We start from the raw sequence: 144,179 nt of genomic DNA, 5'->3' as shown, positions 1-144,179 counted from the left end.
AAAAATTATTATTTTATCCTTAAACATAAAAATAATTAAAAATAAAGTGTAATGAGTGTAAATTATGTTAAAATAAAATGTGAATTGTTGTTTAAAATTAAAAAGTATTAACTAGTGCAATAATTTATATTATTATAACAAAAATAATTATTATAATGATAATAATAATTAGAAGTTATTATTGTTATTATTGTTATTATTTTTATAAAAAAAATTGTAACATTATTATTATCTTGAGAGAATCTCTGGCCATGCCATGCATAGTAAAAAACCATGAAAAATGAAACAATGCACAAGTTAAAAGTACATGAACAATTGGTAAATGTACAATACTAATATGTCTTTCTCTAGTTTTCTCTTCACATGAGTGAGGAAGTTCTTTCGCTCGAAGCCCCTGTTCCACGCTCGCATCTCAGCGTGACAACGTCAATCTATCAAAACAAAGAGAATCTCTGGCCATGCCATGCATAGTAAAAAGCCATGAAATAATGCACAAGTTAAAAGTACATGAACAATTGGTAAATGTATAATACTAATATGTCTTTCTCGAGTTTTCTCTTCACATGAGTGAGGAAGTTCTTTCGCTCGAAGCCCCTGTTCCACGCTCGCATCTCAGCGTGACAATGTCAATCTATCGAAACAAACATCGTAGACACTCACTTTCCATCTTCGTCAACACTAAATCAATTGAAACAAATAAAATTATAAAAAATAATAAAATGAAACTCTTTACTAATTACATTAATATTGCTAGAGTACTATGAGGATTATTATTTCAACCAACAAATTGTTACCTCTTCAAAGAATAATTAATACAATAAATTTATCATATTTGTAAACTAATCAATGCTACGCTTGTTATAAGAGGTGAATTACGCTTTAATGAAATCTCACCTTTCTAAAAGGGATCCTAAATCAGTAAAAGTAATTTATTTCATAATAATCAATACCATTATAAAAGGGTTAAAACTGTTTTGAAGTTAAAATAATTAATTTACCCATTTTATTTTTTAACTAACTGTTTCTTTTTCATTTTACAATTTTTTTAAAATTTGATTATTTTTTTAAAATTAAAATAATTATTTGTAAGAAAAGAATTACTTAGAAAATAAATAAAATATTAAAATTATCTTTTATTATAAATTTTATTTATATTGATTTTTGTAATTATAATTTTATTACTTTTTGCTATTATAAAAAAAATTGGATGTTGTCACTACAAGAATTTGGCTTATTATCGAAGGCCTAGGGACCGTCGGTAAAGAAGTGTTTTCGACGGTCAAAATCAACATTACCGAGGGACATTGTGAAATGTAAGTACCAAAGGGCAGAAGAGCATTACCGAGGGGTTTGTGGCCTTCGGTAAGAGGCTGGACCCCTTAAACTGAACAATTGGGGGTATTGTCATAGGTCGTTCCTAATTTCGTAAGACAACACCCTATTCCCTCTCTGTTCTCATCTCCAATTTCGTAAAAGGTCGACTTTGCGTTGTGCTCCCCCATTCCCTCCTTATCCGTTCTCGTCCCCAATTTGTGCTTCCCATTCTCTCCCTCTCGGTTTTGTTTTACATTTGTCTTCCTCTCCCTCTCCCTTTCCTGTCTATCCGGTGGCATTGTGTGGGTAGGGTTCAGTGGTGTTCCAGCAGTGCGTTGGCATTGCCGTCAGGAGGGTGGTCTGTTAACATCACGGTGTGTGCCAAGGCGTAGAGAGGAGGGTGCTCCCGTGACGTAAGGGCGCTTGTCGTTGTCAAGGGAGGCTATTGGGAGACGCATTGAGGTATGTTCTTTACTGGCTTTTGGATTAATAAACTGGGACAAGTTTTCCTTAATATTATTGGAAAGTCGAAATAAAATGAAAAGCAAGTTAGTTTGAATTGGTTTAGTGAAATGGGAATAGGAATAACAAGAAAGAAAGATGCAGACTAGTTGGTAGAAGAGTGGTTCGTGTTGATTTGAGGAAGGAACAGATGCAGTATAGTTAGGCATTGAAGCATGTTTAGATGGCTGAGTTAACATAGTAGAGATGAGAAGCAACGCGCAGAGGAAGCAAAAGAAGAAAGTGGTTTTGGTATTCATGTTTACTACTAGGTTAACAGTTAGGGTGAGATACAAAGAAGTAGTTTCTCAATATATAGTTATTTATAGTGATGAAGCCAAAAGTATAGGAGAGTGCTGAAAGTAAATGATAGGTCTTGGTTCAAGACAGAGAAGAAAATGGAGTAAATGATAGGTTCCAAGGGAAGAAAATCCCTTCTACAGAGGATAATCCCTGTTCTGAAACAAAATACACTCCACCCACAGAACTACAACACCCCCCTCATTAAAAGACAAAAAACTACGTTACTACCAATTAAAACTTCCCCTAACTGATGTTTAAACTCCTCCTAACTACCCCTAACCACTTCATACTAACTTCTATTTTTTATTTTTTCCAAACTATATAACAATTGTCTACAAACTGTCAAATACATTACATATGTTAACAGAAATGCCCTAAAATGGATTAAGAAAGCAAGATAATTCAGCAAAGTGGAGTATAATCACGAAATTGAATTTTCAACATTGAAATTTTAAAAGTGTTTGATAAAAGTCTTGACTGAAATTTGTAGATTGGAAGTAGAGTTCTGCTTTTGAAATTTGAAGATGGAGCTTTGGATTGATTACTAAAAAACTAACAGCCTTTTACACATATATTTTCATTCTTTCAAGCTTGTTGTACATTATTTTTGTTGATTCTATGGTCTTACTCAATCCAACCAAGTCTTCTTGCAATGTGAAATTAAAATCAGACTTGACAACTTCCACTTGTACCAAAAATGAACTCATAATGGGATTTTGAGATGTGAAAATGCACACAAGTTGCTCTAAGGTCAATTAATCAATTCCAGCAACTTTATATTATGAAATTAGAATTGTTTAAGTTGGAAATTGGTACATAAACAACACAGATCATAATATGACCTCCTAACAACCCATTATGCAGGAAAATAAGCAACCTCACACCCCAAACAAAGTTTTAGTGAAACAAAGCACTAAACAACAATGCAAACAACTTTGAAATATATATTGACACTGAACCAAGTTGGAAAATATAAACTAGCTAAAGTTAAACTGGAATAAATTGAATAAATTGATTGCCTTGTTCTTCCCTAGCTGTGTGCAATGTGTCCATGTAATTGGGTGTTGCCCTCTTCTTACCAATATGCGTGAACTTGTTTGCACTATGGATATTTCTGCTTTGGAACCTTATCTGTATCATGTGATAATGTGAATTGTTTGGCTTATACTGGGATTTTAGGTTGAGACCGTGAGTACAATGGGGAGACCAGGCAGGTTAGTACTTATCACGTTTTCTATTTAATTCCTATATGGCATTCTGTGTACTAGAACTTGTTTTGGTATTGCTGGCAAGTTAGTTTTGATTCCTCATGATTTTATTTCGAGCTTGGAATAAGTTTTGGTGATTTGTTTTGGTATAAGAGAAACTTTCAGTAGTTCCTTTTTATTATGCTTTAATCCAGTGCCTAGTTATTATGTTGTTGTTGTGAAGTGTTTAAAGTATAGATGTGTTGCTATAAGGTTCCTAATCCAAATGGTTGGTGGTCAGAATGTTCATACCAGTGTTCCAGTTGCTTTAAGGAACAATTTCAGTTGCTTAGTTGCTAAGAACCAATGTCTTTTTGGTAATTGAGTTATTTCCAACGTGCCCTAATTGTGTTAGGACCTAAGTTAGCAATTTGAGTTGTTGTAAGGCCTTTGTACAATAGTTTAGTTCCTGTAATTGGAAGGGGGAGTTTAGGGATGAGGAAGTGAGGGAGAAAGAGGAGTTCATGTCCTCAATATGTGACCAACTTTTGTTACCAATAATTTCTCTATTCAAATTAGGTACCTAATAATTTAATATATTTAAGTTTATGATGTTAGTTCCATCTCTCTTGGCATAACAATACTGAACCAAACTAATGATTGGAAGTTCAAGAGTATTTTGGCTACCTATAATTTACAATCAGCAAGTTGTATCCAACTGTAGATAGAAAAGCCAAATACTTAGAAAAGTATGACAAAGAGACGTCTTGGGGCCCTCCATGAAGGATCACAATTAACAGATCAAATTCAATCTTGGTATTGGTTTTAGAAGACACAAATATAGCTTAAAAATGTTTTGTACCACCTAAAATGAAAATAAAAATAGATAGATATAATAGTCAATTGACAGGTCTATAAATTTGAGAAGATTTATTGATAATTAATAAGTGTGTTCCTGAAGTATTGTATCACCAAATAAGTGGTTGCATTGTACAAGACAATCTTCATGAATTTATCAAGTCAAATATTTTCAATAGTCACATACCACAAAGTTCTTTTATGCTCTCTGTTAAATGGTTGTTTATACATAGCCCCCTTTTAGTAAACATATAAACTAAAGCTTCATTTCTACTTTCTTGTTTCTTTGTCAATAAAATCAAGATTTTATGAAAGATATAATACATAGTATTATCTTCATCCACCAACTATACTTTCACATGATTGGTACATATATATTTAATCTAGATTACATACAAGTATCTTTAGATATCACTCTTAAACTTTATGTCCAATTGAACAGAAACAATAGAGGAGCAGGATGATGAAGATCATTCTGATGATAACTATGTACATTATTAGTTTCATTTTCTTATTACTTGTTATACAAACATTTGGATATTAGAACATTTTGAGTTTAGATCATTTCGATGTTAGATCAACTTGGTGACTTTATATGTTAGAACATCATTAAGATTGATTGTTTTATGTTTTAACTATAAATACATGTTCTATGGATTAATGGATATTCTATGGATTAATGTATGTTCTATGGATATTGATCAATGATTGCATCTTTGAGATGCACATTATGCAGATCTGTATGTGCTTGAAAACTATTATGCAGGTCTGATTGTGCTTGAAAACTGTTATGCAGGTCTGTTTATGTTGTTGGTTTCGCCAGAAATACAATTGTCCCTTACATTTCCCTCCAACTTACCGAAGGCTTTTGCCCTTCGGTAAATACCCACGTTAGGTAATTACCGAAGGCTTCTACCCTTCGGAAATTACCGAGGGCTTTTGCCCTTCGGAAATTACCGAGGGCTTCTACCCTTCGGAAATTACCAAAGGCTTCTGCCCTTCGGTAATTACCGAAGGCTTTTGGCCCTCGGTAATTACCGAAGGGCAGAAGCCCTCGGTAATTGTTAGCGACAAGGGATTTATCGAGGGCTCATTGGCCGTCGATAAGCCATCTGTAAATACCCTTTTTCGACGGTTTATGGCATTTTTCGAGGGCTTTTGGCATTCGGTAATGCTTTTTTTGGTAGTGTGTTCACGAGTGATAATAATAAATATTACTATCACAAAATATATGAATCTGCATATTTTTATATCATTTGGTTATGTGTCAATTGATAATGAGATCAATAAATAAATTTAAAAATATAAAAGGTAAACATTTAATATAATCAATTATGAATTTTGGAAATTGATGGGTTCAAGTGTCCCCTCAACTCAATGCAGATCATCCAGTGTGGCTACTCGTAGACATGCATGTGAAGCGTAAGATGACAGTTACTACGTTAGTTTTTTTTAATAGAAAATAAATAAACCTATTTTTATTAATTTTGCAGGAATAATTAAAAAGAGAAAAACATGTTTTTTAAAGTTATGAATAAAATAAAAATATAAAATGTAAGAAAAACTGAAACGGACTACATAAATAGAATAAGGATAAATATCCAAGAAGAATAACACCTAACATTGATTCTCAAGAGAGTTTTCATAGTGCACAAGAAACTACGATTCATGTTAAACTTTATGGATTTAGATTATTCTTGCTGGGTGCATTAATTGGCTTCTCATATTAATATTAGATAGTTCATTAAAAATCTAAAAGAAGAAAATATATAAATAATTAAATTAATTACTACGTTTGCGTGTTTTTGAATTTATATTCTAAAACTGCATAGTATATACGCGTCTTTAGATATAAATAATTTAATGTAATTCTCATATCCATACGTACTATTGAATTGATTATAGGTTTTATTAATATAAAGTGAAACGTATCTTACCAAGCTTTATGAAGACACCGAATTTATTTATGAAACTGTTGACTGCGTATAGGGCCTCATAAATAATTGCTCCTTTGAATTAGCAACAAAATATGTAAAAGTTTTTTATATAAACTAATGATTTGATGAGAACAATATGTTAATATGTTTAGATTATGTATCTAGGAGAAATAAACTTTACCATTATTTAAGCAATATCTAATACTTGGAAAAATATACTTGAATGGACCTATTTGATTTTCCAATTGTAAAATACCTTATATTTTTTTTTCTCTTCTAATAGGAATGAATATAAAATAAAAATAATTATACGTGGAATCATAACACTTTATTTAATATTTATCGATTGCTTTTCTTAAAAATCAATATGTCCTTTATACTAAGTAGAGGTTATTTTGCAGAAATTATAAAAAAACAATTCACAAACTACATTTTAAGATGATTTTGGTGAGATGTCTAAAAGAAAATAATAGTAAAAGTTTTAATTCTTTTTTGAAAAGGTTTATATCCTACATAAATTATAATTCATTTTCCTTTTTACATTTTCCTTTTCCTAATTTTTGTCAGTTCCCTCCAAGATTTTACACTTACGTTCCCTCCAAATAAAAACCCTAAGTACCAATTCATCATTCCCAAAGTTTCACAACCACGACTTCCTCTGCCAGACTTCAGTCAAATCTCTCGTGTTCGCTCTGTTGCTTTCTTATCATTGTTGCACCAAAAAACTACACCACTAGCTAACATTAAAATATAACATGAAGTGGATCTTAAGTTGTCTTATCATCTTACAAAATCTGAGTCAAAATACCTAGTGATCTCTAATTGGTTTGACCTCTTGTGTGTGAGCATACAATTTTGTTCTTCATAAATACCTCACAACACTTTTCGTTGCTTTCTAATGCTTCATTCCTGGATTGCTTAAAAATTTTCATAATACCCCAACTATGTATGTTATATTTGGGCACATACATACTTGTACATACATCAAACTCTCTACAGTCGATGCATAAGGAATCTTCTGCATTTCCTAAATTTCCAAATTTTATTTTGGGCATTGATTGAGGCTAAGTTTGGTTGCCTTAGTAACTGGTATATCTCCTAATTTATAATCCTGCATGCCAAACCTTTTAAACACTTTTTCAACATAACTCCTCTGTGATAATCATAGAATACCTTGAAATCAATCTCAGTGTATCTAAATTCCTAACACAAAGGAGGCACCACCAAGATAGAAATCTCTTGGTTTCGTTCTATATGTCTATATTGTTGTTGGCAAGAAGTATGTCATCAACATACAAGACTAAAAAATATACCTTCTTCCACTCAATTTTGATACACACATCAATAACAACATTCTTCTTGAAACCAAATGAGAGAATCACTTGATGAAATTTATGGTACCAATGACGAGATATTTGTTTTATCCCATAAATGGATTTTTGTCAATTTGTAAACCACATTCTTTGGGTCTCATGACAGTTTTCTGGTTGCATCATATAAATCATCTCGTCAATGTTGACATTGAAAAACATCGTCTTGACGTCCATCTGATGAAACTCTAAATCATAATGTGCAACAAGAGCTATGATTGTCCTAAAAGAGTCTTTCAATAAAACTAGTGAGAAAATCTTTTTAAAATTAATCATTCCTTTTGAGTATAGCCCTTCGCCACAAGATGAGTTTTATACCTCTCCATATTAGTTTTGGAATCCCTCTTGGTCTTAATATTCATTTACGACCAATAGGTTTCACAGCTTATGATAATGGGACAAGTTCCCAAACCTTATTGCATGGACTTATACTCCTAATTCATTGCTTCAATCCATTTTTCTAAATTAAGATCTTGTATGGCTTGACGGACGGTGATTGGATAATCTTCTATCATACCATTATTTTCTTCATTTTCTTGGATGTAACACAATAAAATATTTAAAATATGTAACTCAATTTCATAAATGTTATTGGAAATACTTTTGAATATCATGAAATGAATGTCAAAATAGGTTAAAACCTATTAGCTAATCTTATTTACCAAGAGTTTGAGTCAAATCAGCAAGAAATAATTTAGTTATTTTATTTATCGATTAAACTTAACCCGATTCACTTGATGTAGAGGTTAAGTGGGACGAGTCGAGTTAAGTATGAATTGTCCCGTAACATACCAATAACCATCCATTATTAGTTTTTTTTTACCATTCTTTATAAAAATTTTATGATAATTATTTACTACTTCTAAATATGTATATATTTATAATTTGATATTTTAAAACAATGATGGAATAATTTTGATGTTTATTTTATTTGTTATTAAGTTATGTAAATTGATTTTTTATTTTCAACTATTATCTTGTAATAATATTTAGTATAATATGTAAAACATTAACGGCACTACTATAAAATAAATTGATGGAGTCATTTCACTAACCTGCTGATAAATTGAGTCAAGTTACAAAATATAAAAATTTTAATTTATTAAATAATAAATTGACTTGAGCTTACTCAATTTTAATCCATCTCTTATTGAACAAGCTTATATAAACGAGTTGACTCACTTTGAATTTAATAAGGAATATGTTGGATGAAAGACATAAACTTATATTAGTTCTAAACAAGTGGAGAATCTTCATGGTAAATTTGGAAAGTAACCAAAAATAGGAAAAAAGACAATAAAAAGTTATCATCCTAAGATGACAAAAGAAGAGAGTTTTTTTTATATATATATATACACTTTATTATTGGGTAAAAAATTTATTACATTGCAATTTAGATGTTATTCCAAATTTGAATTAATATCTTCATTGAACAACATCAAATATATAAGAGAAAACAATAAAAAATTCAAATCAAGAACAAGTGGTACAACCTAATTCTCAAGAGTGTTGCATTTCTTAATCTTTTTGAATTCGAAAATTATTCTTAGAACACGAAAATTCATAATTGAAGGAACAGTGACAAACACTAAAAAAACGTGTTCTCCAAAAACTATATTATATTTCATTTTTTTCATATTTCTTGCTTAAATTAAAATTTAAAGGAAAGATGAAAATGAGATTATACATAACCTGGAATTTAAAAAGATATCCTAATTTTAAAGAAAAAAAGAAGATATTATAACTGATAATCTATTGATTTCTTAGAAAGATTTGTAACTTCTTGAATTCGAACTTCAAAAGCTAGATGTTAGCTTTCAAATGTTATAAGAATGAATGCAATTGGATACTTTTGGACAAGCTGAGTTAAACTATGCAAATTGGTCAAAGACACATTTGCTTCTTTTTATTCTGGTTTAGGCTCGAATATGGTTATAGACTTTAATATAACTCAGATATTGTCGAAATATACATTTTGAGAAAGTAATTGAACTGAGGCCTAACCAAACTAAAGAAAAGTGGCTCAAATAAATTCAAGTATGCTGAAAGGTCTACTATATACTAAATATCAAGAAAAGTATACGTGGAAAAATGAATTCATTAAGATGTGGTACTAAGTGACTTTATGGTGTTTCTTAGTCTAAAATAGCATTGTGCAGCTAATCGCACCACTTCTTTAAAAACTTTACAAGTGATTTTAACACAAAAATAATTTACTAAAAAAGAATTCGTCAATTTATTAAAATTTATAAATGAAAGCTCTAAATATTTATTCTAAATAATTAATCCATATGTCAGTTTTTTTTTTCAATTAACGTTGTCTACTTATCCAACAATCATGTCTATGTTTTGGAACTACATCCAATCTAGTAAACCCAATATCATGAAAGGCTAGTAAAATTTGGCATCTAATTTTTATGTCCACTACAATAATAATGTATTCATATAACTAGAACTATCAATTCGGCCTAACCTATAGAACTTCGTTCTTGTTTATGTGGATTGAAACAAAAAAAAAGTCTACAAATAAAAAAAAATCTTCAATTAATTTTTTTTATAAAACCAAAGAGTCCATAAAATTCATGATCAATTCATGGAGTTTCATTTTTAAACATGAAAAAAATATATTAATTTTTAAAAATATATTATTAAACTTTCAGTATAGGTTGCCCTGTCTCGACCTTCAACCAAATTAGCCAAGGTCAATCTTCATCTTGAGTCATTCCATCTTAACTATCGACCTAAATCAACTTGTCTTGACCTTTGGCCTATGTACACTAGTCTCAACCTTTCGCCTGGACTAATCGTCTTGACCTTCCACTTGAGCCAACTTGTTTCAAGCATAAACCAATTAGGCTCAGGCAAACTCGATATGACCTTCAACTAAGGGTAGGGCCAAATTCGAGTTGAAGTCAACTCTGTTGAATTTTTGTCAAGACTAACTTAGTCGAATTCAGCCAAATTTCAATCGAGGCCAACTTAACTGAACCTGACTAAACTTCGGTTATAGCTAACTCGTTAGAATTTGGTTAAGTTTTTGTCACGGTCAACTTGGTCTAATTCATCTAAGACTGAATTGGTTAAATTTTGCTAAAATTTGACTAGAACCAACTTGGTCGAAATTCAGTTTGGGTCGACTTGACTAAATTAGGTCAAATTTTGATCGGGACCGACTAGGTCAAATTTGATCGAAACCAACTCGCTCGAATTTTGGTTGGGGTGTTTGGTGAGGCTAGTATGAACCTTTGGTTTGGGCCAACTTGTCTCGACCATTGGCCCAGGCCAACATGTCTTGACCTTTAACTCAAGTCAGCTCATATCGATCTTTGGATCGGGCTGACCCATCTCATCCTTTAGCGCAAGTCGATTGATCTCGACTTTCAGTTCGAGTTGACCCTTCTTGATCTTCGATTCGATAAAGTTTGTCTCAATGTTTTGTCTAAAATGGTCTATCTTGATTATCAGCCTAGGCCAACTCATCTAGGCCTTCGACGTGAGACAACCCAAATTGATATGTGATCCTAAGTGATGGTATTGTTTTAAGGAGTTAATTAAAGTCTTGTAATGGGGCAAAACCCTCTTTAGACTTTACCTTAACCCACTTGAGAGAGGACTTTGGGGTCGCGACTTTTTCTTGTTCCCTCAATTGGGATCCTAAAATGGACTTTTTCAAGGATGAGTTAGGGTTGATCCATAAACCATGGATCAAGTTGACAACTAACATATTGCAACATCTCAAAAGTTTTACCTTCAAACACACGTATTCATTCCTATCTTTCAAAATTCCTCAATTGTATACCGCAATAAGCATAATTTTTCCTTTTTAAACATATGAGTAACCTAAATCAACAAATTTGAACAAAATCAAAATAATATATTCAAAATTTATATATATTACCATTATCATTAATATTAACCAATAATTTTAAGAAACATAACTATTAAATGAAAATAAGTGATAAATAAGTCACAGTTGAAAATTTATTACAAAATACATACATGATCGTTAAGATTTCATTTTATTTCTAAAAAAAATTCCTTGCATAATTATTTTGAAGAAAAAAATAAGAACACTTAAATTGCAAAGTTTGAAGAACCTTAACCGACGTCAACTCCTATTTGTTAATGCTTGTTCCTTAACTGACGCCAACTCATACTGAAGGTTTTGCATATGGAACATTGATCGTGCATCACTTAGAGTGCTTGTTCCTTCATAACCATATTGCATTAAGTATACTCAATTATCAGCAGTATTAAAAAATTATTGAGTGTAAAGGCAAGAAATGGGTGGACTGGTAAAAGCTTCACAAAATTCCTTGAGTTGTTAAGTGACTTGCTTCTTGAAGGTAACACATTGCCAACATGCAATTATGATGTGAAAAAGATGTTGTTTCCCATGGCTATGGAGTATTAAAAATTTATGCATGCCTAAATGATTGTTTCTTGTACAAAAGTGAGTTTGCAAAATTACATCAATGTCCATAATGTGGGGTATCAAGATACAAATAAAAATAATGTGTTAGTAAGGGTTTTGCTGCAAAAGTCATGTGGCATGCAAATTGACGTATAAAAGATGGGAATTTGAGGCATCTAGTAGATGATTTTCAATGGAAGAATATTGAATTCATGTTCCCTAATTTCTCTAATGATTCAAGGAACATTAGGTTTGGACTTACTATAGATGGAATGAATCCATATGACAACTCAAGTAGTAAACAAAGCTCTTGGCCTATGATGTTAGTTATTTACGATTTACATGTGCATGAAATGCAAATATGTGATGTTATCATTGATGATTTACGATTTACCTATCCATGAAATGCAAGACAACTAGGAAATGACATTGATATTTATTTAGCCTCACTAATTGAAGATTTGAAGATTTTATGAGAGGAAGATATTGATATGTTTAATGAGTACATCGGCGATTACTTCAAGTTGTGTGTCATGTATTGATGCAACAACTTCTACTAGTGACTATTTGGGGAATATTTCCTAAGAATTTTAGATATACGCTAACAAGATTATGCTTCTTTTCTAATTTAATATATAGTAAAGTTATCTACATTGAGAAGTTGGATCAACTAGAAAATGAGGTTGTGATCATATTGTGTCTGTTAGAGATGTACTTTCCTCTATCGTTCTTTGATATTATAATACACCTGATTATTCATCTAGTAAGAGAAGTTAGATTTTGTGGTCCAATATTATTACGATGGATGTACTCTATGAGTTATACATGAAGATATTAAAAGGCTATGTAAACAACCAATATCATCCTAAAGCATCAATCGTTGAAAGATGTATTGTTGAGGAAGCTATCGAGTTTCGTACAAACTACTTATCAAATGCTGAAGCTATAGGGGTTCCTAAGTCTCGTTACCATGGAAGAGGTGTCGCTAAGGGTACTCAAAGTGCAAAAGTTGTGACTCTAAGTAAAGCTAAAGTTCTACAAGCACACACACACATACATATATATTAAATAACGCTAAAGAAGTCATTCCCTACTTAAGTGCTAATAAAGATATTGTTAAGAGAAATAATCCAAGAATGCCTCAGAAGTGGGTAACAATAAAACCTTTTTAAAGTGGTTTAAACAATAGGTTCGAGACCATACAACTTTTGATGCAGTAAACTGAGTACTAAGTGAGCAAAACTCTGATGTCATATGTTGAAGTAGGTATGATATAAATAATTATACATTTCATACAAAAGAAGAAAATGAAAAAAACACCACATAAAGTAGTTGAGTAATGGTGGTGGTTAAGTCAATGCATTTCTCGAGTTCGAAGGACTATTATGGCATCAATATGCTACTTTGGTTGAAGATATTTGGGTGATAGATTAGAAAAGTTTTAGAGTATTTATTTTTATGTAAGTGGGTTGATAGTAATACTAGTGTCAAGCCTAATGATCTATGTTTTATATTGGTTGACCTAAAAAAGGAAGGTTATATTGAAGAGTCATTCATCATGGCATCTTATGAAAAACAAGTGTTTTATGTCATTGATCGCGTAGACAATAGATGGTTAATGATGCTCCAAGGTAGAACAATGCATGGTACTTATGACAATGATGAAGTCATTCTTGATATCAGTGAAACTCCATCTTTCTCATCAAATATGTCAACCTTAAATGTCGATAACGAAGTAGATGACATTCATATCATATGTGATGATCACCACAAAGGGTTATGTGAGAACATTCCAACTTGACAATGTATAAATTCAAATTTTAGATTTATTTCAATTTTTATTTGTTATTTTATCTAATAATTCTTACTAACACTTAATCATTTGAACATGTATATGTTTGGCGACACACCATCTGGTGGCTTCCCACCTTCATAAGGTGGGGACGAGATTCATTCACCTACCTAAAAAAGGGGTAGGTTTAGGACTAGGTTGAAAGAGTTGACAGTTACCCGTCGTGTTGAGCATAGGTTGCTAATCCGTTTTGATATGCAAACCTATAACCTTTGGGAGAGAATATCACGAAATTTGTCAATTATGTGACCTTGGTCATTAGAAGCAAAACATTCATTGTTTGTGATTATTGAGACCAGAGAGTGTGAAGAACCAAATATGACAGAATATCTTGGTATGAAATCTTAACTTATAATAATTTATTGTGAACATATATAATTGATATTTAACATATGCCATTGATTCTTATTGTACAAGTCACATATGACGTCCCAAACACTAATATGTTGAGGACGAAATGAATTTCATATGCTAGGAAACGATGGAAGAATTTTAAGATTACGCTTACAACTCAATATATATATATATATATATATATATATATATATATATATATATATATATATATATATATATATATATATATATGGTTCCAAAAGTGATAAAATCCCTTGTGAAAAGTATCAATTTCTTAATGAGGACACATGACAGGCTTTTAAAGAGAAGTGATTAGATCCTGCCTTTCAAATAATCTCCACCCCCATAAATTGTCTCGTGAGGGTTATGAGAAATTGGAACATAAAATGATGAAAAAGGAAATTGCCTCTAATCCTAGTGGGGCCTTCGATATGGGTATGATGGTTCGTCCTCATGGTCATGATACAGGGAAGAAAGCCTGCCAAGGACCATCAGAGGAGTATAGAAAGCAATTGGCACAACTAGACACATTATAAGTACCTCAATGCTAACATATGATAGGCAATATTTGGTAAATTTAACTTCAAATTTTTAGATTGTAAGATGAGTTGGTGGAGCAGAGCACACAATGTACCTTCACCCCAAAAAGGTGTAAGGATATGGGTCGTCTAAAGCATCATGGACGTGTTCGTGGTGTTGGAAAATTTGCTGACATCTGTCAATTCTTTAGTCCTCTATAAACTCATCATAGTAAATTCCATGTCACTAAGGATGTCTTCATGTCTATCAAAGAAGAAATCACACAAGAGATAATAAAGGAGAAGAAGGAGGAAATGAGGAAGGAGATGAGCGAGACGAAGAAGGAGTACTGTGATATGCAAGCACAATTGAAGAAAGAGTACTTTGATATGTGGACACAATTATTAGCATAAATGCGAGTAGAGTTAGCCTCTTCTTCAAACCAACCTAGAAATCCCCATAGTACGAACAAAGTTTTATATAATTATAAGATAAATTAGGATCGCGTTATCAGTACTACAATAAGATGAAACATTTCCTAACGATAGAATTAATATAATTTATTATTATTATTAATTTAATAATATGGACTTAACCTTCTATTATAGACACAAAAATCGATTTTAATAGCATTTTTATGCAAGTCAACACTAATTTTTGGTAACTACTTGGAATAAGATTTAGAAGTTTTAAAACGTACACGAAATAATTAAATGCAAAATAAAATTCAAGAAATATTAATTATAAATATGTAAATGAAATACACTACAAGATCAATTGTGCACATATATATATCTAACCTAAAACATTGTATATGTTTAAGAATAAAAATAATCCAATAATGCTATAAACCATTAATGAAAATGTCAAATTTTAATTTGAAGCATTAAGATTTTGATTAATACAGCATAAGCAATATTTTAGTTAATATTGAATGTGTATAATTAAAAAAAATTAAAACTATAACTGTTGGTTCAACAAATACTTAAACTTATTGAACATTTTGAGATATTGATAAACCTTGTTTGTTTAAATAATGAAATTTATTACTAGATCATGTAACTTAATTACTTACAAAAGTTTTTTATATTATATTCATAAACACACCATTAAATAGATTCGATTACTTGAACTTAGTATTGTATGTAATGTAGAAAAATCTTTCGTGTCACTCTTTAACATTAATGACATACTTAAGATATTTATGACTTCAAGAATTGAAGACATATACAGATATTTTTAAAATAATAATAAATTATTAATTTTTTATAATAATTACAAATAGTTAAATGTGATATAGATATTAAATGACAAGTTTGTCTAATTTAACCATAATTAATCTATAAGCCTATATTTTTTTTATAGGTCTTTATAACATTTATATGTTCTGTTATTCTTTAATATTATTCTTCAACATGCTATGTTTCCAATAACTTAAAAGGTCTATAAGATATACGCTTAAAAGTAATGACAAATTTCTTATCACACCTTATGCGATAAAGAGAAATAAAATCAAACGAAACTATTTTAACAAGTTACTTTATATATATATATATATATAACTTAAGTTCAAAAAGAAAATTACTAAATGACATTTCATGTATAATGACAACTTTATTGCATCTCACAAAACCTTGAGATAAGGTTATAGAAATTTTCTAAAGACATCTTTATCAACTAGTTTTACAATGTACCTATACTGAAATTATTGCTTAAAAAAGCAATTGAAAAATACTTGGGATATACCATCATGGTTATGAAAGAATAGAAAAAGCTAATGAAGCTTAGTAAGTTAAGAACTAAATATAGTGTTAATGATAAATATTACTTGATGTAATGTGTTATTTTTTTCTATATGTTTTTATCAAAATTTTGTTATTATTGACTCTTTCCCATTGTTTATAAAAGTTATTGTTTAACCATCAATAGAGAATTTTTGTTTTAGAATAAATTGTTACACTAAACGAAAAGAAATATACTTTAATACATATAATTTTTTACATTTATTTGATATTATCTTCTTACTTTTAATTTTTTAAAACAATATATATAAAAATTTAATTTTTATAACCTTCTAATATGTGTCAAATAAATATAAATGTATATCACTCTATCATTGTTAAAAAAAATAAAAATTGATAAATTGTTTCACTTCCAAAAGAAACATTATTTATTTGGATTTTCATTGCAAAACTAAATATATATGGAAAGATTCATGAATCAATTAGTTACCTAAAAGCTTTACCAAACTCGTGGTATAGATTAATATCGGAAATAATGTTAATCTAATGATTAAAACCCTATCAATTTATGTTGGAGCAAATTGCATCAAATGAGGAAGTTTTTATGAAACAACAAGAGATTTGAATGACAAGGTCATAATACAATACGTGAATTTGATAAATCTATGTATGCCCTAAAAAATGATCTCAAAAAATCAATAACAAAGTGGAATGGATTTTGGACAAAAAAGGCTAAGTTGATCACACCATATTTGTAAGGAAATCTATAAAATGAACTCTTACAATCTATTTTGATGACATTGTCTTTATTCACACTACAAGTGGTGATCAGATCGGACAACCAGATTACTTTATTGGGATAAAAGGAAATTTTGACCTCCCAAAAAGGTAAAGATTTGATTTTGTTAAAGAAATATGCAGATATGAAAGAAGTTCTATGGATAGAACATAAGTAAAATTAAAAGAGATTAAATTTTATCAGCGTCAATCTATTAAGTGATTAAATTTTCCCTTGGAAATTAAAAGAGAAGGTACATTATCTATCCTCTTTCCCTTCTCATCTTCCTTTCTTTATTAGGGTGAATCCCTGGTTTTCTTCTGTTGCAATTAATCCTGTTTGTGGGGTACAAAACACGTGAATAGTATAAGTATTTGTTTATTGTTAGCATTAAGTTTTATAAAAAAAGTAATGTTTGTTTGTGATTAATTTATTCAAGCAATAATAGGTGGGATTATTAGTAAGGGTTTAGTCTGTGATGAATTGATGGTTGAGAAAAGAGTGGTAAAAAAATGCAATTATTAGAGGGAATGAAAATGGAGTATTTAGAAGGAGGTTTTGAGATAGAGAAAAGGAAGTTTGAGTAAATGAAAAGGGAAAAACGGAAAAGGGAAAAAGCAAAGGTGTTCCACGTCAACCAAATTAATAGGCACTGTTCCCCACCGCATGGTCCATTGCAACTTTACCTTTGCTATCTTAACCAGACTTTGGTAACTTAACCATATCAGGCGGTCAATTCCTGACCTAACCTCACACTGTTCCCTTGTGGTCCCCCCAATCCCCCTAAACACACCTCATTCCCTTTTTCAATGACACTCAAATAAAAACTATAAAAGAAATCCTCTATTTATTATAATCATCATATAATTATAGTTCTTTTCACTCCCTCAGTATATATATAAATACATAGTTATATACATATATATCCACCTCTTCTCCTTCTATATATGAGTCTATTCCGGCATAGGTCTCTCTCTATATATATATATATGTAGAGGCTAAGCTAAACTAAACTAAACTAAACTAAATCCTTCTCTCTCTTTCTTTCACAGCAGTTGATCAAATTCAGAGCACAGCAGGTGTAGCAGGCATAAACCTTCGCTTCCACTCAGACATATATCCCTTATCACTCCAGTTAGTTATCTAACGGTTTTCTATTTTCTCACTTTCTTCCCACTTTACCCTTTTTTTCCTCGCTTATGCCATCCCATCACTAGCACACCGCACCATTTTATTCAATCAAAGCTAGAATGATAAGCTGGACCGATTTGTACACCGTCTTGACGGCGGTGATTCCCCTCTATGTCGCCATGATCTTAGCCTACGGTTCGGTACGCTGGTGGAAGATATTCTCGCCGGACCAATGCTCCGGCATAAACCGCTTCGTCGCGATCTTTGCGGTTCCCCTTCTTTCCTTCCACTTCATCTCCAGCAACAACCCTTACGCCATGAACTTCCGCTTCATCGCTGCCGACACGCTCCAGAAAATCATCATGCTCTTTGCTTTGGCAATCTGGACCAACTTCACCGCCAACGGCAGCTTGGAGTGGATGATTACCATTTTCTCCCTCTCTACATTGCCCAACACGCTGGTCATGGGTATCCCGCTCCTTATCGCCATGTACGGCGATTATTCCGGCCAGCTCATGGTCCAGGTGGTGGTGCTCCAGTGCATCATCTGGTACACCCTCCTCCTCTTCCTCTTCGAGTACCGTGGCGCCAAGCTCTTGATCATGGAACAGTTCCCCGAAACCGCTGCTTCCATAGTTTCCTTCAAGGTCGACTCCGACGTCGTTTCGCTCGACGGGAGAGATTTCCTCGAAACCGATGCTGAAGTCGGCGACGATGGGAAGCTCCACGTCACCGTTAGGAAGTCCAATGCTTCTAGAAGATCCTTCATGATGACACCTCGCCCGTCTAACCTCACCGGTGCCGAGATTTACAGCCTCAGCTCCTCCCGTAACCCCACGCCACGTGGCTCCAACTTCAACCACGCGGATTTCTACTCCATGATGGGGTACGCTCCTAGGCATTCTAACTTCGGCGCTGCGGATTTGTACTCCGTGCAGTCCACGTCACGCGGAGTCACGCCGAGGCCCTCCAATTTCGAAGAGAACTCTGCACCCGCACCGCAGGCTATCAGCTCCCCAAGGTTCGGCTTCTACCCCGCCGTGCAGACCGTGCCCTCTGCCTACCCTGCTCCCAACCCGGAATTCTCTTCTGGGTTGACGAAGAGTGTGAGCAAGAATTCGCAGACGCAGCCACAGCCTCAGTCTCAGCCGCAGGCTCCAGCTCAAGCTCCTCAAGTTGCTCAACCGCCCAACAGTAGTAGCAAAGCCAGCCACGACGCTAAGGAGCTCCACATGTTCGTGTGGAGCTCCAGCGCCTCACCGGTTTCTGAAGCCGGTGGCCTCCATGTATTCAGTGGAGCCGATTTCGGAGCTTCCGACCAATCGGGCCGCTCCGATCAAGGTGCCAAGGAGATTAGGATGTTAGTAGCGGACGAACACCCTCAAAATGGAGAAGCTAACAAAGGTAGTACCACTAGATTCTTTCTTTTTTTTTCCTCTCCTCGACTTAAATTCACTTAGCTTTAAAACTAGTTTCCACTCAATTTTCTAATGAAGTTGAATTCTTCAATCAAAGTTTAAATTTGTGGTTGAACAAGAGAACTTAGTACTTTTGCAACTTAATTTAGGCTTTGTTTTGAGGAACTGATTTAATTTGGGTGATTGCGGGTTGGAAATGAAGCTACAGCAGAAGGAGAATTTAGGGGTGAAGATTTGAAGTTTCCAGGGAAAGAAGGTGAACAGGTGGAGGAAGAAGCAGAGAAAGCGGGCGCCGCCGGGCCCAACAAGCTGGGTTCCAGTTCAACGGCGGAGCTACACCCGAAATCGGGCGTAGGCGTGGCGGGGAAACACATGCCTCCGGCGAGTGTGATGACTCGTCTGATACTGATTATGGTGTGGCGGAAGCTTATCCGCAACCCCAACACTTACTCTAGCCTCATTGGTGTGATCTGGTCTCTGGTGGCGTTTAGGTAAGTAAATTTCAAAGTCAATCTGGAACAACGACGATGAATTTTTGTCATGGTTTTGACTTTTAGGGTTTAGCTATTATTATTACTGTAGGATGGTTATTTTGTGTTGACGTAACTGTGATATATGATTACTAATTAATTAATTGCAGGTGGCATGTGCACATGCCCAAAATAATAGAGAAATCAATCTCCATACTGTCTGATGCTGGTCTTGGAATGGCTATGTTCAGCTTGGGTGAGTGGCCGTGATAATTTGTCCAAATTCTTGCTCTTCCAATAATTTCATTCCCCTATATTTGCAATTCCTTTCCTCTTTGGCGAAAACATCGTTATTCATGATGGCTCCCTTTTCCGATGTTTAAACGTACATTGACGAGAGTAACTGATGATGTTCATGTGATTGTATCTAAATAACTTCGTTGGTTCATTTCTTGGAGTTTCAACAATGCTACTAAAAATAATTGTTTGTGGAAATATGAAATGAGAATGTTGATTGAATGCGATGGTAAGGTGAGTGTGATGAATGCGTGAAAAGTATGGATTTGGGGTAGAGCAAGTAATAAGCATAAACAAAGTAATGGGCGTCCATTGAAATGAAGTTTGTTACCACATAACACAAGCAGATGATGTTGTTCACTAGACGATAATATGGGGATTGCATAGTGATAGTGCAATGTCCCCGACATGTGGGGTCTGGTCTTGAACAACGTCTCTATGCGGTCCAGGGCGGTGGTGGGGACCTGTACCATTTTTGGACCCGGATTAGGCAAAGGTAGTTGATTTAGACGAATCAAGCGGTACTAAAAATATCTTTTCATTCACAAAACTTAAAAGCATTTTCCCATCATGCCCTGACTGTAAATTTTGGCTCCCTTTTTCCTTCTCTTCTCTTTTCATTTTCACCTTTTTACCCTTTCGGCCAAGAAAATTATTGACGACTAACCTATTTCGGTTTTTGCGCTTCTAGGTCTCTTCATGGCTCTTCAACCCAATATAATTGCTTGTGGGAACTCAGTTGCAACATTTGCCATGGCTGTTCGATTCCTCACAGGTCCCGCCGTCATGGCTGCAGCTTCCATCGCTGTTGGCCTACGTGGCACTCTCTTACGTGTAGCTATTGTTCAGGTAATTAACCTTGACCTATAATCCTATTTGATAGATATCACACTGTTAATCTTACTTGCGTGTGCAAATTTCTTTGATATCTTTGAATGAAACAGAGGAAGTGATAGATTTTCAATAGTTAGGACCCTTTGGCACTGTACATTCTAGGAGAGAAGAACCCAATAAAAAATCATTAAATAGACTCTTTCCATTTGACTAATTATAACTTTTACTAAATTTAGTTACTCGTAAAATATATTTTAGTGAAAACATGTTTTATAGCATCTTATATATTATATGAAATTTTAATGGACTTTTCTAGTTCAATTTTGGCTATCATGTTAAGCATGATTTGAAGAAAAAGCCCTGGAAAGCTAACTAGCTGAATATGCAATTATTGTTCGTAGGCTGCACTTCCGCAAGGGATTGTTCCATTTGTGTTTGCCAAGGAATACAACGTTCATCCAGCCATTCTCAGCACAGGGTAAGTAACTGAAGTTTCTCATTTTATTTTGATTTTTGTTCTTTTTGTTAAGAAAGAAGTTAACATTTTTTCGTGAAATTTGCAAACTTAATTGCAGGGTTATATTTGGGATGCTGATAGCTCTACCAATTACTCTAGTCTACTACATATTACTTGGTTTGTAAAATATGTATGCAGTAGTAGTCAGCACACCAGGACAGAATGAATGACCCTTTTGAACCTTTTTATACTTTGGGAGTTAGCATGCATGCCTGGTGACCACAGTGGATTACGCTGTTATTAACGAAGATGTGGATCTTCTGAGCTGGGAGAACAAAAGCCACAAACTAAACTAGTATTCTTAAAGCAGAGGAGATCCTCGAGAGTTTCCAAAATTTTTGGAATTTCTGAAAAAATTGACCAATTGGCCCAAATCCTCATAATTCTAATCCCCTATCAAAAGTCCAAAATAGACGCAGTTTTCAAAAGCAGAGAGAGAGGAACAAGTACAGCTTATGGGAGACATAGCAGAGGAAAACAGGGGAAAGCTCGCATGAGCAGAGTCAATGAAATCTAAAAATGGTTCCCTCCGTATCTGCATTGTAAATTTTATTAGAGTCATGTTTGTGTCATCAAGTAACAAAGACAGCTGAGCAATTGGGTAGGGGAAATGAAAATGGAATATAAGCTGAAGATTGGTTTCTTTAGTTTTGTTTAGTCATTTGTTTACTTCGATTTTTATTATTATATAATGGGTTTGTTTAAGTTTTGTTTTTGTCTTTGATCAACCGCGGATCCCGCAATTATTTGCGTTTGTCGTCTTTCTTTGGTCACGTTATTTGTTTAGTATATTTGTATATGATGAAGTAAAAAGAGCAAAAAGTGATAATAGCTATTTTTCTGGTTTAAAGAGAGGCAGATCTGGAAATGAAGATGGGACCATGAGACTGAGAGTTGAACTTTCAGAATATAGTCTTTCCACTGAGTGGGATTATGTACTTCTCCTGTGAAGTTGAGTGATGGGTGATGGAAGGAAAAACTATTTTTTTAGAATTAAAAATGAAATAAAGAAGAGAAGGAGCAGGGTTAAGAGCACAAAACTTTTATTTGTGCTTTTTGAGTAGTGATGTACCCACAACCCTAACTAGCTAGTAACTCATAGTCAATAACACCTTTATCAGGAGTTGAGCTAGCGTGAGAGTGGAGGTGGGTTGGTCAGCACTCAACTTTTTTACCAGGAAAACGATGGTACTTCAAACTCATCATCCCCTACGGCTCCTTCAATTATATTCATACGGTGACAGTTGTAAGGAAAAAATAAACCAAAAAAACAAAAACGTGGTTATCTCAAACCATTCATGGCCCATGAAAAGGAGACTAGGCGTCTATTAGCTCTATAACGAGAGGGTCTTTTTTTGTGAACATCAAGTCATCAAGACCTTGCAATTTTCTGCGTCTATTGTAGTTTTTTTAGCATACTATAGCTACCTAAAAGTTTAAGCCGAAAGTTTTTTATTAACAGGAAGATCACATAACTATTTACGTTGGTTCATATTTTTAAGTTTTTTTTTGACAGGCCAGTTTTGTAATATGATTTTATGCATTAAGAAAGAAAAAAAGTTTGTTGAAAATCTATTTATGAAGATTCGTCCTGTGAACCAAAATGACGTCACACATATTGCATATCTTGTTCAAGATGTTCAACTTGAGCATCAATAGTATCAAATTTATCACTCATGTTTAGTTCTAATTGTTTAAATCTAGCATTCATATTGTTGAAGTTGTCGCTAATAAATGTTCGCAGATCATTGATCCTCCTCATCATGTCATAGTGAAGAAGTATCTTGTTGAGGGGGAGGTGGTTGGTGCTGAGAATGTTCAGCACATTGGCGTTGAGCAGGAGCAGTAGCATATTTGTGAACCCATTCATTGTCAAGGGTTTTTCTATGCCGCAATTGTGAACTTTCTTTCCTCTAGGACAAGTATTTCATCATCTAGTGGAATTTGAAAATGTTGCATGATTCAGTGACAAAAAATGCATAGGATAAAGGAGCCCCTGGCCTCAAAGCCTTCTTCATCCTATATCAGATGAGATGACCCCAGTTGATCTGTTTTGTTGTTATTATAATCCATATTAAAAGTAAATCTTTCTCGATAGCTTGTGCAACATTAGACACATGAGAAAGCAAAATACGACATATAACATAATGTAATATTCTAGCCTCGATTATCATAGAGTCGGCTAGTATTCTACCAGTAAGGGATTTATTAGGCATTAAGATCATTTGTCTGGCTTCTAGGACACTATATTGTTATGCCCATTGCTCAAGTAAATTACTCTCAAAATTCAAGCCGACAGATGGAAGGTTGGCAATGAAAGCTAATAGGTTAGGTTTGATTATCATTTTTACATTTTTCACCTCAGTCTTAATGGTTCCATTGTCAGATATTTTGAGGTTGCTATAAAAAACACTTACTAAATTAGGGTAGAATATGAGTAATCATAGAGAAAATCATCCAAACCTAAATTTGTTAACATGTGGTAAAATTAAAAAATTTTGTCATTAAAATATTCTTCATCTAGGTGTTTTGGCTCAATAACTTCACGGTCACAGAAAAGTGAGAAATACATCTCTGATTGTGCAGGGGTGGAAAACAAAAGATTTGGGTCTGGTTGATCCGGTGATAGTGGTGGTGAGGGTGAGGGCGAGCTTTCAATCAGTGAGGGTTTATACCGACGACGTCCTACACCTGAAGAAGATAAGCCCCTAACCCTTTGCCTCTTTGAAGAATCAAACATTTGAAGAAATTTAAATCGGTGGAAATTGAAGAGAAATGAAAGAAGAATGGAAAAATGTTGATTAGAAGTGAAAGGAGTATAAAAAAGGTGTTTTTTTAGGTTGGGAAGGTGCTCTAATGGAGGAGAGGCGTTGTGTAGGGAGGAAAAAGTGAGGGTCTGCGAGAAGAGAGACAAAAAAAAGTTGTATTTATAGGTCTATGGTTTCTAGTAATCGATTACAGGACTTCTGTAATTGATTATCAAAGAGTTTTTCTGTATTAAAACATGTGGTAACCAATTACACAACACTTGTAATTGATTACTATAGAGTATTTGTGTATTAACACACGTGATAATCGATTACAAAAGCAAAGTGATCGATTACCAGAGAGTTTTTCTGTATTAAAACATGTGGTAATTGATTACACAATACATGTAATCTATTACTAGAGACTTTAGGTTATAAAATACATATTTGTGTTATTTTTGTTTTAATTTAAATGATTGTAAAATATAATTTATTTATATGAATGTTATTTCGGTATAATCCATAATAGAAATTAGATTTTTTATATAAAAATACTATTTTGATAATTTCCATTTAAATTGAAATTTATTATTTACATGTAAAATAATAAAAATAAATAATAGAACTCACTTGATATGAAATATATAATACGGGAACTTTATTTGAAATATAACAATTTAAACATAACATAAAAAAGTCACATTACAACAATTATTGAAGTTTTAAAGAGTCTTAATCATTACAAATGACATAAAAGTTAATATATCCATTTATTTCTTCTTTGTCTGTGTTCGTCTATGTAAGTCCAATCTTTGAGATCCTCATAGTGTTCAGCTTGAGTTGGAGGACAAATATCTCTCTGATTTGGACAAAAAGTTCAATATATTCCCAAGTGTTTGGACGTAACACAAATATGTCAATAGTTTGTGTTTTTTTCCACCTTGCAATCGTATGTGCAATATCATTATCACATTTTACTGAGCTATATCATGAATGAGGTGGTTATTACATACTTTTACTGGATGACAATAATCAATATGTGTGACAACTTTTCGGTCACCACAGTGGACAATTTCACCGATTTAATTTAGGAGTTCATTGAATATAGAATTGAGATTGATTGAGTTGTTGGCTGCCCAATCTGATCGAAATTCGAGTCTGTACCCAGATTGATTTTCTATTATTCATGCGCCTTTTAGAGGACCTCTGAAATTATTTATTATCGGTGATTTTGGAATATCAGTTGTGCATGTGGTAGTTGAAGATGATGCTTTTGTTGGGTTCATAAGAACCATGATTTGTTATGTATATCTTACCCACATAACATACAATTTTATAAATGTGTTAATGGGGAAGTGAGACTTACATGTAATCATTTGTAAGACATCTTCGTCTGATCGTGGTTTAACAGCTTCATATGTGATTGTTTCATCAATACTAATTGTGGGTCACCGGAAGTACAACTTATTGATGATTGTATTAGTTGGTTTGTCAGAAGCTATGCAAACTTTTTGCTTAAAAAGCTTGAACGTGCAATTGTAAGGAAGGCAAAACAATTTTGGATGCTGACATACAAATTCGACCCCATGGTCACCATTTTTTATTTCCCCATCTTGAAATAAGGCAACAAGGTAAGAATTATATAGGTTATTTGTGTCGGTGATGCCAAAGACTTCATTATCGTAGTTTTTCATCTTGTGTTGGGGATGAGGTGTGGAATGACTTGAAAAGTAATTAAAGTTTAGAAGATTATTACAAATTGAAAGCTTGGTTCTTTAAAGAAAGGAAAATAATAATTAAAACTTCTGTGAACATTAGATGAAAGTATTTAAAGTTTAGAACATGATTACAACTTGAAAGTTTGGTTCTTCAAAGAAATGGAAAATAATAATTAAAACTCATGTGAATATTGGATAATATCCCCAACTCTATCACTTTTGTGCACCATCACCGTACCTTCACCTACTTTCGTGAAATACATTATCACAGCCGAAATAAACACAAACACACTAAAGAAAGAGTGAGCTAACATAGAATTAAACATAATAGATTAATACACCTTGATAAATAATTTACATGTACCTTACTTAAATCTATCAATACAGAACTCAAATCTTGTTGATTCGTATAAATGTCAATTACTTACTCACACAGAACCAAATGTCCACTCACATAAAGTCATGCACCAACTCACAAAGCCAAGCAACTACTCACATATACCCATAAATCTTCTCTCAAGAAGTCATGCACTTTCTCTTAGGAAGCCATGCACTTGCTCAAACAAAGTCAATCAACTACGTACATAGAGCCAAATATTGTACCATTCACATAGAGCCAAACATCGTCAATGTTCACACAAAGCCACGAATATGCTGATTTAGAGCCATGCACCTACTCATAGAGCCAAATATTGACTACTCATACAAAGCCAATCATCATCACTACTTTTGCAGGTCCAAACATCATCACTACTCACATAAACCCAAGCATCAAATCATTCAACTTATTCTTTTTCCTATTAGACGATCCATCTATCCTTTAATATTCATGAAAACCTTTCAAAAGTACATTCCTTTTAGTATAAATACCACATGTTATATGAACTTAACCCTTCGATAGAAACCTTGCACTAAGCTTGACCAAGGATTTGAATTCATGTAGTAAATACTATCATCTGATGCCCTCAAAAGAGTGTTGCATTAGTTCATAAAGTGTATGGGTAACCTCACCTAATAAATATATAGTTTAATGGAAACATCGTCTGATGGACATAATGTTTGATGGGCATATCATCTAATGAAATTTGATAAACGTTGAGTGTATCAATTTTGTACACTTGGTTTTTCTTTCATTGCTTCCCTTTTGAAACTTTTTTTCAAAAATGTTAAACAATTAAATTCAAAAGGTTTTATTTTATCTAATAGTATCCAAATTCATACAGTCATTCTCGTCATTCACAACCTTCCTTACCTCATGTAGATTCACTCTTAATTATACTCATAAACTTCATTGATGCATTTTGAGAATTCATATCAGATTTAAAGTTTCTAAATTAAGCTGTACCAATTAAATCATTTGTCTAATACTCGATGAATTTAGTATACATACTTAAGAGCCTTACACTTTCAATTATACTTGTAAACCCTCAAGAATGGTGGATTTAGGCAAAACCCACCTAATACATATTTAACTCAGCACAAAACACAAACACTTAGAGCCCATTTAAATAAAGTGCACAACCAAATATAGTTATCATCAAACAGATTCAATAAGTTGAACATTGCAAGTCAATAGAAAAATAACAATTCATCGTTTTAACATATTGTGCTCCTCGTTCTAACTTATGATGTTCTTAGTTTACTCTTTATGTTCTCACACTCAGTGATTTTCTCAAGTTACTCTTGCAAACCCCAAACTTGTTGGAAAAAGAAAAAGAGAAAATTATTTAGATAGAAAAATGACATTTTTGTGTACAAATGGAACCCACTTAGTTAATGCACCCTTATTTTTTGCTTGAGCTCTTTGCCATCAATATATTCAAATAATCATCAACATATTCAATAATTGTTTGATTATGTAATTAAACATTTGACTTGAGTTCCATTTGTTTTACTTGTTCTCACTCCTTACTATATAATAATCTAATCTTTCATCTTTTTCACTTATTATCTAGTCATCTATTTTTTATATTGTTTATGGCATCTATTATCTCATCAATGTAATGCATATATCCTCCTATGCATCCAATTACACCTATCATTTAATATGTATAATCATTTCACATTTGTTATGTTCAGCGCATGTTGTCTACATTTGTCTACTTAGTTTTTCGCCTATCTTTCCTACTTTTCTACTTTCTATACTTACCTCGAATAAACAAGTTTTTAGAAAAATTAACTACACTTGATATACCAAGTACAAAATTATATCTAACATGAAGTAATTAAAAAAATTGTAATAAAAACTCAATTAAAAATATTCAATTGACCAAATATTTAAAACCTAATTATGCTTTTGTTTTATGTAATTTATTGGTCATTTATTTCGTGTCAATTCCAAAATAATTATTTTTACTATAAAACTTTGATAATTATATTTTTAATGATATTATTAATCACAACGTAATTAAAAAAAATCAGACAAGCAATGTATTTATTAAATTGTGAACAAAAAAGTTCTTAGTATAACATTATTTATCATATATGTACAGTAGGATAAAAAAAATATTCTTAGCAAATCTCATTACTAAAACTTGAACACTAAATTATTATTTTTAAAGGATAAAAATTTAATCGAAGTGATAAATTATTGAATAAATTTATGAGCTTCCCAATTAAGTTAATGTTAGTAATAGATGCCATTATAAGAAGATTTTATTAAAAAAGAAAAAATAAATAAAAATATAGAGATCATACCAAGTATATGATAGAATTACAATGTATGTATAACTAAAAAAATACCTATTATGAAAAAAGAAGTCATAATTTCTCTCATAAAAATCGTTTCATACTTTGAATTCCACTACCAGAAAAAAAAAGGTAAATTTCTCATCATATTAAAAAATTTGTCATTAATTAATCTTCTCACATCCCGAAAAAGTATTTAATTTTTAAAAGTTTTCTTTTAAAGAATTTAGTATTAATTTTCTTTAGCATACTCCTCCATGTTTCCTTATAGTTTTAATTGGTTCATTATCCTTTTCAATATTAGAATCTTCCCTCTTATAAAACATATTAGCCCATTTAGAAGCTATTTTCAATTCCTCTAAAAACCGAGTTTCCTTAATGTCAAAGGATTAGAAATGCAGCTAAACTACTATGAGTTGAATATAATTGGTTCTAACCTTGCAAAATATTCACAATGAGAGTGATATCCTCCAAAGAAGGCATACAAACCAAAGAATCAGTTTTCACTTGCACATCATCATCTAGATGCTTAACAAAAGCTATGAATGTGTAAGCAATTTGTCCCCTTTGTTAACAAAATACGTCCATACATAGGATTTTTGCACTCCTTCAAAAATCTGCATAGAGACCATATATCTCTATATACAACATATTATTAAGAACTTGTGAAAATGTATATTTTTGTGTCCACACATTTGAAGAAGATTTAGTGAAAAATGATTTTTCATGATCTTAATCTTATAAGCAATCCCAAAAGAAGAAGAAATCATAATATATTTCATCAAGAAGAAGACTCAAACCAACTCTAATATACAATCATGAACAAATACCTCCAAGTAATACACATGGTTTAAACCCTCGGTTGGTCCTCGTATTTATATGGAAATCTCAAATGGGTCATCGTTTTTTTTCCGGTCTCAATTGGGTCATATTTTTTGTAAAAATTAGTCAATTTTACCCTAACCGTTAAATGCTTTCAGACGGCGATAAGTTTAGCTGAACTGTATTTTATATTTTGATGGCGTGGCATTGTTCATTAAAGATGTGTTTTAACATTGTTCACGTCACATCTCAAATCAACTTCTTCTTCTGTCTCACCACTTTCTCTCTCTCCCATCTCTTCCAACGCTCAAAAGCTGCAATCTTTCTTTTTTTTTTCCTCTTCTACTTCATCTTTCAACTTTTCCAGTCCTTTTCCATTGTTTTCCATTCTGCAATGACACCACACTGCAACAAAAACCATTTTGATATCAAAACAACAAAACCCAATTAAAACCCAAAATTCACGAGACATAAAAAACATTGTTATCTTTTTGAGAAAAATTGAAATTGGAATTGAATGGATTTGGAAACTACAGAGGCACGAGAATGGCAGTTAGATCAAGACTGAAATTTCACAATTTTAGCTCAACTTGCCAGTCAAAGGGAAAACTTCAGATTTCTTTATGATAAAAAACCCTAAAATTTCTCTCAAAGTTTTTCTTTTTAATATGTGGCGCCACGTTTATAGGCGAGACGATGCTAGGGCTCCTTCACAAGCAACCCTCTGATCAAATCTCTAGCAGCAAAGCTAACAGTTGGAGATTCTGGAAATCTTAGAGGCTCACCAATTACATTGAACAGAGTTGCACGGTTTGCAGGACCTTTGAATGGTGTTCTACCAAACAGAAGCTCATACAGGAATATCCCAAATGTCCACCAGTCCACAACACTTCCATGCCCTTCACCCTTGATGATCTCTGGGGCCAAGTATTCGTGTGTTCCAACAAAGGACATTGATCTTGCATTTGTTGGCTCGGCAATTAGCTCAGGAAGAGGGGTCACCTGGTTGTGCACATCATTCTTTGGTTTAGACTTTTTGTCTTTCTTGGATTTTCTGGATAGAAAGCGCAGTGTGAAGCACGCAGTGTGAAGCGCATAAACGGCGGAATCCTTGTGCGTCCACGGGAGGAGTCTGCATCAGTGATGGGAGGAAGAAGAAGCACTGTAGCCACGGAGATCATTCAATTAAATTCAATTAAATGCATAATGCCACGTCATCAAAGCAAAAAATACAGCTCAACCTAATTTAACGCCGTTTGGAACAACTTAACGGTTAGGGTAAAATTGGCTCATTTTTACAAAAAAATATGACCCAATTGAGACCGAAAAAAAAACGATGACCCATTTGAAATTTCCATATAAATACGAGGACCAACCGAAAGTTTAAACCTAATACACATCAACACTCCATAAAATGTCTTCATCTCTATAAGCCACCACGTAGAGTTGGCGCCTAGGATTCTTCAAACTCCCCTAAAACACCCACCACTTTTTAGTATATATATTGTCAAAAGTTTTGATGAAGATAATATTTTAATTAATTGGTAATATAATTTTTAACTAATTAATTGTGATTTGTAACCGTCAATTAAATGATTTATATTTAAATTTAAGTATGAAAGAAATATTATGTGCGTAAAAAGATTTCGATAATGTCATTCCTTCTTTTCTTGTGTCAGTATCAGGATTAAAAAATAAATAATATATAAAAGTAAATTATTATTTCAAAATAGAAAAAAAATAGTTAGATAGAAAACATTTATGCTTTTGTAATAACAAATCTACGTTGAATTCGAGACTAAATTTAAAGAATCTAAGTCTCGTTTTCCTTAAACTAAGAAAATATAATATTTTTCAAATTGAAATATTACAACACTTTATAGATTCAGAGGAGTAAAACTAATCCTTGAAACAAACACCTTCGTACGAATTTTCTTTATCCTACAATAATTAAAGATAATAATATTTTAATAATATTTGACAACATTTTAATATCATCTATGTGTCATCATTATATGATTAGTTCATATATTGGTGTTAATGATTATTATTATTGATTGTAGAGTAATTTTAAACCAATAACAAAATAACACGTTAAAATGTTATAAAAAATATTGTTAAAATATCATTATTCAATAATTAAAGATATTTTACGAACATTAACTTGAAAATAAATTAAGAAAATACTTAGAAGATTAGTTAATTTAAATATTTTGAAAGCTTCTTCTGGGAGAAAAACACGCGCAGCGCAACAACCCACCGTTAAAGTATCTTTTTTTCATCCCAAAAATCAACAACAACCCTTCGTCCACCCCTAACTTCAGTATTGTTACAAATCCGACAAACAAAATATTTTTCTTTATCATTTTGGAAAGCTTGGAAATATTATTTTAAAAATGCAAAGTTAAGCTAAACTTTATAATATTTTAATTAAATTTTAACTTCCTTATATATTTGAATATTTTAAATTAAAATTTTATTAACAAACAAAATTATTTAATTGAATGTTTACAAGTTATATATGTCAGTAATTGAATTGACTTCCCCTTTATCTTGTATTATTATACATAAAAAATGAAAAGCGAGATAATTAAATTGTAAGTCTTTCATTAACTTAAATATTTATAATAATAATTGTAACATCTAAAATATATAAATAAAGAAGTTATCATATAATAATATTATAAGACAATTAAAGATGTTATAATAAGATTACAATTATCCTAAAATAATCATAAAATTTAAAGCTTTACCGATCGGTAATTTAGGATTATAAAATTTAACCGAACAGTTCAATTCAAAAACTAAAAACAGTAATATGACCAAACGGTCATATTTTAAACTACAGGATTCTAGCTCTTCAACTCCTGTTCCAACGTACACTCCGCATCCTCTGCTCACACCTAAGAGGTGATCATCGCAAGGGAAAAACCAAACGGGAACATGGACAAAACAGAAAATAAGGGTAAGCTAATGTAATTTAGTTATGCAAACATACATACAATTCGTACAAGTACAACCAATGCAGAACCGAATACTCCAACATACCAAAACAATACATATATGCATATACAAATGAACACTATACTTCATGCTTAAACCAGACACCTGACTTGACCATCCGGATTGTATGAATATGTAGCTTGAGGTCGTTCATGCACTCCGGTGGTGTAGTAATTGGAAAACCATCAGCTGCCACCCGAGGTTAGTCCGTTATAACTCACCCAAGAACCTATAGGCTAGGACATCCTGCCATTCTCACACAATGTCTTACCCATCTCTACTTGAGAATTGGTAATCATCAGAATATCAGGATAAACTCCGTGAATTTCACTATCCATATTCATACTATAACACCACTTTGATACACTTTTCACTTGAGACATTTACCACTTCAATACACTTTTCACTGAGACATTCCTCTTTGCAATTCTCTTTCACATTACTTGAAACATATGTCTTGTTTGAAATATCAATAAAATTTCTCATACTCAGTAGATCAATACAACTATCTCAACTCATCAAAGTCAAATAGTGATAATAGCATTTAAAGACCAAATATTAATTCATAGCAGAAAACCGAACGTCAACAACATAAACTCTGAGTACGACCAAACGGAAAGATCAACAAATCTTATGGACAAGACCAGACGGAGACGGTAAAACAATCCCCATATGAGAACATGACCGAACGGTCATTTAAATAGTAAGACCCAAATAGGAGTCGAACAATATTGGCTTAAACCAAACCCTATTGGCTTAAACCAAACCCTATTGGCTTAGGCCGAACATTATTAACTTAGAACAAATATGATATTGAGCACTAGTATAAGAACGAGCGTTCATAAGAGACCACACAACCCAATAATACCAATCGCTAACACTATCATAAATGCTAGTACAAAATCGAGCACCATATCGAACGAGCGCTGGTCCAAGACCGAACACTTACCAAGAACGAGCGCTAGTACAATACCGAGCACTACCAAGATAGTATATGACCGAGCGATCAATAACAATTAAAACCTATGATAGACCGAACCCTATTTACACTCAAATGTTATATCTAGACTAACTGTTATATTTACCTGAATATCAATACAAGACCGACCGATCATTAACTAAGGATCCACAAAAGTAAAACTCAGTTAAGACCGAGCACCAATACAAATCGAGTACTATTAATAACGAACGCTAAACCTATTACGACTAATAACAAACGATAATACCCACCCTGAGACTATCGAGATAAAAAAATGAATACTTTTAAAACTGAACGTCAACATTATATCGAACAACACTTAACCAGATTATCACTAAGGAAGCTAATACTGTTAAGCCCGATTACATGACCAGACTAGCATTCTAAACCGATCGTTCGATATTCTACAAAACTTGTAGAAACTTCTCAACTACTTCACAGATTTCATCCAACCACAAAATATAGCATACAATTCAATCAAATATACAATTGTTCATACATGCAAACGTTCAAACAGAGATTCCAAACACAAACACAGAAAAACATAATTAAATAACTAACTTCCCCTACCTCTTTAACTGGACAGAGAACTTTCAGTACAGAAACTTGCTCACCACCAAAAGTCTTAGAAACCTAAAGTTCACTGATTTGTGAAAATATACCAACCACAAGACCAGAAATGTGATTAGAATTTAATAGAAAGAGGTAATAAACTCATGCAACCAGGAACTTGGTTTGCATGTGCCGGAAAACAAACGTTCTAAGAAGAGGATGAACTTACCAGCTCAAAACAACAACTTGATCGGTGCAAAGTGAAGCCCTTGACACTAGGAAGACTCAAGCGTTTCCTGATTGATGATCGAAATAAGAAGAAAGTGAGAATTTGTAAAAAGAACACTAGTAAAAAAATGGTTTTTTAACTCGCACCATATGTTTCGGTTTTTACAAAACCGAAGCTTATAAATATGCGGTGGCATTTTCGTAGTTATGGCGAATTTATAGGCTTCGGTTGACTGGGAACCGAGGCAATACAACCGTTCGGCTTCGATTCTGCTCTCAACCGAGGCAATAACCGAACGTTTTGTCCACTAATATGCCTCGGTTGTCTGGGGACAGAGGCAATATGATTGTTCGGTTTCGCTTCTGTTATGAACCGAGGCAGTAACCAAACGTTTTGTCCACTAATAAGTCTCGATTTTCCGGGGACAAAGGGAATATGACTGTTCGGTTTCAGTTCTGCTATGAATCGAGGCAGTAACCGAACGTTCCAAGTTAATTTATCCACTAATAAGTCTCGGTTGTCTGGGGGCAGAGGCAATAGGACCGTTCGGTTTCGGTTCTGCTATGAACCGAGGCACTAACCGAATGTTCCAAGTTAATTTTATCCGCTAATATGCCTCGGTTGTCTAAGACAGAGGCAATAAGACCGTTCGGTTTCGCTTCTGCTATGAACCGAGGCAGTAACCGAACGTTCCAAGTTAATTTTTTCCACTAATAAGTCTCAGTTGTCTGGGGGCAGAGGGAATAGGACCGTTCGGTTTCGGTTTTGCTATGAACCAAGGCAGTAACCGAACGTTCCAAGTTAATTTTGTCCACTCATATGCCTCGGTTGTCTGGGACAGAGGCAATAAGACCGTTCGGTTTCACTTATGCTATGAACCGAGGCAGTAACCGAACGTTCCAAGTTAATTTTGTCCACTAATATGTCTCGGTTGTCTGGGGACAGAAGCAATAGTATCATTCGGCCTCGGTCTTTTACTTAACCGAGGTAATAGCCCCTGCGTAAACTAAACGCGAACGCATTTTCTCGCGCAGTGTTCTTCCTCTTCCCTTTCGCGCCTCCAAAGAAGTTCTTCTCTCTAACCTAGGGTTCTTCTTCCTCTTGTTCTCTCCGTTCTAATTCGCGGCAAAGGAGGTTTGATTCTATTTCCAATCTCTTCTCTCTGCCATTTATCTTCTTCCCCCTTTCTCACTGGTTCTAGGTTGGTATTGCAGAGAGGGGAAAATACTCATGGCAGCGCTAAGCTCGTGGGTTTGCGATTTAAGCTCGTGGTTCTTTTGCAGATTTCTGGTTCTTGTGGTTTGCAGGTTTGATGGCGTCCTGGATGGAGATGTGGTGGCTGCAAGTTCTCGCGTTGAGTGCCGCGATTCTTATGGCAGCGACGGCCTGAAGTAGGCTTTGTAGCGCGACAACGGTGATGATGCTTCACGGTGGCAATGGCACGAGGCAGTGGCGATGGTGAGGTCGCACTTGGGTTCGCGAACCTGTTGGGAGAGTCACTTCCGTGCGAAGCGAGAGTTCCATGGTTGATGCGTCAATGGAGGAGATGACGTGACTAGGGCTCGGCGAGATCGAGAACCGTTCGGCGAGGACGAGAACTATTCGGTTCAGTACGAACCGAAGCCTAAAGTCTAAAAAAAACACCCTATTGCCTCGGTTACCTAAGAACCGAGGCATAATCCGACCATTTTTGGCCTCGGTTGTTAACCGAGGCAAGAAACCTATCCAATTTTTGCCTCACCTGTATATGCCTCGGTTGTGGAACTGCTGCCTATATGCGAAAATAACCGCTGTCGTTTCCCCTTACTGCACTAGTGGAAGGAAGAGAATTGTAGAGAGAAGGAGGAGAATATGAAGTCAAAAACTTAAAGAGAAGAAGTGCATGCAGAGTAAAGTGGCTCGAAATTTTGAAAAGTTTCTTTATATACTACCGTCAAAACCGATCGGTCACTCAGTTACATATACCTGACTTCCACTTTCTGAATTTCTGAATCCTTACACCTACACGTGGCTTCCACTCACTACTAAATTTAATGGTCCTTACAATAATTTTATTAAAAACAATCACATAACTTCTTCATTTACGAACAAAAATAAACTACACAAACTCAACCAAAATATGCGAAGGCTTTGGGTAACTAGTATAATAAAATTTTGTTAATAGAAATTCAAATAATAATATTTAAATTTATGATAAACTTAAAATTTAATTTTATTTATTTATTTATTTATTTATACGTGAAGATACATAAGCATATATTAATGGTAACGTCAACATATTTAATGACAAAATAAAAAAAATAAAAACTCAATTGAAAAATATAACATTTTTTTTACTCTCAATGATATACTTTTTCTTTCTAATGAAACACTTTATTAAAAATACTTCAATTTATGAGATAATTAATAATTAATTATGCTTTATTAATAATATATCAACATCGAAATAGTTATCCAAATCTCAACCACGTTGTTTTTCCTGTATTTGAATTTATTTAAAATATATTCAAAACTGAAGCACACGTGGGTAGACAAGGAAACTTGACGCAAAGACCAACATGCTCTGATGTGGGTTAGCTACATTCTGAGTGCATGCTTACACTCTCACATGCCATCTTCCTTTTATTTAGCCTAACATCTACTTTAGCTTAACACATCCACCCCTCGCACGTGTGCTTAAGGGACCTACCCTATCCACTATAAATTAACTCTGACTTAAGGATATATGTGTAGATGAGAAATATTGACCGATGAGTATCAATGATGATAGGAACGTGAGTAATTTTATATAGAATTTAACAAAAAAAACTGAGTGGCTAAAAATAAGTGTGCACTTTCATGACATATAAAATTAACATTGATAAATATTCTTAAAGGGTCTTGTAAAGATTTTTAATATTTTTTTAAATATTTCTAATATTAATATTGTATTTGTCGTTCCCTTGAATGTTCGTTTTATCTAATATGAAAGAAGATTACGTACGAAGAAGACATTCGAATTTTGAAGTTAGTCTTTCATGTCACAACAACAAATGTATAATTATTAATATATATATATATATATATATATATATATATATATATCATAAATTATATTACACATGATTAAACATATGTCCCAAATTATATCACAATCTTAAATTTGACTCATCTGAATATTATGAATATCGAACTAGGGTAGTTTATGTACTTGTAATGATAATACAACTAGTTCACCCAAGCTACCAAGGTTAGTCCGTAAATGTCTTTGGTCAAGGTAAAACTCCTAGACTGACCTCATGCTACTCTCCACGATATAATCAACCACCTTTACTTGAGTTGGGGTTATTGAGAGCGTTAGGATAAAATCCTCATACAAAGCTCCATATATTCATACAACAACAACACACGATGCACCAATGTAACCTCTCGCGAAGGTCATGAAATTATGTTCATCAATACCATTCCTATAATCAACCACATATTCATCATCATTATATCATTCTCATAATCATATATCCTAATCAATTCTCAACTATCCAAAACAGTACACACCTCTTACTCCTAAATACCACTACTCCAAACCCCCCAATTTTTTAATTATATTTTTTAATCTTGTCGTAATTATCAAAGACCAACTATTTAAAAAAAAAAATGAACATATTATATAAGACTCATTTGCTACAAATCAGAAAGAAAAATAAAATTTAAAAACTATTATAACTATTATTATTATCCTTAAGAAATTTAAAAAGAAATCAGCCAATTTATATTCTCCACGATTGCAAAATCATTTTTGAACAAAAAATGAATGATTTTATATCTGAAAGATTGTTCAACATAACTTGTTTCTTCCTAAAAAGTAAAAGTGTGAGATTCTTTTCAGTGTTTATTTATTTAAAAAAAAAACTAAAATAAATGATGGAAAACTTTTTAAAAGTAATTATTTTAAGAAAATACTATAAAAATGGCCCTTATTTCCAAAAGTATATATGTTCTAACTTAAGATGAGTTACCTAGATGCAAAACAATAATTTCAAGGATTATTATCAAAAAAAATATATCATATATGGAGCAAAACCAAGAAAAAACTAAGATAAAACAAGGACGATATATTAGGATACAAAATCTAAGTATTTTATTAAATAATATATTCATATGATTAATTGTATTCTTAAGAATATTATATATATATATATATATATATATATATATATATATATATATATATATATATATATTCGATAACTTAACCATGATAGAGAATCTAAATGGATATGTAAATGCTCTTTTATCTGTTAGCTATACTTGATTAGGATTAAAGATTTACTCGTTTCAATTAGCACAAATCTCAACAAGACTGAAAAATACCATAAACTCAAGTTAATTAAATCTCAAACACAGAATAATATTTAACAATGGAGCTAATGACATAGAAAAACTAAAGTTTTATTAAGTCAAAAAACCATTGATGATGAATTATTTGTAACCCATAACTCAAAACAAGTTGATATTTCTTTGTCTTGATACAAAGGGTACGTAAGTCTTTTCTACTTTAACATCATGAAATTCTTGGCACAATCAATTCATATTTCTATTTTACATTTATAATGATATCGATGTGGGACTAATCATATTAGCAGTTTGAAACTGTCCATTTTCTCGAGTATTTTTGTGCTTCCTCGCATCGTTCACCATAAATTTAAACCTGTTTAGCAGTTGAATAATTGTTCATGGGTATATATTGATGTGCCTTCTCTGGTCCTTTTCATCAGACTTTTAATTCTATCGTCAAGGGGTATATATCTAGAGAATATTTTTTTTTTAAATTGTATATTTTTTCCTTGTAAACACGAATTTCAAATCAAAATAAGCATCTGGATTTTAAAGATCCGACTTTAACCCCAAGAGTGTGGCATGGAATGAACACAATCTTTGATGGAAGAAACATTTATATTTTGTGTATGTTTTTGCAAAGAAAAGAGGGACTAACATGCTTAATATCAATGAGACTAATAATATAACAGTGATGGCGATTTATCAAAGTTGATACCTCTATCATTCGTCTAATCTTGGCACAAGTACACATTAGTGCCAACACAAGTTAAGTCATTATCCCTTGTTGATGGACGACCATTTCCATGATGACAATGGCAAACAAACATACACATTAGGTACAACTCATTAGACACTATAGTATTATTCTATACGAATGCACAGTGTTACCTGTGACATATTCTGATTTTCATTTTCTTTAGGTTAGAATTACAGAACAAAGGAGAGATATCCCTTTTAGTATGTATATATGTCTCTATCTCCTTGTCTGCTTCTAATCATAAAGGTCATATTTCTAGCTCTAGCATATATATTCTCGCTACATTGCCCTTTTCAGGATTCTTCGCAAAAGACACTGGGGTCCTTCTCACCGTCACAACTTCATCTTACTTTCCTTACACTTACCTGCAATAGTCAAAATCTTTAACTCTTAGTATGATATATAGATTACTGAGTTCTGTTAACTTGTTTATCATAAAATAAAACGTTGAGTATTATGATATGCAAAACTGGATAGGGATCAGAGATAGTATTGTACTCGGAAAACATGTGATAATTTGAAGGTGACATAGGGTAAGATTTAAGGTATGTGATTAATTGCAAGGTGGTGAAAAGAGATTAGGAAAGTGACAAGGAGATTATACATGGTTGGTTGCATAAATGTTAGGGTCCAGGATTTGAGAAATTTCCTTCAGTCGGGCAGCCTTTTGTCAATTTGTATATGGAGTGTACAATGAGGGTGGATGAGTACATACATCAAAACAAATATGCATGCACCAAATCTAGGTTGGCATTGGTTTGACACAGACAAGAGGTCAATAGGTAGTAGTAAAGTGTAATAATCATTGCAGATAAAGTATACACATGGCAAAAGTGATAGGTTGCGGTCCATGCTCATGTGGGTTCATGTGGACGCAACAGTGATGGCAGTAGCCAGCCAAAGCTGAACATTGAGTGGTGCGTGTGCATTCTACTGCGTTGAAGGTAACAAGAAAGAGATATGAATTAAGAGAGATAGAAGCTTGGAGACGTTTTTGTAGGGGCTTGCCAGAATGTAGTTGGACAAACTCAACATGTTAATTGCTCATTTATGCCTCTCTTTACTTTCTTTTCAATATATACAAAAGCTTAAATTCACATCATTATCACCCACTCATACGCTACTAATTTTCATTCCCATCCATTCTACAAAATAAGTAAGTTCTACAAAATTCAAAACTGGTACAAATCCAAATATCACTACAAGTTCCACATGGATAAAAATAAAAAAGTAATAAAAAACTCGTTAACTCATTATTTTAATGGTTTTATAAAGAGTATTGTCAATCTTTCTTGTATAGTTGGACAGAATACAAGAGATTGACCCAGCATGGACACCATGAAAGAATAAGTTGTGTGAATTTTTTATATTTGTTTAGTTAAGGTATTATTAGTGTTGTGAGAAGAAAAGGAAGAAGTGATGGGAAGAAAATGAAAGGGTGTGGATGGAAAAACATATGGTGGCACACTCGTGTGCGTGGCCTGATATTGAAGCATAGATTGAGGGGCCAGAGTGTGGAAATTGTAGTGGCTGGAATGAAAGTACAGGAAGCAGTGATGGGAAATAGAAAAATGGTATCGAGCATTAAATCTGTCTAACCAGCTGTAACAATTTTGAGAGAGAATGGAATTTATTCAGGTGAATAGAAATGTGTGTATTTTGTAGGAAGAGTAGAGAAGGAAGGGTGTTGAATATTGGAGTTGTAGATTTTGTGTTGGGACCATGAAAAATTGAAGGAAGAAAGAAGCAAAGGGTGTGTTGGGAAGAGAGTAAATGAATGGAAACAAAAGGCAATGAAAGGTGAGAGAGAGAGGTGATGGTGTTTGTAGGGTGAACCACGGACATCAACCGCATGGGGTGGTGTGGACTACTTCCTATTGGGACCATTAAGCCCCTCGCTCGACAACGACAATCAATCAAAATCATCAAAAATATTTTACCCCTTTTTCAATATTACATCTTCACCCTCTTCTTTCTCTTTATTCTCACACCAACCCTTTTTAGGACTCCCACATTCCTTATGGGATACGGAAATTAAATAAAATATACGACTACTATAACTTTTCTTAATTTTAACTTTTCTTTTTCTTTTTCTTAAATCTCTTTTACAGGTCAAAAAATACCCTATATAATATGAAATACTAATTTATTCTGTCCATAATTTGATTATTTAAAATACGTTTTAATTCTCATATTTTTCTGATTCAAATTAATTATTTTAAATTTAATATAGATAGTTTAGAAAAAGGATATAGTTTCGTATTTCACAAATAGTATAGACCGCTTCTCAAGTCCAAATAACAAAGGGAAAGGCCCATTTTAGGGAACAAATATATTAGGTCATTGCTTCCTTCACCTCAATAATTACTAAGCGCACTCACATGATAAGAGAAAAAGATTTGCACTGCACCATCACTCTCATTGTCGTCACCCGTCATCATACCGTTATTGCAGAAGAAGAATGGGAGAATGCTCTAGAAAAGAAGAAAGGATAAAATGTAAAACAAAAGTTTATTCTGGAACGTCTTTCATGTGATATGAAAAACTCTTTTAGAAACACATTTTGTATAAACATTTATTTTTCAAAATTTTGTTTTTAGTTCCGAAAATCTTGTTCCGAAAATTTCTAAAATTTGTAAGTTAAAGGTCATTTTTCGAAGGTTAAAATAACTATTTTGAAAATTTTAGGAGGTGCAAAAAGAAATTGTGATAGTGAGAAAATGAAAGTGTAAAAAGTAATATAAGGCCCATAAGTATTTAAACGATTGTCATTAATCTCCCTCTCACGCTCTTTTCCATACTTACTAATTCATGAACCCGTGAAATCTATGAAATCTTTTTCAAAAAAATTAAATTTTATTTCTATGATAATTTGATTTAATTAAGTAGATGATTTATAATATAATATACTTTATAATTAATATATAAATGGGTGAATAGCGTTGACGACTAATATAAGAAAATAATTCAATTATCTGAAAACTTTGAAATTATTTATAGTGAACTATATACAAATAAAAATAAATCATATTCAATAATAATTTTATATTATATTTTAAATAAGTAATATGCAGCAAAACTAAAACTACTTTTTACGAATTATAATAAAAATCAATTTTACTTATTAACACTATAATTAACTATAAAAATTGACTATATATATTAAATAGTATTTCTATGATTATTTAAATAATATTTTTCTTTTTAATAGTCAATTTTAAATTTTAAATTTTATATATATATATATATATATATAATATATATATATATATAATACTCGCGCACATTCGGGTATACTTTTGCATTGTACATTTGATATTTCAACATCCAATTGACCAAATCTAATCTTAAATAATAAAAATCTAAACCTCCAAGAATGTCAAGTATTTATCCTAATAAGCTCCAAAATGAAATAGTTATTTTGAGACTGAGTAAGCCACTCAGACCATATTTTATATGGTGATTATACTTTTATGAATGAAAGTTATTAGAAAACATAATATGAAAATTAAATTAATAAATATTTAACTAATAAAGCATTTCATATACTATTTGAGTTGTTTAAAGATATTAGAATTGTAGGAGGAAAACACTAGAATTCACTGATGTATTAAAAAAATGTATTATAGCCAGACAATTTGAACTCCGTAAAAAAGATGGGAGCTTGTTGACAAGTGGGTCTATTAGCATGAACATGTCAGTCGTATGACATATACATTAATTTCATTTATGTTTATATTGTACTTAGTCATAAAGTTTTATATGTTAAAACTTGTGTACAAAAAATGTGTTAGAGGCACAAGAGCTTGGATGGTCTGTATAGTTTGATGAGGTATTTTAGCAAACATATATTCGCACGGATGTCTGCCAATTTGTCAATAAAAGATCTTAGAAGACACATGCAAGTCTCTTTTAATGTTGAAATTATTTACCTTTAAATTTATATATTAGTTAATTCTTTTTAATAGTAATAGGAAGAATTTGAGAGTAGACTTTTGCATGCAAGATATGAGGATGAATCTTCTGCTAATGAAGAATAAGAGGCTAGTGCTCTCATCCTACACAAGACGGGATTATTAGGACTTTGGTCCAAACTTAGAAATTGTTGCACATAAGTTATTTTGTTTATTCATTCCCAGTTAATCTATGGATAAGGATGCAAGTTTCAAAATATTTGTACATGAGTTAGTTTATTTGTCCATTTGTAAATTGAAAATATAAAAAAACACTAGACGGATGAATTATAATCATGTAATTATAATTATATTTAGGAACATTTTTAATTTTATTACTATAATTATAATGGTAGTAATTATAATTATTTTTAAGAACATGGTTAAGAACCTTTTGATTTTTGAATTATTACTACTTTCAAAACGTTGGTTGTTTTATCAAGAGACTTTTTTTTATTTAAACATGAAATACATTCTTTACTTTTAGCATATTTACATTTTTCATAATATAAAGTTTTATTTTTCAAATTTTTATTTTCTTCAATAATATTTTAATAATTTGATTTTAATTCTTTCTTTAATTTCTTATGAGCATTATCTAATTTCTCTTATTCAAATAGTAATTCTTTATATGTATCAAAAAATTCACCCTTACTATAATCTGAATTTTCATAATCGCTAGAGCAACATACTTTTATTTTCTTAGATGTCGTCATCTGCCATTAATCATATGTTGACTTACTCATCAGAGTCGCTTGAGCTTGTTGTAGATTCATTATCTTCTTCCTAAGTTATATACGTCTTCTTTTTTCTTGAAGAACTTCTTTTGGCTTCTCTCTTCAGCCTTATTTGGGTTTGGACAATCTGCTTTCATGTATCCTTTTTCTCCGCAACTATAACAACAATAATTTGATGATGACTCCTTATTTTCCTTCTTCCCATTTTTAAATCTTCTTCTACCCTTGGACCTCATGAACTTATTAAATTTCTTAATGAAGAGACCCATATTTTCTTCATCTTCTTCAGAGTCTTCATCTTCATTAAGATGTTTGCTCTTATCAATCTCATACTTGAACACCAAAGTCTTTTTCTTTCCTTTCTCTTCATCCTTGTTCAATATCCTGAGATCTAATTCATGTTCTCTCAACTTACCAAACAATGCAGCCATTGACATGGTATTGAGATTTTGTGACTCACTAATGGTAATCACCTTTGGTTGCCAAGTCTTGTCCAAAGATTTAAGAATTTTTATATTTAATTCATCATTGTCAAAGGACTTACCTAACCCAATGAGATGATTCACTATGTGCGTTAAACACTTTTGAACATCTACAATAGTTTCTCTTTGCTTCATGCAGAACATCTCATAACATTATTCTGGCTCTCTTAACATTATTAGTTCCTTCATGGGTGACTCTCAGTATCTCCAACATCTCTTGAGAATTCTTATAGGTTGAGATCCTGTAAATCTCATCAACAGTTAGAGCAGATGATATTATATTAAGAGCCCTTACGTCCTGTTAGGATCTTCTTCTATCATTAGCATTTCATTGTTCTAGTAGTTTGAGTTCTTGCAAATTGTTAATAAACACAGTAGGAACAAAAGGACCATTTGTGATAGTTTCCCAAATCTCTCTATTATTATATTCCATGAAAATTTGCATTCTCACTTTCCAAAAAGCATAATTTTCTCCAGTAAACAATGGAGGTCTATTGATAGAAGCATCCTTACCAAATGTTTGATGTTGTCCTATTATTTTGACTTACTATCAAAGCAAGCTCTAATACCAATTGTCAGAGCGGTGCAGTTAACATGTACAACAAACTAAGAGGGGGGTATGAATTTGTTTCTTATCGCAAATAATACCTTTAATAATTTTCTCTAAAATATAAATTCCTTAACAACAATTTAAACAAATTAAAGAGTAAGAAAGAGAGAAAATTGAACAGGTGATTTTTATACTAGCTCGGATCACACAAATCCTACATCAAATTGTTAATCTCGAACGAGAATTAACGTTTCACTATCACAAACCAACAAATTGTTACAATCACAACGAAAATAACACGGTTTAAGGTTACAACACCTCTCTTGTTCCCCCAAGAGATGAAACTCAGTTCCCTTGAAACCCTCAAGGGAAGAACACCTCTCCGAATGCTTCACGAAGGATGAACACCTCCTTTGAATCTTCACAAAGGATGACAGGATTTAACTCAACAACAACTACTACACTCAATCACAACTCCCGTGAAAATTCTCGCTATATGCCAACACCAAGTTCTTAAAGCCAAAGCACAAGGGTTACACAAACCCTAGAACACTTATCACAGTATAAAACAAATAAGAATTTTGAATACCAAGTATTTCGTATTTTAGAATGAGAGTCTCAGTCCAATTTGTGGAGATCTCACTCAAGGTTACCTCCAAAAATCTATTGTCAGTTATTTAACATGTGATAATCGATTATTCACTTATGGTAATCGATTATGAATTTAATGAATGCACAAAGGTCAAAACCTTGCTTAAAAATTTTCATAATTGCTCGTGATAATCGATTATAGCAAGTCATAATCGATTACTGATAATCGATTATTATAAGTTTATAATCGATTATCTCAAGTATAAAATGAGGTTTTCTGATTCAAAATGCATTTTAACACAATATAAGACAAACAATACATAAAATCAAAGATAAGTTACATTCTATACATAAATATACTAAATTACAAAATCTTTAACACAAAACAAGTCTTCATGAAGATCTTCTTGCAACAAGAGCACTTGAGACTTGACTTTGAGACATCATCAAAACTTCTTCTTTTCAGCTTTATGCTAACAGTATTAACTTGATTGCATCAACGACAATGTCAGAAAAAAAAAATGTTTCACATGATTTTTATTATAGTCAAAGTCAAAATAGTTTAGACATTATGAAAAGTTTAGGGATGCAGGAAAAAAACAACGGGGTGTTGGAAGAAGCCATCTGTTCAACTTTTACATTTTTTTTATTGTCCTGGGAGAGATAGCATAAATATTTACAATTATATACAAATTTGAATTTTAAAAATTTCATACTTTCCTAGAAGATAATTATTACACAAATAAATTGATTAGTTAAAGCATGAATGATCAAGAAGATTTTAAGTGGTACTAAATTTTGTCTTTATTAATAAGAATATAATTTTTTTTCATATTAATAATGCATAATTTTTTTTTCCTAAGTTTTTGGAAAGTGACTTTATTTGCTCAATATGGGTTTGGTTTTACCCATGTTTCGTGTTTATTCTTTTATTTTGGTTTAATGAACTTTCCTATGACAACATAATGGTAAATGTTGTACTGAGTAGGACTAATGATCCTTAGACCCCTCCATATAAGGGCTATATCCCTAAGGCATGTTAGGATCATATGGGTATTGGTGATCGGGTATCCCAATCTGGATACTTGGTATCAATGTTTCCTAACTTAGAGAATGGATGGGTTAAAGGTTGCTATTGGCTAAAAATAGGTAATTGGGTTAATGGGTTTCTCGAGTGATGGGCCCACAAAGGTGTGGTCGATCCAGTTGATTCCCTGGTCAACTAAGTTAAAACACTATAAATATTATACTAATGATAATTTACTTTCTCTTTTTAAATTAATTGAGATTTAACTTCAGAGCTCTGACTAGCTTACTAACTTAAGCATTAGAGAACCTTTTTGTAGAATCTCCCCTATGTGGTAGTGTTTGAAATGTTGGAGAACAGATACTGAGTACTAGAAGCTTGACATCTGAAGGTGCATAAGACGGTTTATGGAAGATATGTCTTTGTGAGATACCTTCGATCCTAAGGGAACATATTCCGTCATTCAAGATAAGAACAAATGTCTTTCAAATTGTTAACATGTCAAAATACATAATGATAACTAAAATTCATAAAAACAAAATAATGATTGGACAAAAATAAAATAAATTATAGATATATTTAATGATTAATATATGTAAGATAATTCGATAAAAAATTAAATAATAGATAAAATAAAAGTTATATTTAAATACAATTTTTTCATTTCAATTATATATGACTAGTGAAAATATATACGTTTTTTATAATAAAAAAAATAGTAAAAGCTTTAAGGAAACATTTCCAAAATGTCTTCCTATCTCTTAACGCAATTATCCTTCTTGTGCATAAATTTGAGTAAAGGTCTTGTACTTTCATGATCTTAACAAATAAAGAGGATGAGACATACAAGCAAAGAAACACTTCTTCGTACATGCAATAAATGTTTTAAACGTTCATAAATGTTAGGATATATTGCGTGTTTAAAACATTTTAGCACATGCAAGCTCGTTTGATAGAAGCATCGTTTAGGAAGTAAGGCGTTTGATATATGATCTTCAGACGATGTAAAATGTTAAACGCTTATTTTACAAAAATGTTTAAGTTTCATTACATTGTTTAGTAAGCTTTTCTATTTGTTCAATAATGTTTGAATATAAGATTTTAAGCTTCAGCGTTTTGTTAAGCATACACTAGATGTGTCCATTTGACAGATGTTGTTTGTTAAACATTGTATGTTGGACGGTATAGGTTGGAAAATGTTATTATCATAAAACGTTATAAATGCTTATTTCGTTCAACACTTATTTTGTTGAACATTATTCTTAGTAAGACATTCTTTAGATGTTTTACTAGTAGACGATATTTTTTCAAGTATTGTATGTTAAACTTCAAAACATGAGTTGTTAGACACTCTAATTTAACTAGACGATCTTGTCTTAACATGGTACTCATCCTCCAAGCCTCCTTCATCTTCTATCAAAGAGTGGGGTGTCTGAAAAAGATTCTCAGATACTGAAGTTAATACTTTAGTTAGAGATTCTAGTCAAATTTAGATTAATGCATAAAAGTAAAGTCAAAATATGATTAAAATAATATTTATAGGGATGTTTTGCTGACCATGGATCCTCACCTGAATAGGCCTCATTTATGGGCTTGTTGGTCCATAGGTCCATTGGCCAACTTACTTGAGACGAGCTACAATCATTTTTGGCTAAGTTACCTAATGTGAGAATGTCTTCAACATGCATAATTAGGTATTGGCATGCGGCATCCAATGAGGAGCATTCTTATCAAAGGATGGATGTAGCCTTTAGTTCGAGAAACATAATATTTAATATTCGATATTCGACACTCGCTAGTCAACATTAAATTTACTTCTTTGGGTGTGCAGTTCATAGTATCGAGTAGATAGTACATCCATTGCAGAGTATTTGATGGTCACCTTGTTAGTTGTACTGGTTACAAGGTATCTGGTAAATGGTATCATGTTACTGTCTTAAGTAACTATTTCAAGACTGGAGTTGATAGGGTTAAAGGGTCTTCGGTCACCTACAGTACAATTTGATACCTACAGTACAATTTGATTTTGCAATTAATCAGTTTCTCTTGTGTAAAATCTTGTTTAATTAATTAGTTTTTTTTTTAAGATTAAATATTTGAAAGAATGAGAATGAATAAATCACATGTAAGCCTTGTTTAAATTATTTACCTTTGAATTACATTTGCGAATATAACCCAATGTTAAAGTACAAATATATAAAGACCGGTTCGTCATTACTGATGAAAGACACCATTTTTTCAAAAATATATTGACAAAAGGCCATAGTGACCACAAGATTGATTCTTCAACGAATGGTGCAGTTTTAGTGTGACTATCATGACTTTATCAGGTAAGGTGTTGCCCTCGGGTTTGGATTTAGATCTTGACTTTATGATGTGTACTTTCAATCTATAACTGATTAAGACAATCTATTATTTTGCATGTTTTATGCTCCCTTTGAACCTATTCTGTAATGAAATTAAATAAATAGCGTATGCTTGATTATGTTTTGATGGGCCAAGCACATTTGAAGCTTTAATATCTTGATTAAATTGATGAAACATGACATTATATTTGATTCGTACAAAGTTACAAGCTTCTTCCGAAACCTATACTTATACGAAGCATTTATAAATATAAAAAGCAGATCCATTGTTTTCTCCTGAAAACACGTAAACCACCAATATCCACGTTCGTATCCTATAAATTAGTATGGTTTAATTGCATGCGGAAAGCAATCAGCACCAAAAGAAAAAGAATGATGGTAAATTAAAAGAAAAAAAAATTTAATGTAATTTAGGTTTTGAAAAATGGGAGGAATCTTAGACAGTACTAGGTTGTGTGGTTCTCCTACGGTAGTTGAGGTTTTTCAAAAGGTGTGCATATATTTGATTGATTTAGTTTATGTTGCGATGTTGCATGGAGGATGACAGAAAGAAGAATGAAATGTTTGTGTGACAGGTATTTGCAGAGTTGATAGGGTCATATTTTTTAGTGTTTGCTGGGTGTTGCTCTGTGGTTCTTAATAATTCAGAAAAGACAAAAGGCCAAATAACATTTCCGGGAGTTTGCGTAGTGTGGGGTTTCACAGTAACCATCTTGGCTTATTCTCTTGCTCATGTCTCTGGTGCTCATTTCAATCCTGGAGTCACTCTCAGCTTAGCTATCTATCGTCGTTTCCCTTTCAAAATGGCACGTTATCCATCACCGTTTCTCTATTTCCTGCGTTTTCGACGGGTTAATATTAATTTATGATTATGGTTAAACAATCTACCTATGTCTGTTCTTCATTCTCATTTTCTTTCTAGATCTTATACTTTAATACAAAATTATAATTTATTTTTATCTTAAATTTTTATATAATTTAATTTTAAAACTTAAAAAATAAATGAGTATAATCTTTTTAATGTAATATTTTTTTGCACTAAAATTTATTAAATTGGTTTCATATAAACATATTTGTTGCAGGTGCCTTTGTATTTTATTGCGCAAATATTGGGATCTTTCCTTGCCAGTGGGACGTTGTACCTTCTGTTTGAAGTAGACGATAATTCTTATTTCGGAACAAGACCGGCAGGATCTCCAGTTCAATCTCTTGTTTTTGAGTTACTTGCAACATTTTTATTAATGTTCGTTATCTGTGCGGTTTCAACGGATAAAAGAGCGGTTAGTATGCTCCATTAATGCACCTTTTCTATTTTTCAATTCCTTTCATTTAATTTTCACATATTACACGTTTTTTAAAACAAATTACTTCTTACCCTGAATAAAAATATTAATTAAATCTATATAAATTTAGATGAAGTATTTTGTCTTACTATCTTGATTATTTTTATTTATGTATTAAGAAATGTGATATTTTATAGTAAAGTATGTAAAATAATATTTTGATTAGTATACATTTACGATTGCTTTTTATTAATTTTATTAAAAATATGTTAGATATTAAAATTGTCATGTTTTTTTTAATGTATATTATTACCTATAGATCACCAAATCATTGAATGGACTCGTCCTTACTATGGAATAAGTTTTTAATGAGATACAAGTAAAAGATAACATTTACATCATCTTATTACTAAATTGAAAAATATAAAAGTTTTGAATGTTTAATAGACTAAAATTATTTAATAAAAACTAACCTCAAAATACAGCCTAAAATATTATATTTATAAATTCCTTAAACCATAAGCATTACAGAAAAAGCTAATTTTATGCACGTCTAAAATTCATTTTCAAACACTATAAATGATGCAAATCCCTCTTTCTGTAACAGATTGGAAAATTAGGAGGGGTTGTTGTTGGTATGACAGTTACAGTAGACGTCTTCATTGCTGGGTAATTTACTGCTAAATTTGTTACTAAAGTAATATTTCAGACACGAAGATGAAAGTTTTTTTTTTTTATTTGGGTTATATTTAGGAAGATTTGATTTACTAAATCATTATTCAATTTTTGAGTGGAGTTTGATAATTAATGGCATGCAGACCTGTGTCAGGAGCTTCTATGAACCCAGCTAGAAGCCTTGGACCTGCTTTGGTGATGAACGTTTACACTGGATTTTGGATTTATATAGTTGGACCATTTGTTGGTGCCATACTAGGTGCAACGTGTTATAACTTTATTAGACATACCGATTGTAACCCTCCGATTTAGTTATCACGTGTAAGTAAACAAATGTGTATTGATTAAGAAGAAATACAATTTTAATATACCATCATAATATAATATAATGAAAATTTTAAAACTGGATCACATAGTCATGAAATTAATTAAAAACTTGTAAAAATAATAAACAATCTCAATACAACTCAAAAATAATGTACTAAAATTCTTCAACATAATTTATTTAAAAGAAATCAATTTTGAAAACTCTGAAAGTAATATCTCACTCATCTCTCGATTTATAGCACATCAACGTCATCAGCAATGTCCTCTCTAACATTATCTGCTTCCTATAAATACTATTATAGTAAACAGAAACTATCATCACAAATACAAGACTATCATCACAAATACAAGAGTGAGCTAACAACATCAACATCCAAAAACACATATAATAATACAATTATTATAATATAGTTATCTAATAATGTATAAGCTCATAACATCACTCCATTTCACAACACAAAACACATTGGTAATCCAACTCTTGTCGAGATAAATCATGTCACCACCAATCACTATTGTTATATGTTGTTTCTGTACTTTAGCATGCAAGACCAGTTCACCAAATTGGGCCTATGCACCAACGTAGGACTTACCCGTTCACAAAAACAGAGCTCATACACTAATGCAGGTCTTTCCTGTTCACTAAAACAGGGTCCACACACTAACGTAGGACTTATTAGTTCATCAAAACAAGGTATGCACCAAAACAAGAACATTCTCGTATCACGATTAAAGAGTACATAAGACTACATAAGATCCACCACCTCAATTACATTCAACACCAACATGGTTTATTGGACAACAATAAGCAAAAATAATTCAACCAACATTACAAACACTCCAAACAACTCAGCACACACACTACAATACATGACAATAACATCACACAACCCGAAAAGTAAATTAAATAGTTTGGTCTCACCTAGACCAACTCGGAAAAGTGTTCGAAAAAAAACATTTGAAAATAGATCTTGTATCAAACCTATTTAAAAACAAAATCACTTTATTTTATTGATTGTAGTAGGCAAATCACGAACAAACTCAATTACTTTATATTATTTTATATATAAAGATATATTATTTTAAATATTAGACTCTTTGATGCAATCAGCTAGTCTTATTCGTGAAACTTTGATAATAGATTAGTAAGATCAACAAGGAACAAAAAAACTTATATGAAAAAGTGGTTCATTATTTAAATAATATTGGTACACTCTAAGTATGTTTACATTATTAATAAGAAGAGAATAAGAATTTGAGTGTGAATATATCAAGCGTAAAAGAAAATTTAAATGATAAAAATATAAATTTTAATGGAGAAGCCTATTTGTTTCTCATCATAAAAGCAAAAACTATATAACTAAACTATCTTAAAAAAGACATTAATTTTATTACAGATGATTACCCTACAAACTAGTTTGGTGACTATAATATAAACTCATTGGATGAAACTGTATATTTGCCACCACAAATTTCATTAGAAAATTCAACAGGTTTAAATATTTAAAATTCATCATCTATCAAATCAAAAACTTTTTTCGACTAGTCAAATTTAGGGGTTAATGAAATTGACTTCAAATCTTTTATTAAGTTTTTCTAAAGGTTTATAACTTATATTGATATAATGTACAAATTTGTAAATTCCAACATAGTCATTTTAAATTTCATTTTAATTCTCAAGTCAATTTAGCCTTAATTTAATCACAGGTCGAACTGTAATCAAGTGAGGACAAAGTCTAATTAATAGGTTGATTAAAATATCACTCCAAGTTAAGTTATTCTCTTAAGTCTACACCATATGCTCTGATTTCTTTAAAAAGAAAAATAAAGCAATAAAAAATAGAAAGCATATATTCCACTTATTTAAAAATAAAATAATAATAAAGTTTTCTAACTACGTTTCGTAAATATATTTTTGTGAAATTAAAACTAAGATTTCCTAAAAAAAGATATACAATTTTAAAACAATAAATGTATTTTCCTTTTCATTTAGAATTTCTTTTAATTCTTAACAAATGCACTGGAAAACATTGTACTACTAATTAATAAATAAAAACTAAAGTTCTTTCAGAATATTTTGTCAATTTCTGTTTTTCGGAAAAAGAAAAAAATGTAGACATTTGACGTTCCTTAATTAAAGTCAGTCTTTATCTCTTCATAGCACCTAAAAATCACACTCGTTTGAGGTACTCAATAATATTCACACTTTATTTTGGGACCACTAATTCTCATAATGAATATTGAAGAAAAAATGATGGTTACACTCCATCAAGAATCAATAATCAATAATAGAGTTAAAGCCAAATAATATAAAAAAATGAGAAAATCTTATCTATAATTTATGATAACAAGCACAGGTGGTATTTGTTATACGAGAAAAAAAATTATTTTAACAGGTATGCAAATAGAATAGTACATCTTTTGCACTTAAATATTAGTAAACAAAATGTTCATGTTTACGGAACTGAAATAGAAGTAGTTTTTGTCAAATTTATTTGAATTTAATATTATTATTATAAAAACACTAATCACTCATAAAATTTAGTGAAATTTTAAATTTGAACATAGTTTAAATAAATATTATAAGAAGTATGAATGACAAAAACATTTATGTCCGGAAGTATTGGTTGATAAAATTATTTAACGGGTATTCGTAAGTAACACATCATTTAATATTTACTATAAACATGTCGTGGTATCATACTGCTATTTATTATCTATAAAATATTAAAAATAAAATTTAATTTATATTTTATTAAATTTAATTTAATTAAATTTATATTTTACTAAATTATATTTAATTCAATTTATATTATATTTTATATTTTTTAATAATTTTATTTATATTTCATTTTAAAAATCTATATTTATTTTTTAAATACTTATGAATATTTTTAAAATTAGTATTGGACAGAACAAATTAAATTTTCCACAGCTAGTGGATAGATATTATGTGTTCGATATATTTCTAATTAGAATTTCTTTATTAGAATGAATAAATTATACAAACTACTTACATGAATATATCTTTTTTTTAATTAACATGTATAAACACTTAACTTTCCTTACAAAGATAAATGGGCAATGTATTTTAAATAATCAAGGAGATTAACATAATGTAGAATTATTTATGTAATATTCTTCAAATAATTAAGAAAATTTAGTATAAAGATAAAGAAATAGGAAAAATTGAGTAATTTTACGATACAATTAATACAATTTACTAAACAACATATAATCCAATTTAATTAATATTCTTAATTAATATAGACAAGGATGATGATAAATAAACACCTAATATTTTTACTCTCACTCATCCAAAACTAACAAAATAACATTTTTATTCTATAATATAAAAAAAAAAGATAAATTATTTAAAAAATATAAATATTTTTTTATTAAGTGTTAGAGAAGTATTAAAAAAAAGTATGCATAAAAAAGATTGACATGTATTATGTAATTCGAAAACACATGCAATATATTTCAGAATATTTAATGTATAAGCCAGATGAAACGGTGATTGCAACCTTTTTCATAGGTCAAAATATCACCGAAGCGGACACGTGCTTCTCTCGTTTTGAGAACATGAATTATGCTATGAATCGTTACTTTTTTCTCGTGTAGTTATATTTATTTCTTTTGGGTTTTATTGTCGTTTATAAGCACTTTTATTTAATGCAAAAGTTTGCCATATTTTACTTTAATAATATTTTTTTACTAAAGTTTAGTGAAAGAATAGATTATTTTGAAAAGAAAAATTTCTAACGGATTTAATTAAAATTTTCTACTGCATATTTTTTTAATTAAATTTGTTTTTAAAAATTTTATGTTATGAGTGTTTAACAGTTTTTTAATCTTTGTTTACAGACTCTATTGTTTACTTTTTATGTGAAGTAAACACTATTTTCAATCTCTTATTGTTAATTTATTGATCGATTCATTTATTTTTTATTATTTTTTTCGTAACTCATCGACTTGATTTGCAAAATAAATGAACGAGTTAATTGACTAATTGAAAAAGGAAAATGGTGCTGATTAACATAATAAAAATGAAAAAATAATAATAAATACTAATAATTAAGACAAAATATATAATAAAATAATAAAAAGTAATCATTTTGATATAAAAGCTTTTATTTTATTGATTGAATTTTAATTAATGATTAAGGTAATTAAACATGAATAAGACTTTTAATAATTATTATTATACTATATGTATTAAAAATAATATTAATATACAATTAAAAATTAATCATTTTAAATCAAAAACAATAATAAGAAAAAAAAAACTTCTGACCCATAAGAAAGTTAGAGGTGTTAACTGAGTTAGAGGGAGCATGGAGCGTGATGCACAGCTTCTAAACCGTGTGGAAGCCAAACAAGACAAAATAAGACAACCTGCACATGATTATTTTATGCCTTATACATATACTTTTTCTAATAAGGAAAACAATAATAATAACAAGTATCTGAAATCTGAGTTACAGAACACTTTTTAAGTGACATCCTCATCTCATCTCGTGTTGTGTGTCTGTGAAAAACCAAAGTACCAAACAACTTAGGTTTGCTTGTCGTGTTTCTCGGGTTTCCTATCACGCCTCGAAAGGTATTTTGTTTCTCACTTTCTCAAATGGGTTTCTTCCACTGCCATAGATTTATATGTGTCTTTCTCTGGTTATTGTTTCCACATGCTGGTTCTTCAATAATGGAGGTCTCTGGTTATTTTTTAGGGAAGAATCATGATTTGTAATTCTGGTTGAAGGCTGTGAGAGCTATGGGAGGGGAGGTTGAACAATCATTCAGCATGGAGTTTCAGGTTATTCATCCATTTCTTGATTTTTAACGTCGATCTATTCTTTCTAATTCCAGTTACAATGTTCCAATCATTTTTTGCTTTCTTTAGTTTGAGTTGTGTGATTGGTTTTGTGTGACTTTTTCTTGTCTTGTGTTTAGAGGAGCAGTGGCTGCCACCAGCTCAGTAGGCCCCTTTCACATTTTAAAAAATAAATTAATTTAAATAATTTCGTAATGAATTTTTTAATTTTTTTATTTTATTTATCAATAAGATTATGTAACCACAGATATATTATTATATTTTATTTGCTTAGGTGTACACCTTTATCTCTCATCTATCATCATTTCATAATTTTACTTTTTTTTTTCTTGGATTTTATCATATTTCTTTTAAACTTTCTCACATTTTGTCGGTTTGATACATTTCTAACAAAATATCATGTCATAAAAGTTTGTAAAAAATAACCGAGGTTCGTTTTGTAAAAGATAGTGATTAAAAAATAAAGTTATTATTTTGAAAATATGTGTAAAAGAAACTTGGGTGGTGAAGAATACAACGATGATAGCTGATGGTAAAAATGTTTAATTAAATCAAGATCATTTGAGGAGTTTTATTGATTATTCCTTTAAAGTGTTAAAAATTACTTTATGTTTTATTTATATTCAAATAAAAGTAATATTCAAGTATTTAGAAATTAAATTTCACAACGAACATATGAATCATGATTTCTGGTAAAGACAGTAGTGATGAGATGGGACATTCAAGATTAATTAATTTTATTAGGATTTATTTTGTTTTATTCACAACTTATCCGATATAATTAAAATATGAATAACTTTTAACTTTGTTTATTTGATTTCTAATATTTAAAAATTTCAAAAGAAAATAAATTAAAAAGTAATAACAGTGTATTAATTTTGAAACAAAATTATGTTTTTGCAGGTATTTATTTTTAAATTAGTGAGTGATGACGACTTCTTTTTTTCTAGATTGAAGGTACTATAAATACTGGTGAAAGAAAGTAAGGACATAGTAGAAGTATTAATGTACATTAAAAATTTGAACTAACGATTATAAATCTTTTGTAATTGTTGACATTGTCAATTCTTTTTTTTCAAAATAGATTTTTATATTCAAATTGAAATGATTAGTTAACAATTTTTTATAACTTTGAAAATAGATTATATGGCATTATTTTATTGATTTATTTGAATTTATTTTCAGAAATAGAGCAATCACGAATCACGAGGCACTACATAGACGTTGCAAAAATGTTATTAAAAAAATTTGTTAAAAAGTATTGAATGAATGACCACCAGGAATTGAGATGTTGAGATAACTTGACTGTTAAATTGTAGTTAAAATTTATAGAATTAATAAGGTAAATGTAATTCAAAACATAAAATAAGTTCAAGGTCAAACACAACCCTACTCATCATGGTCAGTGATATAGTGAATGAAGACAATAATTTGCTAGAACAATGATCTTCTTCAGTTATCATTGCTTAGTCAAACATATAATGATCTTGATCTGAATTGCTTCTTTTGAATTTAGTTGAATAAAGAAGATTGAGTGGAGTTGGACAATGCAATGTTATTCCTTTTTTATGTTCCCTTTCTTTTACTATACTCATTTGTTCACAACTTTCTAATTTGCATGGATTTTGTTTAGTATTGATACTTTTTATGATTTGTGTCATTCGGAACACAGTCAATTCTCTGATTTATCATACCACACACAAAATGTTCACCTTCCATTTGACTATTCCTTGCAAAAAAGGATAAAAGTGTGAAAAGGGAATCCTATTTTTTGTGTGTTGACTGGATAGAATATTGTTAATATTAATTCTGCTGATATCTGCTGCTTTGATTCTTGCCAAAAATGCAGGTAGATTCTATACATTCTGGTTCAATCTCGTTTGGGAGATTTGAAAATGAACCTTTATCATGGGAAAGAAGGTCCTCTTTCTCTCGTAATAGGTACCTGGAGGAGGTTGAGAAATGTTCAAAACCTGGTTCAGTTATTCAGAAGAAAGCATATTTTGAAGCACATTTCAAGAAGAAAGGGATTTTTGGTATTATTCCATCCACAATTCACGATGGATTATCATATAGAGCAGCCGGTGAAAGTGATGGCTCTGAGGGAATTGGTAAACAAGAGGATTTTGAGTCTAATAATGACCACTACGTCCCATTTGACGAAATGTCCCAGAAGGAATTTGAGTTAGAAGAAGGTGACAATTATGTTGAAATGGATCCAAGATCCCAAGAAGATGTCATCCCAATTGAAGAAAACCATTATATTCAATTTCGTGGAATTCCTGATGGTTCAAATTATCATGGAGAATGTGATGTGAACGAATATGAAGAAGAAGAGACCATCGAAGAATATCCAATGCTTTCATTTTCAAGTCTCGAGATGGAATCTGTCATAAATAATTCTAATCATTTCGAAGATGCCAGTGAGAACAATAGTACTTTGAATGAAGCTCATCGATCTGAAAATGAAACAAGTAACATACTCTTAGCTAATGACGAGGCGGTTATGGAAGTGGAAAAGGATGATGATGTTACTGTAAATACTGGTGAATCATCAATAAGCACTGTGAATCCACCAGCACAGTGTGTTGAGGAAACAATTATGAATGATCTTGCAAAACCTTCTCCTGAGGTATGCATTTCCATGAGTTAAGTTCCTGTTTTTTGCCCATGCAAAGATCCAACATATAGAATGGCTTATAATGAAAGCACTATCAATGCAATGAATCAAGATTACGCATATTTATGACATGTGTATTTGTGCTTTAATTTTATATTTCTTTGAACCAAAGCTGATGGTTTCCCCGTACAGTTATTACATTGTTTATATTTTTCAATTATATTATTGTCTTGCTGGGTTGGCATAAGTGTGTTTAATTTATCCATAGGAAACAAAGCTCAAGACTCAACAGAATTCTGAAATGAACAATGTTGGAGTTCAGGGAAGCACGGTTACTTCAGCTAAGGATCCTGCTAGGCATCCGAGTAGAGAGAGTCAAAGGAGAACAAATATAGAAAAGAATTTACCAAAACTTACAACTCCAACTAGCAAAACTTCCAAAGAAGTAAGGACTTAATAACAATGTACTGAGGGATGAAAGAAGGATATTGTCTCTAAATTTTGCTTATACTTTTCAAATGATTACTCTTCTATATAAGTGGCTTGCTTGTGAATTGTTAAATACCGCTAATTTTAGGGCCTCTATTTGCAGGTTTCCAAAAGAGAAGAGAAACAAATTCGTGAAAGCAAAAGGTAATTTTTGTTTCTTAGTTTTAACTGTTATATTTTCACATTCACAGACTCAAATGTGTTTTGAATTTTTAATAATGAAAATGTATCAAAACTACGAAAGGGTGAAGAATCCCAACCTTCTGCTTTAAATTCCAAAGGAATTCAAGAAGCAAGGAGGTTTTATAAACCTATGTGAGATTAATCATTCGTTTTCTCTCATTTTGACTTGAGACAAGCAAAATCGTGTTTTGCAGGTTGAACCAAGCTTTTGATTCTATGAAGTCCAATGTTAAGCCTAAGGCTGCAACTTTTAACTTTAAATGTAGTGAGCGAGCAGAAAGGAGGAAAGAGGCAAGTAAAATGCTATTTTTTTTGGAATCATTTCTGTTTATGTTAACAAATGATATAGAATGCATGACATTTTATTTGCTGTCCTGATCCTGTCAACTCAGTTCTACATGAAGTTGGAAGAAAAATTGCATGCAAAGGAAGCAGAGATTACTCAGATGCAAGCAATATCACAGGTAATTTAGCCAATAATAGCTTCTACTTATATGAGATGGCAAGAATATCAGAATATCAAGCGACAAGCATTGTATGAATAAATGAGTCGATATTTTTACATCAATGGAACTTGGAACCATTTTTGAGAAATTGTTACATGAAGTTTAGTCATATGTGATATGTGTGGAATCTGTTGGATTCTAATTGAAGGGACTAATATGATTGTTACCAGTGAATTTTCTAATTGAAGTGTCCATTCAATTTACATCAATGGAACTTGGAATCATTATTTCATTCTTTTCCTAAATTTTATCAAATATTTCTTCAAGCATAGCCAAATGCAGAAAAGTGAAATAATATTGTGTGAAATGACATTTGTCTGAGAAATCTGGAAATCGCAGTCTTCAAGTATTGGATAAGAGTTGTGGCAAACAACAAAGAATGAGGAAACAAAACGTGTAGAAGGATTTTGCTATATCTTTTATCTAGTATCTGTAGTGTAGCTGGCTCCAGTTATTTGTATTTCTTGTGAAGCTTGAAGAAACTTACTACATTCAGGTGTTATTTTTGTAGGAAAAGACAGAAACTGACATTAAAAAACTCCGAAAGAGCCTCAACTTTAAAGCAACACCAATGCCTTCATTCTATCGGACAACTCTCTCTTCACAACCACATGGCAATAAGGTACATGTTTTTGGAGTTTTCGGTCTACTTTTGTTCGTGAATTAGTGTTTGCATACAATTTACTATTCGTTGCAAATTAGTTGTTCTGTTGTCTCAATCCAATATGCAACTTCATGGGACCTTCTTGGTCGTCACATATCTACTACCCTAGTTTTTGTTTAGAATTTCTTAATAGAAATGAAATCAAAGTGCTTTTTTCTTTCTCTGTTCGACTTCAACCATTTAATGTTTGCGAATTCTTCCTTTTCAAGTCTCACAACCAGGTTGTGTCAAATAACACCAGAAGTAAGAAAGAACAGAATAAACCAAAATGTTCAACGAGTGGATCAGATGCAACAGTTCCTCCGAAATCAAAGGTGGGAAACAATCTGGATACTGGTGAATCGATAACAGTAAGAGAACCACATGATATCTCGATCAAAGAGTGTGCCAAAAGTAAAGTATCTGAATCTAGTTTGATTTCTCCTGCTGCATCAACCAACCATAGACACGTTCCTAATTCTATGACAAGTAATCATGCTTCTGGAAAGAAAGAAGGAGCAAAGGTTTCTTCACAAAAACAGAAGGTATCAAATAGTTGTAAAGGAGCAAAACAACAAAACAACGAAAGAAATAAAAATGGTGAAACCACAAAACACAGAAATGATATAATGAGAAAAGGTGTGAAGAATGTTGGCTTCAGAAACATTTCCAGAAGTGGTAATCTTATTGTACATGTTTCCTATTAAAAAGTTTACCACTTACACTTTATAACTTGAGACATTTCAGGCTCCAGCATAAAACGAAAGCCGAATGATTACCACTTCATACGAATCAATTAAGGCATATTGCACATTGAGTTAGTAACATTTCTTGTGTTTTATTCATGGTATATTTGAGACAAGTTATAGAACAATATGGTCCATGTTACTACTTCTCTAAGTTTGGTAGAAGTAATGTATAAAATAAACATGGAAAGTTACCCAATAACTAGTAGTGGGCATGTTTTTACTGGATTTGGATCTTGTGGTCTTCTCTCCATGTTGAAGAGTGTTCATTTGTTAATTAGAATATAAATGGAATTACATTTATGGAAATTCTAATTTGTAATTAACTTATTTTTTTAGTTTATCATGATCTGCTGCTAGACTATAATACGTTTATCTTCCTTTAATACCATATTTGTATATGTAGTATCATTACAAAGTTCAGTCGACATAAATTTTATTCTATATTTGTTCGTATATTTTTCCTTTTATAATTCTTTTAATTTTTTTTTTAATTTTATCAACTTGTTTTTGTTAACCTTTTCAAAATTAATGAAGGTTGTGATTGTTATGAAATTTATTTATATGTAACGGTGTAATATTATATATATATATATATATATATATATATATATATATATATATATTATATTCTTTATAAATAATTTCTTTTAAATTTTTAAAAAATATTTTTTAACTTTCTCAAAATTAATTAATGTTTTGGTTGTAATGAAATTTTATGCATAATTCCGTAATATTTTATATAATTATTTTACTTTTATTCAAATATTATTTGGTATCTTGATTTAAAATTTATACAATTATAGCTTTTTTTTATAAATATTTGATATTGAATATGTTCTTTCATATTAAATATTGATAATATCGTGTGTTCTTTTTGTTATTTTTTGAAAAAAATAATTAATTGATATTGTAATCATAAGAAAATAAGTATAAGCAAAATGGGAATGAAAGAAAAATTTTATACTTGATAAATATAAAGATGATATGAATTTTTTATTTGAGATACAATTTGGATATTGAAACATGTCCTCGTCCTGTTGTAGTGTCATAGTCGCAAGTATCTCAAAAGATACTTGTAACAAGTAATGATGGGAAATAGTTACATTATATAAGAACAGTCGAGAACAGTGGATTCAGAAGCAACTTGACACATGACTTAGTTACATTTGCATTTACGATCATATTTCAAATATTGAGGAAGTTGACTCTATGGAAATAAAAATGTATAATATTGTATACACACTTCAAGGATTATGACTAGTAATGTAAATTCCAATTTTCATCTCGTTTAACTACTTTATGATGTATCACATTTTTAATATTATAAAACAGTTGATTCGAGTAAAACATATAAATTGTCGTTATAGTTATTCTCAAAATAACATATAATAGTAAGATCTATATATACACCTTTCTACACTACAAGAAGATATATTACATTGAGTCAAAAGTGTAATATAGACTGTACAAATAGAAAGGAAGCGAAGAAACGACTTACTCTAAGCTTCAGCTCTTCCACTCGTTAGCACCTGCTCACCAAAGATTCTCCCTAAGCTCACACATTTAAGGTGATCATTGCAAAAGAGAAAACAAGCACACACAGGAAAACATACAACACAAAAGCAAAAGCAAGGGTAAGCTGGTATAAATAACAAATATCATAAAATAACTAAGATTTTAACATAGATTATGAAAACCAAACTAAGTATACAAACATTCTAGAAACATAAAATACGCATAGGCTTGACTCATCCGGATATAGTATGAATGTCAAGTTATAGTGGTTTCTGCACCTGTAGTAGTAATATTGTTGGCTTAATCCAAGCTATCATACAAGGTTAGTCTATTTCAATTGTCTTTGACAAAAACAAGGCCCCTAGACAAGGACCTCCTTCTATTCTCACCACATGACCCATCACTCTCTAATTGAGCATGAATGATCATTAAAATGTAGGATGAACCCCAAACTTAACTCCGATTATTCATACTTACAACACTACCGGGCACCGCCATGTAACATCTCCACGAGGATCATGGAATTACGTCCCTCAATACCATTCACTTAATCCACAACATACTCATCATCAATGATCATATAAACATCACATACTCAAAGTATTTTAAGGATAAAAATTCATTTATAATAATCTAGAAATAATAAATGATGTAATCAATAGACGAGAACTTTTGAATATACTCAAGGTAAGGTATGTAATGAATATTTTGAGCTCATAAAGTCTAACACATTTGTAAAGATTTATAAGGATATATATATTTGAGCTCAACTTATCTCTAAACATGAACCGACAATTCACATACCTAAATTTGAATGTTAACTTAATTCTACACAAATTAGATTATTAAGTTGTATAATATTGGATGACAATATTACATTAACTTATAAATTTACTTTATTATATTAAATCAACTTGTCTCTTTGCTTTATTACATTAAATTAACTTCATTTATATTTTATTTCACAAAACTTGTCAAACTCTTTTTTATTGTCAAAGTGACCTTAATGAACTCTAAATCAGATCGATTGTCGAATAATTGACGAAATGGAGAAAACAAATACTGAAATAAGAAGACTTTGTGCCATTGTTCACCAATAATTTGCAACCATGGAATGTCAAAATAGTTACTAATAGCCATAACCAATGAAATTGTTGTACTTATTAAGGACAATGAACATTCAAGATGACAACTTATTCAAATGGTGCTTCAAATTTCTGTCTTCACACTCATCCCATACACAACGTTTAGTAAAAATGTCGACATAATATTGTTTGAATATGTTGTTTACATACCTAAACAAAGGAAATTCATCATGAATTATGATGATATAGTTGAAACTTATTATGTGTGTAAATTTTTTATGTCATATAATATTGTAATTTCACTTCATTATTTACTTGATCATGAATATTGAATTTCACGACAAAAACAAAAAAAAATAATCACTTATTAGTAAATTATATTCTTAAAACATTAAATTTTATTCATAATAATTTAACTTTACTTAAGCACAAATTTATTTTATTTTCAAAATTAATATTGATTTTTTTTCTCTTATAATAATTTTTAAAAATAAATATGTTATTAATAAGTATCATTTTTCTTTTATATTACTTCACTAATGACATTTTAGTAATATTTATTTCTCATTTATTAAAACATTTTTAGTAATATTTATTTCTCATTTATATTACGTCCCTCAATACCATTCACTTAATCCACAACATACTCATCATCAATGATCATATAAACATCACATACTCAAAGTATTTTAAGGATAAAAATTCATTTATAATAATCTAGAAATAATAAATGATGTAATCAATAGACGAGAACTTTTGAATATACTCAAGGTAAGGTATGTAATGAATATTTTGAGCTCATAAAGTCTAACACATTTGTAAAGATTTATAAGGATATATATATTTGAGCTCAACTTATCTCTAAACATGAACCGACAATTCACATACCTAAATTTGAATGTTAACTTAATTCTACACAAATTAGATTATTAAGTTGTATAATATTGGATGACAATATTACATTAACTTATAAATTTACTTTATTATATTAAATCAACTTGTCTCTTTGCTTTATTACATTAAATTAACTTCATTTATATTTTATTTCACAAAACTTGTCAAACTCTTTTTTATTGTCAAAGTGACCTTAATGAACTCTAAATCAGATCGATTGTCGAATAATTGACGAAATGGAGAAAACAAATACTGAAATAAGAAGACTTTGTGCCATTGTTCACCAATAATTTGCAACCATGGAATGTCAAAATAGTTACTAATAGCCATAACCAATGAAATTGTTGTACTTATTAAGGACAATGAACATTCAAGATGACAACTTATTCAAATGGTGCTTCAAATTTCTGTCTTCACACTCATCCCATACACAACGTTTAGTAAAAATGTCGACATAATATTGTTTGAATATGTTGTTTACATACCTAAACAAAGGAAATTCATCATGAATTATGATGATATAGTTGAAACTTATTATGTGTGTAAATTTTTTATGTCATATAATATTGTAATTTCACTTCATTATTTACTTGATCATGAATATTGAATTTCACGACAAAAACAAAAAAAAATATATCACTTATTAGTAAATTATATTCTTAAAACATTAAATTTTATTCATAATAATTTAACTTTACTTAAGCACAAATTTATTTTATTTTCAAAATTAATATTGATTTTTTTCTCTTATAATAATTTTTAAAAATAAATATGTTATTAATAAGTATCATTTTTCTTTTATATTACTTCACTAATGACATTTTAGTAATATTTATTTCTCATTTATTAAAACATTTTTAGTAATATTTATTTCTCATTTATATTACGTCCCTCAATACCATTCACTTAATCCACAACATACTCATCATCAATGATCATATAAACATCACATACTCAAAGTATTTTAAGGATAAAAATTCATTTATAATAATCTAGAAATAATAAATGATGTAATCAATAGACGAGAACTTTTGAATATACTCAAGGTAAGGTATGTAATGAATATTTTGAGCTCATAAAGTCTAACACATTTGTAAAGATTTATAAGGATATATATATTTGAGCTCAACTTATCTCTAAACATGAACCGACAATTCACATACCTAAATTTGAATGTTAACTTAATTCTACACAAATTAGATTATTAAGTTGTATAATATTGGATGACAATATTACATTAACTTATAAATTTACTTTATTATATTAAATCAACTTGTCTCTTTGCTTTATTACATTAAATTAACTTCATTTATATTTTATTTCACAAAACTTGTCAAACTCTTTTTTATTGTCAAAGTGACCTTAATGAACTCTAAATCAGATCGATTGTCGAATAATTGACGAAATGGAGAAAACAAATACTGAAATAAGAAGACTTTGTGCCATTGTTCACCAATAATTTGCAACCATGGAATGTCAAAATAGTTACTAATAGCCATAACCAATGAAATTGTTGTACTTATTAAGGACAATGAACATTCAAGATGACAACTTATTCAAATGGTGCTTCAAATTTCTGTCTTCACACTCATCCCATACACAACGTTTAGTAAAAATGTCGACATAATATTGTTTGAATATGTTGTTTACATACCTAAACAAAGGAAATTCATCATGAATTATGATGATATAGTTGAAACTTATTATGTGTGTAAATTTTTTATGTCATATAATATTGTAATTTCACTTCATTATTTACTTGATCATGAATATTGAATTTCACGACAAAAACAAAAAAAATATATCACTTATTAGTAAATTATATTCTTAAAACATTAAATTTTATTCATAATAATTTAACTTTACTTAAGCACAAATTTATTTTATTTTCAAAATTAATATTGATTTTTTTTCTCTTATAATAATTTTTAAAAATAAATATGTTATTAATAAGTATCATTTTTCTTTTATATTACTTCACTAATGACATTTTAGTAATATTTATTTCTCATTTATTAAAACATTTTTAGTAATATTTATTTCTCATTTATATTACGTCCCTCAATACCATTCACTTAATCCACAACATACTCATCATCAATGATCATATAAACATCACATACTCAAAGTATTTTAAGGATAAAAATTCATTTATAATAATCTAGAAATAATAAATGATGTAATCAATAGACGAGAACTTTTGAATATACTCAAGGTAAGGTATGTAATGAATATTTTGAGCTCATAAAGTCTAACACATTTGTAAAGATTTATAAGGATATATATATTTGAGCTCAACTTATCTCTAAACATGAACCGACAATTCACATACCTAAATTTGAATGTTAACTTAATTCTACACAAATTAGATTATTAAGTTGTATAATATTGGATGACAATATTACATTAACTTATAAATTTACTTTATTATATTAAATCAACTTGTCTCTTTGCTTTATTACATTAAATTAACTTCATTTATATTTTATTTCACAAAACTTGTCAAACTCTTTTTTATTGTCAAAGTGACCTTAATGAACTCTAAATCAGATCGATTGTCGAATAATTGACGAAATGGAGAAAACAAATACTGAAATAAGAAGACTTTGTGCCATTGTTCACCAATAATTTGCAACCATGGAATGTCAAAATAGTTACTAATAGCCATAACCAATGAAATTGTTGTACTTATTAAGGACAATGAACATTCAAGATGACAACTTATTCAAATGGTGCTTCAAATTTCTGTCTTCACACTCATCCCATACACAACGTTTAGTAAAAATGTCGACATAATATTGTTTGAATATGTTGTTTACATACCTAAACAAAGGAAATTCATCATGAATTATGATGATATAGTTGAAACTTATTATGTGTGTAAATTTTTTATGTCATATAATATTGTAATTTCACTTCATTATTTACTTGATCATGAATATTGAATTTCACGACAAAAACAAAAAAAATATATCACTTATTAGTAAATTATATTCTTAAAACATTAAATTTTATTCATAATAATTTAACTTTACTTAAGCACAAATTTATTTTATTTTCAAAATTAATATTGATTTTTTTTCTCTTATAATAATTTTTAAAAATAAATATGTTATTAATAAGTATCATTTTTCTTTTATATTACTTCACTAATGACATTTTAGTAATATTTATTTCTCATTTATTAAAACATTTTTAGTAATATTTATTTCTCATTTATATTACGTCCCTCAATACCATTCACTTAATCCACAACATACTCATCATCAATGATCATATAAACATCACATACTCAAAGTATTTTAAGGATAAAAATTCATTTATAATAATCTAGAAATAATAAATGATGTAATCAATAGACGAGAACTTTTGAATATACTCAAGGTAAGGTATGTAATGAATATTTTGAGCTCATAAAGTCTAACACATTTGTAAAGATTTATAAGGATATATATATTTGAGCTCAACTTATCTCTAAACATGAACCGACAATTCACATACCTAAATTTGAATGTTAACTTAATTCTACACAAATTAGATTATTAAGTTGTATAATATTGGATGACAATATTACATTAACTTATAAATTTACTTTATTATATTAAATCAACTTGTCTCTTTGCTTTATTACATTAAATTAACTTCATTTATATTTTATTTCACAAAACTTGTCAAACTCTTTTTTTTGTCAAAGTGACCTTAATGAACTCTAAATCAGATCGATTGTCGAATAATTGACGAAATGGAGAAAACAAATACTGAAATAAGAAGACTTTGTGCCATTGTTCACCAATAATTTGCAACCATGGAATGTCAAAATAGTTACTAATAGCCATAACCAATGAAATTGTTGTACTTATTAAGGACAATGAACATTCAAGATGACAACTTATTCAAATGGTGCTTCAAATTTCTGTCTTCACACTCATCCCATACACAACGTTTAGTAAAAATGTCGACATAATATTGTTTGAATATGTTGTTTACATACCTAAACAAAGGAAATTCATCATGAATTATGATGATATAGTTGAAACTTATTATGTGTGTAAATTTTTTATGTCATATAATATTGTAATTTCACTTCATTATTTACTTGATCATGAATATTGAATTTCACGACAAAAACAAAAAAAATATATCACTTATTAGTAAATTATATTCTTAAAACATTAAATTTTATTCATAATAATTTAACTTTACTTAAGCACAAATTTATTTTATTTTCAAAATTAATATTGATTTTTTTTCTCTTATAATAATTTTTAAAAATAAATATGTTATTAATAAGTATCATTTTTCTTTTATATTACTTCACTAATGACATTTTAGTAATATTTATTTCTCATTTATTAAAACATTTTTAGTAATATTTATTTCTCATTTATATTACGTCCCTCAATACCATTCACTTAATCCACAACATACTCATCATCAATGATCATATAAACATCACATACTCAAAGTATTTTAAGGATAAAAATTCATTTATAATAATCTAGAAATAATAAATGATGTAATCAATAGACGAGAACTTTTGAATATACTCAAGGTAAGGTATGTAATGAATATTTTGAGCTCATAAAGTCTAACACATTTGTAAAGATTTATAAGGATATATATATTTGAGCTCAACTTATCTCTAAACATGAACCGACAATTCACATACCTAAATTTGAATGTTAACTTAATTCTACACAAATTAGATTATTAAGTTGTATAATATTGGATGACAATATTACATTAACTTATAAATTTACTTTATTATATTAAATCAACTTGTCTCTTTGCTTTATTACATTAAATTAACTTCATTTATATTTTATTTCACAAAACTTGTCAAACTCTTTTTTATTGTCAAAGTGACCTTAATGAACTCTAAATCAGATCGATTGTCGAATAATTGACGAAATGGAGAAAACAAATACTGAAATAAGAAGACTTTGTGCCATTGTTCACCAATAATTTGCAACCATGGAATGTCAAAATAGTTACTAATAGCCATAACCAATGAAATTGTTGTACTTATTAAGGACAATGAACATTCAAGATGACAACTTATTCAAATGGTGCTTCAAATTTCTGTCTTCACACTCATCCCATACACAACGTTTAGTAAAAATGTCGACATAATATTGTTTGAATATGTTGTTTACATACCTAAACAAAGGAAATTCATCATGAATTATGATGATATAGTTGAAACTTATTATGTGTGTAAATTTTTTATGTCATATAATATTGTAATTTCACTTCATTATTTACTTGATCATGAATATTGAATTTCACGACAAAAACAAAAAAAATATATCACTTATTAGTAAATTATATTCTTAAAACATTAAATTTTATTCATAATAATTTAACTTTACTTAAGCACAAATTTATTTTATTTTCAAAATTAATATTGATTTTTTTTCTCTTATAATAATTTTTAAAAATAAATATGTTATTAATAAGTATCATTTTTCTTTTATATTACTTCACTAATGACATTTTAGTAATATTTATTTCTCATTTATTAAAACATCATTTTTATTTATCACATAAATCAAATCTTACATAATTTTTACTTTTAAATTCATCTTCAAATAAAAAAATAACACTCAATTTACTCTCAAATTCCTTTTTTTTTCTCAAATCTTTCGCTCTAAGTGAACAAATGTCGAATACATTCTTGAACAATTGTTTCTGCAGTTATTCTGAAAAAACAAAGCTAAGGTAGAGTTTAAAAAAAAAACATGTAATGGTGTTAATTTATAAAAAACTACAGGTTGCCCTGCATAAAATCAAAGATTTTACCTCAGTCTCAGCTACTAATGATACTGACTACTAAGCCGTGCAGAGGCAACACACTTGTTGTCCTCGCTACTGTAAAATAGATACAGATATATTCTTTTTCTGATTTGGGCAGAGAGCAAATGGTAACTTTTCTCACAGACCCTTTCATTCCTAGAAACCTCTCCCCTCTCCATTAAATACACTCTTCACCAGGTACACTCACCCTCCCCAACGATTTCTCTTATTCCCTAATTTCTCTTATTCCCTAATTTTTCTTATACTCATTTTTCTACAAATTTAGGGATTTGCATTCAGTCTAATCAATATTTTATTCATCAAGTACAATTTGAGAACCTAAAAAAGAAATTATCTTTGGAGTGAATAAAAAACAATTATAGATTTGCCGTTTAACCCGAATGAAATAAAAGCTGTTTGTGTGTTCATGGAATTGAGATTCGTCATCCCAATTCGGCAAGTTCAATTCTTTCCAATAAGAAGTAACTTATTTTTCGGGTTTGGTGCTGAAATATGCACACTATTTGTTTGATAAAAGTTCTACACCGAACAAAATACACACATGACGATTATTTTCTTTGCAGGTTCTGAATGACAATCCAACTGCCACATTTTTAATTCGTACTAGTGAATAATGTACTGCACCTTTTCATTTCCCTGTGTTTATTTTATTCCGGTGGGAAGAATTTGTTGCAACTACAGAAGAGTCACTTTAGCAGCACATTCGAAAAGAAGAAGACCACCACCAAAGGATAATCGGTATCGACCATATCCTAAGCAACCTCCAGATTTTGGTGTTAATTTGTTCTTGAAGAAGCCTAGCACCACCTCTAAACCAACTGAGGATGATTTTGATATCAATGAAGAGAATGACGAAGAGGAGGATGAAAATATTGGTGTTGTTTGGGAATCAGATGAGCTTGAAGCCATCTCATCACTTTTCCAAGGTAGAATTCCGCAAAAGCCTGGAAAATTACATCGAGAAAGGCCTCTTCCTCTCCCAGCTCCCTACAAGCTCCGACCTTTGGGGCTACCCAAACCAAAAACACAAGTAAAATTGACAGCTCCAACTGTAGTTTCTTCACGGGCTTCTATGGCTAAGAAAGTGTACAAAAGCCCAAGTTTCCTAGTTGGACTGGCAAGAGAAATGAGTAGACTTGGTCCAGCTGAAGATGTATCTAAAGTTCTTGGGAAGTGGGTGCAGTTCCTGAGAAAAGGGTCGTTGTCATTGACAATAAGGGAATTAGGTCATATGGGATTCCCTGAGAGAGCTCTGCAGACATTCTTATGGGCACAAAATCAACCACACCTCTTCCCGGATGATTGGATTCTGGCCTCAACTGTTGAGGTCTTGGCTAGGAACCATGAGTTAAGAATTCCGTTCAACATTGACCAGTATACTGGTCTGGCAAGTCGTGCGGTATTGGAGGCAATGATCAAGGGTTTTATAAAGGGTGGGAACCTTAGACTTGCATGGAAGGTTCTAATAGTTGCCAGAAGGGATAAAAGAATGTTGGATTCTAGCATTTATGCTAAGTTAATATTAGAACTTGGAAAGAACCCTGACAGACACAGGCATGTGTTGCCCTTGTTGGATGAACTTGGAGAACGAGAAGAATTGAATTTAAGCCAGCAAGATTGTACTGCTATAATGAAAGTATGTGTTAAGATGGGGAAATTTGAAGTAGTTGAGAGCCTGTTTAGTTGGTTTAAGCAGTCTAGCTATCAACCAAGCATAGTTATGTTCACTTCTGTTATTCACAGTCGTTACACAGAGAAGAAATACAGAGAGGCATTGGCTGTAGTTTGGGAGATGGAGTCTTCTAATTGCCTTTTTAACCTTCCTGCTTATCGTGCAGTAATAAAACTGTTTGTTGCTCTGAATGATCTATCTAGGGCCATGAGATATTTTTCAAAACTTAAAGAGGCTGGATTTTCTCCCACTTTTGGCTTATACAAGGACATGCTTCAAATTTACATGGCCTCTGGGAGGACTGCGAAGTGCATAGAGATCCGCAAGGAGGCTGAGATAGCTGGTTTCAATCTAGATAAATATCTGGTGATAAATTAAAATTTGTAGACTTGAAGATCCTGGAAGCATTGTCATTGTTTTACAAAATTGTAAATCCCTCTGTCTAATATAATCTCGCTGTAAATTTTCCCAGTTTCAATACAAGTTGTTCCTCCAATTCTTTCCCAATCCAATTTACTCTTCATGCATTCTTTACTGTTCTTATATGATTTCAAGTTGTTTTTGTTTTGGATTTTAGTTCTTGCACATCTTTACGTTCTGTTTTCTTCTTGCTTGATGAAATTGATTTTACAACTCTTGATCATAATTAGATTTTGACTGACTCCTGAAATCTTGTGAGATTTCCATTTCGGGATTTTGACTGACTCTTGAAATTCTCCTTCAAAGAATTTCTTGCCTTTATTGATGTTTCACAAACTATCTTTCTTAGCATCCATACCCGTTTTTCCCTCTTTCTTTCCTTTCATGATAGATTTCTCACTTCCTTTTGAGTCCCTTTCTTGATTTTGGTATTCCTGTATCATTTCTTTCAATTCTTGGAAACTTTTCCTTAATTTGACTATGGCTCTACCCCGTTTTATGGTCAATCTTTCCAAGGCACCGACTCTCCCTTCCATGCTTACAACCCATCTTGATTTGGCAAGTAGAACCAATTTGTTAGGAATCCAGAATTGAAAAGAGAAAGAAGAATAGTATTCTTTATTGTATAAACTGAAAATAACACAAATCCATAATGCTGTCATTGATAGATTTAGTTGTGATTCATGATCCTGTGCAATAGCATCCATGTTTAGCATACAGCTTTCATATTCTAGCATCGTTTGGTACTTTTTCAATTTAACACATTGCATTTTGTAGAGCATGGTTACAACACCACGAAGGTTACTGCCACCCTTAGGATCAAGAAGTGACTTAGATTATGTGTATTTCTTACATGATTAAATGTCATCCTTCATCACATCTCATTATTCTAGATGTGTAGGAACCATTGCATATGCAGTTTATCTCTGTTAGAGATATTATCTATATTTTATATTTATCTTTTATCTTTAGTTAGTGTTATTATTTTTTATTTGTATTTTGAGCTTAACCATTTTTTTTCTAGTATAAATAGAGAATCCTATGAGATTAATCTCATACATAGTTTTCACTAAATTTAACATGGTATTGTCAAGTTATTTTGAGGAAAAACAAATTTTTGTTGCCTCTATCACGACACCTGTTGTTGCCCGCGGCAGTGCCATCTACTGCTGCCGGTGGCATCATCGTCTACTGCTGCTACTACTGGAGTTCCAGTTTCAACTGACGATCACAGTTTTGATCGTTTCGGCCAAGCGACCATTGTGTTGTCAAGACGCTTTCATCGGAGCTCCTATGTGCGCTCAACGCCTTTTGAAGTTGTGGATTTGCTCCCTTTTCCGTTGTGCATGGTAGCACATCTCGCAGTGATTTAGAGCGTTGAGGTCGCTCTTTTTCCTCTTTCAAATTTGTTGTGCATGGTCGCGCGTCTCAGCCAATTTAGAGCGTCGAGGTCGTTATTTTTCCTCTTTTAGGTTCGTTGTGCATTGTTGCACGTCCCATCTCCTATCAGGCAACTATTTAGAGCATTGAGGTTGCTCTTTTTTCCTTTTTCAGGTGTCTTGGTTGGAGTATCTTAGATTTTTAAGGTTTCTCTCTCCTGTTCATCAATGACTTCTTATGTTGTTGTCCCTTTTGACCTCCCTTCTATCACCATTGTGTTTGATCTGTCCATATATGCTTTTTCTCCCGTGGCAAAGATGATTTTTGTTAGTTTATTTATAGCCGTGGTGACTCTTCAACAATGACCTCTTTATTCACTGGAGGTCAACAATACATTCCTCAATGGTGATTTGTAAGAAAAGATTTACATGGAAAAACCTCTCAGATTTGTTGCTCAGAGGGAGTCTTCTGGGTTGGTATTTTGTCTTCAATGTCGTTTTTGCTAATCATTAGCAATTTGGTGTCACTTAAGTATAAAAAACAGATATTTTTACTAAGTCTTTAATTATATTAGTAACAAGTTTGGTTAATAGGATTTGTATGCACCAGCTTGAGAGGGAGTGTTGGATATACTATCTTTATTTTATATTTATCTTTTATCTTTAGTCCGTTTGTTATTATTTCTTATTTGTGTTTTGGGCTTAGTACATATTTCTTCTATTATAAATAAAGGATCCTATGTGTATATTCAACACAAGAGAGATTAATCTCATACATAATTTTCACTATATTCAACTATCTCCATTCATAGTATTTTCTTTTCATTCTGCATTGGATAGCATTTTGGACAGAATTTATGTTGAATCTTCATATCTGCATCAGGTTTTGTAAATCTGTAAAATTCAGGTTTCAGTTGTAGGTTTTTAGCCATGCATGCATTCATTGCTTTTAGCTTGTATTATTCATTCATAAATATCACTTTAAACTTGTTCCAATTACTGCATGTATATTTTCTGCATTAGCATTATAAGAAAGCAGATTTGGTCTTAAACATGTGTACATATGCTGTCAAATCTGCTAGTTTTAGGTTCACATGCATGATTTCAGTTTTTGCATTCCATTTAGCATTATAACTGCATATTACTCATTATTAGGATAAATTAGACTTGTTACATGCATTACTTCATAAAATTCTGCCACGGGATGTTGTGTTTTCTTGGAGGAAATATTATTTTTTGGAAAAGTAAGAGTGAAACAACTCCTAGAGTTTAAATTCTTTGAAATTCAGACAATGAAGGTATTGTGATAACCAAGTTACTCTCCACATTACGTCGAATGTAATATTCCATAAGAGAACTAAACACATAAATTGATTATTGATTGTCATTTTATTTAGAAAAATTTATTGTAAAAAAAAATTTGTATTGAGTTTATCGGATCAAATGACCAACTTACAAATATATTGACTAAGTCCTTAAAAAAACCTCATATTGGTATATATAATTTATATGCTGTAGTTTGATAGGGAGTACTAGGATAAGTATTAAAATCTAGAGAGAAAGTAGTTGTGTTGGGAACTACTTTCTGCTGTGCCTGTGATTTATTTCTAGTTCTGTACTTAGGAGTCTAATGCAATCTTTAGATCTTTTATTTTCTCATTGTATTATATTTCTATCGTTATAAATAGAAGATCATAAAAGGGGTCTTTCAACCTCTTTAAAATTTATTTTTCTCTCTTTTTTGAATCTTAAGTCTTCCAATCATGAGATCCGAGCCTTCTGATGTTATCCAGCAAAGCTGCACAAGGATGAGCGGGATCAGCATTCAATACCTCATGAGCACTGGACATTTTTATCTAACGAAATAGGTTTAGAATTTAAAATTGGACATTATTATCTCCAAGTGATCAATTCTTCCTGATAAGTTTATTATTGCAGAGAATATTTGAAGTGAATATCACCTCTCTCTACCTCCCCAAATTTGTTGTGTGCTTTCCCACGTATTTTCTTTTGAGTCCATGCCTCCTCCGACCAAGATTACAGTTTCAACATCAATGGAGAGTTACATGATTAATGTTTTATGTGTATGAATTTTATTTGCTGTCCTGATCCTGTTAACTGTTATTTTTTGAATCATTTCTGTTTATTACGAATTTTTATTTGTTGTCCTGATCCTGTCAACTGAGTTCTACATGATGTCGGAAGAAAAATTGCATGCATTAGAAGAAGAGATTAATCAAATTCAAGCAATATCTCAGGTAAGTTAGATAATAGCTTCTGATAGCAAGAACTCTTTACATCAATAGATGAGTTGACATTTTTACATCAATGGAACTCGGAACCAAGTCACATAGTTTTCCAATGAATTTTGTTTCTGCTTCTATGTCTATGGTACAGGAGAAGCAAAAGACACACTGATATGGTTGACTAGGACGAGATCTGATGGTTGTGTCCAAAATAGTTAAGTTGTAGTTCATATATCAATGTCATGTGCCACTTAATCTCATTGAGAAATTGTTAAATGAAGTTTTATTCATGTGATATGTGTGGAAACTGCTGGATTCTAATTGAAGGTGCTAATATGATTATTACCAATGAATCTGCTAATTGTTTTTTTAAAATATTTAAAATTGACTATTATTTTTATTTCTTTTTCATTTCAATCTGTATCATTAATTCATTATTTTCCTAAATTTATCAAATATTTTCTCCAACCATTGCCAAATACTGAAAAGTAAAGTAATATTGCATGAAATGACATTAGTCTGAGAAATCTGGAAATCGCCGTTTCCATGTATTGGATGAAAGGTGTGGCAAACAGTACAGAATGAGGAAACTAAATGTGTAGAAGGATTTTGTTATACTTTTTAGCTAGTTTGTAGTGTAGCTGGGTCCAGCTATTTGCATAATTAAATTTTATTTAAATGAGAAAATTAAAATTTAATAAATTTTAATCATTTTATCCAAGCAATATTTAAAAGATAAAATAATTTTATATTACTTCAATTGAAATTTAACTTATTTTATCTTCCAAAATTTTTGGAAGTTATATTTATCAGAATGAGTTAATTCATTCATTGTTCAAACCCTTGCTACTACCAGGTAATACACTTTATTTAGCATAATTTTGTTCACAAAAGAAACAACTTTATAATGGTGTCCTAGTCGTTATAGGTCGAATTTAAGAAACAAAATAAATAATAGAAAAATTCATAACACGAGTTGTTATAGAAACAAAAAAAAAACATCAACAGCGAACTAGGCTAAGCAGAACATCATAAACCAAATTATTTAATAAACTAAGCAAAGACTAGAACACAGGATCTGATAGAAAGCAAAATAACATAGGTGCCAATTTCAATTGGATATATAGTTACAACTGAGAAAATAATCACTTTTGGGGGGCTGAATACATTTCAAGACCCATAACTCTCCATCCACCAATGAATTTTAGTTAAGTTTTAGCCCTGATTAGAAACAAAATTGTTTTACATAAAGAGCAAAAATAAAGGGCCCCTACAAAAAACCAGCAAGTCCCTTATGCTAAATTAAATTGGTCCTGCTGTCTTAAGTATCTATGTCCTGCATCTGTAAAAATCCAGCATTTCTTCCTCCACAGGATGGGTATTGCCTGCTATGACAAGGCAATGTAAAGGTGCTCCAAAATCAATTAACTGCAACTGCTTCATTGTTCCAGCTACTATTATCTGATCTTCACTACCAAGCCGTGCAAGCCCAACACACTCGGTATCCTCAGTATAGGCTACAAGGCAAACAGGGGAAGGACACTATAAACTAGATGCATATATTTCTTGTGACAAATATATATAAAGTATAAGCGCTTACCACAGTGAAGATTGGATCCTGATGAGAAAATACTAGGGCATACATTTAAGAACCACAAATAAAGACATGGGGCAGAGAAACAAGGACCATAATTACATAAGTGACTGATCTTTAACAACACCTCAAATATCTTTGAAAACAAAGCAATTTGACATGTAAAAAATCTAGAACTGGTGATCATAATATACAGTCAACAGACAAATTAGGATACAGCCAATGATTTGGTAAAAGCAAGGAATTGATAAATTCTCCAGATAAGAAATGTACTATTTCACCTTAACAAATACGCAGCCAAGAGAGCAGATTACAAAAGCATGGAAACTTATGAATGTCTGTGGGAATGGGAATGGATTCAAACATTCAAGAAGTCATAAGGTATCCAGCCCAAATTTCAAAGGTCTAAAAACATTTGAAATTAATGCAATCAAGAAGCAAACAATTTACAGTTGAAATTTATCAAAACTACTGTGGTGTTAATGCTTAGGAACTCACCAGATTCTTCACGATCTTGCATAATCTCCAAAAGCTGCTCAATGGCTGTGTTTATCGTCATATATCTGGGTGGTTCATAAGCTTTTTTTCCTCTGAAATGACCACAATAAAAAGGATACATGAAACATACAAAGAAAAGCCTCAAACTAAACAATTCAATGAATGTCATAATACTACCAGAACATTACAATGACTGACAGAACTTCAGCAACACCTACACGAGAAACAGGAGAAAGAGAAAAAAAATACTATTTTGAAAATCAACCTGCACAAAGATTCTAGTGTGGGCTCCTTCACGCGAATATCTGTAACCATACCAAATTGGAAATTATATTAGCTCTCTCAATACGCAAAAAGGAAGAACCTTTAGCACACTAGTCAAAGAAGAAAGTTTTCCTCTAATGTCCTTAACTTCAGATGGTACAATCTTTTGAACATGTTATTGAATAAAATAACAAACTCTTATGCTAACTATCTTTTAGTTATTTACGCCACACTCTAGGCTTTAACATTACATTCCAAGAAGCAGAAGATAACAAGTTCAATAAAAAGGTTTTGAGTTCACTAATCAGCAATGAAGGAAAAAGCACACACAACATATATCACACTGTTTCATATAGTACCTACTGAATCAGACTATAATGAATTACAAGTACAAGAGAGACATCAGGTTCGTTATATCTACAGAACAATTTCCTTCACCGAAAAATTAATACAAGAAAACATAAATAAAACAAATTAAGTTTTTACATAAACTAAAATTAGCTCACATATATTAAAAATTAACTTATTAGGAAGCTAGCAGGAGCAAGTTTCAAACATAGTTTAATTTTTCTTCTTATTTTCTTCTCTCACAAGCTACAAAGAAGATTATCCAAGCAAATTTTAAAGCACAGATAACAGATAGTAACCTAACAAGCAAAGAGTGTGCAGTCCCATGAGTCGGTTTCTCTGAATCTTTTCATAGAAGCTATCAGGTCTCCATGTCTCAGTAAAGAAAGGTATAGAAACAGTCTCCCCATATCGGTAAAGCTGCAGACCACAAATTCCAATAGCATTCATCACAGATGCATTGTGCACTATTTTGACATCAATTCCCATATTCTTGGCTCGAACAACAAGATCACTGTGAGTGGTAGCCCTGGGAAAAACAACAATAAATAAACCGTGAATAATTTGATGGAAGAAAATGTTGCACTGAGAAGAAAGCAATAGCATACCCAAAAGGGTCCCCAACGACGAGAAAAGCAACGTGGTCATGGTGAGCTTGGGCAAGAATTTCATGGGCCTTTTCTTCTACCATTTCTCTGTCGGCAAGAATAATGGGTTTACCGTATAATTTTTCCTAAGAAGATGAAAAGAGTGAAAATTGAAGTGAAAATTGAAGAGGGAAAGAGTAATGGGAAAGGAAAGGAATGAGAGATAAAAGACGGTACCAAGTTGGAGATGCCATTGGTGGAGAGACCAAAGGAGAGGAGGGAAGTGTAAGCTTCCATATAAACCTTGTGGCACTTTTTCACAGCTTCCAACCCCTTCAAAGTGATATCTTGTTCATCACCCAATCCCAAACCAATTATGTATAACATTTTTGTTCTCCAAGCTTTGATCTTTGCTCTTGAAATCAGAAAAAACCACTTACTTCACAACGAGAGATGAGTCTGAGAGAAAGAAAAGAGTGCGGTCGTGTTGCAGGGGTCACTCCTAGGTTTTCTCACTCCAAGGGGAAGAGGGAAACTGCAGTCTCTTTAATTCTTACACTTTCTATTAACAAAAAAAAAAAGTCTTAAAAAATACCTAATTCAGATATGTATGTTTTTGAAATGGATCAAAATAATTAAGTTATTTCGAAAATTAATTATATATACAATATGCATAATTTATTACTCAGTTTTACTGAAAAAAAAATTGTTTCTTAAAATTAATTTAAATAAGCTTCATTAAAATATATAGATGGTTTAGTCTGAATTCTGTTTAAGTGTTAATTTTCTTTTAGTATTAGAAAAATTAACTTTATAAAATAAATTAATAACACTAACACATGTATTTTAATTTTTTTAAAGTGTTAAAATCTTATTTAATTTAGGTTATAATTACTGTAATAAAATATTCCTAAAACATATTTGATTTTCTATTAATTAATATTATATTTTACATTTTCCAAAATTAAAATGTTAAATGTACAACTTAATTCTTTTGTATATTTTAATTATAACTATAACAAACTTAATTAAACTAATTTTATACTAGACTAGTTCAATTTTACTAGAAAAAAAGTGTCTTTACTATTTATAACATTTCCTCGTAGTTTTTTCACCTGTAAGTTTAGTTGTTTGTGTCTAGATTTTTCTGACATATACTTGTCCTGTATTATTTCTAGGTTGTTTTGCTTCGTAATTTGAAAAACTAAGGGCGAATTTAAAGCAAATGATGTTTTTACAACTTACCTTGATGCTTTCTCTTTGCACTTGATTATGAACCTTTTAGGATGACACAAAAATGTTTTATAACGAAGGGCTATTAGAAAGTAATCTTTAGTCTGAGAGAAAAAAAATCTAGCAGAGAAATGAAACGGAGAATTAAGAGGAAGAAAAATTATTCTTGATATTCATGTAAGAGTTCAATGAATACTCGATATACAGGAAACAAGAAGATATGGACTATATATATAACAAGAGGAAGAACAATTCGTCCAAGAGGAAGAGCTGTGGGAGAACATGTATGATTAGCCATTAAAGCATTATATTCAACTTGCATGGCTTGGCTCCAAGAGGAAAAGGCTTTCTTGAAAGTAGATCACTAGTGTAGAATTGGCCTTTAACGTCACCGAGTAGACGTCGGACCACAAAATAATCAACGTAAGTTATTGACCGGTGGCATGTTCATAAATAAGTTGGACACATAGACGTCTGTTAGAAGGGACACCAACGTCTATAGACGTTGGTGCCCCTCCTAACAGACGTCTATGTGTCTAACAGGTAGATGAAAAGTTCTTTTTATCCCCCATATAGACGTCTGATCCCGCCATCCGACGTCTAAATGGCCTGACAGGGTAGGTGAAAAGTTGTTTTAGACGTCATATTAGTGAGGGCTCCAACGTCTAGGCGAGAATAGACGTTGGTGTCCTCTGTGTCCGACGTCTTGTTTGCTGTTAAATCAGAAATCGAACCCGCAGTAATGCGCACTTCATCGTCTTCCTTCTTGCCTTTTCTCTCCGCGGCATTACATTTCCAAGTACGTTTTTGTCTCTTTTGAACCATTTAAACTTACTTTTACTCCAATTAAAATGAGTTTTCGTTGTGTTTTGATGCAGTTTTTCTCGTGTCTTTGGGTAGCGTAGTAACACACTCTCCCTTTGCTAGTTTCCTCGTAAGAAAAGCTCGCGTCTTTTGCATGTCTTATAGCGTTTCAACCCAAAACCGAACCTGGGTCCTTGCCTAGTTCTCATGTCACCGTATTCATGTTCATTGCCGGTTGGAATGGAACTAGGCAAGGACCCAGATTCGGTTTTCGGTTGAAATTCCATAAGAGGTCCAAAAGACACAACCTTTTCTATGACGAAACTAACAAAGGAAGAAGGTGCTACTACGCTACCCAAAGACACGAGCTGTAGTAGACGTTAGTTAATGCCATGTCCGACGTCTAAGGGCACTATAGACGTCGGTTAATAACGTCACCCATAAAGACGTTGGATCGGGATCTGACGTTAAAAGCCCAAAATAACAAACGTCTAAAAGTCCTTTATGCACTAGTGGATGTTCTACAACAATGAGAAGTAAAGTAGGAAAGCTACTTGGTTTAACAATACCAAATTTAGACACAATAGGAGCATTCTTGAGTAGCATGCTGAGTGGGAGAGTCAACAATGGAGGGAATTATTCCAAGAGGAAAAATTTGGAAGGGTGAAGATGACAACAAAGGAGTTTGAATTTTAGTGATAGAAGGAAAAGTGTTTCGATCAAAGATAACATCCTTAGAAATAAAGATCTTGCCATTTGAACTATGACATGAGAAATAACCTAAGAATGTAGAGGCAATAGAACGAAATTGTAATTTATTGGTATTATAGGGATGAGTATGGCGATAAGATGCACAACCAAATATTTTGAAGAAATTGTAGTTAATATCTTTGTGAAAGAGAATGATATATGGTATATAATGAGGGACAACAGAAGAAGGAAGTTTGTTAATAATGTAAATAGTGGTGTGAAAGGCATGATCTCATAAGGACATAAAAAGAGAAGCTTGAGAAAGAAGGGTAAGACTCATTTCAACAATATGACAATGTTGACTTTCAAATACATCATTTGGATGGTAAGTGTGAGGATAAAGTAGACGATATAAATGCAAAAAGAGGTAAGATATTGAGTAAAAAATCTAAATATTCACCCATTTCCACCCAATATCCTTCTACTTCTTTAGTTTCCTAATTTAATTGAAGTTCGGTAGAGGCTTAAACTGTTTAAATATATGTAAGGTCTCATATTTGTATTTTAGAAAATAAATCTAAGTATATATATATATATATATATATATATATATATATATATATATATATATATATATATATATGCTATACGCATCAGTAAAGGAAACAATAATTGTTGTCCATAGAAGATTGAATATGTGAAGGTCCTAATGTGTGAGATGTTAGTAATAACATCAAGGGTTAGAAATTAAGGATCGAGGGTCGATGATCGAGGATGAATGATCGATGATTGGGGAACGAATAATCAGATTTGATTGATTTGTTATGTATAGAGGATTAAGAATTATATTGTTATTACTTTATGTATGGGGTGTTTGATTATTGTTAATATAATTAGTATATATGCATCTTGTTTTTATGATTGTTTTATCGGTAATTTATCTCATACGTGTGTGTTTGTGAAAATGAAATTATTGGCAATGATCGTATAATATATTATACGTGAGCAGATGATATTGTAGATGTTTCATAAACATGATAAACGTGAGAGGTGACGAGGGAATGATTTAAGTTTCTTTAAAAGTTCTTTTGATATAGACTTTTGAGACAATGTAATTTGAAGTTATCTCTATTCCTTCGTTATTTTCATTATTTGTGAATAATGTAATTGAACAAGGCTTTTGAAATAATGCAAATTGATTTGTTTTCGCAATAAGTATTGATGAATTTTGAATATATGTTTCTACGCTGTAAGAAAATTTTAAAATATACAGTTTTTGCAATAACCCATGACACCCCGAATATGGGGCATTACATTTTGGTATTAAAACCTCGTCTTTGGAAAAAAAACTTTGAGGCTTTTGGGGAGTACACTTGTCTAGCTTTCGTTGTGTGATTGTAATGCATGTGTATGTGTATGACTATGTGGATTGCATTCGTATGTGTATGAATGTGTGGATTGTTATTGAGTCTTTTGTGAAGAAGTTTAATGTCTCTATTTGTATATGGTTTGGTAATCTATGTGTAAATTGTTCTAGAATTGATTTAGTTTTTATTGTGGATCTTTGTGGCTTGTTGTTTGCATGATCAAAATATATATTAAGTCTTTCTTATTATCTATAGTTGTGAATAGATTGTGGCTTTTATTTTGTATGTTTTAGAATACATTAAGTTTGTTGTGATGTTCTTTTGATCTGTTCGGTAATTGTTATGAAAATTTATGTAATTTTTGGGAAAGTATATGGAATTCTGCCTAGTGTATGCTTCCATATGAGTGCAATTTTCGGAAATGAAAATTCTTGAGAAGGATGAATTAAGATATGGGGAAAATAAGGATCTTAGAAATAAAGTAGTATTGAGACTTTGGTCTTTTTGTTTGGTAATTAGCGTTCTTGAGTATACATCTTAGACATAATTATTATATTTGGTAATTACCAAAATTAATTTTCTTAATTGATTTTGTAAAATAATTTAACTCTTAATCCATACAAGAGATAACAAAGTCGGCATGATCTAGGCCGACATGGTGTTGGCCATTATTGAGACGATATGATGTCACCCATTATAAGATTTAATATTGTCAAGAACATATCAATTGTTACACTTGTTAAAACCAAGATGATCTTGATGAATTTGACTAAAATGATCTTGAAATATTTAGTTGTCATAGATTTTAGATGTCAGTGTATAGAAAGATCAAGATGATCTCGAATACATTGTTATATAAAAAGACGAAGATTATATTAGATATACTTAGTACTATATATATTATATATTATATGTCAAATGTTAGTTATTTATTAACGAAGATAATTAAACTCACAACTTTTTATTCATGATCTCTTCAAATCCATCAAACAAATATTATAACTTTCATTAGTTAGAACCCAAAATTTCTCTTATCTTCTTTTCTAAATCTATCAAATCAATCTTATAATTTATAAGTATTAATATATATAAAGATCAATTAGAGATTAATATTGAATTTGGACACATAAAATATTTATTAAAAAAACTCTACACCTTCAACACTTTATTTTGATATAAGATTATTTTGATAAAGGCCGATGATGTGATTTTTTCTTGTTTGCGGGAAATAGTGGAGAAAATATTTTAATTTTGTTTCAAACCAAACTAATTCTCTTTATTTCTATGATATTTTTTTTCCTTTTGACAACCAATACAATATCACTCTACTCCATAGCTCTACGGAAAATGACTGTCAAATGATATATATATTCCCTTTCTTCACCCGTCCAGCCCCTAGCTTGAGTTTACCCTAACTTTTGCCCAACCCTGCACCTCCCGCAATATCTAATCCTTTGATTCTTTCCCTTGACCTACAAATCCCAGCTATATATACAGCCATTGAATTCTCCATCTCCTTAATTCTACTCCCAATCGAAAACCGTAATTTTGTTCTGCAGTAAACCCTTTTCGTATCAAACGTTTGCAATCCCATAAGAGATTCAATAAATTGATGTAGTTTACTGATGTCTCCTTTCTACTGTCGCGACTAAGTTAGAGTTGCGATTTACGTTGCGAATGTTTTGCATTGTACATGTTATGTGCGTGTTTAGTCGTTCTCTAATTTCCCTCTTTGTTGTTAAATTGATAACTGATAAGTTAGTCAGATCTGTTAAATTTTATTATGATGGCAGTCTCTTTTGCTTGTTATAACATTGCGTTTTAGTTTTTGCACTAGCAAGTTTAATTGTTTGTCTGTAGATTTTCTCGTGGTCGTTTGGGCTTAAATGCCCGCTATAATATTTTTGCAATGCCTTGCTGAAATACCAGCGCAAAGTTAATGCTTATGATGGTTTTACACTTGATCTCTGAACTTCAGGTAAGTTCCTGTGTTGACAAGTTTATTCACTGAAGCTTTCTCTTTGCATTTGATTAAAGGCAGGAAAATTTTTATAATGAGGATTGCGGACGTTCTAATTTTTAATGAAACATAATTTTGTTTTGTAGCAAACCCATTTTGTATCAAATATTTGCAATCCCATAAGAGAAGCAATAAATTGATGTATTTTAGTGACGTTTCCTTTCTATTGTTGTGACTACATTAGGATCGTGTTCTTTTACATTGTGAGTTTTTTACATTATGTGCCTGTGTTTGCTTGTTATCTAATTTCCCTCTTTATTGTTGCATTGATATCTGATAAGTTAATTACACCTGTTAGATTTTATTATTATGACAGTTCTTTTGCTTGTTAGAACATTGCGTTTTGATTTTTTTACTAGCAAATTTAATTGTTTGTGTCTAGATTTTGTCGTGCTCGTTTGGACTTAAATATGTGCTATACTATTCCTGCAATGTCTTGCTTCATAAACTGAAATGCAATTGCAAAGTTAATGCATATGATGGTTTTACACTTGATCTCTGAACTTCAGGTAAGTTCATCTGTTGACAAGTTTATTCGCTGATGCATTCTCATTGTACTTGATATTGAACTTGCTAGTAAGGCTAAAACATGTTTATAATGAGGATTTAGGACATTCGAATTTTGAAAGATGTTATCTTATATCAAGTTTTGCATTTCTTTTACCAAAATTTATAACTCTGTATTTGAATCTAAACCTTAAATTCCTTACTCTTGAAAAGTAAAAATAGGCACCTCACATTTTCTGACTTCATTGTTATAATTTAATATATTTTGTCTAAGGAATTTGCCAAAACTCAGAAAATCACATAATCTAAGAAATACATTGGTCTAGTACATGAGTAAGCAAGAAACTCAGAAGAGAAAGAATACATGATCCAGTGATATATAATTTGAAACTTATGAACAAGTAATGCTTTGTGTTTGATGGTGTTTATTCTCTCTATCACTGTGTAAATGACCTGGTTGTCTTCCCCAAGGACTAGCCTTTGTTCCCATTTTCATTCTATTAGGCATTATTTGGAATAGAAGATAACATTTTGATATTTATGGAAATCTAATTGTTTTAGTTAAATTTCTTTCCTTTCCAAAATATATTGTTCGAAAAAAGTAATTTGACTTTCTTTAATTTCAATTTTTTTAACTAGAAGAACTAATTTAATTTTCACCGAATGTACAAGTTTTCAACTTTTAAGTAAGCATGTTATCAGTTATATCACTATTTCTCATAGATAGAAAAGAAGAAAGAAATAGGGGGTGAGGCTGTTAAGTAAGGTCAATTCTCCAGACTTTTCCTTGCTTGAGTTATGTAAGTTTCGTTATTACATATCTTTAAATTTCATTTTTGTGGGTAAGGATGCATGACACTGGTTGAGCAGGCTGAATAGATGTTCTTCCAATTTGGTTGCATTTGCTCCTAATGCAAAGTTTTTGTGCTGCTCCAGCATACTAATATTATATTTTGCCTTACATACTACTTAGCCCATAAATTAGACTTTCCTTTGGTGGGTTTACAATTTCACTGATTGTCACTAGTATATGACTAAGCAAGAAACTCATAGAAGAGAAAGAGTACATGATCTAGTGATATACAATGTTTAACTTAAATTTATGAGTACATTCTTAAAACTTTTATCTTGTAAGTTTTACTGTCTTAATTAATGTTGAAACTCTGATCTTGCTCGGAGGAGGCATCGACTTAAAAGAAAATGCATGGAAATGTACACAACAAATTTAGGGAGTTAGAGAGTATTCACTTCAAAGATTCTCAGCAATAACAGGTTTATAAACCAGAATTGATCACTTGGGCATTATAATGCCCAATTTTAAATTCTAACCCTTTTCGTTTGATAAAAATGGCCTGTGCTCATAAGATTTTAAAAGCTGTTCCCACCCATCCTTATGCACCATTGCCGGATAACATCAGAAGTATCACCTCTCATGATTTGAACCTTAACTTCCAGCAGACTTAGGGAAGACATCCAACTGCCGACAGTTTAGCCAAATTTGGAGTTGGTCATGTAGGTTCTGTTTTGGTGCTTAAACTTGTCATAATTGTTTGTTGATACAACAGGCAGGAGTTCAACAATTAATTTGAACACGTTGTTTGTTATTTGAGGGACTCTTACAATGACGTATGAACAACAGCTTATAGTCATCAAATTCTCCTATATTATATTGTAGATTCTCAATTACAAATCTCAATGCTATAACACGGAAAATTCTAGAAAGTGGGGATTTGAATAATATTTTCGCAAAACAATGTTTAATTTTTTTTTCCAGGAGTTAGACAATGTGTAATAGTTATTAAACACTTAAGTTTAAATTGTATTTAGAAAAACATTTGAAAAACAAAAGTAATAAGACCTATTTATTTTTTACGAGCTCACTTCAAACTAACTAGAAGGTTTAACTTCATTTGGTTAAATTTATAAGTATTTTAATTCACTTATAAAAGAAAATAGTAAAGTATTTTATATATTACAAGAACATAATATCTAATTCTTATAGAGAGAATTTGAAATCAATATAAAGATTTTCAGATCTTGTAAAGGGACTTTTTTTTTTCTCAAAAACAATAGTTAGATGATGTAAGGTTTAGAAAACAGTAGTAAGAGAGATAATTGTTGATTCCGAGATCTTTATTTTTTTTTTCTTTTTTTTTTATGCAATCTTCTTTATATAAGCTTATCTGAAAAAACAATCAATTATTTTGAGCTTTTAACTTTCACTTAAAGATGTATTTTTTTTTATTAGGTCAGATGTTATGTTGCGTCTTATAAAGGTTATTGGGTTGTGTACAGAAGAGATAGATATAAAAAATGAAGAGAACATTCTAAAAATATTTTCATGTTTCTAAATCTTCTTTTAATTTAAATGAAGAAGACATTCTTAGAATATTTTCATGTTTATAAATGTTCTTTTAATTTTGATTCAAGCTTTTGAACGAAAGGTAGTGTACTGAAAAAATTGCATAGAAAAAGAGAACGTAACACAATAGACAAAATAATATTATAACGTACATACAATAAAGCGTTAGACGATCTATTGGATTCGCCTTTTTTGCTGCTAAAAGTTCAACAAACCAAGAACTACCCTTAATGTAGGATAAGGAAGACTCGAGATCAATTCAAAGACTTAGTTCTTGTTAAATTTGAGTAACTAACCTAGGTTAAAAAGAAAAGAAAGAACGTAATTGGTGAAATGGAAATAGGACTTAGTTCTTGTTATGTCTTAAATTTGAGTAGCTAACCTTGGTTAAAAAGAAAAGAAATAATGTAATGGGTGAAATGAAAATTGAATGAATGAATGAATGACTCTAGGTAATAATAAAATGCATGTTCTATCAAAACTATCAAAAGCAAATTAATGCAAAATCTTAAATGCCTAATACAATGTATTTTATGATACAATGGATGTAGGAAATTCTATTCTATCATAACAATGATTAATATGAAGTTAGAAGGTTAAATGGAATGCAAATTTTAGATGTATGCAATTGGGCATTTTTTTTATAGCTTCTAACATATCATTTTAGTGCAAATTTTTCTAATTGCAATGATGTTATATGTACTATGAAATGAATTCTGCATGAATTAATGCAAGAAGGGAGGGATGAATGCAGATGTTGGTTGGTGCAATGTAGAATGGTCATAACTATCAAAGGATGTTCTTATGGTAGCAAAGAATGCAAAGAAATCAGAATTCACAATATAGGATATTCTATTTAACATGTAACAACACTAAAATTGAAGAACTTATGCTATGCAAAGGGAAAAAGATGCTGAAAGATGAAGGAAATAATTATGAATTAGTTGGCAGTAATAAACTTGACAATTGAAACCAAAGTTAAGTGAAAACAACAAAATCAAATGTGTTTCATTTAAAGATATTTGAATTCAAATGTTTTGTCTTAAACAATGGAAAAGAGAATTTAGGAAAATTTGACTCTAAAGTCGATGAGACTATATTTGTGGTGTATTCTCTTACAAGCAAAACATATAGAATTTTCAATAGAAGAACTTTAAAGGGTTAAATATGTTTTTAGTCCCTATACTATCAAGCGATTTTGGGTTTAGTCCCTCTTTCAAAGTAAGGTACATTTTAGTCCTCCTCCTTAAGGAAACTTTGATTTTAGTCCTCCAAAATTAACACCGTTAAAAACCAGTTGACGTGGCTAACGGTAGACTGACATGATTTTCTTTTCTTGCGCTGAGTCAGCGTTTCTCACATTTTCTCCCTCTCTCTCCCTCGTCTCTTCCTTCCATCTTCTACCCAACCTCCCTACCGGTATCACCTCCCACCGAGATCCAAATTCACCTCCCCACAACAAATTTGGATGAAGATTTGAACATATATATTGAGTGGGCAGTTATGCAATGCATTTCTGCAAATAAATGGCCATATGCATTAGTTATTGCAAATAAATGAGCTTAGTGAACACTAGGCCCCTGAAATTCTGGAAGGAAACCTTTGCTCTTCTTTGTAGTGTAAGTCTTATTGGTCCTTGCTGCTAGTCAATTTTTTTGGTTGGAATTTGAAGTGCTGAAATCGTTTTAGTGTGAGGAGTTCTAGCAACCACTCTTTTCTATTGATTGGAAATCGCAAAATTTAGTAAGCCCTACTTCTGGATTAACAGAGAGAATAGAAACTCATAACATGATAATTGGTGGGAGCTACCAAATTTTGTGATTTTCAATGAATAGCAAATAATGCAAACATTACTCTCTTCTAGGATTCTTGTTATTTTAACATGATAAAAGAAGTTAGAGTTACCTAATGAAGTTTTATCAGCTTTTCACAGTCACTTGCTCTTCTTTCTTAATGTACCCTGGTTTTCTTTGATACTTTATTATTTCTTGTTAAGATTTTGCCATCTCTAGAATTACTGAATCTTGAAAGCCTGCTTCAGTTCCCTTTCTCAATTTGTCTTTTAACTACATGTCTTTGTATTGTTGTTACTGGATCAAGTTGAGTCCAAAATTTCTCTTATAGTACAAATTAGAAAAACGCCATATTAGCCATTAATTTTCATGATTGAGGTTATTTTGTATTGCACTCATTATTCATGTTATCAAATATTAACAGTTTGCTCAGAGAGATGAATGGACCATGTTATCAAATATTAACAGTTATCATTACTTTTTGTTTTCACCGTTGCAAAATTGCCACTTAGCATTATTAAAACTTGTAAATTGACATAATTATATATTGTTAGGATTTAATGGAAAAGACTATTGTCCTTGCCTTGGCAACTGGGCAGAAGCGGTTTAGTGCTTCTCTATGCAAGCTTGTTGAGAAATATGCTGAAATTTTAGCTAGTCAAGGGCTATTGACTACAACAATAGAAAAAGTATTTCTTGTAAAGTATTCTTGATTGAAGAGACCTATGTACAAAATTCAGCTTCTTGTTTTTCTATTTTTGTCCAATGTTGAAGCTTTCTGTATACATGTCTTTTCTTCACTTTTTTTGTTTCCTTTTCAAATGGTTAATTGCTTGCAGAGAAAGAGTTCAAAACCGCTGCTTTTTTGAAAATACTCTCTTTCTATGATTTGAAATTATTCCATGTGTTTCATCATCTAGGAGTCAGTACCCATTCAAGTGCAGCATGGTGTTTCTGGAATTCAATATCCTGATAGCTATCAACAACCGTTTGATCCTAGATACAGAAGAGGTTATGGTGCTCCTACTCCACCCCAGCAACCTCAACAGCCTAATTTGTTTGTTCTATCGCAGACCACCCAAGTTGCACAAACTCCCCAAGTTGCACAGCGTCAATGACCTTTTTGCAGAGGGTGGGGAGGTTGGGTAGAAGATGGAAGGAAGAGACGAGGGAGAGAGAGGGAAAAAAGGTGAGAAAAACTGAATCAGCGCAAGAAAAGAAAATCATCTCAGTCTACCGTTAGCCACGTCAGCTGGTTTTTAACGGTGTTAATTTTGGAGGACTAAAATCAAAGTTTTCTTAAGGAGAAGGACTAAAATGTACCTTACTTTGAAAGAGGGACTAAACCCAAAATAGCTTGATAGTATAGGGACTAAAAACATATTTAACCCAACTTTAAATATTGAAGAATCTATACATGTCTTTATGAAATTGTGGACCTTGAAGAAAATCTTCTTGAGTCAAATAAGCCAAATGTAGGTAATGAAAAATATCTAAAGGAGACACTTGATGAGATGTATCTTGATGAGAATCCTCCTTCTCAACCTGAAGATCTTGCAAAAACTTAGCAATCACCCAGAGGATTATCATTGGACAACATAATAGGAGAAATCTCAAAGGAGGTAACCATTAGAAAAAATTTAACAAATATGTGTATGAATGTAGCTTTTGTTTCGTAGATAGAGTCGAAAACAAATAAAATATGTTTTTCAAGATGACGAAGTGGTGCATAGCAATACAAGAGGAATTGATCAATCAATTTGAAAGGAATGAAGTTTGGGAAATAATTCTTAAAGAAGAAGTACACCAAGTCATTAGAACAAAGTGAGTGTTTAGAAACAAGCTGGATGAAGATGAAAAATATAACCAAGAATAAAATTAGGCTTGTTGAAAAATGATATATCTAAGAAAAATGCATAAACTATGATAAAACATATGCTCCTGCTGCGAGGTTAGAGGTTATACGCCTACTTCTTGCTTATGCTTCAATCATGAAATTTTAATTATATCAAATGAATATTAAGAGTGCTTTTCTAAACTTTATTAAGGAATATGTGTATGTAGAACAACCTCCTAGATTTGAAAATTATAAATTTCCTAATCACATCTATAAATTGAAGAAAACACTATATATGTATTAAAACAAACACCTAAATCTTGATATGAAAGACTTAACAATTTTCTATTGGAAAATGATTTTACTAACGGAAAAATTGATTCAATATTATTCATTAAGAGAGTAAGAGAACATATTATGCTTATTCAAGTGTACGTGGATGATATAATTTTTGGATCAATTGATAAATCTCTTTGTAAAAGATTTGCAAATATTATGTAGGGAGAGTTTGAGATACCAATGATGGAAGAATTTACATTCATTTTTAGATTACAAATTAAACAAATGGAAGGTAGAACCTTCATATCACAAATCAAATACGGTAAATAAATCTTAAATTTTTTTGAAATGAATATAGCAAAAGAGGCAATGTAATAAATATTTACTACGGTGTGGGTAGCAGCAAAATTACCTAATTAATTTAAAATAGGCTTAAATATGTTTTTAGTCCCTAAACTATTGGTCGTTTCTGGTTTTCGTTCCTCTTTCAAAGTAAGGTACAATTTGGTCCTCATTCTTTTCGAAACGTTCGTTTTAGTCCTCAGAAATTTGGTTTTAGTCCTTATTTTGTTGCTAAATGAGGACCAAATTTTTAAATGGTGTTAGTTTTCGAGGACTAAAACGAACGTTTTCGAAAAGAATGAAGACCAAATTGTATCTTACTTTGAAAGAGGGACGAAAACCAGAAACGGCCAATAGTTTAGGGACTAAAAACATATTTAACCCTTTAAAATATTATATATATAATGTGTAGGGTTAAAATGGATATCACAGCAAATTTTGCGGGTGCAGGGAAAAGAAATGTGAGGTGGAGGAAGAAGCTCCCGATAATCTTTTAACCATTTTGGTCTTACCTTTGTTGGGCCCATATATTACACGACCGTAACATATACTAGGGTGTTTCACCTTGCACGTCCAAGATTTTTATTTACCAAATTATGACCGTCCATTTTTTAAGTTTGATTTATTTTAACTGACTTCAATTTATAGACTTAATAAGTATATTTTGCACTAGTGCACACATTCAAGAGTTTTATCCTGCACTTCTAAATTTCATAAATACTCTCGCAATTAATAAGATTGTTAAGTTGATTGTATATTAATATGAAGATGTTTATGTCTTGGATATAAAAATGCGAAAAGAAAAATATTGGATCTTGAAATTTGATTATCCTTTATCAAATGTCGAAATCTAGTAAAGGAAAAATAGAATTTTAAAATTCAATGTTCTCTCTTTTGCATTTCCAAATCCAAGACATACAAAGATTTTAAAAATTGGTACATCGTAATTCCAAATCCGATACATGTTTTTTAAAATTTGAAAATTCCAAATCGAGTACATGTTTGATAAAGTATGTTTTTTTAATGTTGAAGTGTATTAGATTATTTTATAAGATAAACCTTTGTTTTTTAAAATCATTTATTATATTATTTTAAAATATAAAAGTTTGTTTATTTTAAATGTAAAAGTTTATTAGAATAATTTAAAATGTTAACATTTTAGGTTTAATTTCCTTATAATTTAAGTTTTTATTTATTTCTCTATCATGAGAGATACCAAACACTATAAATCTATTATCCTGTACATAATATATGACTGTAAACTAAAACTTTGTTAATTACACATTTAACGTAACATACTGATAAGATTCAATGGTTATTATAATAATATTTTTATTATTTATCACATTTTAAATTGAAAAATAAAAATAAAAATAAAAAATAAAACAATAATTTAACTTATTTATGAAAAACATAAAATACTATCATACAATTATACAGAAAAATTATAGGGTTAAATATGTTTTTAGTCCCTAAACTATTGACCGTTTTTGGTTTTCGTCCCTCTTCCAAAGTAAGGTACAATTTGGTCCTCAATCTTTAAAAAACGTTCGTTTTAGTCGAAAAAACGAACGTTTTGAGGACTAAAACGAGGACTAAAAACAAAATTTTGAGGACTAAAACGAACGTTTTTCTAAAGAATGAGGACCAAATTGTACCTTACTTTGGAAGAGGGACGAAAACCAGAAACGGCCAATAGTTTAGGGACTAAAAACATATTTAACCCAAAATTATATTTTGGACCTTTATTTTATTACATATGCTTGATGATTGGACATGCCAAATAGCTACTATGGGTAGAGCCAGTTCTCTTTCATGGAGTGTGCGTGGAAGCAATGGAAGCCAGTGAGGACGGAATTGGATAGTTATAAAGATCAAATTAGTTATTAATTAATTGAATATACCATGAAATAGTATAACAAGAGTCCAAACAATTAAAAGCAATACATATCAGCCAATGCCGACAAGAATTAAAGGAATTTTTCTTTTTTTTTTTAAAAAAAAACTAACACAATTTTTTTATATGTAAAGACTATGCAGGTTTATAGAGACAAATAGTTAATTGAAATAATTTTTTTAAAAAAGTAGTAATGAAATTTCTTGCATACGCTTTGACAAAAGAAAAATGTGAAACACTTTATGACTTTTTCATCTTTCTCTTAAAGGAAAACCATATATAAAATTATCTTTCATTTTTTTTTCACTTGCTATCTTATGCTTACTTTTATTATTCAATCCTTTTTCTATTATACTATATATATATATATAAAAAAACAGTTTTTGATATACAATTAAGAACAAACAACTAAAGTATAAAACAAAAGAAAAGAGAAGAAGAAAATAAGAGCTCTACATACAACTATCCAAAGCAGGTGACATAAATATATAGCGGTGACTCTATCCTAATAATCACACAATTCAATTCAATTCAATTCAGACAAAAATGCTCAAAATTTAAACCAATTTATTTCCTGCTTAAAAAAACCAAGCAAAAATTCGGAGTTTTTATTCTTTTGTTTTGCTCTGTCTCAAGCTCTTCCAGTTCGAAATTCCTCCTCTGTTTTTCCCTTCCCCTGAAGAACTACATCATGCTCATAAAACCTCACAACCGCAAACAACAGATAAAGTAACATTTTCTTAAACGCAACAAAAAAGAAAACGTGGGTAACTTAACATTATATTTCTAAAAACAACAGGGGAAAAAAGAAGCATTAAATTAACAATTTAGAGTACATGAACATTTCGATGAAAAGAGTTATACAAAGAGAAGAAGCAACGACAACAAACTAGTTATGAAAACCATCTCCTTCCGTTTCTTCCAACTGGTCGGTGCTGAGTTGTCTTTTGGCTTGTTGGGTGGATTCTTGTAGTAGAACGGAAAGTAGGGAAGAATAGGGTCAGGGGGTGGCGGGGTGGCAAAAACACCACCTCCGTCGCCGCTGTTGTCGCCCCCGCCGCCGTAAGGCGGTGTTGGGTAATAAGGGTAGGAGCCGGAAGGTGGCGGATATGTTAAGACGGGTTGAGGTGGTGCCGGTGTAACGGTGGAACCACCGCCAACTGAAGGGGTTGTGGGAGTGACGACTCCGGTGGGTGGTGGGTAACACGGATACGGGCACGGTGGGTTGTCGGATTTTGTTGTTGTTGCAAAAGAAAGGAGTAATATTGAGAAGAAGATGAGATTGGATGATGTTGGTGAGGACATGTTTGGATGAAAAAGAAAAGAAAAGAAAAAGAAAATGGGGTTGAAGAGGGAAGAGGGAAGAGGGAAGAGGGAAGAGGGAAGAGGGAAGAAGGAACCGAGTGGGTGTGAGAGAGTGAGAGTGAGAGAGAGAGAGAGAGTGAGTAAATGAAGTTAAGGTGAGTTTGAAGAAATGTGTGTGGTGGTCTTATTGGATGGCTACAGGTGTTTTGTCACATTTCAACAATGGAAACTATGCCATAGATTGAAAGTGAAGTTATAGCCACTTGGATGTGATTATTATGATAAGAAGAAGTCAATTTGGGATTCAAACCTGTTAGAAATTTTGGTAATACAAATTAATAACATCCTTAAATGATCTTTGCTTTAGTGTTCTTTTTAGGTTTAGCTTTTCATTCTTCTTAGCATCATGATTAAAGACTAAATTTTACTACTAAAGATTGTAGTTTATTTATTGAGTTCCTAATTATTACGCACACTGATGGCAATAAATAGATACCAAAAACGGTTTAGTTGGGTTGGAGTTGGTGATGTGTGGATTAGGATAAATAAACCCTTCAATTGTTTGTTCGTTAGGAAAAATAATGATTGCACATGTTATGCCTACGACGAAAAGGAAGAAATACATTCCAAAATCCATCAACTTATACGACCAAACAAACTCTGGTCTGGTTTTAACAGATAGAAACTTCCAAGTTCCAATGTTTTATCAAGCATCTTCCAACTAAATGGAAATTACTTAATTTGACAGGTCACAGCTAGCTTCAACCAACGTATTATTAAGAAAAAAAGTAATATAAAGAGAATGAAAAATAGACTCTTGCTTCTTATGCCTTTGGCCTTGAACAATTATGTTTCTTCGGAATTAGAAGTATAATAAATATATTGTAAGTATAATTACAAGTACAACATTTTGATGTGGAAAATAATAGTATTGTAGCAAATCATGGCTGGTATATATGGTGATATGATATGTCTGAGAGTGCAAAAGTTGTTGAGTAATAATGCAGAGACAGGGGCATTATGGAGAAGTATGCATCTTTTCATCAATCAACAAACGACCACAGTTTTATTTACGATGAATCAACAAAGCATCCTTAATCGTTAAGTTGAATTAATTTTGAATGATTAATATAGCTTACGAGCAGAGCATGTCGCTTTTGAAATTTTAAGCAGCAAAGGTCTTACTTTGGCAACAGCAAACATCAAATCTGGATGACATCAAATGACAGTAACTACTGATGTTGTTGATTGCTTTTGGTTGTCATGGTGTCTTCTGAATCGAAATTATGCTTATCCTCAACGAAATGGAACATCTTTTTCACCTTTTTCAGATCATTTCTAAGATCTATCTCTGCTTTGATTTTTCTTCTGTAGCAACAACCCAAGAACATGTTACTTTCTTAGCTACATGAAATTCATCTGTCACTTTTAAGTTTAGTTTCTCTCCAAACCAAGAGCAAGTGATGTATCCTCTCTCTACACTTCTTATAACAAGTTGTTGTATAAAATGAGAAAAATATAAGATAAAATAAATAGTAGTATAAATAAAACATAGTTTTTGTAATAAAAATAGTGTGCATATGTTAAACAGCTTTCAAACTTTAAAATTGTTATTAATTATATGGTTACTTGAACTTCTTTACAAATATTTTTTAAAAAGAAAAATTAAAATTATTTTTCCTATAAGTTATTAAAATTAACTTATGTGAAATTCTCTAGTACAACTTTTTTAAAATTTTATTTTTAGATTTTTTATGAGCTAATTAAATATTTTTTTCTCTTGTAATTCTTTATGAAATAAAATTTCGAAACAGACTCTGATCTATTATATCTTGTATTTTATCATTTGTTTTGCAGTTAAATTGTTTTCATTAAAAGTAGTTGTCGAGAAAGTAAGACCAAAAGTTGTCGTTGGAGGACACAAATAACCTATCTGATTTCTATGTTCTATATGTTTCACATTGCGTTTCGCTAATAAAGTTTAAGACGCGGATTAAAAAGTTACTTTGAAACCCTTTTTACTCTTTTCTTAAGGAAAAGTTGTGTTGTTAGTTTTTGTGAGAAAAATGTGTTAAGATATGCCAAATATTCTATTAAAGGATATTAGGCAATCAAATATTATGTTAGTTATAATTTAGATATTATTATAATTTGTGCAGATTTGTGCACCTGTCATTCCTTTAATAGATGAAGGATTATAGGATCCTTAAATGTATATATATGATACTCTACTCTTTGAAATAATATATCAGAATTATTCTTTAAACCTTTTATTATGGTATCAGAGCCAACACTGATATCCTCTAAGATATAGGAATCAATGTCTTTTTTCATTGAATATTTCTGATGGCTTCTTCCGATGACAATCAATCGAAGAAACATGATTCTGGAACTTCCGCTGCTTCCAAGAGTTACATTTCTACTGCTGTCGGATTTATGACCAAGTCAGGTGTATCTACCTCTGCCCTTAATCTTTCTGTTGTTACTAAGGATAGTAATTGGATAATTGATTCGGGTGCTACTGATCATATGACTTGTGATCCTCATATATTTACTAATTTTTCCTCTAATTGTTCTAAAACTGTTATTATTAATGCCAATGGGGTCTCATCTCCTATTGAAGGTATAGGTACTATATCCCTCTCACCCTCCTTATCGATTCCTGATGTTTTATTTGTTCCTACATTAAACTGTAATCTTATCTCCGTCAGCAAGTTAACCAAATCACATTCTTGTGTTGCCTTATTTTACCCAACCCATTGTCTTTTTCAGAACATTCATTCTAAGGAGAAGATTGCTAGTGGTAGAGAGAGTGAATGACTGTATTATCTTGAAAATGTCTCACAATCAAACCATAATAAAGGATTGACTTGTCTTGCGAACGATCACATACAAGACAAAAACAAAAAAGAAATTTGGTTGTGGCATAGACGGTTGGGACATCCCTCTTTTGGTTATTTAAAAAAACTATTTCCATCACTATTTCATAAATGCAATATTTCTGATTTTTTTTGTGAAACTTGTGTTTTGGCAAAAAATCATCGTGTTGTGTTTCCTTTAAGCAATAACAAAACTAATTTTCCTTTTTCATTAATTCACACAGATGTTTGGGGTCCTGCCCCGCAATCTACACATAATGGAAAAAAATGGTTTATCAGTTTTGTTGATGATTGTACTCGGGTAACCTGGGTATATTTGCTTAAATATAAAAGTGATGTGTGTGATGTGGTTCGTTCCTCTATCATTTCATTGTTACACAATTTAACACATCTATTAAGGTCATTCGATCAGACAATGGAGGAGAATATTTTAAGACTGAATTAATAGAGTTCATGAACTCTAAAGGCATCTTGCATCAAACTACATGTCCTTATTCACCACAACAAAATGGAGTGGCTGAGAGGAAAAATAGACATATATTAGAGGTGACAAGATCACTTTTGATAGATGGTAATGTGTCATCTCATTTATGGGGTGAGGCTGTGAGCTCTACCGTTTATTTAATTAATCGAACTCCTTCTAGTGTGCTTAACTTTCGAAGGCCTTTTGATGTGTTGTCTGATCATTGTACCCTTCCTCCCATAGTTTATTTACCACCTCATATTTTTGGATGTGTTATATATGTTCACTTACACCCACATCAACGTACAAAGCTTGAAGAACGAGCGATCAAATGTGTTTTTGTTGGGTATGGATCAACTCAAAAAGGTTATCGTGCTTACCATCCACCATCAAGGAAATTTTATATTTCTATGGATGTGACATTTAATGAGCATGAATTTTTTTATGTTGATTCTCCACTTCAGGGAGGCAATAAAAGTGAAGTGCATAATCATGATGTTGGTATGTTTGATTGTGAAAATAAATTATTGTGTGAGGATCATTCTGCAGGAAGTGAGCCAATCCTAAATATGGACCCTTCTTTTCTGGATAATACAGTGTCTTCTGATCATAACCAATTGGCTCAATCTTCTCCACAGGTTCAACTTGACTCTTCAGAGGTACCTTCTGATACTATCTCTGATAATACTAATGAACTTGATCATGAAATTGATTCTTGTCTGTGTGAGACCACCAGCACACCAAACACTGAGTCTACTACTGTTCAATATATTCTTCCACCTCGTTCTAACCGTGGTCAACCTCTAGTTAAATATGAACCAGACCTCCAAGCCAAAGTTAAATATCCCATTAGTAAATATGTATCATCTCACAGGTTATCTAAGTCATATGCATCATTTGTATCTCAATTATCTTCAATTTCTATTCCTAGTAATGTACAGGAAGCTTTGGCAGATCCTAGATGGACCGAAGCAATGGTTGAGGAGATGGCAGCTTTAGAAAAAAACAACACTTGGGATCTTGTGTCCTTACCAAAAGGGAAGAAAACTGTGGGCTGCAAATGAGTCTTTACAATTAAGCATAAAGCTGATGGAACTGTTGAGAGGTATAAAGCACGACTTGTGGCTAAAGGTTACACTCAGTCTTATGGTGTAGATTACCAAGAGACATTCGCACCAGTAGCCAAACTCAATACTGTGAGAATACTTTTGTCGCTAGCTACAAACCAAGATTGGCCTCTTCTACAATTTGATGTGAAAAACGCTTTCCTACACGGAGAAATTTTAGAAGAAATTTATATGGATTCTCCACCAGGCATGACTGATTCAATTGGAATGAAGGTTTGCAAATTAAAGAAGGCTCTATATGGATTAAAACAATCCCCAAGAGCATGGTTTGGAAGGTTTACCAAGTCTATGAAGGCTTTTGGCTATAGAGCGAGTAACTCTGATCACACCTTATTTTTTAAGAGAGGAAAAGGAAAAATTACAGCTTTAATTATATATGTAGATGACATGATTGTTACAGGAAATGACCAAGATGAGATTTCTAGTTTACAACAATACCTTGCATCTGAATTTGAGATGAAACAACTTGGAAATCTTAAATATTTTTTAGGTATTGAAGTAGCTAGATCAAAACATGGTATTTTTTTATGCCAAAGAAAATATACTATTGATTTACTATCGGAAACTGGGCTGCTTGGGAGTAAACCAGCTGATACACCAATTGAACAAAATCATAAACTTTTTCAATGCTCAAATTCAGCAAGCATAGACAGAGGAAGATACCAAAGGCTGGTAGGAAAATTAATTTATTTGTGCCATACACGTCCAGATATCACTTATGCAGTGAATGTTGTTAGTCAATTTATGCATGACCCACGGAAGCTTCATATGGATGCTGTTGAAAGGATTTTGAGATATTTGAAGTCCGCTCCTGGAAAAGAAATTTTGTTCTCAAATCATGAAAACTTAAAGGTAGAAGGGTACACTGATGCAGATTGGGCAGGTTCAAAAGATGATAGAAGATCTACCTCTGGATACTTTACTTTTGTAGGAGGGAATCTTGTAACTTGGAGGAGTAAAAAACAACCTGTAGTAGCAAGATCTAGTGCTGAAGCAGAATTCAGAGGCATGGCACTAGGTGTATGTGAACTTTTGTGGATTAAAAATGTGCTATCAGATTTGGGCTTTACACAAAATGAACCTATGAGTTTGTACTGTGACAATACTTCGGCTATAGCAATTGCTCACAATCCTGTGCAACATGATAGAACAAAGCATGTGGAGATTGATAGACATTTCATCAAAGAGAAGCTTGAAGCTGGAATAATTTCATTTCCTTTTGTAAGATCAGAATTGCAGTTGGCTGATGTTCTCACCAAAGGAGTATCAAGAAGATTGTTTAATGAGTCTCTATTCAAGTTGGGAATGTGTGATATCCATGCACCAACTTGAGTGGGGGTGTTAAGATATGCCAAATATTCTATTAAAGGATATTAGGCAATCAAATATTATGTTAGTTATAATTTAGATATTATTATAATTTGTGCAGATTTGTGCACCTGTCATTCCTTTAATAGATGAAGGATTATAGGATCCTTAAATATATATATATGGTACTCTACTCTTTGAAATAATATATCAGAATTATTCTTTAAACCTTTTATTAAAATGTTTTGAGTAAACAATAGTTAATAGTGTTGAAAACTTAATTGCTAAAAGAGGATGAGAAAAAAATAAAAAATATTTAATTCCCGTGTCAATTTTTATTGAAAGGACACAATATAATACGAATATGAAGGGAGGGGAAACATATTTCAAGAATATCATACAAGCAACATGACTATAGGGGAAGAAAGAATGCATAAAATAGAGCAGGAGATTGGAGAAAATAAAATAGAAAATGCAAAATCTTTTGTAGAAAAATAGCTTAGAATTAGACTCTTTTGTTTTTCAAAATAATTTTTTTAAAATATCCCGAAATAGTGTTTCAAAATATTTCAAAAGCAAAATTTGTTTCAAAATATTTTAGAACCTATTAACATGTTGAGTTAGAGTTAAACTTTATATAAATATGAAAATCCATATGAACATATTGCTTTAAAGTTTTTTTTTTTGTTGGATTTGATGTCAACATCTTATCTTATGTATAAGTTAAATTTATGTTTTATTGGTAATATCTCTTAAGTAATCCTTCCATCACATTATATCATAATTCTTGGCAAGTTAGGAATTTTTCTCTTTTTAGTTAGTATGTTTTGTTTCTCTTTCACACCCTAATTTCTTGAAAAAACATTGTCATATTTCATAGAAGACTCTCCTTTTATATTTTTCACATTTGACATATATGAAATTAGTTAATTTTATGTGTGATTGAGTGTTTTGAGAGTTTTATACTCTTAGTTTATAGTTTCTTATCTTAAAATTTTTATTCAAGTAGTGAATTAGTAATAAACTTATTCTTTTAAGTCTTCAAGGTTTTTGTCTTTTTCATATTATTTTTCCTTTAATACTAATATGTAAAATATCTTCATGATATTTTGTAAAATATCTTCATGAAAACTTAAAAAAAAAAGAGAAATGAGAATCCTAAATAGTTTGACTGTAGATACATGGAGTGGAAGATAAAATGTTGCAGATTTTACTACATTTTTATTTCTTTATTGATAAGTCTCCGAATGGTCAATTTAAAATCTCTACTAACATAAATAATTGATTGACTTACAAAGCTGTTTTTTCACACATTAAAACTGATTTAGATAGTTTTTTTTTTCTTGATTCTCTTAAATCAAACATTCCATAATTCTTTCCGTCCCTTTAATTCTTATTTTCATCCACCTACTTTCTTCTTCTTTCTAGTTACTACTAAACAAACCTGCATGACTTCTTTCTTTATTTTAGCATTGTTTGTTTGGAATTTTTGAAGAGAAAAAAAAAAAGAAAAAAAAATCAAGTTTCTTTCCTTGGAAAAGAAAAATATATATGAAAAGAGAGAAAAAAAATTATGGGGCTGATAGGAAAAAAATGCCTCAAAATAAAGAAATTTTGGTGAGCAAATAAACATGAAAAATAGTGAAACTCACTAAATTGAGAAAGTGCAGTTATTATTAACTTTTTTAAGAATAAAAATGTCTTTGGACAACTAAAGGACCTCTAAGAATATAAGGAAAGATACTTCAATGCTTATGAATATACATTTATTTTGAAATATTTGTCTGTACACATTTTTCTCTCTCTCCTCTCTACTTCTCTTTCTCAGATTTTTGTTCTAGAAGAAGAAAAATATTATATAATAATACAATTTTACTCAATAGAATATAATATACTTCGTAAAAATAGATTTTACGAAACCTACAGACTAGACTACACACTCAGCAAACTCTTTACGTAACTTTAATATTCTAAAAAGGTTGCAAATTCTATGTTAAACTTTTCTTTTCATTTTTATAAATTTCCAATTCTTCAAGGCTATTTGTGTTTCAAGCACATTTATTTATTTGATCAGCAATTACATTCAAAGGCTGTCATTGAATTGGTTATATATCGTAGTCTAAAAATAAAGTATTATGACTATCTAAATAAGAACTTGAATGAAATGGACCCATTATTATAGACTAAAAGTAATAATTAAAAACCTAATACTACATCTAAATATAGATTAATTATGAAATTTTGCTAGTGATTTTTCATTAATTAGAAATAAGACTAAATTATATTATATAAATAAAGTAAATTTTAATTTGCAAGACAATTTAATAAAGTTTAGTTACACCTAAATTTTTATCTTAATTTTGTATTAGAGTAATAAGTGTTGGAAGTCTTACATGAACTAGAAACAAGACCAATTTATATTATATAAGTGGATGCAAACCTTATCTTACAAACTGGTTTTGTGGGGTTGAGTCAGACTTAAAGTCCACCTCTTAATATGATATTAGAACCTGGTTAGGGGAGTGTATTGACTAGTTTTGTAAGATTGAGTTAGACTTAAAATGCACTTCTTAACCGTAAAAAGAGCGTGTTGGTCGATTTTGTAGGATTAAGTTAAGCTTAAAATTCATTTCTTAACCATAAAAGTCTTATGTTCTTGACTTAAGTACACGAAGTTTTCGATAGAAGAATCGTATTGAAGATCTCACGTTTTAATGAGAGATTAATTTAGTGTTTAAAGAAGTTTTGTAAATAGAAATTTAGTTTTAATAAAAAAAGAATAAGGTTGTTGTTTGGAAGAGTGAAGAATGGAAGAATGAAATGATAGAGGAGGCATGTGGGTAGAAGATTAAATTTGAAGCGAGTGTCCAATTTGCTGAGTTCAGAAGTGTAATTCAAATCGGCAAAAACCCATTCTATACGCGAGAACAAAATTGAAGAACAGCTGGAAAAAACAAAAGTAATGCAGCAGAAGAAATGATTAGACGCGTGGCTCGTAACCGAAACACTTGGTGTGTGACATAGACTAACTTTTATAAAAGAAAGCTACAATGCCTAATACTTTAACTTCAATATTTGACCTAATCGAATATTTAATGAGAAGAATCATAGTACAGTGAAAAATGAATTAGAGGGGGATTAGGTGGTTTTAGTGAAACTCATCGTGTCGGTGGAAAAGAACTTGTTGTAGTTGGTTTTGTTGTTCCAAAACAGACATTTATTTGACGTGTCACAGTGGTTATACTTACCAATCCATCATTCCAAATCGGTTCAACATTTCAAACTATTCTAATTATTTTCTTCTTTGGGTTCATGCACATGTCCCTCACTGTGAAAGATTCCCATGCCAATTAGCTCATCTATCATTATTTAGTTTAGCATGTCTTAATTACAACTGCATGCCTCTTGGGAAGGATACATTATTTAAAATTAACACATATTCAAAGAATTGTTTATTTTAATATTTGATACTTTTATCACGATTTTATCTGAATAAAACATACATGAAAATTAAAGGGTAAGTATATTATAACATTACAGTAAAATAAGTATGTGATCGTAAAGTTAATTATAAGGGTGCGCTATTTTTTTTCTATACATATTTTAATTAAGTTTGTTGACATGAATCACTACTCCGTATAAGACATTATTTGTGAAAAGATGTTTTTGGTAAATTACAGGAAGAATGTTTTAATAAATAAATATTGATGTTTACTCTTAAATTATGTACTGATTTTTATATATCTACCTCTATATGATATATTTACAACATAATTTGAATATTTTATTAATAAATTATAATTGACAAATCATTTAACAATTTCTTAGAGATAAAGTCTAACAACTGAACTCTCTTGTTATATCTTCAATCGTGTTATTTGGGTATAATAATATGATAAAATTCAATATAATTATATTATTTAACAAAAAGGTAAGGTTATAAAAGTTTATATAAAAAGTCCCTTCATAGTTGGGAGACTCACTTCAACTCACTTTTTCAATATCTATATTTACGTGCATTAACTTTTTGTGTTCACTGACTTGAATATTTATCACCATTTACAGGTAAGGATGGCAAAAAAATTCGCATTCGTAAATATCTGTAGATAAAATCTGCGACGGATAGTTGGTACATGTGGATATTTACTATTCGCGGGTTGCGGATTTTTTAATACCCGCTTATAAATGTCGAATGCGGGTATTATACTATCCGTACCCGCGGATATCCGCTACCTGTAAAAAATAAAAATAAAAATTTAATTTATATTTTATTAAGTTAAATTTAATTAAAATTAACATTAATTTATATTTTATAAAGTTAAATATAATTAAAATTAAATTTTAATTTATATTTAATTTAATATATATTATATTTTATATATTTTTTGTAATTTTATTTAAATTTTATTATAATATTTTATAAAAATATATTTTTTAAATATTTGTGAGGTATAAGCGGATATCCGTGCGGGTAGCGGATCGGATAGCGGGTGGATTTTTTTTGTCGGATCAGATTGCGAGTAGGCACTATCCGTGCTCGACCCGACCCGTTGTCATCCTGTTCACAGGTAGACCTTTATTTCAATGTTGTGATCATTCCTTGTTGTTATTGAATATTTAGATAATTCCTTGTGCTTAGGTAGTAATCTTCTAGCTAATTTTTTATTTATTTTTTAAACTAAAAATTTAAATGATAAAAAACATTGTTTTTGTTTGTATTTTTATTTGAAAATCAAATATGCAATTGTATTGTATTTTAAATAAATAACGTTTATATTGATCAATTATACTGATACAATTTAACATGTAAAAAAAAAATTTCATTTATTTATCTACCATTAAAAACCGTAATTAACTAATGAAATACTTATTTACATTATTTTTTTAATGATAAAATTAAATAAAAACAATAAAAGAATAATTTAACCATATCTATATTATTATTATTAAAACATTTTATATACTTTTTTATATAGACATCATATATAACACTTCTTTTACAATTTTGCTAGTTACTGCATTGAGTTTTTCGAGGTAAGTAACTTATTTCAAATAATTCAAAATCATGAAAAACAAAATGCAAAAATTAAAAGACTAAAGTGACCAATAAAGTAAAGGATGAAAACTAAAATAATTTTTCAAAGTTAATTTGTTTACAATAATTCTTCATCTCAAGATACACATTTGGGGGTAGCTTAGACTATTTTTCTGAAAGCCACATGAACTAACTCAACTTTCTATGGTGAAACTTTTTTGCAACTTCCAAGCTCACGTATAAATGTGCACTTTCTACAATCCCCAATGTCAATTGAGATTCACAATATTATTGCTATGGATAATGATACTTTGACAATAATTTTTTATAACATTTAAATATTATCTATGTGTCATTATGTGATTGGTTCAAAATTATTTCACAATCAATAATATTAATCATAAACATTAACATGAATCAATCACAGAATGACACGTAGAAGGTGTTAAAATGTTGTCAAAGTATCATTGTTGTAAGACCCTCGAAATTTAAACCGTAAGCCATCTGTCTAATCATAATCAATGCACATCACGTCATTTTGCTCAGAACCATTAAAACCCACTCTACACTACATGCATGAGCGCCACTTGTCACAAAAGAAGTTTCTGAAGTCAGAAGTGGGGGTGCAGGTGTCGGCAGAGGAGACGCTCGTCCGTTTGGACGTGGTTTAAACAAAATCTGATTTTTCTGAAAAACCTCCCACTCTCCTGCACGCACCCTTCTTCTTCCTCAGAATCAAACTTTTCATTTTCTCCACCTTCTCTCTAGAAAACCTCCATCTTCTCTCTACTGTAACTCACCACCCTCTTCTCTGATCACGTTTCAGAAACCATAGGAGCACTCCCTGAGTTGTGAGCTTCAGAAACCGGTAAGTCTCTTAACTCTAGACGTTCGTTTCTGAGTTACATGCGAACCCCGATTCAACTACCTGCAAGAGTATAAACTAAGTTCTGTGCGTTTTCTTTTGGTTAGTTTAGTTGGAGAACTTAAGAAGAACGTTGAGGGTAGAAAACCATAGTTGAACGAGTCAAAATCACACTCTTAGGAAGTTCACTACTGATCCAGGTAAGGGAAGCTTATTAATTTAATTGATACTTGTATGTTGTATGCAAGCATGATATGAACTGAATGTATGAGATGTATGCTGATTGAGTATGCATGAACGATCGCTGTTGTACTGAATGAATAGAGTATATGTTGGTTGTAATGTATGTTTATGGTTGATACGTATGAATATGAGATGAGTTATCACTTTGAAGTATGAATGATTAATGTGAATCATATAAAGTTTGGAAATTGATATTGATATGAAGTTATAAAGTATGAGCTGATATGTTGAAACTTGAGAATTGAAATAAATGAAAATCTGAAATACGAAATCCTTACTATGATAAAATACGTTCGTCATCGTACGGTCTTATACCGTTCGGTTTTTGGTAAAATGCTTAAAAAGGAATTCTTTCATTTGGAAAGAATTCTGATCGAGAACGAACGTCCTGGGAAATACTATGTTTGAGCGTTCGGCTCAACCTAGTCTTACCGTATACCTTAAATTAAATAATAAAATATTCCACACTTATACTTTAAAATGAGTAACGCTCGGTCTTATACCAAGCGCTCGTCATAAGTAGCGCTTAGTCTTATACTAAGCGTTCGTCCTCATTAGTGCTCGGTCTTATACCAAGCGTTCGTCCTAATGAACTATTGGTCTTATATCTAGCGTTCGTCCTAAGTAGTGTTCGGTCTTATACCGAACGCTCATCCTTACCTTTGATTTTCAAACGGGCGTAAATAGCGTTCGTTCGAATATTTAATAAATGTATATTATCGCATTCGGTCATTGATTGGCAGTCGATCCCTTTAAACAAATTGTTCTCAGTATAGTTAAGTAACTGGTTTGTAGTATCTTTATCCATTTGGATTCGGCCTAGAGTCTTTGTACCTAAGAATTATTCTGAATATTGATTGTATATATCTCGAAGAGTCGGTTCATTCATCTGGCTCGAGTAACAATGACGTTCGTCATATCATTATGCGTTGACTTATACTAATTGGCAACGACTCCTTTAAATCTAGTCTTTAGCGTTCGTCTTCATTCTTCAGAAGACTGAACGTTCGTTCTTTTACACTCTCAAAACTAAAGATGAAATTGATGAAAAAATGTAATATTCTGAAGTGTGATTGTGGTTAAAGCAGAACAATATATATTGAATATTGGATTTGGTAAAGTATGACTGTGGTTATGCTAATGCTGGCATGGTCCATCCTGATGTTCCGTGAGTACTCATCCTCACGTAGAGGGGGTATGTCATGTGTGGGAACGGCAGGAGGTTCTATTCCTTAGGGGTACTTTGGATAGGACTAACCTCGAGTGGCAGCTGTTGAGTGTATCCAGTTACTACATCACTCGGGTGCAAGGACGCCTGTAGCTACACAGATTCATACAGTCCGGATGGTCGGTCTATTACTATGTATTACTTATGATTTTATGTGTTAAGTTACATGTTGTGTGGATTGAAATGTTAAATGTATATGTTGATGTATAAATTAAATTACATAAGCTTACCCTTTCGTTTTCCTTGTGTTGTCTACTGTCTATGTACGTTCGTCCTGTCTTTGCAATGATCATCCGTGTGGATGTGAGCAGAAGGTGAAGCAACTTTGGAGGACGTGATTGAAGAAGAAAACTTAGTTGAAGTGGAAGTTAAAGCAGAACAGTAGAACGTCTGTTCTCTTTAGCGCTTAGATCTTAGCTTTTATTTTGACGTTCGGTTAATTATGTTTTTGTAAAGCCGTTCGTTCTAAAGTTTCACTGTTTCCTCTTTGTCGCAACCGGAATCGCGACGGGACGACGATCCAAAAAGAAACGCGGGTTTTGAAAAGAGATTTTGGAGTCGCCACCATAGTTTATTCTGGAAAACTACGGAAAAACCATAAAACGATAAAGCACGGTCCACGAAAACCAAAGATTGGGTTCGGGAGTCGGTTACGCGTGGGGAATGTGTTAGCACCCCACAACGCCTGCCCTAAGGTAGTACCTTTAACTAAATGCACGAATATGATGTGATTTTCAAAATGTTTAACTATCCCCTAAAATAAAATTCTAAAATAAACAAAACATATTTTTTAGTTTTTTGGGCCCGACAAGGATTGACCTTGCTCCTACGTATTCTCATTCAAAATGAGAAATCAGGGTTACGTAGTTCTTTTAGAAAACTGCTTGAAAATTTGTTTGAAAATTGTTTAGAAAATTTTGTTTGGAAAATGATTATGGATAAATTTGGATTTTTGGGAAAGTGAACCTGACAAGGGCTAGCCTTGCTCCTACGCATCTCCACTTTTGATGGAGAATCAAGGATCACGTAGTTCTGGGTAGGAATATTGTTTGTTTGCTTGAAAGTGTTGTTTTTAGTTTTTGAAGATTTTTATATATATTTTTTTTTATATTTTTATAAAAGACAGAGAGAGGTTTTTAGCACGAGGACGATGCGAGCGATCACACACGTGCTTAACCTTTAAAACATATTTTTGGTATTTTTTATTTAAGAAAGAGAAAAGGTTTCTAGCACAAGGACGATGCGAGCGATCACACATGTGCTTGACCTTTAAAATATATTTTTGTATTTTTATAAAAGAAAGAAAAAGGTTTCTAACACAAGGACGATGCGAGCGATCACACATGTGCTTGACCTTTAAAATATATTTTTGTATTTTTTATAAAAGAAAGAAAAGGTTTTTTAGCACAAGGACGATGCGAGCGATCACACATGTGGCTAAACCTTTTAAATATTTTTGTTATTATTTGAGAAGAAGAAAAGGTTTTAGCACAAGGACGATGCGTGCGATCACACGAGTGCTAATTTAAATTTTTTAAATGAAGATATTAAGTACTAGGCTGATGCGGACGATCGCACGAGTACTTATACCATTATTTAAATTTTAGAAATGAAGATATTAAGTACTAGGCTGATGCGGACGATCGCACGAGTACTTATACCATTACTTAACTTCTTATTTTTTTCATCATTTTTTTTACTTTATAATTTTTGTAATTTTTATAATATTAAAATAATATTTTCATAACATTGTGAAAACAATAACTATTTTTTATATTTTTATAATTTATCTTTTTTAGTATTCAAAGTGTAGCAAATAAACAAATACAATGTATAAAACACTAAAGATAGGGGGTGGGGTTATCATGAAAGGGTTATGTACATTAAAAACATAATAATCAAACACATACTAAAAATAAATAAACAAAACCTGACACGAGATAAAAACAAAAAACTGCCAAAAAAGAGTGGGGGTGCGGAGATAAAACAAACCAGGGGTGTGACCCAATCAGGTTCAGTCCAGGCCCAAGTGACGATATGGGTGCAGCAGTAGGGTTTGGAAGTATTAGAAACGAAATGGGCCCAATGCCCAAACTCCTCTTTGCTTGCAGAAGCGCAGTGGGGGTGTGAATGGGAATTTCACGTCACCGAGAAGAGGAGGCAGCCCACCAGCCAGGCCCAAAGCCTATTAACCCCAATCAGAAACCCATTAGGGGTTCCCCCAACCTCGTCTCATTTTTCCATTCGGACCTTGCACGCTTAGGGTTCTCTACGAGAAAGGTAACCCAGGGATGTTTGTCCCCTCTTCACGCACGCTGCCGCCTCCGCCCAGCCGGCCGCCGCTCACGACCACGACCCAGCCTCCGCGCCACCTCTGGACTCTTCTCCCAGCCCAGAACTCCGATGAAGGGGCATCTTCCCTGCGTGCCACCAAACCGGCCACCGCGCCAAAACGGCTACCGCGCCACCACCTTCCCTATCTCTCGTCTCCCTTTGAAATCGGCAACCCCAGGGAGGGGTTCGTCCTGTCCACCGGCTCACGCACACAGGCCGCCGCGCCACCGCCTTCCACCAGCTCTTCCCCTCTTCCTTTTTCGCGAGAGAGAGAGGCGCTCCGACTTCAACCTGCAACGTCGTCGCCACTCCTCCACCCGACCGGCAGCCGCGAGTCGCGCCAAGCTTTCCCCTCTCCTTCTCTTTTCTTCGCACGATACTGCCGCCAACCTAGCTCCGACAGTTACCCCCCTTCATTTGAACTTAGAACTTGCTCTCGACAATTGCTCCCTTATCCTCTAATATCTGTTATCTGCTTTGGGTGTTGAGATTGGGTTGGCTGGACGTTACTGCTAAGCGCTGGACCGTGAAGGTCCTTGGAGTTGCTGAACGTGTGGAGCTGCTACCACCCTTCTCTTTGCTGCACCTAAACCGTGAGCTCCTTCCAGCCGTGGTGGTGGCTTCATCCTTCACAATGGACGTTTAAACTTTGCTGCAGTATTCACTCACCATGCTCTTCATTCCAGCCAAAAAAGAGATTCATTACAGTGTGCATTGGCTTGCTTCCAGCCGTGATAATTTGATAGAAAGATGTGGCAGCAACTCCTATTGATTTGCTTCCAAAGAGTGCTGCTCCTCATGCCTTGATGTTGTCCGTGAATGAGACACCAGCTCCTTGATCCAGCCAGCTTTGACACCACTCCACCGTGTGTTATTTCTCCAAGAAGAAGCTTCAAGCAAACCGTGAGCTGCTGGATGCTTCAAAGAGTTTTCAATGTGGTGGCCCCTTCTTTTTGACTCAATGTGCTGATGTTTTTCCAAGACTTGGCTGTGACATGTGTTGTCTTCTTTCACAAACTCTTGGAGCTCCGTTCACCATTGTTAAACTCCTGAAGCTCCCCCTTTGTGGCTGGCTTTCCCTTTTTGTCTCTGTTGTAGATGAATGGGAGTTGCCGCAACAGGGGAGATGGATGATGTAGAAGAAGAAGAAAGGGACCAGTGCCCCTGAATGGCCGTGTGTGTATGATGATGGTCATGGGAGATCATCTTGTTGAGTTCGAAAAATGTGAGATGATCCCCCCCAAGAGGACCCCTGTGTCTGTTGTAGTGCTCGCCAGACTTTACAGATGGAATCTGTACAGGCACCACATGGGCACCCGTGGCAGAAAAAAGTGAAGGTGTCAGCCAAAAATATCCTCTTTTTCAGAAACCCATGCTGTCAATCGCTTTCACTTCAGACAAAATCTGCAGTTGAAGGTGGGAATCTTTGCTGTAAAGCTCAGACGAAAAAAGCAACCACCACTGCTTTTGGACGCTCGGTCCATACGGGAAACGGACGACCGTGCACATAAAATGAACGAACGTCCAGATCGAACGTTCACAAGGTAAAAGTTCTGATCCAGGTCGAACGCGAACGCTTAAGAGTTACCCGAGTATACCAAAACGCCAAAATCGAACGCTCAAAATCACTACACATAGACCGAACGCTTAAGACTCAAACCGATAATAAGACCAAACGCTCACGAGGTAAACCTGAGAAAACCGAGCGCTCACAAACACTACCACAAAGACCGAACGCTCATAGACACTACCACAAGGACCGAACGCTTAAGAAATTAAAGGACGAACGCCCACAATCATCAATCCCACAAGACCGGACGCTCGAGATTGCTTTATGAGAATATACATCATCAAAACCAAAAGCTACCTATTGACGCTCGCTCCCCAATAGGACGAACGTTAATATAGGACGAACGGTCACGTAGGATAGAGGACGAACGTTTGAAAGCGTAGAAAACGAACGCGCACGGTGCAGGACGAGCGATCTAAAGGTGGAAAGCCAAATGGTAAAGATTGCCGAACTGGTCGTCAATAGAGGACGGACAGTTGCATAGTGGAAGAAACCGAACGGTCGGTCAAGGCAGAGGACGAACGGTAGACCCATGCAGAGGACGAACGATCCTCGAAAACGATCACGAACGCTCGGTCCGAAAGCTACAATAGGGAACGAACGCTCGGTCCGAAAGCTACAATAGGGAACGAAAGCTCTCTTCTTTTTTTTTTTTTTTTTTTTTTTTTTTTTTAACACTCCCCATGAAAATAAAAATAAATCTATTAGCCAATCCGGACGAAATTGGGTGTTGACAGCTGCCCCTCTTTACTTAGATTTTACTAGATAATATGAAAATTTGGGATTTTTTGTATTATCAGAGTAAAAGCTAAGTAAAGAAAGAAACACTAATTTCGTCCGTATTTCAAAATAAACAAGTGACAAACAGAGAATTTAAAACAAATATGAACAAAGCTAAGAGAATTGAGGTGTAACAACCCTATAGATAAGAGAATGAATGAGGTGTGCAAACCTCGTGGAGGGTGTCGTAACCCTATGGATGAATGAATGAGGTGTGCAAACCTCGTGGAGGGTGTCGTAACCCTATGGAAGAAGTTGTTGAGGTGTAGAAACCTCGTGGAGGGTGTCGTAACCCTATGGAAGAAGTTGTTGAGGTGTAGAAACCTCGTGGAGGGTGTACCAACCCTATGGAAGAAGTTGTTGAGGTGTAGAAACCTCGTGGAGGGTGTACAAACCCTGTGAAAAGAATGATGTGAGGTGTACTAACCTCGCGGAGGGTGTACAAACCCTGTGAATGAATGATGTGAGGTGTACTAACCTCGTGGAAGGTGTACCAACCCTATAGAAAGTGAATGAGGTGTACAAACCTCTTGGAGGGTGTACCAACCCTATAGAAAGTGAATGAGGTGTACAAACCTCATGGAGGGTGTACCAACCCTATAGAAAGTGAATGATTTGAGTTTGATTGTTGGGTTCGACCATTGCCTTGCAGAGGGCCGAGATACCAATGACAGAAAGTAAAATTGTTTGATTGTTTTGAAATTTGGATTTTGTTGAAATTTTGAGATGTTGAAATTTATTGATTTTTTTTCTCGAGATAGAAATGAGTGTCCATTTTTATTTTTTGAAATGAGAAGCATGGTTGATGTAAATTTGGAAATTACAGGCGAAAGCTTTGATGCATGTTGATTTTTTTGTCTTTTTGAAGGAAGAAGATTTGATAAATATTTACGAAAACAAATTCAAAGTTTTTGAAAACATGTACATGATGTTGACTCTGATGATTTTTTTTTGAAAGTTTTGAAATCAATAAACAAAGTGTTGCATTTTTGTACAAGGATTTGAAATCTCGATACGTAAGAGAGATATGGTGGATGTAAATTTTGAAATTTGAGGAGAAAACTTTGTTGTATGTTGATGATTTTTTTGTCTTTTTGAAGGAAGAAGATTTGATAAACATTCATGAAAATGAATTCAAAGTTTATGAAAATATGTACATGATTTCGACTCGTGATTTTTTTTGTTTTTATTTTACTGGAAGATTATGAAACTATGGCACCTTTCTTTTTTTTTTATTGAGTCAATTTGTTTTCTTTGAAATCATCAAATTTATGAAGATTTAGACCTTCATTTTATTTTTACGATGGATGTTAAATTCTAAAAGTCAAATGTTCAAACTTGTGTGCTCAACATTTTCTTTTGAAACATCAGCGTATGCATGCCTGATATCAAGGGTTGGGAAAAATGTGTGGAGGATGATTGGAAGGATTTGGAGAGTACCGGGTTGGCTACTTGGGCCTCTCACTCCTTAAAACGGCTACAAATGCCAATGTGAGGTAGTAGATACTCAGAAGCTGCTCCAGTTTGGGGCATGGTAAAAAGGTAGGTATGGACAAATGTATCTGTGAATTGTGAGAGAATAAGTCACGAATCAGGGAGTGAGAATATCATGTGTGATTTACAAATTGCCCCAATTTTGGTGGTGATGGATTTTTGAAGTTCGGGGCGAACCAAAATCATGCGAGGCCCGACAAGGGATGCCCCAGTCTTTGTATGAGCTTTGAATATTCAGATGAAAGATTAACAAAGTTACCCAATATTTTGAGTGGGCCAAAAACACATGAAACTCACAAAATTGCCCCTAGTTTTGGAGAACGGGGAAGAGTTCGAATGGGATATGAATTTGTGATGTATATGAAAATGATTGGCTTGAAAGGATTGCCCCAATTGGCTTGATTTTCCTTTGTATAATTTTGATCAATAGGGAGTTCCCTTCTTCCAAGGACATTTATTTTTCATCATTTTTTTTAACAACTCATTGTTAGTCATTTTGTCTTGTCTCAAAATTAAGCTTTATGAAAATTTAAGCAACCATCTTTCAATCAGTGTGGACTTTTATTTAGCTTGTAATGTGGCTTGGGCTAAAGGGTATTGAAAGAAAGGATATAAAGGCCCAAATAAATGTTTATGGATTTTTTTTTTTTGAAACAAGAGTTACCATCTGCACCTTGTATCAGTTATTCGTCAAATCCGTTTTGCCTATCTTGCCATTTCTCAAATTTCATTCTTTGTTTGTCATCACTTTGTGATTCTTTCTATTTTTTTTTGCTTTGCTTTTGATGAATTCTCTTCATTTGATCACTAAGTGTGTTTTTTTTTGCAATTTGAGTTGACTTCTACTGTGATGGTAACCCTTGTTTGGGTAAACTTTTGAAAAGAAATTTCTTATTGGCTCAAATTTGGGTATCAATGGATATATCTCTTTTTTTTTCTTTTTTTTTCTTTTTTTTTTTTGGGTGAAGAAAAATGGCCACACATCATTTCAAATTTTGGTTGTTTTATTTTCACAAGATTAATTAGGAGACAAAACTAAATGATCTCAACAAGAGTCATTTTTTCTTATTCTTTTTTTTCTTTTTTGTTTTGTTTTTGTTTTGTCCTAACGGATTCAAGGATCTCCCAAATGAAAGCCAATGAAGGTAATCTTAACAAGGAAAATCTGCCCCAGTGTAAGAGTTTGCGTTTATTTGGGCTCAAGAACATGATTGGGGTCAATCTTTGGTTTAGTGAAGGTTGAAGGATGATGTTTCCAAGCAATGCACACACAAATACTTCTTAAGAATACGTGATTTGATCATTTGACTATAGGAGATTATGACATCCATTAAATTTTTTTTTGTTTTTTTTTTTGAAATGTCATAAAATTGATGATTTGCATCGAAAAAAAAACTGACTCAACTTTGATACGATATGCATATTTTTTGGGTTTTATGAATGAAGAAATGTAATATGAAATGAAAATGATGCACGTAACTAAAGAAAATCTATTTTTTTATTTTTATGATTGAAGACATGTACAACTGGAAATTTTTTTAGAGAAAATTGGGTTTAAGGGCCAGTCGAGCCTGACTTTGTGGGCCGGCGCTGAATCTGGGCTTTGTGGGCCAGCGTGAAAACTGGGCTTTGTGGGCCAGTGTGGAAACTGGGCTTTGTGGGCCAGTGTGAAAACTGGGCTTTTATGGGCCAGTGTAGGAACTGGGCTTTTGGGCCAGTGTAGAAAACTGGGCTTTTGGGCTAGTGTAGGAAACTGGGCTTTTTGGGGCAGTGTAGGAACTGGGCTTTTTGGGCCAGTGTGGAACTGGGCTTTTGAGCCAGTGTAGGAACTGGGCTTTTTGGGCCAGTGTAGGAAACCGGGCTTGTTGGGCCAATGTAGGAACTGGGCTTTTTGGGCCAGTGTAGGAACTGGGTTTTTATGGGCCAGTGTAGGAACTGGGCTATTTGGGCCAGTGTGGAAACTGGGCTTTTATGGGCCAATGTAGGAACTGGGCTTTTTGGGCCAGTGTAGGAACTAGGTTTTTATGGGCCAGTGTAGGAACTGGGCTATTTGGGCCAGTGTGGAAACTGGGCTTTTATGGGCCAGTGTGGAAACTGGGCTTTTATGGGCCAGTGTGGAAACTGGGCTTCGCAAGCCAGTATGGAAACTAGGCTTGGTGAACAATGCAAAAATTGATATGAGAAAGCTTGATTTAGGAAAAACGTTTGAGAAATAAATGTTTTTTTTTTTCAAACTCCATCATTTTTAAATGTGAAAAATATTAAACCTATTAGAAGAAAAACTCTTTTTTTTTTTGTGTTTTTATTGAAGATTATGTATGTAACTGGGCAAAAATGAGCTCATAAATTGTTTGAACATTTTTTCATTTTGATTTTTGATTTTTTTTTGTTTTTATTATTTTTTTTTTGACGTTTTTAATAATTTTTTGGAAGTTTTTTTTTGAAGGATAACAATTCGCATTTTATGAAAAATGACGTCCAGAAATTCAAAACAATTATCTATTTGCCCCCAAAATATGTACAATTTATTTTTTTTTTCAAAATTTTTCATGCCCCAAAAATATTTTTAAGAAATTCTAATTTTTTTTATTTTTTAGAATGATACTGAGAATTTAATTAATTATGAATAAATTTCATTTATTTGTTTTCAAGTTTTCTCTTTTTTTTTAATTAATTTTTTTAAAAGAAACATGACACATTTATTGTAAAATAGGAAATGACAGACAAACTGAAGAAAAATAGTCTCCCTTTCGTGCCTTATCAGAGGTCTCATGGCTTGGATTCGAGGTCAAGTATATGCAATTTCAACAGGATGGTCTCCTGAACCTAGAGGTCAATGGTCACTAGAGCTATGGCCCCCTTCATAGCATCTCTACAACAGTCGAGTAATCAACTAGATGAGGAGACACAAGTGAAGAGAACAGACTCTAGCTGGAGTTCTCACGATAGCCAGACAGGAAGTACATCCCAGAATGACACCGCTACACAACTCCTCTAAATCTAAGTTACGCTCAGACCCGGGTATAGGGCCCCACTCATGATATGCACAAAGTGTGTGTGTGAAGGGAGAATGCAATGCATACCCAAACCCTCACCTGCAAACCAACCAGAAAAAATTCCCAGACAGATATAAACATGTTTGCTACCCTAGGGTTCCATATTCAACAATTCACATGCAGTTATTCCAACTATCAAACACAAAAAAAGAAAAAAAACAGGGGAAGAAAAACACAAAGAAAAATCATGTCAAATTCGCGCATCTAATTAAATGGCCTGACTCTCAACATCCCCAGCGGAGTCGCCATCTGTCGCAACCGGAATCGCGACGGGACGACGATCCAAAAAGAAACGCGGGTTTTGAAAAGAGATTTTGGAGTCGCCACCATAGTTTATTTTGGAAAACTACGGAAAAACCATAAAACGATAAAGCACGGTCCACGAAAACCAAAGATTGGGTTCGGGAGTCGGTTACGCGTGGGGAAGGTGTTAGCACCCCACAATGCCTGCCCTAAGGCAGTACCTTTAACTAAATGCACGAATATGATGTGATTTTCAAAATGTTTAACTATCCCCTAAAATAAAATTCTAAAATAAACAAAACATATTTTTTAGTTTTTTGGGCCCGACAAGGATTGACCTTGCTCCTACGTATTCTCATTCAAAATGAGAAATCAGGGTTACGTAGTTCTTTTAGAAAACTGCTTGAAAATTTGTTTGAAAATTGTTTAGAAAATTTTGTTTGGAAAATGATTATGGATAAATTTGGATTTTTGGGAAAGTGAACCTGACAAGGGCTAGCCTTGCTCCTACGCATCTCCACTTTTGATGGAGAATCAAGGATCACGTAGTTCTGGGTAGGAATATTGTTTGTTTGCTTGAAAGTGTTGTTTTTAGTTTTTGAAGATTTTTATATATATTTTTTTTTATATTTTTATAAAAGACAGAGAGAGGTTTTTAGCACGAGGACGATGCGAGCGATCACACACGTGCTTAACCTTTAAAACATATTTTTGGTATTTTTTATTTAAGAAAGAGAAAAGGTTTCTAGCACAAGGACGATGCGAGCGATCACACATGTGCTTGACCTTTAAAATATATTTTTGTATTTTTATAAAAGAAAGAAAAAGGTTTCTAACACAAGGACGATGCGAGCGATCACACATGTGCTTGACCTTTAAAATATATTTTTGTATTTTTTATAAAAGAAAGAAAAGGTTTTTTAGCACAAGGACGATGCGAGCGATCACACATGTGGCTAAACCTTTTAAATATTTTTGTTATTATTTGAGAAGAAGAAAAGGTTTTAGCACAAGGACGATGTGTGCGATCACACGAGTGCTAATTTAAATTTTTTAAATGAAGATATTAAGTACTAGGCTGATGCGGACGATCGCACGAGTACTTATACCATTATTTAAATTTTAGAAATGAAGATATTAAGTACTAGGCTGATGCGGACGATCGCACGAGTACTTATACCATTACTTAACTTCTTATTTTTTTCATCATTTTTTTTACTTTATAATTTTTGTAATTTTTATAATATTAAAATAATATTTTCATAACATTGTGAAAACAATAACTATTTTTTATATTTTTATAATTTATCTTTTTTAGTATTCAAAGTGTAGCAAATAAACAAACACAATGTATAAAACACTAAAGATAGGGGGTGGGGTTATCATGAAAGGGTTATGTACATTAAAAACATAATAATCAAACACATACTAAAAATAAATAAACAAAACCTGACACGAGATAAAAACAAAAAACTGCCAAAAAAGAGTGGGGGTGCGGAGATAAAACAAACCAGAGGTGTGACCCAATCAGGTTCAGTCCAGGCCCAAGTGACGATATGGGTGCAGCAGTGGGGTTTGGAAGTATTAGAAACGAAATGGGCCCAATGCCCAAACTCCTCTTTGCTTGCAGAAGCGCAGTGGGGGTGTGAATGGGAATTTCACGTCACCGAGAAGAGGAGGCAGCCCACCAGCCAGGCCCAAAGCCTATTAACCCCAATCAGAAACCCATTAGGGGTTCCCCCAACCTCGTCTCATTTTTCCATTCGGACCTTGCACGCTTAGGGTTCTCTACGAGAAAGGTAACCCAGGGATGTTTGTCCCCTCTTCACGCACGCTGCCGCCTCCGCCCAGCCGGCCGCCGCTCACGACCACGACCCAGCCTCCGCGCCACCTCTGGACTCTTCTCCCAGCCCAGAACTCCGATGAAGGGGCATCTTCCCTGCGTGCCACCAAACCGGCCACCGCGCCAAAACGGCTACCGCGCCACCACCTTCCCTATCTCTCGTCTCCCTTTGAAATCGGCAACCCCAGGGAGGGGTTCGTCCTGTCCACCGGCTCACGCACACAGGCCGCCGCGCCACCGCCTTCCACCAGCTCTTCCCCTCTTCCTTTTTCGCGAGAGAGAGAGGCGCTCCGACTTCAACCTGCAACGTCGTCGCCACTCCTCCACCCGACCGGTAGCCGCGAGTCGCGCCAAGCTTTCCCCTCTCCTTCTCTTTTCTTCGCACGATACTGCCGCCAACCTAGCTCCGACAGTTACCCCCCTTCATTTGAACTTAGAACTTGCTCTCGACAATTGCTCCCTTATCCTCTAATATCTGTTATCTGCTTTGGGTGTTGAGATTGGGTTGGCTGGACGTTACTGCTAAGCGCTGGACCGTGAAGGTCCTTGGAGTTGCTGAACGTGTGGAGCTGCTACCACCCTTCTCTTTGCTGCACCTAAACCGTGAGCTCCTTCCAGCCGTGGTGGTGGCTTCATCCTTCACAATGGACGTTTAAACTTTGCTGCAGTATTCACTCACCATGCTCTTCATTCCAGCCAAAAAAGAGATTCATTACAGTGTGCATTGGCTTGCTTCCAGCCGTGATAATTTGATAGAAAGATGTGGCAGCAACTCCTATTGATTTGCTTCCAAAGAGTGCTGCTCCTCATGCCTTGATGTTGTCCGTGAATGAGACACCAGCTCCTTGATCCAGCCAGCTTTGACACCACTCCACCGTGTGTTATTTCTCCAAGAAGAAGCTTCAAGCAAACCGTGAGCTGCTGGATGCTTCAAAGAGTTTTCAATGTGGTGGCCCCTTCTTTTTGACTCAATGTGCTGATGTTTTTCCAAGACTTGGCTGTGACATGTGTTGTCTTCTTTCACAAACTCTTGGAGCTCCGTTCACCATTGTTAAACTCCTGAAGCTCCCCCTTTGTGGCTGGCTTTCCCTTTTTGTCTCTGTTGTAGATGAATGGGAGTTGCCGCAACAGGGGAGATGGATGATTTAGAAGAAGAAGAAAGGGACCAGTGCCCCTGAATGGCCGTGTGTGTATGATGATGGTCATGGGAGATCATCTTGTTGAGTTCGAAAAATGTGAGATGATCCCCCCCAAGAGGACCCCTGTGTCTGTTGTAGTGCTCGCCAGACTTTACAGATGGAATCTGTACAGGCACCACATGGGCACCCGTGGCAGAAAAAAGTGAATGTGTCATCCAAAAATATCCTCTTTTTCAGAAACCCATGCTGTCAATCGCTTTCACTTCAGACAAAATCTGCAGTTGAAGGTGGGAATCTTTGCTGTAAAGCTCAGACGAAAAAAGCAACCACCACTGCTTTTGGACGCTCGGTCCATACGGGAAACGGACGACCGTGCACATAAAATGAACGAACGTCCAGATCGAACGTTCACAAGGTAAAAGTTCTGATCCAGGTCGAACGCGAACGCTTAAGAGTTACCCGAGTATACCAAAACGCCAAAATCGAACGCTCAAAATCACTACACATAGACCGAACGCTTAAGACTCAAACCGATAATAAGACCAAACGCTCACGAGGTAAACCTGAGAAAACCGAGCGCTCACAAACACTACCACAAAGACCGAACGCTCATAGACACTACCACAAGGACCGAACGCTTAAGAAATTAAAGGACGAACGCCCACAATCATCAATCCCACAAGACCGGACGCTCGAGATTGCTTTATGAGAATATACATCATCAAAACCAAAAGCTACCTATTGACGCTCGCTCCCCAATAGGACGAACGTTAATATAGGACGAACGGTCACGTAGGATAGAGGACGAACGTTTGAAAGCGTAGAAAACGAACGCGCACGGTGCAGGACGAGCGATCTAAAGGTGGAAAGCCAAATGGTAAAGATTGCCGAACGGTCGTCAATAGAGGACGGACAGTTGCATAGTGGAAGAAACCGAACGGTCGGTCAAGGCAGAGGACGAACGGTAGACCCATGCAGAGGACGAACGATCCTCGAAAACGATCACGAACGCTCGGTCCGAAAGCTACAATAGGGAACGAACGCTCGGTCCGAAAGCTACAATAGGGAACGAAAGCTCTCTTCTTTTTTTTTTTTTTTTTTTTTTTTTTTTTTTTTTTAACACTCCCCATGAAAATAAAAATAAATCTATTAGCCAATCCGGACGAAATTGGGTGTTGACAGCTGCCCCTCTTTACTTAGATTTTACTAGATAATATGAAAATTTGGGATTTTTTGTATTATCAGAGTAAAAGCTAAGTAAAGAAAGAAACACTAATTTCGTCCGTATTTCAAAATAAACAAGTGACAAACAGAGAATTTAAAACAAATATGAACAAAGCTAAGAGAATTGAGGTGTAACAACCCTATAGATAAGAGAATGAATGAGGTGTGCAAACCTCGTGGAGGGTGTCGTAATCCTATGGATGAATGAATGAGGTGTGCAAACCTCGTGGAGGGTGTCGTAACCCTATGGAAGAAGTTGTTGAGGTGTAGAAACCTCGTGGAGGGTGTCGTAACCCTATGGAAGAAGTTGTTGAGGTGTAGAAACCTCGTGGAGGGTGTACCAACCCTATGGAAGAAGTTGTTGAGGTGTAGAAACCTCGTGGAGGGTGTACAAACCCTGTGAAAAGAATGATGTGAGGTGTACTAACCTCGCGGAGGGTGTACAAACCCTGTGAATGAATGATGTGAGGTGTACTAACCTCGTGGAAGGTGTACCAACCCTATAGAAAGTGAATGAGGTGTACAAACCTCTTGGAGGGTGTACCAACCCTATAGAAAGTGAATGAGGTGTACAAACCTCATGGAGGGTGTACCAACCCTATAGAAAGTGAATGATTTGAGTTTGATTGTTGGGTTCGACCATTGCCTTGCAGAGGGCCGAGATACCAATGACAGAAAGTAAAATTGTTTGATTGTTGGGTTCGACCATTGCCTTGCAGAGGGCCGAGATACCAATGACAGAAAGTAAAATTGTTTGATTGTTTTGAAATTTGGATTTTGTTGAAATTTTGAGATGTTGAAATTTATTGATTTTTTTTCTCGAGATAGAAATGAGTGTCCATTTTTATTTTTTGAAATGAGAAGCATGGTTGATGTAAATTTGGAAATTACAGGCGAAAGCTTTGATGCATGTTGATTTTTTTGTCTTTTTGAAGGAAGAAGATTTGATAAATATTTACGAAAACAAATTCAAAGTTTTTGAAAACATGTACATGATGTTGACTCTGATGATTTTTTTTTGAAAGTTTTGAAATCAATAAACAAAGTGTTGCATTTTTGTACAAGGATTTGAAATCTCGATACGTAAGAGAGATATGGTGGATGTAAATTTTGAAATTTGAGGAGAAAACTTTGTTGTATGTTGATGATTTTTTTGTCTTTTTGAAGGAAGAAGATTTGATAAACATTCATGAAAATGAATTCAAAGTTTATGAAAATATGTACATGATGTCGACTCGTGATTTTTTTTGTTTTTATTTTACTGGAAGATTATGAAACTATGACACCTTTCTTTTTTTTTTATTGAGTCAATTTGTTTTCTTTGAAATCATCAAATTTATGAAGATTTAGACCTTCATTTTATTTTTACGATGGATGTTAAATTCTAAAAGTCAAATGTTCAAACTTGTGTGCTCAACATTTTCTTTTGAAACATCAGCGTATGCATGCCTGATATCAAGGGTTGGGAAAAATGTGTGGAGGATGATTGGAAGGATTTGGAGAGTACCGGGTTGGCTACTTGGGCCTCTCACTCCTTAAAACGGCTACAAATGCCAATGTGAGGTAGTAGATACTCAGAAGCTGCTCCAGTTTGGGGCATGGTAAAAAGGTAGGTATGGACAAATGTATCTGTGAATTGTGAGAGAATAAGTCACGAATCAGGGAGTGAGAATATCATGTGTGATTTACAAATTGCCCCAATTTTGGTGGTGATGGATTTTTGAAGTTCGGGGCGAACCAAAATCATGCGAGGCCCGACAAGGGATGCCCCAGTCTTTGTATGAGCTTTGAATATTCAGATGAAAGATTAACAAAGTTACCCAATATTTTGAGTGGGCCAAAAACACATGAAACTCACAAAATTGCCCCTAGTTTTGGAGAACGGGGAAGAGTTCGAATGGGATATGAATTTGTGATGTATATGAAAATGATTGGCTTGAAAGGATTGCCCCAATTGGCTTGATTTTCCTTTGTATAATTTTGATCAATAGGGAGTTCCCTTCTTCCAAGGACATTTATTTTTCATCATTTTTTTTAACAACTCATTGTTAGTCATTTTGTCTTGTCTCAAAATTAAGCTTTATGAAAATTTAAGCAACCATCTTTCAATCAGTGTGGACTTTTATTTAGCTTGTAATGTGGCTTGGGCTAAAGGGTATTGAAAGAAAGGATATAAAGGCCCAAATAAATGTTTATGGATTTTTTTTTTTTGAAACAAGAGTTACCATCTGCACCTTGTATCAGTTATTCGTCAAATCCGTTTTGCCTATCTTGCCATTTCTCAAATTTCATTCTTTGTTTGTCATCACTTTGTGATTCTTTCTATTTTTTTTTGCTTTGCTTTTGATGAATTCTCTTCATTTGATCACTAAGTGTGTTTTTTTTTGCAATTTGAGTTGACTTCTACTGTGATGGTAACCCTTGTTTGGGTAAACTTTTGAAAAGAAATTTCTTATTGGCTCAAATTTGGGTATCAATGGATATATCTCTTTTTTTTTCTTTTTTTTTCTTTTTTTTTTTTGGGTGAAGAAAAATGGCCACACATCATTTCAAATTTTGGTTGTTTTATTTTCACAAGATTAATTAGGAGACAAAACTAAATGATCTCAACAAGAGTCATTTTTTCTTATTCTTTTTTTTCTTTTTTGTTTTGTTTTTGTTTTGTCCTAACGGATTCAAGGATCTCCCAAATGAAAGCCAATGAAGGTAATCTTAACAAGGAAAATCTGCCCCAGTGTAAGAGTTTGCGTTTATTTGGGCTCAAGAACATGATTGGGGTCAATCTTTGGTTTAGTGAAGGTTGAAGGATGATGTTTCCAAGCAATGCACACACAAATACTTCTTAAGAATACGTGATTTGATCATTTGACTATAGGAGATTATGACATCCATTAAATTTTTTTTTGTTTTTTTTTTTTGAAATGTCATAAAATTGATGATTTGCATCGAAAAAAAAACTGACTCAACTTTGATACGATATGCATATTTTTTGGGTTTTATGAATGAAGAAATGTAATATGAAATGAAAATGATGCACGTAACTAAAGAAAATCTATTTTTTTATTTTTATGATTGAAGACATGTACAACTGGAAATTTTTTTAGAGAAAATTGGGTTTAAGGGCCAGTCGAGCCTGACTTTGTGGGCCGGCGCTGAATCTGGGCTTTGTGGGCCAGCGTGAAAACTGGGCTTTGTGGGCCAGTGTGGAAACTGGGCTTTGTGGGCCAGTGTGAAAACTGGGCTTTTATGGGCCAGTGTAGGAACTGGGCTTTTGGGCCAGTGTAGAAAACTGGGCTTTTGGGCTAGTGTAGGAAACTGGGCTTTTTGGGGCAGTGTAGGAACTGGGCTTTTTGGGCCAGTGTGGAACTGGGCTTTTGAGCCAGTGTAGGAACTGGGCTTTTTGGGCCAGTGTAGGAAACCGGGCTTGTTGGGCCAATGTAGGAACTGGGCTTTTTGGGCCAGTGTAGGAACTGGGTTTTTATGGGCCAGTGTAGGAACTGGGCTATTTGGGCCAGTGTGGAAACTGGGCTTTTATGGGCCAATGTAGGAACTGGGCTTTTTGGGCCAGTGTAGGAACTAGGTTTTTATGGGCCAGTGTAGGAACTGGGCTATTTGGGCCAGTGTGGAAACTGGGCTTTTATGGGCCAGTGTGGAAACTGGGCTTTTATGGGCCAGTGTGGAAACTGGGCTTCGCAAGCCAGTATGGAAACTAGGCTTGGTGAACAATGCAAAAATTGATATGAGAAAGCTTGATTTAGGAAAAACGTTTGAGAAATAAATGTTTTTTTTTTCAAACTCCATCATTTTTAAATGTGAAAAATATTAAACCTATTAGAAGAAAAACTCTTTTTTTTTGTGTTTTTATTGAAGATTATGTATGTAACTAGGCAAAAATGAGCTCATAAATTGTTTGAACATTTTTTCATTTTGATTTTTGATTTTTTTTTGTTTTTATTTTTGTTTTTATTATTTTTTTTTGACGTTTTTAATAATTTTTTGGAAGTTTTTTTTTTGAAGGATAACAATTCGCATTTTATGAAAAATGACGTCCAGAAATTCAAAACAATTATCTATTTGCCCCCAAAATATGTACAATTTATTTTTTTTTTCAAAATTTTTCATGCCCCAAAAATATTTTTAAGAAATTCTAATTTTTTTTATTTTTTAGAATGATACTGAGAATTTAATTAATTATGAATAAATTTCATTTATTTGTTTTCAAGTTTTCTCTTTTTTTTTAATTAATTTTTTTAAAAGAAACATGACACATTTATTGTAAAATAGGAAATGACAGACAAACTGAAGAAAAATAGTCTCCCTTTCGTGCCTTATCAGAGGTCTCATGGCTTGGATTCGAGGTCAAGTATATGCAATTTCAACAGGATGGTCTCCTGAACCTAGAGGTCAATGGTCACTAGAGCTATGGCCCCCTTCATAGCATCTCTACAACAGTCGAGTAATCAACTAGATGAGGAGACACAAGTGAAGAGAACAGACTCTAGCTGGAGTTCTCACGATAGCCAGACAGGAAGTACATCCCAGAATGACACCGCTACACAACTCCTCTAAATCTAAGTTACGCTCAGACCCGGGTATAGGGCCCCACTCATGATATGCACAAAGTGTGTGTGTGAAGGGAGAATGCAATACATACCCAAACCCTCACCTGCAAAACAACCAGAAAAAATTCCCAGACAGATATAAACATGTTTTCTACCCTAGGGTTCCATATTCAACAATTCACATGCAGTTATTCCAACTATCAAACACAAAAAAAGAAAAAAACAGGGGAAGAAAAACACAAAGAAAAATCATGTCAAATTCGCGCATCTAATTAAATGGCCTGACTCTCGACATCCCCAGCGGAGTCGCCATCTGTCGCAACCGGAATCGCGACGGGACGACGATCCAAAAAGAAACGCGGGTTTTGAAAAGAGATTTTGGAGTCGCCACCATAGTTTATTCTGGAAAACTACGGAAAAACCATAAAACGATAAAGCACGGTCCACGAAAACCAAAGATTGGGTTCGGGAGTCGGTTACGCGTGGGGAAGGTGTTAGCACCCCACAACGCCTGCCCTAAGGCAGTACCTTTTAACTAAATGCACGAATATGATGTGATTTTCAAAATGTTTAACTATCCCCTAAAATAAAATTCTAAAATAAACAAAACATATTTTTTAGTTTTTTGGGCCCGACAAGGATTGACCTTGCTCCTACGTATTCTCATTCAAAATGAGAAATCAGGGTTACGTAGTTCTTTTAGAAAACTGCTTGAAAATTTGTTTGAAAATTGTTTAGAAAATTTTGTTTGGAAAATGATTATGGATAAATTTGGATTTTTGGGAAAGTGAACCTGACAAGGGCTAGCCTTGCTCCTACGTATCTCCACTTTTGATGGAGAATCAAGGATCACGTAGTTCTGGGTAGGAATATTGTTTGTTTGCTTGAAAGTGTTGTTTTTAGTTTTTGATGTTTTTTATATATATTTTTTTTTATATTTTTATAAAAGACAGAGAGAGGTTTTTAGCACGAGGACGATGCGAGCGATCACACACGTGCTTAACCTTTAAAACATATTTTTGGTATTTTTTATTTAAGAAAGAGAAAAGGTTTCTAGCACAAGGACGATGCGAGCGATCACACATGTGCTTGACCTTTAAAATATATTTTTGTATTTTTATAAAAGAAAGAAAAAGGTTTCTAACACAAGGACGATGCGAGCGATCACACATGTGCTTGACCTTTAAAATATATTTTTGTATTTTTTATAAAAGAAAGAAAAGGTTTTTTAGCACAAGGACGATGCGAGCGATCACACATGTGGCTAAACCTTTTAAATATTTTTGTTATTATTTGAGAAGAAGAAAAGGTTTTAGCACAAGGACGATGCGTGCGATCACACGAGTGCTAATTTAAATTTTTTAGATGAAGATATTAAGTACTAGGCTGATGCGGACGATCGCACGAGTACTTATACCATTATTTAAATTTTAGAAATGAAGATATTAAGTACTAGGCTGATGCGGACGATCGCACGAGTACTTATACCATTACTTAACTTCTTATTTTTTTCATCATTTTTTTTACTTTATAATTTTTGTAATTTTTATAATATTAAAATAATATTTTCATAACATTGTGAAAACAATAACTATTTTTTATATTTTTATAATTTATCTTTTTTAGTATTCAAAGTGTAGCAAATAAACAAACACAATGTATAAAACACTAAAGATAGGGGGTGGGGTTATCATGAAAGGGTTATGTACATTAAAAACATAATAATCAAACACATACTAAAAATAAATAAACAAAACCTGACACGAGATAAAAACAAAAAACTGCCAAAAAAGAGTGGGGGTGCGGAGATAAAACAAACCAGGGGTGTGACCCAATCAGGTTCAGTCCAGGCCCAAGTGACGATATGGGTGCAGCAGTAGGGTTTGGAAGTATTAGAAACGAAATGGGCCCAATGCCCAAACTCCTCTTTGCTTGCAGAAGCGCAGTGGGGGTGTGAATGGGAATTTCACGTCACCGAGAAGAGGAGGCAGCCCACCAGCCAGGCCCAAAGCCTATTAACCCCAATCAGAAACCCATTAGGGGTTCCCCCAACCTCGTCTCATTTTTCCATTCGGACCTTGCACGCTTAGGGTTCTCTACGAGAAAGGTAACCCAGGGATGTTTGTCCCCTCTTCACGCACGCTGCCGCCTCCGCCCAGCCGGCCGCCGCTCACGACCACGACCCAGCCTCCGCGCCACCTCTGGACTCTTCTCCCAGCCCAGAACTCCGATGAAGGGGCATCTTCCCTGCGTGCCACCAAACCGGCCACCGCGCCAAAACGGCTACCGCGCCACCACCTTCCCTATCTCTCGTCTCCCTTTGAAATCGGCAACCCCAGGGAGGGGTTCGTCCTGTCCACCGGCTCACGCACACAGGCCGCCGCGCCACCGCCTTCCACCAGCTCTTCCCCTCTTCCTTTTTCGCGAGAGAGAGAGGCGCTCCGACTTCAACCTGCAACGTCGTCGCCACTCCTCCACCCGACCGGCAGCCGCGAGTCGCGCCAAGCTTTCCCCTCTCCTTCTCTTTTCTTCGCACGATACTGCCGCCAACCTAGCTCCGACAGTTACCCCCCTTCATTTGAACTTAGAACTTGCTCTCGACAATTGCTCCCTTATCCTCTAATATCTGTTATCTGCTTTGGGTGTTGAGATTGGGTTGGCTGGACGTTACTGCTAGGCGCTGGACCGTGAAGGTCCTTGGAGTTGCTGAACGTGTGGAGCTGCTACCACCCTTCTCTTTGCTGCACCTAAACCGTGAGCTCCTTCCAGCCGTGGTGGTGGCTTCATCCTTCACAATGGACGTTTAAACTTTGCTGCAGTATTCACTCACCATGCTCTTCATTCCAGCCAAAAAAGAGATTCATTACAGTGTGCATTGGCTTGCTTCCAGCCGTGATAATTTGATAGAAAGATGTGGCAGCAACTCCTATTGATTTGCTTCCAAAGAGTGCTGCTCCTCATGCCTTGATGTTGTCCGTGAATGAGACACCAGCTCCTTGATCCAGCCAGCTTTGACACCACTCCACCGTGTGTTATTTCTCCAAGAAGAAGCTTCAAGCAAACCGTGAGCTGCTGGATGCTTCAAAGAGTTTTCAATGTGGTGGCCCCTTCTTTTTGACTCAATGTGCTCATGTTTTTCCAAGACTTGGCTGTGACATGTGTTGTCTTCTTTCACAAACTCTTGGAGCTCCGTTCACCATTGTTAAACTCCTGAAGCTCCCCCTTTGTGGCTGGCTTTCCCTTTTTGTCTCTGTTGTAGATGAATGGGAGTTGTCGCAACAGGGGAGATGGATGATGTAGAAGAAGAAGAAAGGGACCAGTGCCCCTGAATGGCCGTGTGTGTATGATGATGGTCATGGGAGATCATCTTGTTGAGTTCGAAAAATGTGAGATGATCCCCCCCAAGAGGACCCCTGTGTCTGTTGTAGTGCTCGCCAGACTTTACAGATGGAATCTGTACAGGCACCACATGGGCACCCGTGGCAGACAAAAGTGAAGGTGTCAGCCAAAAATATCCTCTTTTTCAGAAACCCATGCTGTCAATCGCTTTCACTTCAGACAAAATCTGCAGTTGAAGGTGGGAATCTTTGCTGTAAAGCTCAGCCGAAAAAAGCAACCACCACTGCTTTTGGACGCTCGGTCCATACGGGAAACGGACGACCGTGCACATAAAATGAACGAACGTCCAGATCGAACGTTCACAAGGTAAAAGTTCTGATCCAGGTCGAACGCGAACGCTTAAGAGTTACCCGAGTATACCAAAACGCCAAAACCGAACGCTCAAAATCACTACACATAGACCGAACGCTTAAGACTCAAACCGATAATAAGACCGAACGCTCACGAGGTAAACCTGAGAAAACCGAGCGCTCACAAACACTACCACAAAGACCGAACGCTCATAGACACTACCACAAGGACCGAACGCTTAAGAAATTAAAGGACGAACGCCCACAATCATCAATCCCACAAGACCGGACGCTCGAGATTGCTTTATGAGAATATACATCATCAAAACCAAAAGCTACCTATTGACGCTCGCTCCCCAATACACTACAAAAAAGTAGGGCATTACCGAAGGCCAGAAGCCCTCGGAAAATGCCAAAAGCCGTCGATAATGGATGTTTACCGAAGGCCTATCGACGGCCAAAAATCCTTCGGTAAATCCCTTGTCGCTAACCATTACCGAGGGCTTCTGCCCTTCGGTAATTACCGAGGGCCAGAAGCCTTCGGTAATTTCCGAAGGGCAGAAGCCCTCGGTAATGAGCATTCGAGGGTATTTACCGAAGGGCGGAAGCCTTCGGTAATGGCCAGACGAGGGCATTTACCGAAGGGCAAAAGCCTTCGGTAAAATGCAGAGCAGGTTTTAGAGAAATGGTTTTCCCTCTGCAACCCAGACCTGTATAACAAATTTAATTTACAAACAGACCTGCATAACAATTTTCAAACACATACAAACATGCATAATGTGCATCTCAAAGATCCAATCAATGATCAATATCCAAGGCACATCAAATAATCCACAGGACATCCATTAATGTATAAATAATGTATTTATAGTTCAAACATAAAACAATGTAACACAAGGATGTTGTAACATCCAAAGTCTGTAAGTACATCTAACATTGAAATGATATCAACTCAAAATGTTCTAATATCCAAATGTTTGTCTAACAAGTAATAAGAAAATGAAACCTAATAATGTACATAACTATCATCAGAATGATTTTCATCATCCTGCTCCTCTATTGATGGCTGGACTGGTGTGGGTTGGACTGATGAGGGTTGGACTGATGAGGGTTGGACTGAAGTGGGCTGCTGAGTGGCAGCAGGTGATGAGGACGGTCGTGATTGGGTGGGAGGGATATTTTGTACGTCCTGTGAGGTTTGAGGCAAGACAGTCATGACCAGGGCCTTAAAATTTGTAAACTCTGCTCTGAGATCAGTGAGCTCCTGGTCACGTTGATGGAGTTCCTGCCTGAGTTGAAGAACCTCGTCAGGAGTACTGGTGGAAGAAGAAGGCTGGTGCTTCAGAGTACCTCCTCTGGATGCTGTATAGTTTGCAGCAAGCTGTCCCGCACCATACACTCGTCCCTTTTTCTTCCCACCAACGGTGTCGATCCAGCACTGCGTCCTACGGATGTCATCATCTGCATTACTGGCATCATCCGGTGTAGGAGCTGACTCATGTTCAGATCTAACCTGTGAAAGTCTCGTAGAAAAGTCTTCCTGTTGAAACATTAAAAGCAATGTCAGAGAACGACAGTATAACAGAAATAAAAAATTAGTAATAGTGTTATTTGCTTACATGAGTCTTCCGAGATCTTTTATCAACAAATTCATTAGTTCCCTTCCGAACATGAGTCTGTGCAAAGACCTCATCAACATGGACCGCCCGTCCTAGAGCCTGTGCCTGTAACATAATTAAGAATTACAAGCGTACATATGAAATACAATATACATAACTTGTGTATGAAAGAAAAAGTTATGTAATGAGATTATACCATACGAATGGCATGCTCATGAATGGTGATCGACCCACCAGTATGCAGGGTGCCACCCCTTTCAGACGCTCTGTTCCGCTGGGCTTTGGCACACTTATTGCGGAACTCTACTGTATTCCAATGGGCCAGTAAAGAGTTCCAAATGTGCTCACCCAGCCAGTTAGGGCGCTGTGCTGCATTTCGGGCATCCCTAAACATCTCTGACAGCCGATGAGATGCTTTCATGTGGAAATTTCTGTGTATCTGAGTTTCATGTTCAGGTTTCCACTGCACCTTCATCTGTAACATTAAAGAGAACAAACATTGATTACAGAACATACTAAAATATTCCCAACATTAGTGTAATAGATTGCTCACCTGAAAGCGCTGCCAGAATGGCTTCCTGTCGTCCTTAGGTATTGCTCCCCAAGTAGGCCATGGAGTTAAAAACTGTTGCTTTATTGAACGTGTGATGGCCTGGGAAGCAACCCTAGATGGAATAAACCTGCATAACAAAACTCATTTCAATTACAATATGGTTTAAACATCAAATGATATCAACAGATTATAAACTTACCCTTTACCATAGGGCTCAATCCATGGTCGATCATGGAGGGGCGGGTCAAGATCTTCAGCATCACCACTTGAATCTGGATCACCAAGTGGTGTGACGGTCTCAGAAGGAGGTACAGAAGATGAGGAAGGTATAGAAGTAGGGTCAGAGAGAGGAGTGGGGGTAATAACAATAGGGGGAGGAGTGGGGGTGGCAATAATAGGAGGAGGAAGAGGGTCTGTGGCAGGGGTTGTAGAAGGGTGTGCTGCAGGAGGAGGAGAAGGGTCTACTGCAGTGGTAGTAGAAGGGTGTACTGCAGGAGGAGGAGGAGTGGGGTCTACTGCTGGTGTAGGAGTCTGTATACTAGGGGTAGGAGGAGGCCCCACAGATGATGAACTACCGGGAGCAGGGGTAGGTAGTCTAGCAGGCACCCTAAGTACATACTTTGGTGTCTGCCGTTGCCTCTTTGTAGGCCTTGCTACCCCTTTTCCTTTATCAGGACGCTCTGAACCTTGTCCTGTCATTACTGCATTGAAATGGTTACAAACAAAGCGAATAAATATAAATAAATAAAGAAGGATGAATTGTTTTCAAAGTCAATGTACAAGTAATTGCATACAACTTAAAGATGGTATTTTAGATAATGGTAATGAAATGATAGTCCAATTTGCTATAATAGATGTTCAACATTCAATCATCGTCATCATGATCATCATCTTCATCTTCATCTTCATCATCGTCTTCTTCTTCTTGTTCTTCTTCTTCATCGTCATCATCATCATCATCATCTTCTTCTTCTTCTTCTTCTTCATTTTCTTCTTCTTCTTCTTCTTCTTCTTCTTCTTCCTCTTGTTATTCATCACCTTGTACTGTTGCTTCTAATTCATCTCCATCACCATCAGGGTCGACCAATGCGGTTATACGTTCAACTTCGATAATTTCTTGTGGTTGTGACATTTGGTCAAGTTGGTAGGCTACATCTTCCTCAACTTCATTTGAGTCTATGCGACCTCTAGGCTTCGTTTGTATTGCTACGACCCAACCACGCTTGTCAATATTGCGAAATGGTGGATATGGCACATAATAAACCTGTCTCACATTAGATGGTAGAATGAAAGGATCAAAAGGCCCATATCTTAATCTCTGGTTCAGTTCGACAATATTAAAGCGTGGATCGACTCTAGTACCAACTCTAGAAGGATCAAACCATTCACAATAGAAGAGTACCACTCTGTTTGGAGAAGTAGTGCTGTTGTACTCTAACTCATATATTTTATGAATGATGCCGTAGAAATCATCATAAGACCCCTCTGTTAGGCCCTTGACATACACACCACAATTTGATGTTTTCTTTCCTTTAGACCATTCATGTGTATGGAATTTGTAACCATTGATGAAGTAAGTGTGCCATTCTTTGACACATCTCATTGGCCAATTGGAGAGATGTCTTAACTCTTGAACCGTGGGAGTTAATGCCTGATTAAAAACCTACAAAGGTAGTAACAAAATTATAAAAGCAATGGTCAAATTTACCTTGCTCTAAACGTAGGAAAAACTACGGACCTGATTTCTAAACCAATGCGGAAACTCTGAGTGTATTCTAGCAGAAGTATTTCCTTCTGCGACTTGCTCAGCCACAACAAATGAGCTGGTACAAATGAAATTCATTAGTGTATAACAATTAAACCGTTTGATAGATTAGAGATGGATGATGACATACTCAAGGTACGACTTTACTTCACTGCAATTGATCAAGACATGGACATGAGCAGAGTTGAATTCAGCATCAGTTAACCAGTGAGTGAATTTTTTCCCTGCGTGACGGCCTGTTTGTCGAAAAACTGATAATGCACCTTCACGTCGTTCAACTTGCCATTGCATTTCATTTCTGACATGAGTGGGGGACAACATGAAGTTCTTGAAATAATGTGAACAAAAATAAGTTGTCTCTCTGTGCAAGTAAGCTGCACAAATTGAGCCTTCCACTCTAGCTTTATTTTTAACTGAGCATTTGGATTCTCCCATAAACCTTTCAAAGGGATACATCCACCTGTACTGCACGGGTCCCCCAAGCCAAGCTTCATATGCAAGATGTATTGGAATGTGCTCCATTGAATCAAAGAATGCAGGAGGGAATATTCTTTCCAATTTGCAGAGAATAATCGGGATATTTTCATCCATCTTTTTAAGGGAATCTTCCTTTAGTGTCGTGCAACACAAATCTTTAAAGAAGTTACTGATTTCTATCAGTGGATGTAACACGTGTGTTGGCAAACAACTGAACGCAAGAGGGATGAAAGTCTCCATGAATACATGACAATCATGACTCTTCAACCCTTGAATAGTACCGTTCTGAACATTGGCAAATCTGGACAAGTTAGAAGCATATCCATCTGGCATTCTAAGCTCCTTGATCCATGCACACACTATTCTTGTCTCGTCTTTTGACATGGTGTAATTTGCTTTTGGTTTAAATAATCGGCCGTTACCTTGTGCCTTCAACTCTAAGTCTTTTCGTCCACAATACAAAGGTAAATCTTTTCTTGCTTTCTCATTATCTTTTGTCTTACCTTTAACATCCATGACTGTGTTGAAGACATTGTCAAAGAAATTTTTTTCTGTGTGCATGACATCGATGTTGTGTCTTAGCAAGTTGTCCTTCCAATAGGGAAGTTCCCAGAATATGCTTCTTTTAGTCCAATTATGCCATTCCCCAAACCCTTCTAGCCTATTCTGACCAGATTCAGTCACTTTTGGATAGTCTTTCACTCTTCTCCACACGTGTGATCCAGTCAACTTTGGCGGGGGCATATCCGTTTCAAGTTGTCCTTTTCGAAATGCCTTTTTGTTTCTTCTAAAGGGGTGATCAATGGGCAAGAACCGTCGATGGCAGTCAAGCCAACTACTTTTCCGGCCATGACTCAATTGGAATGACTTTGTATGTTCCATGCAATGTGGACAAGCTAATCGACCATGTGTGCTCCAACCAGATAACATGCCGTACGCTGGGAAGTCATTAATAGTCCACATCAAGGCTGCCCTCATAAGGAAATTTTGCCTCCTTGAAACGTCATACGTCCAAACACCATTCCATAACTTCTTCAAATCATCAATCAAAGGCTCCAAGTAAACATCAATCAATGATTTGGGATTAGATGGACCTGGTATTATACACGATAAAAACATGTAAGGCTTTGTCATGCACATCTCAGGTGGTAGATTGTATGGGGTAACTATCACGGGCCAACATGAATACGGTGATGCAGACGCCTGAATGTACGGGGTAAACCCATCAGAGCATAAACCAAGTCTGACGTTACGCGGTTCACTAGCAAAGGATGGATGTTTACGATTGAAGTGCTTCCAAGCTTCACCATCAGAAGGATGACGCAAAAGTCCCGGAGTTTTGTTACCATCATGCCATGTCATGTGTTCTGCTGTTTGCATTGAAGTAAACAATCTTTGTAATCTTGGAATTATAGGTAAGTAGAACATGGACTTTAATGGAATTGGTTTTTTTTGCCTCCGTCCAGCATGCATTGTCTGATATCGAGGTGAGCCACAGAACTTGCATTCCACCAACATTGCATCATTTTTGCCACTGTCATTGTCATAGAATAACATACATCCATTAACACAACAATCAATCTTCTTCACATCCAATCCCAACTTTGAAACACATTTTTTGGCTTGGTAATAATTCTTCGGACATCAAATTGTTTGGTGGTGTCAAATCTAACATCAGTTTTGTATAGAAGTCCACTGCTTGAATGGGAACGTTCCAATTAGATTTGCCAGCCATGAGTCTAATGCACACTGACAATTTTGACTCAGATGAACCTTCAAATACAGGTAGATTTGCCTCTGTCAGTAAATTGTAAAACCTCTGCGTCGTTTCATTTGGAGGCTCTTCATCATGACTATCGTCTGCTTCTGCAGCATGGTGACGAAGAGCATGGTCGACCATCTCTTGCATGTAGGCAAATTGATCTATCTCACATGTATGTACAACAGTATTCGAACCTGATGCAAGCCGTTTTTCAGCTGCAGTGGAGGTCGAAGGAATTTCTTCACCATGAAATGTTCAGACCGTATAATTAGGCATGAACCCTTTTTGGTAAAGGTGAACTTTGACGACTTCATCTTTCAGAATGCTTGTACATTCGCACTTCATGCATGGACATCGAATCCCTCCATCAAGGGCATAATATTGATATCGTCGAGCCGTCTCCACGAACTCTTCAACTCCAATGACAAATGATTCCTTCAAACCTCTCCTTCCACTATAACAACGGTCGTACATCCATCCACGATGGTTGGGAAAATGGGCCATGTTCTGTGACAAGCCAAACAAATAAAAACTTAGCCAAAATAGCAACACTCCATGTGACATAAGTAATAAACCTATTACTACTCAAGTCGAACATGGAAGGCAATTTGAACACTATGGTCATAGGCATTCAATAAGGGCATGCAAAGAGAAGTCCTCGGTATCGAAATGCCTTAGACACACTAAGGGGTTGTGTATTAAACTTGGACGAGACAACTTATTAGTACTGAAGTACTCTTGTCTAGAGTAGTCCCAAATATTTTGTAGGTTCTAAGTGTTTAGTGTATTGTTACCCTTCTCATTGTTTTGAGAATGTGTGTAGTACCATAGGTTTTTAAATGACTACTTCACTTAATCAAGTTATAGCCTAATAAATGAAAGACAATGTAAATGAACACCATATACACATGAACATAATTTAGGCAATCAAATATCTATAAAAGCATGGATATATAGTATAATTTGTGGTTTATGGAATTCTTTGCATTTTTAGTACTCATTTTGAAGAAGAAAAAGTTGTATTGGGTGTCTATTTTCGTGCAACAGGGATTTTGTGCTATTTGGTAGTTTAAACAAGTCCTAATTGTTGTTTTAAACTTATTTGAACATTCAAATATTTGCCAGATTCATGTATGTGCAATTTGCATATTCAAACCTCATTTTGTAGTGAAATTGGGAACTAAAAGGGTCAATCTGCTATACATGTATATTGTACACCTATTTCTATTAGTTTTAAGCTTGTTGGCATTTAAAAATTGACCAATTGAAGTCATAATTTGGTGCTGTCCTTGTACATTTCTGGTCCACTTTTTGATCTGCTTTGGTCATAATTAATGTGTGAAATAGTGGTGTTCTAAAGACTTTGAGGTGCAGTCCAGTTTTAGAAACATTTTCCAACTAAGGTGGCATCTTAGGAAGTGGAGAAGGACCACAATTTGTCAATTCAAAGGGGCTGTCCAGCAAGGAAAATTGATGAAATTGCCAACAAGAAAGGTGATTTCTAAACACTTTGGGGCTGGAATAAAGGCTAGCACACAAAAGGAACCTAAGATAAGGTCTAGAACAGATTAGGAAAACAGGAAAACTCAAAACAAAGAGGAAATTCAAGTGCAGTTAAAGTGTTTGATGAAAATGCCAAACTGTTTGACAAAATGCCACAAAGAACAGCAGATTTTTGGTGTTTTCTGGTTTTGGATCTTTCAAATCTGGATTGCAAGGTTTAAAGTGCTTTTTATGATTACTATACACTTGGATAAGCATATAAATGTATTTGGAAAGTTAAACCCAGCTTTTGCCAATCCAAAGATGAAAAACCAAAGAAGAACAATGGCAAACAGAAATAAAATGAACTCTGCACCTTACAAAGTGGCTGGAAAAATTAACATCAGTGGTTAAAATGAGTTTGAGTGATGCGAATGGTCAAATGACACTTCAAGGAAGTTTGTATCATCAAATGGAAGATGTTTAAACACTGAAACAGTAAGGAATCATACTGCAGCTGAAATTCACTAGTTCACTTCCAAATTTAGGTAAAATTAATGGTTTAGGAAGTGATTTTTTATATCAGCTCAAATTTGACCAAATGCACAGTGCACACAAGTTTGGAATGGCAAAATACACTTTAAAAAATGGTTAAACTGCACTGAAACAACCAGAGTCATCATATCACCTCTGCTGTAGCCAAAAATGCAACAAAATAGGGTGGTTTAAAGAAGAAATCTGCATATAGGCTTGTCAAGAACCATTTGAACAGTGCACACAAGTTGAAAATGACAAAATACACTTGTTCAATTGTTCATAATGCATAGAAACAGCCAGCAGCTTTGTATGACAGTAGCAGTTGCCAAAATTCAAGAAAATTGGACCAAAACTGCATCAGATTTTGAAAGCATGGAAATGACAATTTGAAAGCACACACAATGACTCTAGGAAAGTCCTAACACTAGATCTAACTGCAGAATATCAGCTAGAAGAATTTTAAACACCTAAGACACATCAAATACAACAATCACGGTGAAAAAGATTGAATGAAAACTGTGACAGCACTTGAAACCAGATTTTGGAGGAACTCAACTATGCTTGTTGCATTGTAGTGATTAATACTGATTGGCACTGCCTGGAACATGTTTAACATCACCAAATAAACCTGTTCAATGCTTTAGATGCAAAGAAATCTAGACAAAACAGATTGCACGTGATCAAACCAGAGAAGCAAATTTGATGCAGATTTGTGATTACAGAATCATGTGTGGACTGATTTAGCACATATAATCAAGGCTAGACATTGTGTGATTGCCTTATATGATTCATCTATGGCTACACATGCACTGGAACTCAAATTAAACGAAAAATTTATACCAGAACAGATTCAAACGCATGCTGACAGAAGTTAAAACTGCACATAGGCACATGACATTGGACAAAACTAGAAAATGACTTTGAAAGCTGGAATGAACTCATACAAACAATTTTCACCGTTTAAAATGATCAACAAACTTTAAGGAAAAGCAAATGCATGATTACAGCACTCACAGACACGAATTAAACCAAAACAGAATAAAAAAAATTTCTGAAACAGTGACAGAGTTTGACAGCACATGACAGAAACGAAAATTGAACAAAAGAGAAGCTTATCTCTTGAAGACAAGCGTGGACGTGCTGGCTCTTGAGTAACAGTATGGATTTGACCGAATTCATAGTTATAACAACTTTAAAATCACTAAATGAAGTTGTTGGAGTGATTAGTTTTGACCTACAACCACTGCTATGACATTTCCTGTCTTGAACCACCAAATTTTGACTCAATTTTTTGGAAAAAATGAACCAGACAGCACTTGTGTTGATACTGGTAGCATCTTCAGGGGTGGAAACTTGAATGGCTCTTGATCTAAGTGGCTATACAGCAACGAAAATTAGCTTACTGAAACATCATTCTGCAGTGAGAAAAACAGTGAAAATTTGGCAACTCCACTAGCCAAATTTGGAGACACAAGCAAAATAGTTGACGGATTGTAAGATTGAGTGACTATCCTCTAAAAGAAACTTGGTACAGAACCCTAACAAAGTCTAGAACTGAGATTTGAAGGTTAAATGAGAAAGGAACGAGCAAGGTGTGGGGGGGGTGGCATGGTCCTGCCAATAACAGAATGAAGAAAGAAATAAAAGGCAAATATGAGAAGAAGTGTACAATACACATTCTTATTGTTGTTGGCAACCTTAACACATTCTTATTGTTATCAGTTGTTATCAGTTTTTTAGTTAATATATAAACTATAAAACAACTATAACTTTGGTTCCTCCTTCTACTTTCGTAACTTGGGGGATTCATGATAGTATATAACCAACATATATGCATGTTGGTTTGTCCTTGTACTCTACTTCATCCTTATAGTTACATCATGAATTGGTGTAATGAAATTGGCTATACTTAAATGTTAAAAGGTTGGGTTGTTGTTATACCTTGTTTACAGGAATGTTTGAACCAATTTTCCAAGGTTTAAGTATTTTAGAACATGTTATAGGGTCCAGTTTTACTTGTTCTGCAGATTTCGTGCAATAAAATTCAAGTTTTGGCATTTTTAGTTCATATCACCAAGGCTAGACATGGTATCATTTCCTTATAAGTTAATATCTTGCTACACAACCACCTAAGTACAGATTGAAAATGAAAATAAAAAGCTGGAACATATTCACACAATTCACAACAGAACCAAAAACACCAATGCTAACAAATAATTAAATTTCAACCTCATGATCAAGTTCAATAATGCAGAGCTGGAATGGTAGGAAATTCATTATGGATGACATCAATTACAAATAAAACTTACAGGTTGTAGATTTTTGAACTGAAGCTACCACTTACAGCTGCCCTATTCAACCAATATTCTATTTCAGCTCCTCTTCCTAAAGATGCTACCTCAAATGAATAAGGTCTCTAAGTTGGAAACTGCACCACAGCACTTAAGGTCAGCACAAACCAACAATATAAACATCAATCCAAATGTTAACACTAAACCAATAAACAGTTAAGGCAATACAAAATGTAACAAAGTGAAAACTTAAACAAGTATTGACAAGGATCAAACAAGAGTTTCTATCACATGTCTACTTCCCCTACTCTTTTATCAATAAAGAACCACCTCTTCAATGTTTTCTTGTCACTGCTCTTGGGGTAACAGTCCATCAACTGCTGAGCTTCTGAAAATAATGATCATATATTTGATTTACTTTTAAGTACTTGAAAATCTGGTTATAAGAATCATTTCAACAAATGGAAATTTGGAGTTTGAGTCCACTTGTTCATCTTCTTATCAAATTGGAAGGTAATAAAACACTTGCAGGCATGTATTCAAAAAGCTGTTTTTTTAAATATATATATATATATATATGTATATATATATATATATATATATATATATATATATATAATTCTAAATAATTAGTGGCATCAATAGAATTGGGAAATTTTTTAGGTTTGATGGATGTTACAGAAAATATTCACAGGAAAATGCTATAATCAACATTCAATCAATTAAAATACCAAAAATTCTTGAGATCTATACAAGTTGGCCTTAATTGACAGTTAAAGATTATTGAGGTTACCTTGAACTATGGTTGAGTAATACGTAGGTGCTAGGATCATACACATTCAAATAACTTGTAAAAGACAAGGTTGAAAGAGTAAAGTGATCAATGAATGTATGCACTGAGTGTGAAAGGGTAAAGGCATCAATGAGAGTTCAAAGAGTAAAGCCATCAATTTTGGCAGCTGAGTGTGAAACCCTCTGTCTCAATTTAACTTCTTGCCTTTGACCAAGTGAAAATGAAGAAGGACAAGAAAATGGTAATTAAAAAAGTATCACAGATGACTCTATTTTAGTTTGTAGCTTTGGATCACAGGGGAAGCTTATATGAAGTGGTAAATGACCAACTAAGGCTTGCACTGTGAAATACAATATATATTCAACAAAGAGATGATTGACAATAGTACTCTTTTTATTTTAAGTCACATTGAATGAAAAATACAGGGATATAATGATGACATCAGAGCACATGGGAATGATGAAAAGAAAAAGAAGATTTGATGCAGAGACTGATGCAGGATTTCTAGATGAAAGAATTCATAATTTTTAACCTACACGCTCCAGCAAAGAGATCTTTGTATTTTTTCAAAATGAAACCTATTTATGGATGGAAACAACATAAATTGGATGGAAGCAAGTCCCTACTCCATTGATCTCAAGCATAAGCTATACGAATTTAAAGTAAAACTTGCAGTTAAAGTGTGTATAAAATAAATTTTTTGTTTCTGGTAAATATTTTCTGCTCTTGTTACAAAATAGTCAACAGTGGATTAGATTTGCTGATTTGGAAAGTACTCAGAAGTTGCTTCTGTACTAGGTAGGGAAGTAAGTTCAAAAAATCGTTTAAAATAAGCTAAATACACTCATACTAGTTTGAAACAAACACGTATTTGGTATCCAAAAAGGACAAGGGTATTTACACGGGCCTTCTGATTAAAAGATGCATGGATAAGGACTCAAAGATTAGAACCTACCCTGATATAGGTGAACTCGCATTTCGAAAGACAGGAAGACTGATAGTGTCAATATCCATGTACACCGAACTATATCTGGTTTCAATAGGATTCTTGATTCTAGAAGGTGATAACTTGAGTAACATATTCCCCATTGGAGAGGTTCACGTAGCAGGCTTAGCAATTGGTGGGAAGCAATTATTTGTGATTATGGTTGCCCTTGTCATCTTGCCCACGGTTTGGTTGGACAACTTGAGTCTACTCTCTTATGTATCTGCAAGTGGAGTCTTTGCTTCTGTTCTCATCATCCTTTCAATAACATGGACTGCAACATTTGATGGAGTTGGTCTATATTTTAGAGAAATATATACCAACTCAAGGTCCCTTGTTAATTGACTTCATTTTTGAACTTTAGGTCCCTTTTTAAGTCCAAGGTGCCCAACCCTACTATTATATGAAGAACACTTTCACTCTTTGGCAGCAAGAAAGCACACACTACACTA

The 144,179-nt window shown here is 33.2% G+C and overlaps 8 protein-coding genes and 2 non-coding genes across 11 annotated transcripts; 6 read left to right on the top strand and 4 right to left on the bottom strand.

The window, feature by feature from the left end:
* Positions 1 to 18,070: 18,070 nt before the first annotated feature.
* Positions 18,071 to 22,504, top strand: LOC124848466 (auxin efflux carrier component 4-like). 2 transcript variants are annotated; one of them, XM_047326146.2, is made up of 6 exons: positions 18,071 to 19,667; positions 19,890 to 20,172; positions 20,322 to 20,407; positions 21,140 to 21,297; positions 21,684 to 21,760; positions 21,858 to 22,504. In XM_047326146.2, the coding sequence occupies exons 1-6, from the start codon at positions 18,383 to 18,385 to the stop codon at positions 21,922 to 21,924; spliced, it is 1,956 nt and encodes a 651-aa protein (XP_047182102.2). In that variant the 5' UTR covers positions 18,071 to 18,382; the 3' UTR covers positions 21,925 to 22,504. The 2 variants fall into 2 exon arrangements, with proteins under 2 accessions (XP_047182102.2, XP_047182100.2); XM_047326144.2 differs by having other exon boundaries at positions 19,884 to 20,172.
* Positions 22,505 to 49,741: 27,237 nt separating this feature from the next.
* LOC124841469 (putative aquaporin NIP-type) lies at positions 49,742 to 51,624 on the top strand. Its single transcript, XM_047317748.2, has 5 exons — positions 49,742 to 49,807; positions 49,893 to 50,123; positions 50,400 to 50,597; positions 51,208 to 51,269; positions 51,419 to 51,624. Exons 1-5 carry the CDS (start codon positions 49,742 to 49,744, stop codon positions 51,585 to 51,587), a joined length of 726 nt encoding a protein of 241 aa, XP_047173704.1. The 3' UTR covers positions 51,588 to 51,624.
* A 4,427-nt stretch (positions 51,625 to 56,051) lies between these two features.
* LOC148192981 (protein WVD2-like 7) lies at positions 56,052 to 61,964 on the top strand. The gene is made up of 9 exons (XM_088098270.1): positions 56,052 to 56,208; positions 56,333 to 56,418; positions 58,286 to 59,068; positions 59,325 to 59,501; positions 59,649 to 59,689; positions 59,923 to 60,019; positions 60,121 to 60,192; positions 60,746 to 60,856; positions 61,108 to 61,964. Exons 2-9 carry the CDS (start codon positions 56,377 to 56,379, stop codon positions 61,582 to 61,584), a joined length of 1,800 nt encoding a protein of 599 aa, XP_087954396.1. The 5' UTR covers positions 56,052 to 56,208; positions 56,333 to 56,376; the 3' UTR covers positions 61,585 to 61,964.
* Positions 61,965 to 70,956: 8,992 nt separating this feature from the next.
* On the top strand, positions 70,957 to 73,116 carry LOC148192980 (pentatricopeptide repeat-containing protein At2g01860-like). The gene is made up of 2 exons (XM_088098301.1): positions 70,957 to 71,114; positions 71,501 to 73,116. Exon 2 carries the CDS (start codon positions 71,551 to 71,553, stop codon positions 72,985 to 72,987), a length of 1,437 nt encoding a protein of 478 aa, XP_087954427.1. The 5' UTR covers positions 70,957 to 71,114; positions 71,501 to 71,550; the 3' UTR covers positions 72,988 to 73,116.
* Positions 73,117 to 77,733: 4,617 nt separating this feature from the next.
* LOC148192979 (putative diphthine methyl ester synthase) lies at positions 77,734 to 80,492 on the bottom strand. The gene is made up of 6 exons (XM_088098131.1): positions 80,183 to 80,492; positions 79,967 to 80,091; positions 79,658 to 79,887; positions 79,012 to 79,051; positions 78,747 to 78,838; positions 77,734 to 78,171 (listed from the first exon to the last, which is right to left on the bottom strand). Exons 1-6 carry the CDS (start codon positions 80,330 to 80,332, stop codon positions 77,984 to 77,986), a joined length of 825 nt encoding a protein of 274 aa, XP_087954257.1. The 5' UTR covers positions 80,333 to 80,492; the 3' UTR covers positions 77,734 to 77,983.
* Positions 80,493 to 85,990: 5,498 nt separating this feature from the next.
* On the top strand, positions 85,991 to 86,054 carry LOC148192978 (small nucleolar RNA snoR101). The gene has a single exon (XR_015782442.1). It is a non-coding gene; the product is annotated as a small nucleolar RNA snoR101 (small nucleolar RNA).
* Positions 86,055 to 86,541: 487 nt separating this feature from the next.
* On the top strand, positions 86,542 to 86,605 carry LOC148192977 (small nucleolar RNA snoR101). The gene has a single exon (XR_015782441.1). It is a non-coding gene; the product is annotated as a small nucleolar RNA snoR101 (small nucleolar RNA).
* A 9,272-nt stretch (positions 86,606 to 95,877) lies between these two features.
* On the bottom strand, positions 95,878 to 96,544 carry LOC148192976 (hydroxyproline-rich glycoprotein family protein). The gene has a single exon (XM_088098341.1). It carries the CDS (start codon positions 96,379 to 96,381, stop codon positions 95,935 to 95,937), a length of 447 nt encoding a protein of 148 aa, XP_087954467.1. The 5' UTR covers positions 96,382 to 96,544; the 3' UTR covers positions 95,878 to 95,934.
* A 35,741-nt stretch (positions 96,545 to 132,285) lies between these two features.
* Positions 132,286 to 134,429, bottom strand: LOC148192975 (uncharacterized). Its single transcript, XM_088099744.1, has 5 exons — positions 133,835 to 134,429; positions 133,636 to 133,762; positions 133,279 to 133,557; positions 133,083 to 133,187; positions 132,286 to 133,003 (listed from the first exon to the last, which is right to left on the bottom strand). Exons 1-5 carry the CDS (start codon positions 134,332 to 134,334, stop codon positions 132,470 to 132,472), a joined length of 1,545 nt encoding a protein of 514 aa, XP_087955870.1. The 5' UTR covers positions 134,335 to 134,429; the 3' UTR covers positions 132,286 to 132,469.
* Positions 134,430 to 134,446: 17 nt separating this feature from the next.
* LOC148192974 (uncharacterized) lies at positions 134,447 to 137,049 on the bottom strand. The gene is made up of 4 exons (XM_088099327.1): positions 135,531 to 137,049; positions 135,374 to 135,458; positions 135,219 to 135,298; positions 134,447 to 134,480 (listed from the first exon to the last, which is right to left on the bottom strand). The coding sequence occupies exons 1-4, from the start codon at positions 137,015 to 137,017 to the stop codon at positions 134,447 to 134,449; spliced, it is 1,686 nt and encodes a 561-aa protein (XP_087955453.1). The 5' UTR covers positions 137,018 to 137,049.
* Between the last annotated feature and the right edge of the window lie 7,130 nt (positions 137,050 to 144,179).

The sequence above is a fragment of the Vigna umbellata genome, chromosome 9 (assembly GCF_029865625.1).
Source record: "Vigna umbellata cultivar VRB3 chromosome 9, Vumbellata_1.0, whole genome shotgun sequence".
Taxonomy (NCBI): domain Eukaryota; kingdom Viridiplantae; phylum Streptophyta; class Magnoliopsida; order Fabales; family Fabaceae; genus Vigna; species Vigna umbellata.
This window is presented reverse-complemented; position numbering and strand designations above follow the sequence as displayed.

Bases quoted from the DNA above. Each gene is read 5' to 3' on its own strand.
- LOC124848466 (XM_047326144.2), top strand. From the start codon at position 18,383: ATGATAAGCTGGACCGATTTGTACACCGTCTTGACGGCGGTGATTCCC. The intron at 20,173-20,321 runs GTAAGTAAATTT...AATTAATTGCAG, and splicing joins TGGTCTCTGGTGGCGTTTAG to GTGGCATGTGCACATGCCCA. The intron at 20,408-21,139 runs GTGAGTGGCCGT...TTGCGCTTCTAG, and splicing joins AATGGCTATGTTCAGCTTGG to GTCTCTTCATGGCTCTTCAA.
- LOC124841469 (XM_047317748.2), top strand. From the start codon at position 49,742: ATGGGAGGAATCTTAGACAGTACTAGGTTGTGTGGTTCTCCTACGGTA. The intron at 50,124-50,399 runs GCACGTTATCCA...TATTTGTTGCAG, and splicing joins GTCGTTTCCCTTTCAAAATG to GTGCCTTTGTATTTTATTGC. The intron at 50,598-51,207 runs GTTAGTATGCTC...TTTCTGTAACAG, and splicing joins TTTCAACGGATAAAAGAGCG to ATTGGAAAATTAGGAGGGGT.
- LOC148192981 (XM_088098270.1), top strand. From the start codon at position 56,377: ATGGGAGGGGAGGTTGAACAATCATTCAGCATGGAGTTTCAG. The intron at 56,419-58,285 runs GTTATTCATCCA...CCAAAAATGCAG, and splicing joins CATTCAGCATGGAGTTTCAG to GTAGATTCTATACATTCTGG. The intron at 59,069-59,324 runs GTATGCATTTCC...ATTTATCCATAG, and splicing joins TTGCAAAACCTTCTCCTGAG to GAAACAAAGCTCAAGACTCA.
- LOC148192980 (XM_088098301.1), top strand. From the start codon at position 71,551: ATGTACTGCACCTTTTCATTTCCCTGTGTTTATTTTATTCCGGTGGGA.
- LOC148192979 (XM_088098131.1), bottom strand. From the start codon at position 80,332: ATGTTATACATAATTGGTTTGGGATTGGGTGATGAACAAGATATCACT. The intron at 80,092-80,182 runs GTACCGTCTTTT...TCATCTTCTTAG, and splicing joins CCAATGGCATCTCCAACTTG to GAAAAATTATACGGTAAACC. The intron at 79,888-79,966 runs GTATGCTATTGC...TGTTTTTCCCAG, and splicing joins GTCGTTGGGGACCCTTTTGG to GGCTACCACTCACAGTGATC.
- LOC148192976 (XM_088098341.1), bottom strand. From the start codon at position 96,381: ATGTCCTCACCAACATCATCCAATCTCATCTTCTTCTCAATATTACTC.
- LOC148192975 (XM_088099744.1), bottom strand. From the start codon at position 134,334: ATGACAGGACAAGGTTCAGAGCGTCCTGATAAAGGAAAAGGGGTAGCA. The intron at 133,188-133,278 runs GTATAATCTCAT...ATTATGTTACAG, and splicing joins ATGAGCATGCCATTCGTATG to GCACAGGCTCTAGGACGGGC. The intron at 133,004-133,082 runs GTAAGCAAATAA...ATGTTTCAACAG, and splicing joins AAAGATCTCGGAAGACTCAT to GAAGACTTTTCTACGAGACT.
- LOC148192974 (XM_088099327.1), bottom strand. From the start codon at position 137,017: ATGTGCATGACAAAGCCTTACATGTTTTTATCGTGTATAATACCAGGT. The intron at 135,459-135,530 runs GTATGTCATCAT...CATTTGTACCAG, and splicing joins GAAGTAAAGTCGTACCTTGA to CTCATTTGTTGTGGCTGAGC. The intron at 135,299-135,373 runs GTCCGTAGTTTT...CTACCTTTGTAG, and splicing joins CGCATTGGTTTAGAAATCAG to GTTTTTAATCAGGCATTAAC.